We start from the raw sequence: 122,710 nt of genomic DNA on the forward strand, positions 1-122,710 counted from the left end.
CACAAAAGATTTTAAAATATGAACTTGAATCAAGTCTGAAGTTATCAGACAGACTTCTTATCTGCTATAAACTGATAATAAAGGAGGAAAGATCAAGCACACTATTATTGCTAGGACAAACTCATAAATTCTTAAGGAAAGAAAGAGAGATAGTGTATTGGGTTTGCATGGCCAGGTTTTGGTAGTGGGGGGCTGCAGGGATGGTTTCTGTGAGAAGCTGCCAGGAGCTTCCCCCACGTCCTACAGAGGCAATGCCAGCTGGCTCCAGGACAGACCCACTGCTGGCCAAGTCCAACCCTGTCAGCAATGATGGTGGCACCTGAGGGGTGACAGACTTAAGAAGGAACAGGGGGGGAGAGACTTACCACGCAACAGTGACTGCAGCCAGAGAAGAGTGGGAGTGTGTGCGAGAAACAGCTCTGCAGGCAGCAAGGTCAGTGGACGAAGAGGAGGAGGACGTGCTCCAGGCATCAGACCAGAGATTGCCCTGCAGCCCCTGGTGCAGACCTTGGTGAGGCAGCTGAGCCCCTGCAGCCCATGGAGATCCTTAATGGGGCACATTTCCACTGCAGCCCATAGAGAACCCGTTGCCAGAGCAGGTGGATGCCCAAAGGTGACCCTGTGGGAAGCCTGTGCTGGAGCAGGCTCCTGGCAGGACCTGTGTACCCATGGAGAGAGGAGCCCAGGCTGGAACAGGCCCCTGGAAGGACTTGTGGCCCCGTAGGGAACCCATGTTGGAACAGTCTGCTCCTGAAGGAGCTACACTAGAGCAGTTTGTGAAGAACTACAGCCAGTGGGAAGGACTCACAGTGAAGAAGTCTGTGCAGGATTGTTTCTTGTGGGAGGGATCTCACTCTGGAGCAGGGAAAGAGTGTGAGGAGGAAGGAATGGCAGAGATAACCTGTAATGAACTGACTACAGCCTCCATTACCACTGAGGAGGAGAAAGTAGAGAATTTGGGAGTAAAGTTGAGCTTGGGAAGAAGTCAGGGGTGCAGGGAAGGTGTATTAAGATGCAGTTTTATTTTCTCATTATCCTAATGTGATTTGTTTGTTAATAAATTAAACCTATTTCACTAAGTTGAGTCTATTTTTCTTATGATGGCAACTGACAAATGATCTCTCCTTGTCCTTATCCCAACCCACCAACCATCCTTATGTTTTCTCTCTTTGTCCTACAAAGAGGGAAGAGATCAAGCAGCTTGGGGGGACACCTGATGGCACCTGGTGGCCACCATGGTTACAAAAATATTTGAAAAAAAAATTCCTCCTTTATATGTGCTCATTTACCTTTTCTTTGTGTATTCACAGTCACTGTATTAGAGCAGTAGGATCTCTAAATCCGGGCTCAGCATCCTCACCAGAAGCCTGTGCCTGCTTTCTGCCCCATGGACCCCAGCCAGCAAAGTCATAGGAGATCTGTGAATATCAGGCAGTGAAGTGCAGACCAGGGAGCATCCTTCAAAGATGCTTATGCTGCCTTATTAAAAATGCAGGGAAGGAAGAGTGGACAGGAAGAGTAAGTTAATGGTCAGGCAGCCTCAAAGAAAAAGGCTGGAACCTGCCTTTCTTTCTTTTTCTTTTGTGGCTTCTTTTTTTCTTCTTTTTGGTTGGTTGGTTGGTTGTTTGGTTGGTTGGTTTTGTTTGTTTGGGTTTTTTTGTTTTTTGTTTTTTTTTTAGTGGGGGAGAACCACAGCTCTTTAAGTTTTAATGGTTTAAACCAGAAATGGGAAAGCTGGAACAGAAAAGTAAGGGATGTTCCCTGCCAGGGAGGGAGGGAACACAGGCAGGGACTACCTTCAACATTGCCTGCAATTAAACAGGGAACATCTCAATTTTAAATATGTTGCTCTGATTCAATTGTTCTAACTTGCATAGCTCTTCAAGAATTTATTTTCTTTCTTTTCTTTTCTTTTCTTTTCTTTTCTTTTCTTTTCTTTTCTTTTCTTTTCTTTTCTTTTCTTTTCTATTCTTTTCTTTTCCTTTCTTTTCTTTTCTTTTTGTCTCTTTTCTTTTCTTTTTTCTCTTTTCTTTTCTTTTCTTTTCTTTTCTTTTCTTTTCATCTGATAATACAAACAAAAGGCAAATGTAACAAATCTTCACTGCCATTGGTCTTTGAGAGCTGCAATTCTCCCTCTCCAGGACTGATGCAACACAATCACACCAGTCTCTCAACGCAGCCACCAGATCCCCCCTCCCACTCAAGAGGACCCAGGTTCACTGATGAGAAGTGAACAGTATAGGCAGAGGTTTAAAAATGAACTATCAGATCTTAAGTTGTTTACCAATTGTTGAATTTATCTTAAGTTGTTTACCATTCTCTTGAATCTCAAGGATCTTTGTGGCGGCTGAGGCACAGATGAAACAGAAATCCTTGCTTTTGTGGCAGACTCAAGAGTTGAGACAAAACATTATGAGCCCACCCAGGAACGCAGCCCATCTCTCCTGCCTCCTGCATCACCTCCCTTGCCACGTGAGGAAGGAGCTAATGGCTGTTCCCTTGACCCTCAACTGGTCTGCCCATGGGAGGGAACAGCACTTGTGTTGCCCTTTCCCACCTGCTCTGGTGGAATAGGGCTGGAAGCACTGATGTGATTTACATCACCCCCAGAAAGGTCTCAGTAGAACCCCGCCAGTGGCAAGGCGTTGAATTGTTCTGAGAGTGAAGGAGAGGGAAGTGCTCGTATTGAGCTCTCCACTTCGCTTTACAGAGGACTGTCAGCAGCACCATCTTGTCCTGCTCCCTGCCAACGTCCTCTCCTGACTGACAGCAGGGTGCTCACTGCTGAACAGGATACAAAATGAAGACCCAAGTTTACAGCCCATGATAAAAAAGGAGGTCACACTAGAGAGCATGCCTTGAAAGACAGCAACTGCCATCCTCATATTTATTAAAGTGATGCTGAAAAATAAATCTGGGTGCAGTTCCTTTATCTGCTGAGAGCCTTCTGCACAGCACTAAAAGGATTAGAGGGGCGATGGAGGGTGTGGTAGTTTGTTATTTTACAGTTGGTTCTTCTGTAGTATGTTTTAATATTCCTCGTTATAAGTTTGTAATGGTTCTGTCTCTGTACCCCATTTGGCTTCCCTAATGGTTCAGTCCTGAGTTGTTTACCACAGTTGTCCCCACCAAAATGTATGTCAATCCACATGTCAATCCACCTGTATACCTCCCTTGTTCCCTTGTCCCACCCCTGTCTGTCAAAGATAGCGCACTCCTTTGGTTCTGGAGTGTTCCCCGCCTTTCATCCCTTCCTCGAAGCAGAATTGGGTTGTAAGGATTGCTCCCTCCCCGTGTTGGATTCTATTGGGGAGCTCTTACCCTGCACCCCTCCTCTAATGCCCTCCTATTGGTCAAAGGTTGTGTCCTCCCCGTGTTCCTCCCATCCCTATAAAAATAGCCCCTTCAGGTTCCGATTTGGTTTACTTGCTCTGCCCCATCTTCGACAATAAACATTTGGAGACTCAGACAAGTGTCTTTCCTTTATTCCTCTGCCTCGGTTTCCCCGTGCCCTGTGCCTCTGCTGTGCTACCCATACCACAGCAATCACCACCACCCACAAAAGTCTCAGCAGAGACTTGGGGGCGGCCAAGCGTGTGTCTGCCCTGCGGCCACAAGCGGGACAATGAGCCGGCCAACCTCCGTCCCGTGGCCGCTGAGAGCCAGGCGCAGGAGGGATCTATTCTGTTCACCCCTCCTAAATCTGTACCTTTGGCAGCATGCAGGATGAAATTGCTGCGTTAGGGATGGATTTCCACACAACTATTCATCTGGAGACCCAGTTAGAAATGGCAATGGACACCCAGGTGTTGGACTATCACAAAGCCTGGAGTAGATTTCATCGAAAATGCTGTGAAAATAAGACAACTGCAAATACAGGGTCTCTAATCTTGTTTTCTCCTCTGTAGCTTAATGGGCACATTTGTGCTACTCCTTTCTTGCTTCTGCATGCCTGCATGAAGGTGTTCCTGACCCAGAAGGCTGCAATCCTGCCCCTTGCTCCCAATGGGGCAGTGACAGTGGCTGGGCAGATCCAGGGTGGGGTCCATCAGTGTGGGGAATGCTGCTACACCACCACATAAATGGGGACCAGTGCTGGATCCCAGTCCTGCCAAGCTGCTCCTGCACAGCCAATGGAAGCACCCTGGCTCCTCTGGCTCCTCCTCCTCCTCTGCAGCAGCAATCTCTCCTCCCTGAGACAGGCTGCACCCATGAGTAATGGTATGTGGATGCAGCAAGAAAAACCTACTCCACCAGGCAGGGCAGCAGCTCTATTGCATTGCTCAGCAGCAATGACAGTGACAAAATCCGGCACTAAATTATTTGTATTGAGCACAGAATCCATAAAGGTAGCAGTAAGGGCCAGGCAGAAATTATAACTGCATCATCTCTACCTCTTGGCTTTGTTTTTATCATTGAGACCTGAATCTTGGAAAAAATGTTTACCCCAGAACTGAGTGGGTTTATCTTTGGTAAGAGCTTCAGTGCATAGGATGATGTTTACACACCCATTGTTCTTTCGCAGCTTGTGATCCCATTGGCCAGAGCAGAGAGACTTTGCAAAGATGTGGTATCCTGACAAGCTTTGAGAAAATCTGTGGCTGGGTAAAGAGGAGAGACACAAAATGCTGTCACACACAGTGTGAGTTCTGCAGCCAGCAAGTGGCCACAATTCCCAGCAGCCTGTGGCTGACCTGGCACTGAGGGGACTGTGGGACACAAGGAGGAGCAGTGGTAATATGGCTCGGTGACACTATGAGAGAGATACGAGGGAGTTGTAGCAGAGGGAAGCAAGACATCTATAGCAAATCCACCTTTGCTAGGGATAACTGCCTTTCCAAGGACTATGAGCATGGAAAAACACTGGAAACATGATCTTAGAAAATTGCAAAGTACTTGAAACTAAGTCCTTTATATGTGTTATTTTTAAAATCTCAATATTCTTAAGCTAACTTGATTATTTTGGTAGCACAGATTGTAATTTCTGGGTACTTTACACCAAGCTAGTCTTTTAAATGAATGTCAGTGCGTGTGACAATTTTCAGGTACCTCTCTCTTAAGCACTGAACCCTGGAAGTTCCCCTTCCTCTTCCTCAGCTCCTGCTGGACTGGCTGGCTAGAACATAGACATCTGAGGATATCTAAATCCAGGCAATATCCCTCCTCTTTAGTGCTTTTCAAAGCCCCTTAGGTATTGGTATCTGTTTGGCCATAGCCAAATTTCCAAGCTACTGGCCACGTTGCAATAGTGGCTTCTTGTTTTCCCTTTGCTGGAAGGGGTTCCCAAGGGTTTGTGCCCTGAAAGCTCAGGGGATCACAGGACAATCTGCAGAACTATAATTTCTGGGCTCAAATATTCATTCTTGCTCCATTGGAAGTGTAGGATCCCAGGAGTGAAATCTGTGGGGTGCCACAGACATTCAGAGCTTCAACACTGCATGTCAAGGCAGCCACCACTGCTTTCTGAAAACTTCAGAAAAATAAGAATGAAAAGCTGGAGCCATTGACCATTCCTGTCAATTTATTGTCATTGCTTGTTTGTTTCCTCTTCCCCAAAATTTTTAAATGTCAGGCAAGTGGCAGAAAAGTGTAGAAGAGATCATGTGACATTTCCAATTTGCTTCTGCATGAGAACTGTTTAGAACAGTCACAGTTAAAAGAAAATACAAGTATAAACAAAACAGTATTTAAATGGGTATTACCGTAAAGAAAATAATACCCTGCTCCATCTTTTTGTCTCTCAATAAAGTATATTTTACATCTGTCCTTTGCCTGGCTTTATTGCTTGAGTCTTCAAGCATTCCAGTGAGTGTACACCAAAGAGGGAAGTGCCAGCATGGGACCCTGGTTTACACCAAAACCTCTTCCTTACTCTTTGTACAGCTCATAAGGCAAGAAACCCTTGCCTCTGATCAAACTGGAATATATTTCATACACTGCGTACGTCTATCCACTGTTCCCACCAGGCACAATTTTCATAGCACTGCCATAAGCTATTGAGGGTCTTTTTGCCTTCCTGTAATCATTCCTGACACTTTTTTCCAACAACATAAAGACTATGAAGATAGCTAGGAGTGGGTGGTATTCCTGTTTTTAAGCTGAACAGAGGAGGGAGAGAGTTTGTTTATTCTAGGTTTCCAGTCTCAAGTGGCACCAGTTGTTTTATTGTATTGTTCCTTTTCTGACAAGTTATTTTGAATAAACAGAGCTGCTGTTACTGCTGTTTAAGGTGGCACTTGTTACATACTCAGCTTACATCCTCCTTAGGCTCCTTTGATGTCCCCTGTGGTTGTTTCTCAGTTCCCTCTTCCTTTTGAGATACCTCTGGGTCCTTGTTTCATTATGTTGAGTCACGCATAAGACAGACCGGTGTGCTTGTGGTGCAATGATGAGGCTGGTACTGAGCCTGCACTGTCTGTAGTAGTTTATTATTGCTGCCAGTGAAAAAGAAATCTAAACCTGGCAGCTCAGCCTGCTGTGAATCAATATTTTACAGGTAGTGTACTTTGAAGAGATGACACAAAGACAGACTTGAAGGAGGAGAGGTGGGGGAAGGGAGGAAGGAGAGGAAGAGAAGAATTTACCTTGGCATCCGTTGACATGCTTTTCCACCAAAAGTGAAGGAAAACAAGCACCAGGCACTGGCGCTGAGGGTCTCTCACATAACAGGACTCTGCAGCCTTTACAGGACCATTTATTCCCTGGTTGTCTTCCCTGCTATTTTTCTGCTGCAAACAAGATAAACCCCAGAAGCAATCAACTTAGCAGAGACAGAATCTGCACTTTGGGATGAGTACAGAGACAGAGAACAGAAAGGTACCCCCTTGAGGGGATCCTCAGAGCAAGAGTTTCTGAGTAACAAAGGACGAGGGAGGGAAGGGACCTCCTGTGCCTTTTTCTACTTCTGTCTTCAAGCTCTTGGCAAAGTTTGTTTATTTTTTTACTTTTTTTCTCCTTTTTAGATTGATCTGATTAAGCAATTTTTAGTTCTTTGTCACAGTACAATGAAGGAGCTTTCTAAGGTACCGTATGGTATTAAAGCCTTTCATTACTTTGTGCTGGCCACCCATTTTCTTCCTGGTGAAAATCAAGATATCAGTTACAATCTGCTAAGGCCTAAATGGCCTGACTCCAGATTATCAGAGAAATGATCTCTTCCAACCTGCCTCATTTGTGCATCTCTTTTTAAATAGGACACTTTGGCTGTTTAACTCAAAGGCAAAGCTGGCAGGAGCCAGACTCAGGCAGCCCCTCAAACTCTGCAGTTCCCCGCCCCTGGAAAAAAAGCTGGAATCCTTTTTTTTAAAGTACATAATACTGGCTTCTCTTTTTTGCCTTCGTTGTTATGACATGCATAAGGCTTAAATATCCTTTCGGCTGGCACCTAGAATTCAGCAGTCTGACCAGCTGCAGGCTTCAGCCTCCAGGGTCTGTTCATCCACTATCAGAGGACTGCAAAATCCTAGTGGGGACCCCAGAGTAGAAGCCTTATCAAAAATATGCAAGGTATAATGTCACAGTGACAGATGCATATCATAAACACACATGGGGATGTCAGTCTTGCATTGAAATGAATATAGTGGTTAAAATTACAAAGTAGTTTGTATTTTACAGGATTTGGATCAACATGTGAATGGAAGGGGGAAGGAGAAGTCTACACCTCAGTATTCATTAGCACAGGGACAATAAATTACAAAATTTTGACTAGCATACCAACAGTTCCTATGTTTTATGCTGAAATCTGAATAACTTGAAGCTTTCTAGATGAAACTAGAATCATATTTCTCCACCTGTGCAGAATTAAGCTCCAAATGAGAAACATAGCTGGGAGATTTAATGCAGCAACAAATCCCTAGGGACAGAGACATAACTTTACAAAGATTAAGAAGTTTGCCCGCATTAAAAAAAAAAAAAAAAAAAAAAAAAAGACTAAAGGTTAAGTTCACATTTCCCACAGTAATTTAGAGATTCTGCATTCTTACTTTGACACAATATGTATCAGAATTAAAAATATAATGGTTAAATACCAGATTACCTGTTTTTTTAAGTTTATTGTTATACTTATCAAGAGAAGTCAGTCAGACTAAGTCTAACTGAGAGGATACCTGCAGCAGAAGAAGGAGGCTGGGGTCTTGAAGGTATCATGATATCTTTCTGAACTTGAAGGCTGACTTGTAGTTGGCAAGAGATTCCAATAGTGGACACACTTGTGTCCAATATAGGAAAAGTACTTGTGTTTCAGGGAATCCATCAAAAAGAAACATAAGGTCTCTAGTTCTAACACCCTCATCATAAAAATGTGTATAACATAATGTTAACATAACACAATAGTTCAAAGACACACTGTGATGATAATTATTAGTGATAGCACATGAACCCTACAAAGCAATTTTGGTCAGGTATAAAAGGATTATTTGATCTGATCATAGAGAGTTACAAACCAAATTACTTCTGATACAAGAGATGTTATTAGTGATCTCCATGGCCTCCCCGACTCATCTAAAAATTATTTTACAAATTTGAATAATGGAAAGTGAAACAATATAGATTTCTACTCCGCTTTCCCAAACTGTATAGATTAAAAAACCCTTAATCCACATGTGTGTACCTAGAATAATGACTGATCCAGGCTTACTTTTAAGTCTGCACTCCCTGATGAGGTTGATAATGAGCTGACATGAATTAAAGTAAATAAAACTCATGAGACCTATAACCTGGAACCTCTGTGCCTTGGAATTGAGGTCTTGATAATTGCTTAACTAACACCACCACATCATTTTAAATGCTGAATTACAAACAATTTCAGAGAATGCAATGCTGTGCCCATGACATAACAGCTGTGAAGTCTTACATGCAAAAATTAATACATCCCTGCTGCAGGTTAGTTTGACTCAATTCTTCAAACAATATGAACACACTTCCCCTAAGAAATGCACGACTGGCATTGTAAAGCCTTCAGGTTTCTCTTGCAGCAGCCCCTGCAGACAGACAATACGCTGTCCCACGTGCACAAGCATCTGCTGACGGAGTCTCCCCGCTCCCACCCTCCAGCCCCCCTGCCCTGCCCACGGCCAGAGAGAGGACAAGGCTTCGGCCGCAGATACCCGATGCTGGAAAACAAACTGAGTTCACCAGTGTGTCACTGACCCACAAGGGGAGCAGAGGCAGCTTCCTTTCAGTCCTTCGGGGTCATCATTAATAACAGATGGGATAAGCCCAGGGCTGATGCAGTGCTGCTCACCAGCCCATCCCAGGGTGCTGAGCAGTAGTGCTGGCCCCAGGCTGCAGGCAGGGAGGCTGATGTGCCCAGGCTTGCTCAGCAAGCTGGTGACAGGGCTGGAAAGAGCATCTGGGTTCCTCAATATGGTCAGTTTTTCTGTGCAGTGTCCTCTCCTTATGCCCCCAGCCAATGGGATGAAAGTTTGAATGGAAAGAGAGATATTTGAAGTGCTGGAGGAAAATAGAGGAGGAAAAACCAGACAGTGAAATTAAATGTATATCTCTATATCCAGGTCCTATGTTATACAATGACTTTAGACAGACAGACTTTATATCAAATGGATGAACACAGCATACTGCACATTGTTACCCTTGTCCATGGTGCAGACATAACCAAAGCATTTTCCTTCATGCTCAAACTTTTCAGAGACAGGGCTGTCAGTTCAACTTTGCCACCCTGTTTAACACACAAACCATCATCCACGCTAATTTTTAATTTTTGAGTGGTGTGAGAACATCTCACACATCAGCATCCTCTATCCTTTCCTCTGCCCTTCCATGGCCTGCCTATTTATAGGCTTCTAGCTTCCATCTCAGCAAACCTTGCAACCTTCTGTCTCCTCATAAGACCCAGCAGCTATTTTCTACCCCAAAAACTCTCGGGTTTTGGAACTGAATCTCACTGTTTATAGTTGCTCTTGGCTGACCATTAATCAGCTGGGTTTCCATTATAGTTATTTGTTTACCTAGTGTGAAAACCTAGTATCTCAGTGCAATTGCCTGGCATACACTGGATACTTAATATGTGCTCTTCATAAATTATTGAGGTGAAAGTCTTTCCCTTCAACTTGTCCTACTAAAACAATGACTGTTTTTAAAAGCTACCTTTGAAACTTTGACAGTATTATAATTAAATCTCAATTGTGGAAGTCAGAAGTTATATACCAAACTATGAAAAAGACATTAAAGGGTTAATTTCCAAGGTAAGAAGAAGGATCTATTCCTCAGCTGAATTTTCAACTTTCTGTTAGTATTCTATTATTTTCTCCTTATGTTTTCATCACTGTAATCGAATTCCATTTTGTGGATATTTTGGATGCAGAGTTTTAGGCTCAAAGAGTTGAAACTGCTCTATTTTTTTCATGTCAGCATAAAAAAAGGCTTTTTGTTTCTCTCTTTATCTGTATTTCTACAAAGTCACTGCTTCAGTTGCCTCGACTGCTGCTTCCCTGTGTGAGCTGAGGTGGTCATCAGAGCCCACACAAAGCCTTCCAGCTCTGAACAGCCCACTGGTGCAAGCAGAACAGGCAAGGGCCAGAGCACACACTGCACCTCTCTGGAAGAAGGTGCCCATGAGCAGTCCTTCAACACACTTTAGCTTCCAACAGGACAGGACAGTAGTCACATTTTTTCAAATACCACCCCACTGAAACTCCTTGAATTAATTATAAGAGCCAGGATAAGGCCTTAAACCTATAACCACAATCAACTTTAAATGCTAATACACAGTATTTCCTCATTCAAACCAATGCCAATTTTGTTGCAAAGAGAAAATTAGATGTATCAGAAAGCTCTAAAACTGTGCTACCCCTCACCTCATATGTTTATGTGAAACAAAAGGAATAGGTGCTCCTTTTAGACTTGCTTGAATGGGCTGGCTTGTTGAAAGGCATTTTTATCTATTGTTTTATGTAGTACTTGTGGATTTTAAGAAAAAAAAATTGTTTACATCTGATTTTCCCTTTAAAATCAAAGCAAATTTGCTGGGAACAAAAAACTCATATCTTTATGAATAACATTGTTATGTTACGTGATTTAGCTTTCACACTGAGAAAAACAACTATTTAAAAACAAGAGCTGAAATAATTGCATTTCACAAGGGTAACGTTATATTACACTGAGCTCTGAAGCTCACATCGTTGTTACACTTAACTCTACCCTTCACGGTAGTTGTAAACACATCATCGTATCTGCTCAGCTGTAAGATGCTGGATAGGAAAAGAGCTTTGAAAGGAACCAACTTGTAAAAAGAGGGGACAATTCTGTGACTCTTTCCCTGCCTCCAAGAGGAGGTGCATAAGCCATTTTCATTCCTATGGCTGTATTCTCCAAATGTGAACAGGCAGTCTCTTTCCAATGGACTGATGACCACTGGCTAGTTTGGAATCTGCTGGGGGCAAAATAGGAAACTGAACTGCAGTGCTGCTGTCAAAGACAGGAAAGGCAGCTGTCAGAAGGATACTTACCTGCTTTAGAGCCAACGACCAGTTGCAAGGCTTACTAATATTGCAAAAGAGCAATTTACCCAATCCCTGCTTACAAACCCAACAAACTCAACAAAAAAAAAAAAAAGAGTCCAGGCACTCTGCCAATCTGTCTGAATGAGAGTCCCAGCTTCAGTGAAGCACTGTGATATAACAGTAGCACAGTCATTATGGACCAAGCACCAGCTATTTTTCAACCCCTCTGAAATCATCAGGCTTCCATCAGACAAAAATTGAAAATCTGATACATACAGATGTGGAAGAAAATCCTTCCCTTCCCCCATATGAAAGGTTTGCCCTGGATTTTGCTTCAGGAGCAAGACTGGATGCATGGATGTGTGCTACTTTATATATTCCTTATGCTGTATTTATTGTGTTTATAGCAGCCAGGATAGTAGACAGCCAATGAATTAACATAGCAGCTTGCAAAGCTGGTGTGAAATATTATTTTATATACAAAAATCTATCTGAGATCAAAGATACAGCATCAAGCCCTATGAGGCTGCCGGTTGGAAACTCAGTTGATAAAGGGCATAAGAAACAGCCAGAAATACTGCATTTAAAGAGAAACTCAGCTTCCAAGTGAGCCAAGCAGGTATAAACTCCCTTGCTGAGAACTGCAGATCTAATCTAATCTGCCCACCCATTTATAGGATGCTACACTTGCAGCATTTAAGCACCTCACAAAGATAATCACAGTCATAAAATAGGCACATGCATGTGGTCTCCTAATCCACACAGTCCCCATTTCCTTTCATTCCAGCACCAAAATACCTGCAATAATATACGTACGCCATCAGGACACAAGGCTATATGCAGGCATTTTGGAAAAGAGGCTGTTTTTCTGCTATGATGAAAGTGAGAAATACCTACATTAATTTTGTATTTATGCCTGCTTCTGCCCTGCTGTTTGCTATCCGGTTTCAAAGTGTTGGCTGCTATCAGGGTTTGCCACACACTGCAGGAAAGCATTCGATGACTTTTGAGAGCTCAGCAGCTGATATTCACCTGAAAACTCACATATTAAGTTTGGTTCTCTTCAAACTGGGCACAACCACTCTTATCTTAAGGCAGGATTGTGTCCCTTCAGTTGGACAACCTCACTGAGCAGGGAGGGACATAGTGTTAGCAAAAGTAATGCCAGCTCCCAGAAACAGATTCATCAGTGACAAATCAGGCTAGCTCACATCCCAAGGGAAACGGCAGACTGTGAGCCAGGCACGGGCAATACAGGTTGTTTCTTTTTACACTGGCCGTTGCCTATAAAATAAATAATTCTGTAGTGTGGCAATGCTGGTTTGAGTCACTACAGCTCACTCTGGGCACTCTGCTGTGGGGGAGCAAACACAACAGACCTCCCAAAGCAGCACATTTGTGAACAGGAGTGGGAGCCAGTCAGCCAGCAAGAGTCAGGTCAGGACATGTGTCAGGTCTCCCAGGTCAGGGAAGGAGGATGTAGGCTACTGCCCAGAGCAGAAGCAAAGCACTCACAAGAGATGGATAGGGGTTCAGCTCACTCTCCAGTGGTGAACCCTTCCTCATCACACATTCACTTTCTACTTCTCATCCTCTTAGCATCTACAAAAAACAGTTAATTTTCTTTCCTTACATCTTTTAAATACAGATCAATTCTTCTGTCCTAGGAAGATACACAGCTGCATCTTTGCAGAAAGCAAACGCAAAGAAAACGCACAGTATCTCCAATACAGAGTATTCTGATCTGGAAGCCACAAATCCCTAGTGAAGAAGAAACCAATCCCTGTAAAGGAATATTGGAGGAAAGCAATTGGCCAGTGCTTGGCTGGCTATCCTGCTTCACTTGCCAACAGATGATATGTAGGTTGTCAGGAGTCAAATAATTCTATTAAATTTAATAATAAAAGCTACACAGATTGCAGGACATTCACCTTGACAAACCTCCCACAAGGAGCCCAAAACTAGGTTCCATCAAAATTTAGAACCGAGAAGTTAACCTGTAGGAGAATCTGAGCCAAACTGCCCCCTGACATCACTGAGGGATCCCAATCCCTACTCTCCAGTCTGTGCTCAGGCCCCTCAGGTTTATTTTGCCTGTCATTCTCTGCAGCACTCCTGCTCCCCAGCACATCCTTTTCTCCCTTGGGTGCCTTGTAGTTCACAGGGGAGCTTGGTAAAATCAGCAGCACCAGCCAGTACTAAAACAGTTTTGAAAAGAACACTTGAATCACATGTACAAAAGCAAGAACACAAGATACAGGTAAGATACACGGCTATGGTACCCCAGATATCAGTTTTCCATAGCACTGTTTGTTCCTCATTAGTAAACATTTTCTTTAAATTATCTTGGATACTCATTAAATATTATCAGCTACTTAGAACCAAAGGATAATTATGAGTTTAATGAAGCGTGCTCCAGCTTGCTGAAGTCTAACGTTTGTTTCTCTGCTGGGACTCCATTTTACTTTGCACTTATCCTTCAGCAAAGCTCCTCTACAAAGTCACTTTGGCAATAAGAAGTATTTAATTAGATTAATGAATTTTTATCACCTCTCCTAGGGATTAGGCTTGTTAAATCCTGGCGACTAAAGAACAACAGATTTTTTATTACTAAATGTTTAGGGATGCATTGGTTGTGTTGCTGTGGCAGTCCTCATAAGTCAGGCTGCTTTGGGCAGTTCTACCTTGTATATCCCTCAGTAGGCGAGGGATATTTGGCAGTGACAACCTGTGCCTTCAGTTAAATCACAGACATCAAAATGCAAATTAGGGTGTGCAGACTCCAGACAGGGTTTCCAGCAGCTGACTTTATTTCAAAGTTTTCTAACTATCTCTGTGGGAGGATTAATGAAACCACTTATCATGGGGTCCTCTCAATTTAAGAAAAAAAAAAAAAAAAAAAAAAAAAAGAAAAAGGAAGGCTGACAATCTGTATTTGGCTTTGCTCACTAGCTAGAGAGCTCTGCTACTGTCTGTGCTAACTCTTAGTGTATTTGCACCTTTGGTTGCTTTCTGTCATAATCCTAGTTACAGCTTGGGAAACTGGTTTTAGGTGCTGCACTGAGACAATAAGGAGCATGGCCCCTCCATCCCAAGGAGTTTCCCGATAAAAGATTCATCGTGTCATGTCACACAGGATGATATGAAGTACATTTCTTACACACCAGTACTCACTGATGAGCCACTGGGCTCCCAAGACACAGCCTGGAAAAAAATTTGGGCCCCCCTCACCAGTGCAATGGATGCACTTAATATCCTGATCACATGCACTTTCATCATCCTGATCATCTGCACTATCAAAGCATAGTTACACTTATATAGAGATGCACTGAAGCAATCTCACAGCACAAGCAAACAAGCTCTTAGATCTGGATAGCTGAGTCCCCCTCAAGAGTGATGAAAGTTTGAAGTTAGTAATGAGACTTTCCAGTGGCTGACTCTAGTTACCAATGCAGTGTGGGGAGAATTTGTGTGATTTGTGTGACTCAAGCCTTGTTTCAGCTGCCCAAAAGTGATGGTTACCACTATTGCTCAAGTAAGACACCATCCAAGAAGGTCATTCACAAAATGCCACAAATTTTAAATAGTGGTAAATGGGCCAAGAAACATCAACCATACAGCTAATGGAATTTCTGTTCCTAAATCATTCAGACACTTTAAAATCTCCACCCTAATGGAGACCTGCCAGACTTGAAGGACAGGCTTCATATTAGTGTTGGGACCAGAATGGCAGAAGTCCTGCCGGTCACAGCAGGGATCAGTATAGAGTTATCATCATTCTGGATTGGTCCTTAAACATGAAACATTAGTATCACATTTCTTCACTCAGTACAGCCCAAAATTCACCTGCAGAAGCTGAGCATCAAGCATATAGGTTCTTCTCCTCAGCTGGGCTCTGATGGCAGCCTTGCTAGCTTCTCTGCTCACGAGAAGCCAATGCCACTTCCCAGACAAGCAGCTTCAGAGAGTTTGCAGAAGGACAGGAACTAGTGGCAGCCAAAGAGACAGCAATAACATTGATTTTGAAAGGCTGTCACAAAGCAATAGGGAACAGAGAACATGAGGCTGGTGTAAAGAGATGACTTTTTTAAGAAATCGTGTCTGTGTGATTGCACCTCTGCACAGGTCTGATGGCCGTGGCCAAGTCTGTGGGGCCATGCAGGATTTCATTTGCAGGCACATGTGCCACCAGCTGAAGGTGCCAGAGCACCATGGGGTCGCCAGTGCTCCACACACGCTCCCTAGGCTCAGGCAATTTCCCGGGTGTCTGGATGCAACCATGCAGCTGTCGGCCCTCCCATCCACGGAACGGCTGCATCCAGCCTCACCAGCTAATGTATGCACACTTCCCTGCCCATCTGTCTTCAATAATCTGTCCCCCAGGACCAGGAGAAAGAAAGAATAATTAAGCTGTTCCATTAAGGAAAGAGGATGTTTTTGACCAGAGGAAGTAACTTACCCGTTTAGCTCATCTCACAGACCGAGTAAAGTGTGTGCTCATTGACCACTGATGCTGCAAGTGTGTACTGATCTGAACTTGTTAATGAAGATAACTCTCTGTGCTGGGAGTGCTAGAAGAGTACGGAGGGTTAGAGGGGAGCACTGAACTTTATCTGTATTCTGCAGAGTGCATCTGAGTAATAAAAGTCACCTTCCTCAGAAACCTTTGCCCAAGAGTGAACTCAATTCCTCGCAGCATGTTTAAAAGAGTCCTGTAAGACACCTGCATGAATAATACTGAGTAGGGCAGGCTCACTGAACTTCCTGGGATGCTGGATTCAAAGGGGATAGAAAAGATAGTGAGAAGCAGAAAAATTAGAGGAAAGCAAAAAGAAGGGGGAGAAAACCAGGATATGGGTAAAAAATTGAAGCAGGATATGAATAAAAAACTGAAGCTGTAAACATAGCTTACTGATGATTTACCAAGGGGACAAGGTAAAGGACAAAACTGGGGTACAAAAAATTAATGGCATTATCTCACATATTGAAAATATAATGGGTCTCTTTCTCTGAAAAATCTGTCTTGAAATATATTGAGAGAAGCATCTTTCAATTACCAGCACATTAAACTCCAAACTCCATGGTGTCACAGCAAACAGAGAGGGAATGACTCTGAGGGGAAATGAATGATTAGGACTCCATCCACATCCCAGCTGTGACAGGATGTGTTTTCACAACACATCAACTGTTTAAATCATTTGATCTTCTTATTGTCTGACAGAGCAAATTAAATATGCAATCTGCTTTCATGAGGCTTCCTGGTTCAAATCCTGCAACTTTCCTTTTTTTTTTTTTTTTTTTTTTTTTTTTTTTTTTTAATATGCTTTTTAAGTTAATTACAGCTCAGCTTACAAATCCCATAGCAGTGATCCACAGATGATCCGAGGTGAGCACCTATCAACTCGTGGAGTAAAAGGCTTTTTATAGCTGTCTCTGCTCGGGGGGCTGAGGGCACAGAGTAGACTGTGGTTGCTGCAAGGCTCTGGGGTTTTGGTGTGATCTGGAGGTTCAGTTGTGCTCATAGGCAAGGGAAAAGTTGTGCTTGCTGCCTGTGGGGCTGCCTTCCCTGCTCTGCCTCTCTTGGCAGGGATTGAGCTCTGTGGAGGTGGCTGAAGAGGGCAGGGATATGGGGAGTGGAGTGAAAATTGCACAAGGGGTTAAGAGTAAAAAGGGGGAAAAAAAGGAGCAAAGTCTCTGGCAAGCTGGGATCCTGGTGAGCCACCACTGTGGAGGCTCTGGCAGACACCAAGAAGCACTCAAACACCCAAAAATGCCTAGGAGGAGCAAAGGCATGAGGAATAACAGCCATGCTAGCACAGACTTCAAACACAAGATACAGTCTGAAAAACTCAAACATGTCAGAAGTCAGCACGTGTTTCTAAAGAAGTGGCAGTGAGGGACACAACTTTCCTTGAAGGGAATGGACAGAGAGATGTTGTGTACTAACCACATTCGACAGGCCCAAGCTGCTGTTTACAGATGGAGAAGTAATTCTGACCTGGAGGTAGGCTTGATTTCTTGATGCAGCACTGGAGAGCAAAGGTTTGTCGCTGGACTAATTGGTTGTGTTGGAAGTGAGTCGGAGAGGGCAGGAATTCACACCTAGGACAAGAACCTGACTTCTATCCCAAGGCCTTTTGATTCACCAGAGTGTTCTTCCGTGGCTACTGGGAAATGAACATGACAAAGGTAAAATCACTGACACTGTACGCTGTGGTGCTGCACACATGTATGCTATATATACACACACATATATATGTGTGAATATATACACACATACATATATATATGTGAGGAAAGAGATCATTTGACATACAGGGGACCATCATTTTATTCAATGTTTGTAAAGTGAGTAGCATAAAGGTGTCTGCAGGTATTTGATGCAGATCCATACTGCATCTTGTAGTTTAAACAATAATAATTAATGCATGATAATATAAGCATTCCTATTAGTGAAGGTGCCTCAATCAGAGGGCTTTTGTTTACATTTAATTCAAGACCAGTTTGGCACAGAGTATTCAAAGCTTCCAGCAATATTTTCTGTTCCTATCAGCATAAACATGGCAATTTTCAGGCCATGAAAGAAAGTGTCCTAGCCATTGTTACAGGGGACCAAAAAATGGTTGCTGCCATGGTTATGCAAGGATGTCTAGTTCCTCCTAGAAGACTGCAGTTTGCAGAATAATTACTTTACAGTGATTAAAGGGAATTTACTAAGAGATCCTCAAGGACACTACATGGCAGCACTTCTGAACATCTGTGCTGGCTAAAACAAAGTAACTGGAGTGTAAGGCAGCTAAGTTGATCACACAGTGATTTTGCTTTGTGCCTTAAAGTGGGATCCACTGTGTTATGCTGTGTAATGTGTTTCACTCCAAAGCATGGCAGGAGGTACAAAACACTGCACTGTGCAGACTGTACTACTTTCAAAAAGCTTTTGAAAAATATGGGCAGCTTAATTCAATATTGCCAGCCTCTGGTACTCTCTGGCAGGAACTTATAAATCTCTTATAAATCTCTCTGTTTATCTGCAAGTGCAGAGATATGGAGGCATGATGGATACATCTTAATACTATCTTTGTTGTTGCATATAGGTTTTAATTTAATTTTACATTATGTGGTATTTACTTTATCTGCTCTGATTAAACTAATTCTTCAAGGGACACAAGGAAGGTGACTGAAGGTGATACAGGCAGTCTCCTGTGGTCTGGATCTGCATGGGCAGTCCCTTCCAACCAGCTATGACTGGAGCCACCAGAGAATGTGATTAGAGGGGGAGCAGCATCTTCAGTGCTGGGCATTGGGAGAGATTTAAAAACTTAGAGAAAATGAAGGTAAAACTGTAATCTAATTTTGAAAAATGAGGATTAAAGGTTCCATTACTCATGCTGTTTCCACTGTACATATGAAGGTAACAATATGTGATTTTGCTGGATAAAAATATTGGCACCATGCAGTTAGTGTGGTGCAAGTAAATCCCTACTGTGTTTGTAATGAGGGAAGGTTAGGATCATGCAGATGTGTGACTGTAAGCCGGTTTAGTATTCTTGCTAGCATAATATGAAGAGATTGTTCCTTGACTTACTGGCAAGTCTGGATATTCTCCACCATGTTGCGACAACAACAAAACCACCAGGAGACCGGCATGGCTCCGCGCCGCATCTCCCTGCTTATCACCCTCTGATGCACAAATTGGGTGTCAGCAGGGAGGCTCCCTGCCTGGGGTGCTCCGGGCTTTCTTTCCCATGAGGCTGCTTTAATTTCATATATTTGGTAAGCATCTGTTTTTACAAGGGTAGCACAGTGACTAGAAGCGTGGAGGAAAATACTCTTGCTGATGTTTCTAAGTAGTCAGAGACTCCTGCTTTAGTAATCCAGGGATGCCCCGGGGGAAAGGCTGCCTGCCCAGATGGGCTTACAATTTAACCTGGAGAATAACACAGTCATGGATGCTCGTGTGGGAAGGTGAAGGAAGAGGGGAAGAAGCTTCCCTGCTGAACACGGAGGTCACCTCACATGTTTATCCAGTGTCCATGCAGGATAGTGCAAAAAAGAGTAGATGAAGGTAGCAGAAGTGAGCTATCACAACTAGGAATGCTTTGGACAAGTGGGAGAAAAAGCTACTCGAGGTTACCTGATGCACAGGGTCATCAATTCTTCTGCATCACTGAGGAGGAATGGCAGTTTTGGCTAACGTAAGCAGAGACACAGGGAGGTGTGAGAGAAATTAGAGATGGATCAGCGGCTGTGAGAGGGACAGAAGAGAAAAAGAGAGGGAAAAGTAGAGCATAGGAAAAGAGAGCATAGTAGGTAATCATGGAGGGGAAGCAGAAAGCAAGAATTACAGCTGGAGTGGCGGGGAAAATTAGCATCTTTGAGACTGTATGTACTAAGGAGAGACAGCAGAGCCTGACTCTGAGCTCTGTGGAAGGTGAGGAGCTACGTGCTGGTGCATGGGGCTGGGGGCATTGTCAAAGGCAAAGGAAATTATATATCACTCTAATCTGCAGCACATTCCTTGTTGTCTGGGAATATATATGTCAGCTGGGGAGATACCTGTGGAGGTTACTGGAATTAATTGTATTTTTGCATTTCCCTCTCTCCCCTGTCACCTCCCACAGATGCATACACACAAATTTCTATAGGTATAAATGTAACACTGGTTTCATTATGGTTACCAGCATCACTTGTCTCCAACCATCACATTGCCATATGAACATTTTTTGATTCCATACCCCCTCAATTCCCTGGGCATATAGAGAAGTTGTAATTGCCAAGGAAAATAAAAATAAAAAGGAAAACAAAAACAAAAACAAAAACAAAAAAAAAAAAACAAAAAAAAAAAAAAAAAAAAACCCTTTGGGTCTCCACTCCAGGAAGCATTCCAAATTTGTCTATGTATTGGATCACCAAGAATTTTCTGGAGACTGAATTTTCTGGCCTATGTGGCTTAATAGATCTGGATGCCCGAGGTTTAAAACTGCCTTACTGCTGATAAGATTTTTCCCACCTCTAAGTTGCAGTAGATTAATCGTGCCTGGGAGATAATTAAGCAGGGACATGTTCACTGACACTGACCAGAGAGACAGAAAAGGACTGATGGACAGCTGATGGATCAGAAGATCCACTGTACAGTACACATGTAGGTTCCAGATGCTGGAGTGAAGTGGGTCCTCAGTAGTGTTTTTATTGCTTTATAACAAACAATTCAATGTGGAAAACTAAAAAAATGTATTGCTAATGTATCCTTAACCTGACAAAGCATATATTAAACAAGGAGATATTTATTTCTGTGAGTGTGCCTGTTCTTATTGAACACGTTAGCATATTAAATGCTGCTTTTAAAAGACACAATACTTGCTCACCATAGCTTATAATTTAAATTATAAATATACTACAGTATCAGAAGGAGCATCAAAATATATTCATGACATGATTCACTTTGTCAGCACATTGACTTTCAATCCTGCTGCCATGCAGGCTTTTCCTGCATGTGAAAAGAAAGCATCAAGGGAAATCTGAGTCCCAGTGCTCTCACAGAGAGTTTTGCACCCACTTCAGAGTGGTGGGATGTCATCTGGGAGCTGTTGCAATGTTCCTACCCGGTGCACTCATGTTCTGTGCATTTGCTTCATCTTCCACTCTAGAAGGTATTTTCCTTATTTTTTGTAACAGCCAGCACAGGTAAGGTTTCGTCCCAAATTAAAATGCTGCTGTGTTGGAATAAATGACCTCTTTTGAGTCTTAAAGTTCTTAGAACCCATTCTTCCTGAAAGATGCAATATCTGAAAATCCTTTCTCTCAGCCTTTTATGTTTCTTTTTTTAATTAATACAAGCTGAGATGTCTGTATTAATATAGCACAACCATTTGGATCTGAAGAAATCTACTTTTTTTTTAAACTTGATGAACAATATTAAGTGATCAATGCCAGTTTAAAATTTCATGTTATAATAAATACATATTTTGCATTTAAAGAATTCACTGGAGAAGTTCCAAGTGACAGCTACCTTCTATTTGCTAAGCAGGTAAATGCCACCTTTAAAACAGTCATATTCTTTCTCATCATCATCAGTGTAAGCTATTTTCAGGTCGTTTTTGTGTGTGGCCAAGACTGTTTGTCCTGCTGCCAGATGAACTAGCATGGTTTATTTTACACTGTTTAAATGGTACTTAGGGCATGCACACAAAGTATGTCATCCATGTTGCGTTTTGCCACCTCTGAACACTGTATTTTCCCTTTTGTGGACAGAGATTTTACTTCCACTCCTCCAAGAGAAAGATTGTGTAGAGATGTCAAAGCTTATTGTTCAATGGAGGTGTCACACAAAGGCTCTTCTATGAATGACACCGGCAGTGTTAAATTCAAGAAAACAGTGCTAAAGGATATGGGGCCACGGGAAAGATTTCCATGTTTTTTTTTTTCCATATTGCAAGGTTTGAGTTTTGTTTTTTTGACCAATAAGATTATTTTTATGCAGCCACCTGAAATGATAAGGGAATCGCAGATCCAAAGGTAGCCTAGGCATCCTTTCAATAACCATTGTAAAAATAGACAGTAATTTTAATACTCTCTTCATGTCCATAAAATATCTAACTTAATGCTTCAAATACTTGCCAGGTAAGAGATACATGAAGGAGGGAACAAGACTGTCCAGTGCTGTGAGTCCCCTCACCAGGGAGAAGACCAGGTAGGTAGCAGTGACCCTTGTGACAAAGAAAGCCACATGACAAAGAAAAGCGTGGAATGTATTTCGGTGACCATGAGAGGAGATGGGTCCTGCAACCACCAGATCCATCCCACTCCTCTTGTTCTTTCTGGCTCCACCACCGTGGGACAGGCTGGTCACTGCCAGCCCTTGCACTGTGGCCTTTCATCCTGGTCTGGTTCCACCCTTGTGGAGCAGTATGCAGTATTGCTGTGAACAAAATCAAAATTCCATTGATGGTTTAGTGCCTGTTCTGACAAGATACAAAAGGTATCCATCTCCCAGGCTATAACCGTACAAGCAGAATGAACTCTAAATTCAGAAAATGTCACATGTTTAACAACCAGTTTTGGTATTTTCAGCCAGTTCCCAAATGAAAAGACCTAATGTTTTCTAAAGTCTGATTTTTTAATAAAAAATCATTTCATGTACCAGGACAATGCAGCTTTAGAAACATACATGTTTACTGCATATACTCTGAAACATGAGATTTATACAGGGATCAACTGCTTCTGCATACTGAATCATTCCAAAGATTGTCTGCAAATAGGAGAACATGAGGGAGCAGAAAATATAAATAAGAAAGTGCAGTTGCTCTAACAAGGAAAAGTCCTTAAAATGGGGGGTGGTCTTCAGTACTCAAAAGGATTTAAAAGAAAAGCTGGCAGTTTTTCATACAAAGACACACTGACAATGCAAGACAAGTGAGAGAAAAGGGAGCTGCCAAATAGAACACGCCACTGCAAACCTGTGCAGCATGGCAGAGCCCAGACCACAGGAGAGGACCCCCTACACTCATGCTCCTTCCTAACAGCACATGGGCAGCAGGGCCCCTAAGAGGGCAGGGGAACAAGCCTGCTTTTAGTGCTTTTCACATGGGTTTATCTCTCCCTTCCAACACAACTTCCTCTGAGGTCAGACCTTTGGGGGAGCACTGGTGGCTGTGACAGAAGTCCCACTGCATCCAAAGAACACCAGAGGGAGGGTGATAAGGAAGGATACAAACAAAATGGTCACTTTACATTTTTAGCAGCAGCAGCAGTGCCCTGTACACTCAGTGGGACAAAGCATAAAGGCAGCACCGTAGTTTATCAGTGGCAGAGCAATGCCCTGCTCTGTCCCAAACATGTGGGGGCTGAGCTGGGGAGGAGCATATGCACAGGGAATGAACAGGCTTATTTATATCACCTGCTGTAAGTGAATTAGTAGCAAGATGCTGCAGCCCTGGTGTTTCAAAGATACCTGTTTCTGGGTAGATTTTAGTAACTTGGAGAAGCTGGCTCCAAGCATATGGAGGACAGTCTAAAATATTACTTCATCACACAGGTTTTCAAGAAGGAAAAGAAGAACACTCAGGAGTCACCTTTGGGCAAACTCAGAGTTGAATCAAAGCAAGGGGAAAATGTTCTTTGCAGATAGCACAAACCACCAGTCCCTGCCCAAAATTAGGTAGCTGCAACATCTTCTTCTGCGAGAGTCTGGACCTGTGCAACTTCATTTACCCTTGGAAAATGAGTGCAGAGCGTTTCTGAATGGCAGGATGCACATTTCCACCCTCTACACAGGGCTGAGCATTTGGAGAGACATCTCAGACCTGCCTGAGCTAGCAGTTTTGGAAAAGCACTTCTGCAACAGGAGTCTTAAAGTCGGTATAGCATCCCTGTAACCATGCCTAATGCAGGCACCAATAGTATGTAGCAGGACAGTTAAGAATTGGACTTTTAAAATCACATGGGCTTTATGCCCTTCAGAATTTGGCTATCTGAAACTACAGGAGTCTCTAAGTCAAGAACCCAAGAGAGAGAAGTATAATCTACTAAAATCACAAAATCCTCATTATAAGGAGTTATTGGCTCAAATAGATTACTTTCCAATTTAACTTGTGCCTTTCCTAAGCAGCATGTATATCTCCTACCTTTTGTGTACAGTAAATGTAAGCAATGAATCCAGTTTGTACCAGCTCCCCTGGCCACAAAAGTTGACCCACTGTCTTTTCTTTCAAAGGCAGAATTTATAAAGCTTACATTGCAGTTCAGCCTTGAGTTGGGGCTGACATTTGTTTCCTTCCCCAAATGAGTTGCCTGGTTACATTTCAAGCAGATTTCTGAAAGTATACAAATGTACTTCTAAAACTGATAATCATCTGGGGTTGGGGGGGAAGGCTTATATCCTGTTTTTGCTTTTGAGAAGGGCCCCAGGCACCCTGATTTTAAAAATGATCTGACAAGAAGCAAATACTCAAATGCTCCTTGACACATATACATCTGACACCTCAGATAATCAGCATAGTTTCATGGAATTAGCTGAAACTCCATCCTCACCCCCCACCCCCCGCTTGTCATCTCACAGCAGAAAACATACTGAATAACAGTGCATCACACCAGGTCCAGGCTTTTATTATATTTTCAGTCCAGAAGAAGAAAAAAACCATTATTTTTTTCCTCAGTGTTTCTCTTCCATCAGCAGAGCTATTCTTTCCTTGATGCCATATCAAATGTTTAAAAATTTTCCACAGTTAAGTTTTTAAAGCAGTACAAGAAGCCAAAGAAGGAAAATAAGAAAAAAAAGAAGAAGAAATGCAGCCATTCCAGCTCAGCTTTCAAACAAAGAAGCCTGATCAGGACCTTAGACTTTGGAGCTGAAAGTCCCAGACTTCCTTTGGACAAATGCCTTCACTTCTCACTGATTTCAGTGACATCTGTACAGTATGGTCATGGACCCATCTTGCTTCAGAAACTATCTGTCTGTGCAAGATTCTGCTCATAAAAGAGAAAACCAAAGGATGTGTGAGTCATATGAAAGCACATGGATTTGGAAAAGGAGCACTTCACAGTGTAGAGGACTGCAATAAAGCCTTGCTCGCCCCCTTACCTGAAGTATTTTTGCAACACATATATTTACAAGATTCATTCTTTATTTTCATCCTCTTTGATCTATGCAGTTCCTTTGATGCATGCAAGTGATAAATCTCTGTGTCTTTCCTCCCAAGACTTTCAGACAATATGTGCCCTACTCTCATGACTACAGTCAGTACCTCCTCAGTTTGGTTGCTGCTCTTCCTCTTCCTCCTCCTGCATCCTCCTACTGCTCCTCCCACTCACTAAATTTACCACTTTGCCCATAGCTATCTCCTTGTTCCTTGGCAGCACTATCCTTAGGTGTTCTTACAAGTGACACTGATAGAAAAATAACCTGTAATCCTCAATCCTGCCCAGATCCACTTGGGTTCTGAGGATGCTGGTGCAAGAGATGAAAAGGAGCTCTGTATGGTTGGGCATCCAGGGCTTGTTTTCATTCTTCCACCTCTAATTCAAAGGCAGCAAAACCTGATCTCCTTCACCTTTCCTGGCAGTTCTGTTTTTCTTGATGCCCAGTATTGCTGGTCCTGGCTCTATCTGTACCTGTGTATCTCCTGGTCTTCTTTCTATATATTGTAATTCAGGACAGAAACCCTCTTGTTCTTCAGTGCTTTTGTAGTCTCTGGAGCCACAATGTCCCAGCCCATGCCTGGATCTTCCAGAAACTTGAGTCAGGCCATATTGCTGATGAAATACTGTAGATGAGGGGTTTGGAATTCTAGAAATATTTTCTTTTCCGTATTTTTTTTTTTCATCAGTCATCTGTTAGTAACTTCTGAAGAATGAAATATTTACCCAGGCTTTGATTATCTTGCAATCTTGCATCTTATTGAAGGTATCTTTTCTACCAACCTTCCAAATTCTCATCTAAACTGAATAAAATACAGTTTATTTTCCAGGCTTTGCTTTAGCTCAGAGAGATTTGAATGGGGGGGAAAGTTAGCATCCCCATAATAAGTCTAGAAAAATTACAGACCACATTATGTTTTGGCTGCTTATCTGAGGTCTCTGAGCTACCATGGTTTCCATCAGTTTCAAATATGGAAGCTCAGAAGCTTTGGAGAAAAGCAGATCATTTAATTCAATACATTTCATTTGAAAAACTGATATAAAACTGCTCTTTTTTAAAAATCCCAGTAGCTTTTGCTTCTAAAAGGCTAGGTAAGCTTAAAAGGATGGTGTCTGCCTCCATACCTTAGAGTTGCAGATGCCAGCAAACACTGGAAAATGCAGGTAGCTGGGACGAGGAAGGCGGTGAGGAATTGATGTTCTTACAAGTTTGGCAAGGAAAGTGAAAAATCCACCACAGCAGAAGGACAGAAAATATACAGTGAGTAGATAAGATACTTCACTAGCATTACGGCCTTCATAGATGAAGGGCTGGCAATCCAGCCTCATTGCATTCATGGGGGGAGTATTTTGGAAAAGCACTGGCATCCAGCAATGCATATTACTGCACAAGTGTTGCTATTAATAGGATTAAGGCTTGCATTTATTATGCTGTGCAAAGATAGCAACTGTGATAAATGAGACTGCAACTACTGCCCACTTTAACCCTTTTTATAATCACTCTTACTTTTAGACATCATTTTCTATACTCACTTCAATACTTGGTTCCATGCCCATGTTGGACAAAAAAAAAAGTATTTCAGGCAGCTCATTACAGTAAACATTAAGTATAAAAGCATTAATTTCAAAATTAGATATAAAATTTATCTGTAAATGAAGTAGCTGTCTTCATTACATACTCACACACACAATTCTACATGTAATTTTGTTTGTTTGCATGTCACAAAGTGTCTCTGGTTTGTGTCATTTGGAATCACCTGGATTTTACAGCAAAGGCAATAACAGAGATGCCTTACAAAAAACAAATCCAGAAATCAATTGCAGCTGTAGTCCTTGCACTGAGGTTCAGCGTGCCCTCCTGCATCCATGGGCAAAGCTTGCTTCTCTGTCCAGGGCATTCTGTGCCAGCCAGAGGGCATGGCCTGGGTCCAAGCAGTGTGAGTCACACAGGGCTGGAGCGTGCTCAGCCTTGTGAGATTTACAGGGTGATCAATGGATTCAGCATCCTGAATTACTCTGGAGATGGTTTATTAGGAAGGGGCCTTAGGGAGCAAGGAATAGAAGGAGAGAGTAGATTCACAGTTAAAGGAAGAATTGGTACAAGGCAATTTATACATGAAAATTCAGATGCCCTTCTGAATTTCCTAAAAGCTTGAGGTATCTGATTCCAGGGCTTTGCTCTGGGCCCTTCTCTAGAACTGATGTGCAAGTAAATCAGGCTCCTGTATGAAATCGCTCTTAAATGTGTGAGGCACCATCAATCAAAAGGTGTAATCAGCTTTCCTCTGCTCAGTCCCTGCAGAGCTATTCTTGGCATGCTATTGGAAAAAAGCAAAGCAGAGAGATGCTCTTTTTTTCCCTCTGAACACGGTCCCAGAGAGATGGCTACCCCGCATAACGAATGCAGCCCGTATTCCCTGTCTGTAAGTCGAGTTTCACAATGTGTCATCGCCTCCTCTGCCAAGGTGTTCGATTCCCAATGTCTAGGAGCATCAGGTCAGTGTCTGGTCCACACTAACACACAGTTATTTCTTCCTCATCTGACTGCCAAAAATTTCCTTCTCATTTCTGTAACAGTCTTACCCAGACATGCCCTAAAATTTCATGAGGAAACTACAGACCAGCTACTGCCTCCACTTTCATGTACGTTCAGCTCCTCATTGCCCCAAAGCAACATGAAAGCAGAACAAAAAGAGCCATGTCCCCTCACATATGGCTGGGAAGCAGGACTTAAAAACTACTATGCAGGACTTTTGGATGCCCTCACAATTAAGAATAGTGGAAAACCTTATGTGTTATTGCCAGCCCCTGAGCTGGGCCACAGCCACAGACTTTTGCTGCACCTCTTGTTTGAAATAGGAGCCCTACAATGGGCATCAGGGAGCTTGCTTTTATGTTCACACACAGATATTTTGGTTATAGGACTAATTTTTGAAATCATTTAAAGGGTATTTGCAGAACCAGGAGGAGATATAAAGGCAGTAGGACCTCACAGGAAAGACAAGGGGAAGAAGGAGTGCTGGGAATTACCAAACCTGGGGCTGCAGCACTAGATTCTCCTCAGCACATTGCAGGATTTATGTCAAGGTTTCCCTCACTGACATTAACCCTCAATCCACATATCAATGGCTGTGTTCCTACTGGGGTGTTTCAGAAGATACACTGCCAAACAAAGCCTTTCAGCAAAGAGCACAGCGGTGGAATCAGATTGACCTCTCAAATTTTCTTCTGTCGTTTTTTTTTGTTGTTTCAGAAAAGTCTTGCATAAGGGTAACCACATGTTTTGCAATGCCAAGATATGTATCATTCACATATAGAGGTTACACAAGTATCATTGGGAGAATGTATCCCTTCAAGAATTGTTCTAATTAGTGACTTGAGCTTTCATTTAATTACACTCTTTAATGCATATCTTGGAATTGCAGAGGTGGGTGTAATTTAATTAGCCAAAAAAAGAAAAAAATCCAAGACACATTTCTATTCCCTTAAAATATAGGTTACACTTCAGACATGATGGGGATGACACAGATATTTCCCAGGAACAAGGTCCGTACGCCTTCACCTTGAGGTATGTTCGGATGCAGCTCTGGGCATGCGAGCGTGAGCATGGCTGGAGGCTGACAGCTGCTCATTACAGGCTGCCAGGGGTCTCAGCCTGGCTCCTGGAGGACAGGTGGCCACATGACAAATGAAACCCCTCACAATTAGCACTAATTGACACTCAGGTGGCTGGTCTCCAACGAGAGGTCAGGGAGCGGGTGAGCTCAGAGGCTGAGCATCCCGTCCTGGCTGTGAGGGTCTGTGGTGCCACTGCCACCGCTGCCACCACCACATTTCTGTGTGCAAGCACAAGACTCAGCACCAATATTTTGACAGCCCTGGTGCTCACCAGGGCCCCTGTGGCCCCTGACTAAAACTATCCCGGTTTTAGGTCTGCTGTGAATGCGTTAGCCTGGCCTCTGACCTACACCAGGTCCATGAAGTTGCCCTATCATCCATGCCCTTCATCTCCTCTCCATGGATATGCTGGCTTTCTGGAGAGCAGATGCAAGAGTCTGAGTTTACTACCACCTCCCACCTTTCACTTTTTTCATTTAGAAACATTTCCACATTAAAAATGTGCAATAAACTGACCAGCTGCCACCCCTTGATGCTTAATCCTCTCTAATCTCGTCTGGGAATGCTGAAATGTACAATTTTGCTTATTATGCAGCTTCCAAAAATAATTGAATGTAGCAAGTAGAGAGGGTAGCAAGTGAGGAATAAAGGAAACTAACCCCTCAGCTATTTATTTATCATTTTCTAAGGGGCTGTATGGCACACTCACACTGCTGTGAATGATCTCCTCCTCCTTAGAGAGCACATACGGCTACTCAAGCTGTGGACTGAAAAATGCCCCTTGTCCAACATAGGCACTCTCCATCCAGGAACAAGATATCCCGTGCCCCACAGACCTTCCAATTCCACAGCAAAAAACATGGTCCTCAGGGATGGAATTAATTGGAGTTTGGATTTTATACTGGTTGGCTTGATTGACTTCATCTGATGCCTCACAAAAGCAGTAAGTCTTTCAGAGGGGCTCCCTATAAATTTATGGCTCACAAGGCAGGAAAAAAAAACTCATGTAAATTATACCCTTTGAAAATTATCATGAGGTATCGAGATGGCCCATGGGACTGTTGAGGAAGTTTCATCTCTTGCTCATTTAGCATAGGTAAGAAGCAATAACTCGTTATTCTCTTGAAGTAATGCAAAAGCTTAGGAAAAGCAAAATGTTTTATTAGTTTACTTATACCATGCCCTGTACCAAATATGTTGCTGTCTACAATCAGATATCTATCAGGTTTTCCCAATGAAAACCAGTAGGTCTAAGGACTGACTGATGAATAGATACACAGACAGTGTGTGTATTCTGTCCTTTCTTGGTGTATGGACTTTCTTCCTTTTGTGAAATGACAATGCCATGTGGGGAGCAATTGAAAGTGGATCTGACAGAGCCACTGGCATATTGTTCCACGTTGCTATAGGTTGATCCTAGCTCCTCTGGAGCCCCACAGTCTTGTCTTCAACAAATTTCATAGCTCCAGTCATGATTTCTAATCCGAATGCCTAACACAATCTTTTTCTGTGATGTCACCGGCTTTTTCCCAACATTCAGTTCTTCCTGACAGAAATTTAAAGCCTTATCATGGAGTCAGAGAATATCTCAAGTTGGAAGGGCACAGGGCTACCTAAAACTAAATCATATAACTAAGAATGTCATCCAGATGTTCCTTGAACTCTGACAGGCTTGGTGTCATGACAAGTTTCCTGGGGAGGCTGTTCCAGCAACTGATGACCCTCTTGATGAGCAACACTATCCTAATATCCAATCTGCACTTCTCCTGATCAAATTAATTTCATTTATTTAATTATTTGGAGAAATAATTTCTCTAAGGATCTGACTGTCTAACTTGTATAAAAGAGAGTTCATGGCTAAGGCATCTATAGAAAGTGAAATATTCAGTAAAATTCAGCTTAAAAATATTATTTTGCAGTGTAGCTGTGTATCCCTCATCCCAGCTCTGAGAAACATTGAGTCTTTTCTTTTTCTTGTCCTGGGCAAAAGCTATAAAAAAGCAGTATAGAAAGCTCTGGAGGTCAGGGTCCTCTCTCAGTCATCTGCAAACCATCTAACAAAGTCATCAGTTCTTCACAAAGTGCAATATTAAGAGCATATCGTTTCACACATGCTGCTTATCATTTTCCACTTTGGAACAAGCAGCTACAAGCTCTTCTAGAGGAGCATATTAGTGGTAGTAAAGATAATCAACTTGGAAAAAGTGACTGATTGCTATAGTGCCAGTTTGCATTTCATGTCACCTTGCTTTCAAGTTCTCATTAATTACATTACATTAATTAATTAAGCCTGATAGCACACCTGTTGTTAAGAATTATCCATACTTTATAGTTAGAGACACCAAAAGAGCCATTAGAAGGCTTGCTTAGAAACTATATTAAAATTGAAAACTAGTCCAGTTTTATACTAGACCCAGATTGTATCTGTGTGAATACATGGTCTCCCTCTATTGTTTCCCATTTTACTCAAGACTTCCTAGCTTCTCAAAATAGAGGTAGCATCAAAGGAGTTGTGCTTTCCCTTCCCAGTATGCAGGAGAAAGCTTGGCTTATTTATGTGTGCAAGAAAATTATTGCAAAAAGGTGACAATTGCAAAAACTCCTCTGTTTTCAAGCTTTTTTGGTTCACCTCAGCTGGGACAGGCCACTGGAGCTAGCCCTTGGCTTCTATCTGGGGTAAAGGCAGTGCCAGTGCAGGTGGCTGTGCCCCCATGGAAGTGTTTACTGCATGATGGTATCAGCTGGACCAGCCCCAGGCACTGGTGGAAAGGGCAACAGATGGAGGCTGCAAGTGGCCAAATCCTCACCTAGCCTTTCCTTCCTGCAGTGCTGCAGAGCACAGGGAGCCAGGCTGGGCTCCCCTTTCCCTGGCCCCCATGCTTGTGGTGGACAGGAGTGTGAAGATCAGCCTCCCCTCTCCCACCCACCCACCCAGTGCAGCTCAGCTTTGCCCATGCCCTGGGGAGCCCAGCTGTGGGCTATGGCACTTTGTGCCATACATGAATGCCCTTTCCTTTCCAGACAGGGCAGGATGTCACAGCCAAGCATCAAAATGATGGGGACACAGGCCAACTTATCCCAGTCCCTGTGTGATCTGTTACACATTTCCTGGTCATTCCCTCTAGGGTTGCCAGCTACATCCAGACAAATCCAGAACCACTCTGGGCTGTGGCCTGCTTCAGTCTTGGTCTGTGTCCCAAACAAGGAGCCATTCAGCCCATTGCATAGCTTCCTGACAAACCAGAAAAGCAATCCAGGAAAACAAAGTCTCCTTGCTGCTGTGTTGGGCTTTGAAGGGTGTCCTCCCAACACCCAAAACTTCAACAGCCCAGCTGTACCCTTTTCATTATTTGCCCCTCCATCTCATTTGTTGCACATGATGAAGGCATTCCTGCTGCCCAGGTGGCTCCTCAAAGGCAGAACAGAGGTAAGGCACCATGCTCCCACATCCTCCTTCCTCTCCAGCAGTGTCCTTGCATCACTCTGATGCCAGCAACTGAATACTTCCCTGAGAGTTAATTTGTGAAAAGAATCGGTATCGATTCAAGGGGTGTGCAGCAGTAATTCTGTCATTCGGCTTCGACTCTGCACAATCACACTTCATTTTCAGTCTCCAAACAATAAATAAATATAAAATGAGCATTGGCTTAAATAGCATTTAACACGCGTGACTTCCCAAAGAACAGCATAAAAGCGGGATCCATTGCTGCTTTTCCCTTATGTGAATCAATAGGAAATGCTGAATGAGTTAAGAAAAGCAGAGAATAAAAAAAAAATAGAGATTATTGTTAGAACAGGGGGCTTTCTGCACTGCTTGTGCTGTATATCCACGGTCCTTTTGTGTCCCTCTTTATCCTACCCTGGAATGGAATTAGCTTTCAGTCTTTCCTTTTTTTTTTTCCTTAAATTTGATCTTATTCAAATCAGCCCCTTAGCAGGTTGGCTGAATTCTTGAAAGCCTAACACAGCCTGCAAATGTCTGTCTGTGCAGCCACATGGCAGAACCAGGCTTTGGGGGTCCCCAGAGCATCACGCGGGACCAGGAACTTCTTGGTGCCGGTTCCAAAAATCCATATCCCTTTCCAGTTCATTACAAACACCTATTGTTTGCCATATTTATCTGCCATCACTGCTGTTTGTTAGCAAATGGAAAAAGAAATGCCAGGACTAAATTTCAGCCTGCCCTTAGAATAGTGGAAAGGGGCTACAGGAATTGAATGACAGATGGTCTTTGAATGATATACAGAACCTCTGCCCCTGGGCCTGCTTTGGAGGAGCTGTTTTGGATTGTTGCTCAGAAGAGTGGGAGGTTGTTGTGTGATATGTGATTATTCCATAATAATTTTAATTATTTTGCCTGTTTTCAAACAATAGTCTCAGCCTTTTTTAATTTTTACACTCACTGAGTTGTGACACGAGCATTCTTTCCTCTGTGTTTGCAGGGATTAAAATCAAACCCTGTATCCCTTCCCATTTTTTTTTTTTTCAAATAATCCATGTTTAAATAAATTACCTCAGCCTGGAAAAGTGAGTTACAGGGCATTCTCCTGACATGTATGGCAGAGAGAAAAGAGAAGGGCTGGGGAACAGGGCTGGGGGGATGGGGAAGGCTTTATTGTGTTTTTCAGGATGAGATTGTCACCGTAACAAGTTTCAAGAAGAGCTGCTCTTTAACTCCTCTTCCTCGGCACAGAGAGCGCAGCTCTGGGAACCTCATTTACATGCATATGGGTATCTGATTGGATCTGTTCAAAGGTACAGTAGGAGTCAGTCAGATTGAATATGATGTGCATATAAATGAAGTTCCCAAAGTGGGGTGTGATGCTTCAGGAGAGACAGGGAAAATATGCTGTCTTTGCTTCATCCAAAGTCCAATAGAAACTTGGGGATTTTATTTTTTTTTAACTGGCTTGAGATAAGCAAGAGTGGAAGCCAAACAAAAAATACATATATATGTACAAATATATATGTATGTATGTATGTATTTCCCCCCTCCCCATTTATTGAATTTACATATTAGGCCAAACGCTCATCGCTGGAACCCCATAAATCTCATTAGCTCTGCGTTATCGGAGCACACGTTTGGTTTGCAGGACAACTGCACACACAGCCCTGCACAGGGCACAGTTGCAGGGCTCACCTCCCTTGCAGCGCACGCACCTCACTTGCGTCCATCCCTCTGCCGACAAGCAGGGATACGAAGAAAGCTGTTGGGCTTTGCTAGGCTTTGGTCTCTCTTGCAGTAGATCCTGATCAGCCAAAGCCACCACTCACAGGTTTTTTTGCTAATCAGGGAGCGAGCAGCATGTAGCTTTGGCTGAGCTTTGTGCTTGGGTGCAGGCAGGAAGCATGGGGCAGTTAGAAGAGTCAGGCAAATATGTTGCTTAGGAGGAGATTTGGTCCACCCTCAGGAGCTGGTGTGCTCCAAAAGAGATAGGAATTATCAGAAAAATACAGCACCATTAAGGGTAAAGGGCTAAAGGGAACTCTCTTCCTAGCAAAATAATCATTAGCAAAAGCTACCTTTCCGGAAAGCACTGAATTTAAATAATACTGCAGTGCTAACCTGGGACAGGAAACAACAGTGTGCCTACAAGCCAGGACTCCTTTGGTTTGGGCCTTCTGACCTCGCCAGTGTGCCAGGATTTGGGACACACCCCCGTGGCACATGAGTGCACACCAGACTCTTGGGAGAGCTGCATAGTCCCAAGGTGTCCCAGCCCTCTCTTCACAGCTGGGATAATAGCCGGCTCTGCCTCCTCCTCCAGGCTGGCTGCAAGAAGGAGCACATGGAGACCGGGAGATGCCCAGGAGCCACACAAGGATGGGTGCTTTCCCTGAGCCTGGCTCCTCTCCTCAGATGTGGCACCCATGGCTGTGGGGAGGGGGCTGCAGAGACAGTGCAAGCTGTAGGCAAAGGGATCCTGCACCTCATCGAGGACACCCTCTGTAATATCTGCAGTTTTATTTTCAGCAAATCTCTGTCTCTCTGTAGCAGAGTCTCACTGGTACTGCAGCTAATGCCCAGCTGAAATTCAGATTGTTCCAGTCCCACCAGCAAGGAGAGCCTGGGGAGTGTACTCTGCCTCCACAGGGAAACATGACGGTGGATGCAATCTTACAAGGCACTCTTGTGCCACAGGCAGCAAATCCAGCAAGCAGAGACCCACCTGTGGAAATAAAAATACTGTGTATTCCTCTCTCCTCAGTGTTATGGGAAGAAGAGAAGAAATAGCTTACATAGTGATGAGGATGCTCTGGCAAACCAAGAGAGTACCTTGAAGCTAGATGCCATAGTTTCAAAATCTTAAAGCCACAATGCACATCTCTAAGAGAAATTATTCCAATACAGTCTGAAAAACTAAACTTAAAAGCTGTCTATTTTTTTATCCTTTTTTTTTTAACCTTCCAGGGCTTGTATCCTGGTCTGGGTTTTTCTCATAAAACGTTAGATAATATCAAACATTTCAAGCCATCACTGAAAGGAGATTTCTGTACAGCTTTAGGGATACTAGCAGACATAAAAAGATGCAAGCAGAACACTGAGAACAGGTGAATGTAACAGAGAGATATTTTCATCCCTGCTGCTTAAGAATATTTGTTCCTGTAACTTTGGGCTACTTGCAATTTGTGGTTCAAAATCTAAAGAGCTTTGTTTTGCCTTTACTTTAAAGCTGCACTTTGAACTCCTTTCCAAATACCCTATGAAAAGCAGAGCAGGTATCAGGCCTTAATAACAGGGCCTAAACTCCAGTGTTTGTGTAGAAATATGAAGGATGGCCACTGCTAAAAGAGAGGGCTTAAAGGCAGGAGCATATTTGAATTTTTATCTGCAGTACAGATGATAAAATAAAATCTTGTACAACTCACCAATGACACTAAGATTGGTAGAGTGATAAACAAGGAGAACAACTTCTTGTTCCAGGCAGACAGGAATTGCCTGCATGGATGGTTGCAAGTAAGCAATGAGCATTTTAAGACTGGTGAAGGAAGTGTAATTCAGGTAAGACACAGGGCAGCAGAGAGCAGGCTCTGCCTGGGCCTCAAAAGATACTCTGAACCACTGAAGACAAGAGCCATAGAGAAGCTCTCACAGTAATGATATTGCAGAAGGGACAGTGTGGTTTTTGTATGTATAAAAAAATACCTGGGAGAAATCACAAACCATCTTGCCTCCACAGTCCTAGATACCAATGTCCATCCCTGGAGAAGACCCTAAAGGGTCCATATACCTATAAATTAGATATGAAGCAGGGCTAAGAAGGGCTTTTCAGCTTCTCCAATGTGGGCACAACACAGATGATGAGCAAGAAGCAAGGCAAAGCGCTGGAACTCCATGTTTGTGTTTTAGATGCCTGGAGACTTTTCAGAGAAAAGGAAGCATAAGGGTGTAATGTACAGGGAATTTGTGTGGTTTAAAGGAGTCTTTTATCATCCATAAAATGTCCCTCAGTCTGGATTGTGGCACCAGCAATTGAAAAGTTATTGTGGATACCCAGCACCCACTTATTATGTATAATGAGCCTGGAGATCTCAGTGGTGAACCAGCCACTTGCCAAAACCCTCTGTCTGGTTACTGATAATAATCTGAGGTCATGGGCAATGAAGTATGGGGAAGAGGTCCTTGCCCTTATGTTTCCTTGGAGATAGGCTGTTGTCTTTTATCTGTCCATGCTTCAGTCAGGGCACTGGACTAAATGACCTCCCAAGGTCCCTTTCAATCTGATTTATTCCATGATTCTACCATGATACCTTGTAAAAAGTGAATATCAAGTCACAGACCTCAGCCCCAGACCTTGCAGGGTTTTTCTGTCCCTCACCCTTGTAAGTTCCCAGCTGGACCACTCTTACTACTGAAGCACTGCAAGAGCCTCTGTGATAAATGGACTTGCATGTAAGGAAAGCATATTTTTGGCCACCTGGGATTAAGTTATAAACACTTCTAGAAGAAAAAAGAAAGTACTTCTGGGAAATAATTGTCATTTGTCATTATTTCAACCTTCAGAAAGAGTTTTACAAATAGTTATACACTGCCTTTATATAAAAAAGTTAAACCATACCATAGATATATGATATGCATAATATTGCTTCCTTGAATTGGCCAAATATAAGAGAAATTGTCAGGTGTGAATGTAAGTGGTTGCTTAAGTAAAAATTCATCTTGAAGTTAGGAATAGTTACCCTAGATTTAGTTACCAACATTAATAATATGAACAACAATTAGGAGATTTTTCCCAGTTCATCATATCTAAGGCTTAGATTTTAGTGATGTTTAATGTTAATCCACATTGTTTAAATGCCTGCTGCCCTTCAAAGTATAATCCACCTGGAACAATGAGGAAAACAAGAATCAGTAACCAGTGGTGCTATTAATTATCCTTCATGGATTAAATGCTTCGATTTCACTGAGTTATCACCCTGTAACACTACTGCTCAGGAACTTTGCACCATCTTTCCTTGCCCAACAAGCTGAATCGCATCATTTTTTTCATAGTGCTGCTAACATAGTTCAAGGCATCATCTACATAATGTTGTTCCTGGGAGCCGGTGACTGAGAGAGCACAAAATGTCTGTCCTGAGGGTTTCCAGTGAAGGGCTCAAATGGAATAGAAAGTCAGAGGTCCTGAGCGGTCTTCTGGTAAAGATTGTTTGCCATGCCTTTGAGCAGAGTCCTAAACTGCAAGAGAAGCAGGATATTGGTGAGTCTTTTCTCTGTCTAAGGAGAACAAAAACAATTTTTTCTGACTACTATAACTGCCGATTTAATTTCTTATTTGTAATTACTTGATTAAAATTCATTGACATTTCACCTGGAGGCCAGAGGGGCAAAAAGGTGTTACTCAGACCTTACCTTGGACTTGATCCTACAGATCGAGTCAGTAGGGAGGTGGCTTCTGTGAGGACTCCTGGAAAAGATCCTTATTGGAATTAATCTGTATTACATGTGCTAATATTTCTTGCAAGTAATTGACATCTTTTCTTGTAAATCAGTTCAGAAACCAGCTGAAATTAAGTGGTGCAATGGATTTGGCTTTACTTTCTCATTCAGGTCAGTGATGTGGGGACACACAGAATCTGCTAGCAGAAAATACAGGCATTTCCCTAACATTTTCACAGGCACCCTGGGAGTCCTTCTCTTCCTTTATCAGACCCCATCGTCATCTTGCCTCTTAATTTTCTCAGCAAACCCAAGTAGCAAGAGCTGGTACTGTGAGAAAATATGTTCTTACTGAATGCCGAACATCTGTATTTTATTTGTGAAACCCTTTCCACCACAGACAAGGTACTGAGACACTATTCACTAAGATTTAACTGCAGGGTTTAGAGTTTGTCTCCTGCTCCCTGCAGAACCTTTTTTCTTCAGTTTTTGCTATTTCAACTGCAAAAAAGGGTTATCTTTTCCTGACTATTTAGAAACCCATACATACATATATATACACACAGAGGTGGAAAAAAATTTGCAAACAAAATTTTGCAAATTCTAATTGATTAGAACATATGTTCTTTTCATTTATGAACTATGCCCAGTATTTTTAAAGTCAGCTTAATCAGTATGAACACTGTCATAAAAAGTCAGTATGTAAAAATGGGCTTTTCAGCAATTCCAGGAAACTGCAAAATAAATGGAAACAGTCATTTAATGCTTACCAAGTACAGTATATATAGATTTAATAAATATAAGAATACAAAGGATTTTATTAAAATGTAGAATTTGTTATTAAAATGTACTAAAGGCTAACTTTAATACAGGCTAACTTCATACATATGACTCATCTCTACTAGAAGCAGAAATGGTCAGAAAATGTATTGCTTAGCAAAAGTTTGCTTTGACTGTAAATACCTGCAGGTGAAATCATAGACAGTTCTGTGAAATTTCCCTTTTTTAAAAAAAAATCAGCATTGTCATGTAAGAATGTAATTTGGAATCTAAAAAATTTACTTTGTGTTTATTTGAATTTTATTTAAGTGCAAATATTTTCTTACTGCATTACATATTTACATGGTCAAACTACGAATGTTATTTTAATTATTATATGATCTTAATGGCAAACTGACATTTTAAAACATCACATAAAAGCACAAATTAAAGAGGCTAGTTTAGTACAATAAACATGATGTGTGACTGAGAACAGGTACTTTCAACTTTCTTCTGTTAGCCTAGTAATACTTAATTAAGCTATTTTGGGGATTAATAAAACCATTTCAAACCATTTTATTAAAACACACAAACAGAAGAGAGTTTGATCCAGAAGAAGAAGTTTCAATCCCAGATAAGTAGCAAAAACTAAAATTTTCTATTAAAACTTTGAGACTTCAATCATTATTTTGTATGATACTCCTTTAAGTAAAGAGCATAAAATTTATTTTAAAACATAAATAAAATTGGAAGAATTTACTTTGCAGAGTGGAAGTGCCCAAAATTTGCAAAAAGCTCTTGAAATAATTCCTATTTCATGGAGAAATTGAAGATGCTTGACATGACAAGGCAAGGCAGTGATGGCTTATTACCCTTAGCATATTGATGTATTATATTGCAAATGGAAGAAAACCACTCAATGTCTCAGATACCACCCCCTGATTCCTTCTCATGGACCGTGTCCAGTGCTCAGCTGCTCTTGTTGGCAGAAAACTCCTCTTCCCACATCTGATACACACCTCCATGACTTCTCTGATCTCCAAAGGACACCCAGATAACTCAAACACCTTCCATTTTTGCTTACAGTGCGTTAAAATTGCCCCATGTCCTTATTTTTATTTCTTCTTCAGAGGAAACAAAGATAGCCATGAGATTTTTTTTCCTCCAAAGGTGGTGTTTGCTGTGCCTGTTCCTGCTGCCCTTCCTGGGCCCCTCCTTTCTCCGGAATATGTGGTACCTAACACCAATCTCCAGTGCTGAGCCCCATGCTATCTGAATATCTGCATACTAACATTGAATGTGTGGCTTTAATTACTCTTATGTAATGCTCTGGATGTACATTCATCATTACAAACTCCAGCTCCTCTGCTGCCTAACTGTTCCCTTGACAGTTATTCCCTTCCTTGCATTTCTGCAGTCAATCACGCTTGTGAAGTGTAGGAGCCTGCATTTATCAAAGTCTACTCCGTTTTTGCAGATAAATTCCTAAAATATTCAATGTAATTCTGAATTCTAGCCCTGCCCACCAATGTACTCTCAGTGTTTCTCAGTTTGGTATTTCTCTAAGTCTCTCAATTCTCTGCAATCAGTGCAGACTTGCAGCGTAGCAGTGAAGGGTTGCCTGCTTTCTTTGGCCAACTTTCCAGTTAGCCATTCACCCATCTGGCCATTGTTTTTTCTAAATTTGCCCATGAACCTGTCATGTGAAACACGTCATCCAGGAATCAAGATCTATCCTGAATATCATTCTTCTTTCTTCATGAGGTCTGTTGCCTATAAATCAGTTATGGATATATTTTGCTTGATGAGGCAATTACTGGCTGTTGGATGCTTTTTTCCTTGTTATCTAGATGGCTGATCCATTAGCAAATGGATCAAATAATCAAAAATAAATATATATAAAATATAATGTTATAAATATAATCAAATTATTAAGTCAAAATTGGTCTAATTCCTGGAATCCTCCTTCGCTTTTAAAGAGAGACAATAGATTCCCAAGCTGCCATCAACCACTCTTCTGAAGTTGCCCACTCCCTTCCCAAAGGCCTGCTAATTCTCCAGCTCTTTCAGGCAGCTCCCAAGCTATTCAGCCCTGACTTGTCCAGCTGTTTTGAAATGTCTTGATTTTCATGTGAATTTCTTTCAGATTTTAGCCAGAATCCTTAGCTATTAGTTACTCTTAACTGCCTTAGCCATCTCATTTAATCCTTCATGAAATACAAAAAAATACCAAAACCTTTTCCCTTCTTGGTTGCCTTCTTGTTAGATTTTCCTCACTGTTGAAGACTGGACTGACATTTTTGTCTTGTCTTCCTCTTACCAGTTGCATATTTTCAGAATCCTGTATCTTTTAAAATTAACTTTGTTTGCTGCACTTCCACTTAACTCAGTAAAAACCCTCTAAAAATCATTTTTATTTTAAGAGATGAGCACAAAAGTATGATGCAATTGCTTTCCATAACATAATCAAATAGACGTTTTTCAAAGTTCCCATGTCATTTAAATATGCTGTATCAGTAGTGGCATGGTGAATGCCAATGAAATACCACTCTCGTATCATACCAGCATCATTCTCCTGGTAAATTTCCCCATGTGGACGAGTCTTTAGCAGTATTCCCCAGTGCTCCTCCCATTGTGAGTGATATTTTATAGAGCTGAGTAGAATAACATTGAAATGACCCCAAACCATGGTGGAACATGGCAAAATTGCAAAAATGCTGAGTCTTTGAACATGAATTATTTGGGATTTTAAATACATATTTCTTTTATTAATCTAGTGGAATTAGGAAGCTATTAAATACAGCAGACCAAACAGAAAAGAAGCCAGGAACTGTCACACAAAAAAATTATTCCAGTCAAAGTGGGACCACCAGGCTAACAAATCTCGCTGCAAAATACCTACAAGGCTACAACTATTAGTACACCTAGACCCCGGTCATATTATTCCATATGATGATAAATGCAAGTTGTGCATATTTTTTATGGGTAATGGTTTTTAATAATTATCATAATCATATCTATCTCTAAATTCCATGTAGTTTCTCTATTCTTGCCAACCTGTAGCCCTTTTAGCCGGCTTTTGTGTTTCCCTTGACAAGCAGTGGCTTCCCAGTGTGGGAGGGGCTCTGAGAACATCTCAGACTTTTCCTCCTGCTCCAGAAATGATTGCAGAAAGCCACTCAACTTGGCCGAGGAGGCAGCAAGTCAAGTTCAGGGTGTCTTTTTCTTGGCTGTCCTACAGCAATGTCACCTCAGCTGCACTAAGGTAGATAGCTTTTTCTCCCATGTGTCAGTCTCTGCAGAAAATATTCAGAATTACAAGAAAACTTACAACTCTTTCTTCCGTTTGCAACTTTCAGGTGCAAAATGGCCAAACCATCATGCTCTATTCGGTAAATTCTCAGCAAATGACGCATAGAGAGAGAAAGGAAAATCCCAATCATAAATCAATTATGCATTAAAGGAGGTCACATCTTGGATATCTGCTCCCTGGAAGAATCTTCTACTGCAAATTTTCTCCCCCAAACCTGGAAACTTACCAGGGTAGGTGACAAACAAATAGCAATAAGCAGGATTCCATCCAGTTGGGATTTGAATGCCTGCAAAGATGGAGATTCCATGTGTTCTCTGGGCAACCTGTACCCATGTCACCCGCATCATAAAAAAAGCATTTCCTGATATTCAAGAGGCCCCTCCTGTGTTTCAGTTTTATGCCCATGGTCCTGCCACTGGGTACCACTGAAAAATACCTCAGTTCTTTTCACTCTCCCTTCTTTATACCTTCTCTCTTATTCAGGTTGAACATTCCCAACTCTAATTCCTTTGTACAGAAACTCATCAACTTTAAATTGCAGTCTTAAAAATAGATTTAACTTAGACACTCATCTGGCATGGGCCCTCTCCGGGACGCCTTTGAGCTACAACAGCAGACCACTACAGAGAAGACTTGGCTGTTATGGGCTCTGCAGTATCTATTTGGGGTTTAAATGGGAGGCTTGCAGTTACAACACCTTCCATCCAGCCTAGGAGTGGTAAAATTCCATTTGTTTAAAAGATTTGCCTCTGTATTTAATCATGTTCCTTGCTTGCTCTTTGATAATGCTCATTTTGTTCTCACATCTTTTTTTGCATGATTTTAAAATGGGTGGGGGGAGATATTTCGCAGAAAATATATATATATATATATATATATATATATATTAGCAAAAAGAGTTTCATGCAACTATAATTCCATTTAGATCACTGTCAGTGACAGGCAGAATTTACTTAAAGATATTTTCTGTGCTTTACGGTTACTCATTCATGCAAATAAAGATAGCCCTTGAAGCCAAGTCACCTTGCCCTCTCAATCATCCACCTTGCCCTCCAGAGCTCTGGGGGGAATGCTAAATTAAAATCTGTCTGCTCTGGCAGAGGTGGTTTTTTTGATATAAAGCCAGAATAATTATTCAGACATATGTTTACAGCTGCAAGGTTATATTTTGCTGAAGATTTTTTAAAGTGAAAATGTAACTTGGTTGCTAAAGGGTTTTCTGTTTAATCATTGCAGAGGTATGGAAGAGGGGAAAATTTGTGAATTTACCCTCTTTCATCTTGGTCCTTGTGATTTGTTTGTTTAGCTCACTTTTTTTCTTTTTTTAATTACATAAAATTTTGGAGGGTCAAAAACATTTCCAAGTCATATTATTTAAAGAGTTGCAATCTATTTTTGTGCATAGAAACAGAGTTTTCCCTCTTTTTTGCCTTCTGTGATGATAATAAACACTGGTCAGAGTGAAATTAAACACTACAGGAAAATTGTGTTAGTCATGTTAAGAAGAGTTCAATGAAGGGCTTCAAACAATATTTTGAGTTGTTTTGCAGCAGTGAAAATTAGCTGGAAGGATGACAAATGCAAATTGAGAAATGCCTAGTTGGAATTTACAAACTGTCCTGTAATGAAAAGAAATCCAAACTTTAATTTTTTTTAACTGTAACAATCCTTGAAGCAACAAGAACTGAAGAAACAGAAGGGGAAAATTCTCAAAAGGAAGGCAACTTTGATGATTTAACGGCACTCATGTTGCATAAATTTTGCAGGAACAGGTAATAAAATTCAAAACAAAGCTTCCTCAAATGTGGCAGGATTCCACTACAGGTATTAAACTCTCAAGTAGAGATGCATCTCAAGAAACTGTCTGCCATCATGCTAACTTAGTAAGAGACATGAAATACCTCTACACGTTCCTCCTCATTTTTTTTTAGCCCTTTTCTCAGCTAAGCTGGAGCTTTCAAATTATGTCTGTTGCAAAGCAGGTCTGGATAGTTTGGCAGACTCCCTTTCCACCTCAAGAGCTGGAACACATATGTGATGCATGAGATACATAGTGCATCCTGATTTTTGCCTCTTTCTTTCATTACGGTGTTGTCTAGCCGCTCCTGAAAGAGAAACAGTTCTAGTTAGATCAGTGGTTTTCAGACATTCACCTGCCTTGGGGTTTTCCACTGCCCTGGAAACACTGCTTTGTTAAGCTGCAAAGTCAGGAAGTTGGTGGTCAGGAATGCCAAGGATCTGAGCAAATGGAAGATGAAAACACTGAAAAAAGCTCAAGTTGTAGTAAACATTCAGAAAAATTGCTTCATAGTAAAAGATTCCAGAATATTAGTTTTTATAGATTTATTTATTATGTAAATCATATCGTTTATATAATACATATTATATAAATATATATATTATAAATAATCCTGCATATTATTTAAACAAAAATCCTTAAGAATTTATTGACTGCTGCAGGCAGGCACCTTCAAGATCTCTTATGCTGCATAGCTTTTAGGTTCAGCAGGAAAAGACATCCAGGTGTTCAAAGCCAAAGCTAGAGAAAAAAGTATAAACATATTTTTTAAAAGGAGCTTCATTAATATCTAAATGAATCACAGCATGAAGTTTTATGAATCTCTCTAAGCTTTCATTTCAGGACTGGATAAGTTTCTGAAGATGTAGGAGCTATCTGGGCATAGAGACTGGAGAGGAGACTGGCTTGTGTCCTGAGAGAGGTCACATGAGCTGGTCACTGCAGGTTCCTCTGTCCTTGCAGTCCCATGGAATCAGAGACACTGTGAAAAGAGTTTCAAGTTTCATGAAGCTTGCAGACAAAGAGAAATTACCTGGAGTCTGTGAATTCTTACATTAAACCAAGAATAGTGATTCTTATATAATTTATATAATTTATATAATATGTATCTCAAAATAACTTTGAAACTAGGCCACATTTTGTATAGGCAAAAGGAGGAAAAAATTATTGCAATTAATTCCGAGAAAGTCTGCTTGTTTATTTTCTTCATCTGCCTGTCTCATAATATATTACACATTGTGAGATTGAAGTCTTTAGTGTAATCTAATAATCAAGAGAGTTTGAGAAAAAAAATCATGTGCACAAAGAAACTTTTTCTCAGTTATAATCTCTAAGCCTGGATAATGACATTACATTTTTGAGACACTGAGACCAACATTGCAACAACCCATTCCAAGACCTATCAGCTTTCATTAACACAGTGATTCATCCTTGCCTTAATCTTTCTTCTTAAACTACCCAAACTGTGAACCAAATAAAATGTCTGTATCCACATGGCTTAAGTTTTACTAAAGTCTGATCTTTAGCTCAGGGTCTGATTTACTAAAACCTCTGCCTGCCAGTCTAGATTTGTACATTGATTTTCAGGTAAGACATCTCTCTTTAAAAGACCAGACTTCATACTGGAATTTAATACTGAGTACAGAAAAAGGCATACTGACATTCAGTTCAGGGGCTTAATGAATCAAACTAGAATGATTCAGGCCTTATCAGCCTCAGTTTTTTGTTGTTTCATCTTCTCCCCTGCCCATTTAATTTAGGAATAATCTTTTGTCACAGTTATTTTTTTAAAACATAGGAATCAGGTGGATTGCAACCAGGGCCACTTTCTGGTACAGTTTTTTTTCTTCTTTAATGAAAAGTCAAGGTACTGTCCGGTCTTTCTGAAAAAAGCTCATAAAAGGTACCTTTTCTTTTTTTAAAGGAGTAGATTTCTGCTCTTTGCAGGTGTTGCAGAGAGTTGTTCTCTTCTTTAATTGAAAAGCAGCCAATGTTTCATGAAAAAATTTCAGCCTCAACCTGTGGTCTGAAGTTTTCAAGGTGTCTAAAATAACCAGTGTTCTGTTTCAGCTGTGTTACATTGTAAACTGGCAAGAAGCTGGGTTATCTGTAGCAGTGCAGAGAGACAGACACCACAGAACCATCATAGAGTCACAGAATTGGTTGGGTTTGGAGGGACCTTACAGATCATCTAGTTCCAACTCCTCTGTCATGGGCAGGCCCCTTTCACTAGATCATGTTGCTCAGAGCTCTCTCCAACACAGCCTTGAACACTTCCAGAGATGGGGTATCCACAAACTTCTCTAGACAATCTGTTGAGTGTCTCACCTCCCTCACAGTAAAAATTTTGTTCCTAATTATCCTATTAATTCTTATTAATAATTTCTTCCTAATATCTAATTATCGCTAGACCTCCTGCATTTCAGGTTGGTACTGTAGTCCTGTAAACAGGCACTGCTGTTGTCACAGAAAGAAAAATCTCTTTTGAGAAGAGTTATTTAAATCCAAAGAAAATCCTCAATTTTTTCAATATCCATGGCATTTATCAATAACATTCAATTACAGAGTCCTACAAGCATGTGTTGCTAAAAATAAGGGTTGAGACAGAGGAGCTGGGGAGTACAATTGCACCAAGTCATACAGAGAACACCAAATATTTGCCTCCCTTCATCACCCACCCTGAGAATCAACCATCAATCTTTGAAGTAGTGTTCCAACCCAGTCCCTTCCTTCACTGAGACTAATTCCTTATTCCCTGAGTAGCCTTCCTATGGAGAGGTAAGGAAGTGTGGAAAACCTTTGCCTGCATAGCAACCTAAGGAGCTTTTGAGCCTCCATGGATCAAATAACTAAGTAAGGTGGCAAGTCCATTGGAATCATTGTCTGCACACAGGAGCTCACAGACATGCCTATCTACCTACATATACATACATGCACATATATGTGGCACTTACACTCTTATCAAATCCAGCTGATTCGATGGAACGATAAATCTCAAGCAAGATTTTTTGCAAAGAGCCATCCAAATATGTTGCAACAGTGGAAAAGAAAGAGGCAGAGCAAGCAATGATCTGCTATGAAAGATCTCTCTTCCTCAGTCTGCAGCCTTCTCAAAAGCATCACAACTCTATGCAGCTGTCTCTACTTCAAGCAAACCAACATGGTGCTCTTCACAAGTCACTAGCTACAACATGAAACTCTCCACTGCATTCTGACAGCCATCCAGCTCCATCCAAAGTCTTAGTCCCTCTCCTGCAATGGGATTTACCTCCTTTCCAAAGGCCCAAGATCTCTGTGCTCTCCCTACTCTGTGCCTCTTGCTACTGATGCCCAGAGAAGATGAGCAAAACTGGACAGCTAAGTAAAGCCACATAGACACCTTGAGGTATGACCATAAAGAGACACAGGCTGGTGCAGATGGCATTTATTTCACAACTGTGCATTGGAGAGGCAAATTTTGGAGCTGCCTGGTGTGCAAAGAGACTTTTCTGTCTCCCAGAATATTGCTACATGTTAGCAGCAGAGTTTTCATAGATAGCCAGAGACAAAGACTCATGACTTTTTGCTGTCTCCCTTGAAACCACTGGAGGCCTTTGAGCAGGTAATACTTCCACCTCCCTCCACGGTAACTGGCACCACAGTGCTTGACAGACTTGTAAAACCATAGGCAACTCAAGTTAATATCAGCCCTAGGGATATATGGAACTTGCTTGTAGCAGGTGTTATTTAGCTTTTGAAGTTCCTGAAATTGCCCAGAAGTTAAGGACGAGAGAGGAAATTTGCACAAAATATGTTAAAATACTTTTGGGGGTATAGAGAAGGCAAAGATACTGAAAGCAGTGCCACGCAGATAATGCTAAAGCATTTAAATTTCAACATTTGAAGCTTCAGATTAGCTGGCTATGGTCAATTTTCAGTCTTAGAAGCTAAGTAATAAGATCTAAATGTGGACAGTGCAATTAAACCCTTGTATTTAGAAGCCAAAAAAGTATAGCTATTTGACATCTCCTGAAATGAGGTGAATGTGTGTGTTAAGTACTTACAGACTCTAGTGAGCTCCTGTAGTTTTAAGAGAGACACAGTACCTCATCCTTAATCATTCATGTCTTAAACCAGTTTGCAAAGATGCCTCAGGTGAACTCAGAAGAAAATAAGCAGGACGCAGATCTGAATTTTAAAGGTACATACACATTCTCGTGCTGCAAACAAAGTTAAAACCAGAAAACAGGCATTGAACACGAGATTCTATCTTATCAAGTGATACAGTGGTGGTTCTCTGAACTAGAGTTGTAGCAGCCCTAGTAGAGGAAGTATATTTTCTGCAGCAGATGGAGAATTTATGTTCTACAATGATGAAGTCTAGGTAAAGAAAGCCATTACCAGTAGACCACAAATATACGGATGAATGAGACAAGACCTATTTTGAAGAGGCAATTTTTGTAACTGATTAAGGAGATACAGCTTGCCAGCAGAGTTGCTCCCAGTAACTGGGACCAAACAGAAATTGCAAAATGTGCCTTCATTGTTTGATAAAGAGCCTTCTTCACAGAAACCAGATATGTGCTTTCCATACCAAAGGACTGCCCAACTCACATTTCCTATGTCCCATCCATGAGGATGAGCCCTCAGTCAGCTGCATTAATCAATGTCCCAGTATATGCCAGGTCCTCGGAACACACCTTGTCTGGGTGTGACAAAAATGGCCTTGAATCTGCATGACAGCATTAAACATCTCACCGTGCCCCTATGAGATGGAGCAGAATTTTGGGATAATTCCAAGGTGACAGATACCATTTGGACAAGGAACAAAAATCCTCAAAGACAAACTCACACTGGATTCCTGTCCTTCACTTAGACTCAGACAGACCAATCAGCAAAACTTATTAAACTTCTGGGCTATGTTTATCTGCAATTAGATGAAAGAATGACAAGAAAAATAAAGGGAGCCTAGGCAAGCAATCCCTGCCATTTAAAACCTTTCATTTGAAAGCCTGTATTAAATTTCTGGATAACCTCTTTTTCTGTCCTAATGAAACTTTTCATTCTTGTGCTCAGGATTGTGCAGAAACTTCAGTGCCTGAAGTATACTGGCATGCCTAGACTCTCTCATAACTTCTCCTCCTCCTCCAGCTCCCTTAAATAGCAACTCTTAGATAACAAAAGTTTCTTCAACTTTTTTCCGCATTTCTGTTACAACACCTGACCAAGCCAGCCTGATCATGGAGAAAGAAAGAAAGAAAGAAACAGTGTTCATTGCCTCATCTACTTTCCTCTCTCTGCATGGTATAACCAGCCCGGATAACACTGGAAGCCACAAGCCTGGTGTGCATCAGTCTGATATGAACCTTTACTGATCATGTCTATCCAGCACCTACTCGGTTTGATCTGCATACCAAGCCACATGAAGGCTGTGAGGCAGAAAGTGCATTTCAAAAATGTGATTTTCCTTTCAGATAAATGCGTTTTACTCAGAGCAAGCTGAATTCTAACTTCTCTCCCAGATTTTGCATTTAAAAATTACTCTTGAAAGTTGAGCAGCTAAGCATCCAAATCTATGGGGAAAGTTCCAGCCTCAGTCTGTAAGGCAGGAACTTTACCCATGCACTGTGCTTACTGCTTCAACTTTTGGTTTGTCTGGAATTTATTTACTTTTCATTGTTTTAATCACAACCATTCTGGATGCTTTCAAATGCCCAGAGGACTGCTGATCAATTGATATAATTGCAGATTATAACCCACACAAGTCTATGGGCCTGGATGAGTTCCACCCAAGGCTGCTTAGGGAGATGGTGTAAGCACTCACCAAGCGACTTTCCATCGTTTACCAGCAGTCCTGACAAACCAGGGCGGTCTCTGTTGACTGGAGGCTGGCAAATGTGAAGCTCATCACATTTGAAGGGTCAAATGGACAATCCAGGGAAGCGGTGGAATCACCATCCCTGGAGGTATTTTTAAAACTGTTGATGTGGCACCTGGGGACAGTTTAGTGGTGGAATTGACAGCGCTGGGTTAATTGTTGGATTCAATGATCTTAAAGGTCCTATCCAACCTCAGAGGTTGTATGATTCTATGATTCTGAAATTATCAGAAACAGGAGTTTTCTTTTTCACTGAAGTTTCTTCTTGTTAGTTGCATTAATTGACCACTTTAATTGATATTGTCTACAGCAAAAGAGAAAGTAGTGATTGGGAAATGTCCACCCAGCTGTCACTGCCCACGGCTGCTGCTATGGCTTACTCACCTGAAATGACTACTGCTTTTGGAGAAATTTCACATATATAGGATATGATGCTGCACAGGACCACATGGAGGCTTTCTTCGGTGTTGCAACCAGGGTCTATAGCAAGACCAGACTGATTTTTCCTATGCTTTCTGTGATGTTGCCATGTAATACCCCAAGGGCTAAAGAAATATTTGGCTATATGTAACAAAATAGGAAAATGAGCTGAAACAACAGCTGGGCAGATCAGAAAATATCAAAGTCCTAAAGAGAGATTCACATGAAAAGATTTTTCAAGAGCAACTATGCTTTACAGATACATGCTTAAATAGAAATACAAATGTTTGGGGACAATAAAGGCCAGGTCCCTCACATTTCAAACTGATCACCTGAAAAAAGTCTATCCGCAGCTCCTCCTTGCCGCCACTTCTCATCTGTAAGACAAAAATAGCACTGTCACCATCACCACCCTCACTGGAGAGCCAAGAAAACAAAACAAGGTTTCTGAAGCACCTCAAAACCGTGGTGTTGAACAATACAGAAAAACCTCACGAAAACTAACAACTTCTGCCTGCCAAGCCAAGTTTGAATAGTAGGCAGAGACCACACACAGAATAACTCAAAAACAAAGGGCTGAATAGTTGCCTTTTAAATAAGTATTGCCCCTCCACGTCCAGAGTAAAGCCACAACTCTGTGGGAAAAATATTGTGCAATGCTATGACTAAAACTTCTTATGAAGGGGGGGTGAATTAAAGGATGCATAGAAAACTTGGACAATATTGATGTATCTCTTCTGAGTGCTTATCCACATTGCAATTTCTTTTGAAAGCATCTTTTAGTGTCATAAATGTAATTAAGGGAGAGAAAATTATTTAGAGCATTGTAAAGATGCAGAGATAAAAGAAATATTTGGTTTGTGCTCTTGAGTCGACTCTCAGATCAGTGTTCCTTAAATGGATTTCTCTGATTTCAGACCCTTTATGTAAACTGTCCAAAACAACAAAATCCATAAATTTCTAGAAGCTAAAACAAACACTTTTTTGCTAAATTAAAGTTTCTTCTGTTTTCTTTTCCATACATCCCCACAACCAATGGTAAGTAAATGTCTTTTTCTGATAGTGTTTGCATAAAAGGCAAATACAGCTGTTTGAGAAATGTATTTGATGATCCAGATGGATTTGTGAAGAGGTTTTCATAGAATTTCTACTCAAGTTCAGTTTTATAATTATATGTCCTCAGATCCTGAGGTATCCCAGCAAAACCTCCCAGAAGAGAAACCCTAAAATGTTTAGGATCTGTGTCTGTATCTCCATATCCAGATATATGCCTCTATATATCTGTATATAAAAACACACATGTATGTACTAAATATATAATTGCATTTATGTTTCTATTTAGATGTACTCATATATCCATGTACTAAATATATAATTGCATTTATGTTTCTATTTAGATGTACTCATATATCCATATATTTCTATCTGGATATAACAAGTGGTATATCAAAGAGCTGGAGGAGCAAATATTGACTCCCCAGTGTGTTGCAGACCCAGCCTGAGTGCCTGGGAAATGCACCAGGGAAAGGGAAACCACTCATGTACTGATGTGGCTGCAGCCTCATCCCATCCCAGTGCCAGCAGAGGCTGCCTTGGCTCCTGCTGGTGCTCCCAGGGCAGCAGCCAGCAGGGATGGCACTGGTGGAAGCAGCAGGACGAGAACAGAACAGGGACTGGGATGGGGTCGGGGAGGAACCGGTATGTGCCTTGCCATTGAGGTCCCCAGTGATGACACAGGTATCCCCTGCTGCAACTCAACCTTCCCAGGAAAGATGGGGCTGGGGAGAGGAGGGGAGGCTTGGTTCCCCAGTTAAATTTTATACATCCCTCCACTGTTTCTCAGGTTGCTTTCAGAATCAGAAAATCCAAGAAATATATTCACAGATGTTCCCTTGTTTATTTGTTGACTCTGTGTAATTTGTTTGCCCTAATTTGTTTTTGTCTATCATGGGACTTCCCTTTTTAATTTCCCTTTCTCTGTTTACCACTCTTTGTGGAGCAGCGGTCTGTTAAGCTGTGAGAGGCACATGCCAAATTAAAAAAAAAAAAGGGGGGAGGGGGGAAAGGCACCGCAGATTGTTTTAAGCACTGGCTGCCCCTTTGGGCCTGAAGGCCTTGCTTGCAGCCTGCACCTGCTCCTCCTCTTGAGACACGGGGCTCCTGATCTTTATCCCCTGCCTTTAAGCTGCCTGATTCCTATTATCCAAACTCAAACAGCGTTCTCTACATTCACGCCTCCAGCACTTGGCATGAAATTAATAAGCCTGGCTGATATATTTCCCTGGAAGCCTGCCACTCTTTAACAGTGGTGTTAGATTAAAAATTTTGGCATGGTTAATGAACAGGGAAAAGCTGAAGCCAAAAGTTTCATGCAGCAATGCAAAGATTTGGGGGTTATGAAAAGAATACCAACTTTGTTCGCATTTTCTGAATGCCATCCTAATTACAGGGTTAGATAACAGACACAACAAAATAGTCATTGCTAGAAGAAAGGACTTGTTCTCATCCTTCCCTCGCATGTGATTTTATCTGTAGCCTTTTCAATCGCATCCCATTCTGCTGTATTGTGTAACCTGAAGCACAGTGGTGCTCAGTTGGATTCAAAACTCTGCATTCACACAGTTACTGCTGAAAGGGGGCCACAAATCCAGAAACTGCCCTGTCCAACCCTCCCCAGGGTCTGAGCAGTGCAGTCCTCCTTAAGACTCTTCTGGAGACTGGGAACAACCTCTTCCCCAAACAGCAAAGTCCAAGGTGGATTGCAGGTGGCAATCATGTCCCCATGTCATGCAGGCCTTTGGGCATGAATGGATCTTCATCCATCTTTGGTTTCAACAGATCTCTTTTCTCGGATGCTGACAGCATGGTCAGGTTTTAACACTAGAAAAAATAATTCTAACAAGAAATTGCATGTGTGAGTCGTAAGTACATGTATATATACATATATACATATATATATATATACATAGATGTGTGTAAGAAGTTCTGTTGATTCTTTCAGGTGCAAACATTTTATCCAAATTTTCCCTGTCATTTTCACTTTCTGCCCCCTGATGCCCTGATTACTACATCATGGCTATGCTGTTACTGCCAAAGCTGTAAAAATACTCTGAAACATACAGTCTGCCAAACTGAAAGAGACATGAAACTAGTGCTAAAGCATGCCTAGCATGTCACCCGTGGGCCTGATGTAGCATTACAAAGAACGAGACCTGTCTTTTTTCCTGACTGTCACAGGTCCCATAGCTGTAAAGCCACTGTGTCCTACTAGTGGCAGAAATGCTTCCTTCTTCCATTTCCTATGGGCTCTGGTCTGTGCTCCCAAAAATCCCTTGAAGTACCTCACCACCCATCTGAACTCCACACCAAAGGCCATCCTCTGCTGCAAAGAGGCCCATGCCAGGAAGAGCTCCAGCAGTCTTTTTGCTCTTGAAAACTGACAACAGAAAAGAACACCTTCTCCAGCTCAGTGCTCAAGGGAAACTTGGAGTGAAAGGGCCTTGTATCACCTTAGTATTGTTCTAGCTTCTTTCCCTCCCCTGCCCCTTTTCTCCTCTCTTACAAACAGATTTGTCATCACGCCTTGACCAAAGCTGTTTAACATCTCCTATCTCTTCTGCAGCTCACCCCTTCCCTCTCTCCTGCCTCCTGCCTTCTGGGATGCATTTGTATTCTGTTTGTTAAGGTACCCATTGGAACTCCATTTTCTTGGTCTTTCCATGTAGCTTTCATCCTTCAAAATTTCCTCTTCCATACTCTGTAGTTATTTCCAGATGAGTGAAAGGAATATCTCTTCCACATTAAAAAGTCTTGGCCATTCTGCAGCCACTGAGGCAGCCAAACTCCTTTCCCTTTATAGCAAGGGCCTGCCCTCAGTACTAGTTTTGCAGAAGTGAAATGTGTCCCTCCCTTGAGTTCTGAACATGAGGCGCCCTGGTTGGGCTGGCTGTTAGCTCTTTATGCACCACGCTGTTGGGTACGACTCGGAAGGACCAGTGTCGCAGATCAGCTAGTGCATTAATGGCTCACTGACACTACCACGTCAGCTGCGGGCTCGGTTCATATCACAGAAAAGTGTGAAACGATAAGGAAATTGCTAATCTGAGTGATAGGGCATGGCTCTCTGTGCAAGTCCTACTTTTCACAGCTGCTCTTTACACATGCATGCCCTTGGACAGCTTCCCAGGCTGCCTCACTCCAAGGGTCTCCCAGAACACCCCTCCTCTCCACCTAGGGTCAAGTCATCTTCTCCTGTGCTAGCACCAACAGCTGGAGGCCAATGATATATGAAGTGCATGCTGAACATAATAAGAGTTTACAATGCTAATAACTTAAGCAGGCAGCATTTGACCCAGGCATAAGTGTGACATGGCAAAAAAAGTGATACGGAAGCACAACTTGTCAGGCTTTGCATCTTACATCTAGATGAAAAAGGGCATCTGCAAAACATGACCTTTCCTAAAGTGTCCTGCTTGACCCACTGTGGAGCTATTCTAGAAGGGAGGAAGCACAGGCCCATGGGGACTGTCCCCATGACAAGACAGTGGGAGCCTTTGTTTCAGAAGTTTGAAATTTTGCTGAGAGTCTAGAAACCTTTTTTTCTTCAATTGTCTGCCAAAGAGCATCAGTTTATAGGTTTTGTTTTGCAAGCAACAGTTTCAATGAAAATTACTTTTCTTCTGCCAAATTACCAATTTCCCATTTGAAGAAAACAGACTGGAAAGAAAGTTTTCAGCCAGGCCCAGCCACCAAGCACCAGTTTCTTCATTCTGCAATCCTTCTTTATGAGTCCTTTGTGCACCATTGATCTCCACTCTTCCAGCCGACCTGACAGCCCCAGGCACAGTGAAACGATGATTTTCTCTGTACAGCCAGAACAGACTATGCAAAAATGCTATGCATTTCCATTAGGTTGTAAGGCAAGGTAGCCCCAGCCATATACTCCAAATATTTGCAAATTTATGATGTTTTGAATGTCCAGCACACCTTTAATTTTTATTGACGAGTTGCACAGTAGTTCATCATTAGTAAAGCATAATCAAAATTAATTGATTATGAGCTCACTGTGTATTAATCAGAATTGTCTGCTACTGCAGGAAATGGAAATTAGTCTATATTACCACTGTGTGAAAAGCAAACAACTGGTCTAAACACATGCTAAGTCATCATTTAGTATTACATGGTTCCCACCATTCTGGTCTCTATTCCATGTAAAAATGGCAAAATCAAAAAAGATTAAGATCATAATGGTTTTGCCTTAACTACTGTTCTTATAAACAATAATGCAGAAATAATTTGTTCATGTGACATTATGGAAAGAATGTGACAAAAATGTTAAATATCTCTCCATATAATCTCACTATATAAACTGCTCCTAGTGTCTGAGTCAGCCATACTACGATACTACAATCTCCTCAGATTACATGGAGTTTGAGAAGTGTGGATAAACCCAAATGTTATAATTACCAAAATAAAAGAGTGTTAAGACAGGCAAAATCCAGTTTAAAACCTAGCTTAAGAGACTGGATCTATCCTCTTTCTGAAACAGCTTCAGCTGAGCACATTTAGAAATCTCCCTATAAATCTTCATCTGTAGCAGTGCTTATTTCCTCCATTCCCAGCAGGCAGCCTGTTGCCTCATGCCTTGGAACCCTTCTTTATATTAATTTCCCTTCCCCTTATATTTTATCTGACTAGAAAAAATTTTCCCCCTTAATCTTTATTATTGTTTGTGTTGATGTATAGAAACTAATGAACATAAGGGAAAAAGACATCTTTATTTAGACTGGCTTGCAGGAATAGTTGGCATAATGGACAGCGGCCGGGACCTGGTTTCCAGCATTTTCCCAGCAGATGCTCTGAAGAGCTTATCAGTCTGCACAAAACCACAATATTCGTCCCTGTTTCAGGCCTGTTCTGACACATTTCTTTGTCTGCTTTCACTGTCCATCCTGTCCTCACACCTCTTTCCCAAAGCCTGTGAAAGCAAGTCCCAGGCTAATGCTGGCACACAGTGAAGCACTAGCAGAACCAGTGGTGCACGTCAGCATTTAAGGCTGAATGAGTCGGGGGTGAAAACTCTGGTATTACATGGGGGCTGTGCTGAGAAATGGGGCTGTGGGGGTTATCGAGTGAATCAGGGAAGGGGTGTATGAGAAATGGATACTATGTGTGAATTGCGCATGCGTTCTGGAGACCTACACAAAAGGTAAGTCACAGGGACAATATGATAGAAAAGATAAACCAGAACTGGACCTGAGGATAATTGTCTGCTGTCATTTATTCCCCTGGCCTCTCCCAATTGGTGTCAAATAATCAGAGGTCAGCTGTCAAGCAGCAAAGATCACAAACCTGTGGCAATGCAGCATCTTGAGAAGACCATCTGTTCTTCAGAAGCCTTATCAATTCTTTATCTTCTGTGCTCACAAGAGGGTGGCTTGACTACTGGTTTCTCCAGAAATAACCCAGCTCTTCCTTCTGCCCCCCAGTTGTCTTCCTAGATTAAACTTTGTACTAATTTCAAGATTTTCTCAAATGATTTTTTCTAGAGGAGGAAGTGTCAGGTGTTTCCCATAAGACCCATTCAGCTGGTGTCCCCTTACTCCTGCTTTGCTACAAGGAACAGAGACTGGACCATCACCTTTCCCAGTTCCCAGTCTGTGTGATGCCCCTCACTCCCAGTCACACATGGGTGCTGGGGAGGTGTGGCATGAGTGCAGGGCACCAGGAGTGCATCTCCTACAAGGTCCTGCTCCCCCAGTCCGTGATCCGGCATATTTCGGGACACAGCTCTTTTGTGATCACTGCACACAACTGCATCCCTTGTATGACTCAGTATGCCAGATTTCCACCCCAACATGTGACCTAAGAATTATCACAGTACCTTTCACACTCACCTAACTCCAAGTTAAATCTCAGCAGCTCATATATCCTGTCTTTATGTGGATTTCCTTCTCCTCTGGTTTGTTTTTTCATAAGGCAGCGCATGCTTGTCAAACACATTATCTGCACAGATCAGTCCCAGTCAAAGCTGGAACACATCACTGGAGTTTTTCCTGGGGTTGTCTGGGAACCTCATGCAGCACTCTGTGGCAAGCTCTGCCTTGCCCTGCAACCAGCAAAAATATCTTTAACTACCCCAGGTGCCAGCTGCATTCTGCCAGATGGTCAGGGATTTTTCTCCGGTTTTAGACTGACCCAGCAAAGATGGCATGTTCCCATCTATGTGACCCACCACAGAGCTGAGTCCTTACACTGAGTCAGCTTTGAATGGCTGCTCTCCCATAAATGTGATACTGTCACTTTTTTCAAGAGATCTGAGAGGGAAGGATTCATCTTCATTAATTTGTGGAACAGGGACCTTGCCATTACTGAGTGATTTGTTTCGTGGTGCCCGGGGGTGCACTGCTACCTCCAGCCCCAGAAAACCCCAGTTTCAAGCACCTGGTGTAAAACTCCGTGCCACGGACTTGCATCTCGCCACGCATTTGCTGGAATGCCGAAGGCCAGATATGCTGAAGATGCCATGCGTTATCCTGGGGCCCTGCTGACACCCTGCCAGAGTCAGGCTGGCAGGAGCTGCTGAGGCAGATGCTTGCCCACGTCTCCCAGCAGAAGCCCTGCCGAGCAGTGACTATCCAGTAGAGGGGAAGAGGTACGAATGAAATCCTCGAAGTAAGAGCACGGTGCGCTCGTGAAATCTGAGTCTTGCCTAATTATTTCACTTAGCATTCTTAATGTTGCCAATTATACAGGAGGGTGCAATTATTCATGCTACAGGAATTGTGACATGAGAGCAGGTCAGTGGACTTTTTATTATTAGATAAAGTTCATCTCTCCAGAAATATTCTCATGGGCCAGTCTGTGGCAGCCGAATGAACTCTCACAGGAGTGGTGAACCATTGCTAATTCTGCCTGATCCATATGCAGAACACATTTCACCATCCTTGTCATCCTTATCACTATCAGCAAGGTACCTTTTAAAAAATCTGCTAAGACCCTACTACAAATGCCTCCGCAGCTCTTTGCCATGGAAAAAATACAAAATTTAAAAATAAAAAAATTAAATACACATTATTCAATGTAAGTTAGAAGGAGCTTAGTATAGACATGCTGAAGTTACTGTTATTGTGATAGAATAGAGAGAATAGGATAGAGCAGAACAAAAGTTGCTTGTTTGTACAGGTCAATTAGCCTATATTCTACAATTAGGAGTAGTTTAAGTTGATGATGCAGTCTGCTATCTCTGAGTCATTTTTATTTACAGACATGTGTACAAAGTCTTTTTTCTGCCATCCCAGTTCTACATTTCTTACAGCCCACACTGTACCCAAAAAATGAGTTCTCTTCTCTTGTCTTTTTCCAATATCATGTCTTCTTTCCTTTTCCTTTAATCTCTTAGATTTTCATGCTTATATAGTTCACCGAACTCTTCCTCTCCTCCCTCTAAATAAGTTAATTTACAACCAGGTTTACAAGAAATCTACATTTTCTGCAACTGTTGTATTTATTTTGGTTCTGAATACAGTGTAGTTGCCACATTCACAAGTTTTGATCAGGTTTTCCCTAGTCTCCATCATAAAAATAGAATAGTCAACCAAAGTTTGATAGTGTCCAGTGACAGATGGCTTGAAGAAAGATGCAAAAATCTTCATACAGATAATTAAGGAGAAAACTGCTCTTGGAATGTGGGGCTTTAAATGGAGGAATTGTCTGCTTAAACCCCATCTCTTGACTGGTTTCTGTATTCACTGAGGCAAAAAGGTTTATATCCCTTTATATTTTTCATTGCATATAATATAGCTGTAGATTTATTCATTATCTGCAATTGCCCTAACAGTAAATGTCTAATTTGCTTTTCATCCTGCTAACCACGTGGAGCTCTATCATATTGAGCCACCATGACTTCACATGTTTATTTTGTATCACGTTAAAAAGCCTTTTTTTGTTTTTAAGTAGTAGTAGTGCTTTCTAGTTTAGATATTCATTTCATCTGGCATTACCAGAAAGAATATGCAATCTATTTACTTTTTTCATTTTCAGTGTTATATATTCTGCCAATATGTTCCCACTTCCTTATTTTCTTTCCAAGCTAAGCAGTCTTAGTCATTTCAACCATAACTCAGATGGAAGCACCTTCTATTTTAACAACCACCTCTGCTACTGAGATGGCAGCTTCTGCTTCACACTTCTTTTTTGAGACAAAGAAAGCAGAACTCAGACCAGAATTCTGGGTGATGTCATATTTTTTGATTTTCATCTTCTCATATTTTATGATTTGCATCTTCATGACATGTCAGGTAGGACTGGAATGTGTTCTGCCTTCAGCTCCATTCTGTGCACAGCCCACCTTTCAATCCTTTCACCTACAGCTCTGCATTAATCAGCCACTTCCACTGGCTATCCCAATTCTTTTCTCAGTTATGCTGAACTGAGATCCCAACAATATTTATGAGTACTTTAATCTACTCCTTCCAATGAACTGTATTAACAGAATAATTTAAGCTCCCCTGTATTCACTATGAACAGAAATCAGTGCTTTCTACATCACAATATATTAAGTAATTTATTTTCTTTTATAAATCCTCTTTTCAAAGCCTGATAGTCAACACCAAGAGATTTTGGCATAATCTCTTCTCTCAGCTCATTGAACTTTTTCCTGCTGGTCTTGGTTTTCACCCCAGTACTTCCTACCTGAGTTTTGTTCTAGGCCTAGTTGATGTGTCCACCCTCCTTTATTATTTCTTCAAATAAAATAGAGGAGTTGATTTCTCTCCCTTTGTATCATGAAAGTTTTCATCCAAACAAGGAAAGGTTTACACTGTGGATCAGTAACACATAATTGTGCTGATACTTCCTAGGTCTTGACCTAGTAGCTCAATAAACACAAGGTCCAAAAATACATTTTAAGTCTGGTTACTTTTGCTTTAAGGCTAAAGTAAAGTTATGCAGAACAAATTCCAACGTTCCCACCAGAGGAGAAAGGGTGAGAGAGAGAAAGAGAAGCATGGCTTGCTGATATAAGTATGAATAGGTAAGAATATGGCAAGTCCTCTGTAGTAGGTGGAAGATTTTTTCTTTCAAGTTTTATAACCATAGACACCACAGTCAATGCATTAAATTATCCATAATGACATGTCTTCAGCCTGGATCTTCCAGAGTAAATTGATTAGAAATGCAGACAAACAAGAGGAAAATGTGCAATTATGCCTGGCCCTAAAATTCTTAACAATAAAATAGTATCACTGACCCACTTGCATGACAGAAAAACTGCTGCCTGGACAGTGTCAGAAGACACTGTATAATTATGTAATTAGGAAAGACCAAAATTTTGAAAGGGGAATGAAACATGGAAACCTATTACATGACAAAAGGAGCCATTTGACCAAATTTTCAGGGCTGGAAAGATGGCAAATCCTGACCTTGTTGATTTGTGGGATTTTAATTATGAACAGGAAAAGAAGCCTGCAGAGGTGATGCATTGCCATCTCTTGTAGATGTCTGTCTGAGGATGTTACAAAATGCTCTCTAGCGATAGATACGTGTTATACACACTGGACACTGAAAGGTGCCTCCATGATATCACTCCACTGTAGAGATCCAAGAGAGTAAGGGAACTTGATTTTATTTAAACATCTAACTTGAAGACAGCTGAATTAGTTTGGATACTACTGGTACTTTACCCAGTCTTCCTTTTGTTTAATTCCATCTTCCTTTCCAAAGGAAGGAACTCCAGTGCACAGTGACCTCAGGTGTTCACTGTGCAATGGACCCAAGGAGATGCTGAGCACAGCAGCAGCCTGCAGCAGCTGACATTGCAGCAGCTTCTCCAGAACTCAGCTTGGCCAGTTTTTAGCTAGGAAGACTTCAGTATATAGTTCTGCTTTCTGCTGCAAAGCACAGGAAGACTCAGGCTAACACCTCACATACCTGCATTCACTGCAAAGAATCAAAATTGCTTGCAGACACCTGAAGAAAACAAAACACAAAACTGGAAAATTTTCCCTAATACCCCATTAAACCCACAAAAGAAGAGAAGAAAGGGAAACATGAGCAGCCATGAGAGGCACACTTACATGACTAGGTGCAGACGGATGTAATCTCACTCCAGTGTGGAAAACAGAGAGCTGCATTACTGCAAGGATGTGCATGAGCTAAAAATTCACTCTCATCTCTCCTCAGACCTTAGTTTCATTGCAGGAAGGTTGGTGGGGTTGGTAGTTGTGAACACCTGCTTGACAGAAATGAGTGTGAAATGCAATACTGCTTGTTCAGCTCTTTGGCAATGTTAAGTGCCTCTAAAACACTGCAAGTGCTACACACATTATTCAACTTTTAAAGGTGTAACGGGAACTGGCAATCATTATTGGCCTGGCCAGAGTCTGTGTCAGATTTGTTCTTGCTGGAATTAAAAAGCATGGCTAATAAAATTTGAGTAGGAAAACTCGATCATTAGCTCATATAATTGCCTCATAATATATACGGACTGTTTTATCCCTCTGTGCCCAGACCAGGGAAATAAGCTCATAATTCTCATGGCCTGTATCACCAGCTTTACTACTGGCCATGCATAGGCCAAGAGTCCAGCTCAAATTCTGCTCTGATGGAAGCTCTATATAGACCAAGCACAGACACAACAGCTGAGTGCAGTATGAATTTAGAGATAATGACAGGAAATTATAAAAAGCAGAAAACAAGATAAAGAAATAGAGACCTACCCTAACAATACAGCAACACGACCCCACCAGTTTGCTGCCACTGAACTTCTCTTGCCATCAGACCTCATCAGACAGACCAAGGTTGTGCTTCAGCAGCTGCCTTGCCATACAACATAGTCTAGGCTATAGTTTATTCCACCATCCAGTACTGGAGCATCTCCTACAGACCCTCCTGGCTCTGCTCTGGGCTCCCAGAAATTCACTCATCCCTGATAACCCCATGGTTTAAGGAAGAGTTAAGTGAACATATAAATATGCAGACTTCCTAGAGAACTTAGCTCCCCTGCACAAGAAAAAATGAAAAAAAAAAATTCACTGAATTCCATTAGAGCAAAAATAAAGGCAAACAGGCTCATAAAGATTACAAAAATGTAAAGTGCTTTTAAACTACGCTTACTAGAGTCCTTGTCACAGACTTTCATAGAATTTGCATGTATCATATGCCCATCTTCCAGGGGGGTACAGAAGAAGGATATAGTTTGATAAGCATATTGTATTTGCTACAGGAGAGCCTTCTGTGAGAAGCTCCCAGAAGCTTCCCCTATGTCCACTGGAGCCAATGTCAGCCAGCTCCAACACAGACTGTCTGCTTGTGGGAATGCAGGGCATCCTGCTGGCTGCCCTGGAAGGTCTGGGACCCTGGCAGGGGGTCAGGAACCCCCCTGTACAGAGCCCCAAGAGACACTGTCTCTGATCTCTGTCCATGGAAAAGAGTTTTCAATCTTTCAGGATGAATTACAAGCTCTGAGTGTTTGATATAAGTAGTAATTAGTTTGGCACGGGTGCAAAAGTAGAATTTTAGGATTCTAGATAAGGGGTTCAAAGGAGGCAAGATGGAGGAAACTGGGCGTGCCTTATCCTTCTTCTTCGTGCCCTCCATGTTTCACTGTGGTGTTGGCATTTTTCTGTTGGTTTAGGCTGGGGACACACTGTTCAACATGGGAGATAGGTATTGGCACATTATTGTAAATATACCACACGTAGTTTTTGGTCTATAATGTTTGTAACATCCCACTGAGGGGCAGAGCCCCGCACACTGTCCTGCAAGACAGACCTGCTGCAGGTCACAGAGAAAACATTTTAGATAAGAAGAAATAAACAACCTTGAAAACCAGCACAGACGAATTATGACTCCTTCTTTGGCAGCAGGGCTGAAAGACAGAGACTTTCTACAATCTCGGGAGCATCTAAATATCACAGATCCTGACATCTGCTGACCACGGCTGAGCCCATCAGCAAATGGTGAATGGAGCCTCTGGGATGACTGATTTAAGCTGGGCAGGAGGATGGAACAGTGCAACAACAACTGCAGCTGGAGAAGAGGAACAAGAACATGAAAGAAACAGGTCTGCAGACACCAAGGTCAGTGAAGGAGGGGGAGGAGGTGCTCCCCATGTTGAAGCAGAGATTCCCCTGCAGCCCCTGGTGCAGACCATGGTGTGGCAGCTGTGTCCCTGCAGCCCATGGAGGTTCAGGGAGAGCAGAATTCCACCTGCAGCCCGTGGAGGACCCTGTGTCAGAGCAGCTGGATGCCCAAAGGAGACTGTGACCCTGTGGGAAGCCTGTGCTGGAGCAGGCTCCTGGCAGGACCTGTGTACCCATGGAGAGAGGAGCCCACACTGGAGCAGGTTTGCTGGCAGGACTTGTAGCCCTGTTGGGGGGAACCAGTGGAGCAGCCTGTTCCTGGAGGGCTGCACTCTGTGGAGGGGACCTGCACTCTAGTAGTTCATGAAGAACTGCCTCCTGAGGGAGGGACTCCCCACTGGAGCAGGTGAAGGGTGTGAGGAGTCCTCCCCCAGGAGGAGGAGGGAGCAGCAGATACAATGTGTGGTGAACTACCACAACCCCTACTCCCCACCCCTCCATGCTGCATAGATGGGAGGAGGTAGAAAATTCAGGAATAAAGTTGAGCCCAGGGAGAAGGGACAGGTGGGGATGTGTTTTTAAGATTTCAAGTTGTTTCCCATTGTCTCAAATCAGTCTGATTTACAGGGCAAAAAATTAAATTAATTTTTTCAAGTCTAGTATGTTTTGCCTGTAATGTTAAGTGCTCTGGGATGTCTCCTTATCTCATCCCACAACATTTTTGTTCTCTTTTCTCTCCCCTTTCCAAATGAGGAGAAGACCGATAGAGCAGCTTTGGTGGGCTTAAGTGAAGAAAATATAAAGGTGAGGCAACATTTCAGGCTGAGTAGTACAGGCACAGATCTTGCCAAAGTTTGGTTCTTCTGAACCAAAATTAAGAGATGCAATGAAGAAGGCCCAGGACTGACTGCATAGCCAGAGGTGAATCTGAAAGAGCAGGATCAGATCTAGAGGATGAGGATGTTATTCTATTTAGAATGAAAGGGAATGCTATGAAAGTGAGGAAAAAACAGTCAATGAGTTTGAGAACACCTCAAAAAATCTTCTGAAGTCCCACTGGAAAACAGCCATCACCACCTTCATTTGAAGTTAAACTGGGACTGAAGTAGCCGGTAAAAATACTGAATACATTTGGTCAAATGTATCAGAATTCCACTGGCATGCAGCAGAGATGGACTTGATCTACTGTTCTGACACTATAATTATCTGGTAGCTGATTTATGATCTACCCTTTATAAGACATGACAGTGCTCACTGATCAAACAGAGCTTTCTTCAGTCAGAAAAGGTGGTCAAACCCTTTCGTTTTGTGAGCTGGTGCCTGGCTAACCAGACCTCTTTATATTAGTATTCTGAGGGTGGCCCAGCAGCAGAGTAGCATGGAGGGCAGCAGTTGTTTTGTTTTGAGCCCACTTTGTGTTTTTTAGCCCCAAGCATTGCCTCCAGCCACTTTCACTTCCTTAAGAGGATTATTTGCCAGTGATATTTTCTTGAAAAAAATATCAACACAATGTAATGCTGTTGCTTTTTCTTGCAAAAATAAGAGAAGTAAATGACCAAGCATATGTCCATGAGGGATTACTGATGTCATTAACATTTCTTGTTTATTTGGTGGCTTAAAAATAACAACAGCAACAAAACCAGACTTGTCTCAAAACTTTTAGTGAAGACTAGCTGATCTTGGTAACCTCATATTCTTCTCTCCCCTTCCACCACCCACTTCACTGCATAGCCTGGGAAAATAAGCATTTGGCTTTCAGCTCTACAGGCAACAGAAATAGCTCTCAGAACCAAAATTTTCCTCCAGGTTGACTCAGATTAACATTTTTTTCACTATTTCCAGTTAATTTAGACTGCATTTGGAGTCATCTTTGGTAAAGAATAAATCGCTTGGGTGAAGTTAGAGTCAAAAAATATCTCTCATAAAGGGGTAGGTCATGATGAGGAGGACCTTTGTGCTGTGGTGCTGAAGGCACTGGTGGAGGTTGGGGTACATTGGTGTGGGGTTGGCTTTGGTTCCTTCCACCTTCACTTGACACAGGCCTACCAGCTATAGGCAGTAATTCCCTTTCCACACAGAAAAACATGTTTCTTACAGAAGAAACATCAGTACTACCACAGTGGGAACTTTGTAGTTATGTTCCAGGTGGGGCCTGTATGTACCAAGACTGGTTTTCAGCCTTCTGCATTTTTCCATATCTTTAAACATTGCTCCCAAGGTAACAACACTCAATACAAAAAAATAGTAAAAAATTTCTACTGTTGGTTTTAAAACATCTTTGTCTTAGGACACCAAAAACTCAGTTTTCAGTGTATTTTTCTTCAGAAAATGAAAAAATGAGAGAGTATTGTTCTGTCAGGTGGGCTGCCAAGACTTCAAAGGAGATGAGTTTTTAGAACTGGTTGTTGAGATGTTGAGAGAAGATCCAGATATCAAAAGTATAAAAAGAAGTAATACTTTAAAAAAAAAAAAAAAAAGAGAGCTGTCTGCTTATTGGTAGATAGGTCACAAGGAACCAGCTGACAGTAGGCAATGTCCAATATTTGAAGTGGTCACAGCCCCCGTGCTGCATTTGCTACTGAGAGGAGGTAACACAAGTGTCTCTACAGATATGGATTCTGTATTACTTCCTGGTTTGTTACAGAAGTCATTTACTATCTATTTTATTAGAAGACGTTTCTGTCAACAGACTTACTCCCCGACTATTGAGGTAACCAATTAGAAAAGGGAACAAGGATCTAATAGCAGAAATGCTCTCCCTCTTTCCCCCAAAAATCAGTTACTGGTGGGCTATGTAGGGATTTGTGCTCATGCATCAGTGTTGAGTATGAGCCTGAAGGCTCAGTTTGATATAGGTGTATTTGTGAAAGCAAAGTACAGAGAAATCCCACTTCTTGAAGTTTACATTCAATTTTGGATATAAAATCCAAATGGATTGGATTTTGGATCCAAACCTTAATTTGAAAGAAACGTGTTGCAACCCAAGGCAGATCTGGGAGGCTGTAATTCCATGCAAAATAAGGCAGATTTGTAAATCCGTGTAAAACTGCTGAGAGATAAATCACACATGTACCTACACAGCGAGTCCAATCCATTCACAGTGGGCATGTGGAGTCCGACCCAGCAAGCACCAGGCTGGCCAAATAGAGATTTTCATCAGTCACCCCATGGTTTCTCATCTGCCCTTCACAGTTAAGGGTCAGGCTCCTTTTGCTTTTCTAGTGCTGCCTGAACATCCCTCCTGCCAGCGTGGGCGTGCTGAACCTTGCACAGGGAACTGGTGGCCAGCCAACCTGGCAGCTGAAAGGATGGGTCAATAACCTACTGTTATGCATCTTTCCAGTGTATCTGTACACTGCCTACTACATGGGGTCAAAACTACCTTGGCACCAGTCACAGAGCTCCCACCTTGTCAGCTGCTAAGGGTGGTTTTTCCTTCAGAATTTGGTGGAGATTGTATGTGGGGAAATGTGAGTTTTGCCTCTCCTGTGACCTTCTTTTTCAATGCAAAGACTGGCTACTCTACTGTAAATGTCAGAAAGCTCCAAAATGCTGGAGAGCTGATACTACTCAAAAGACATCCTATCCCTCTAGCCTAAAGCTGCAAAATGGGCTCCTCAACAGATGCTCAGAGGTACTCTTGTCCCCAGTTTGCAATGGGGAAACTGAGGCATGGCAAGCGTGGGTGACTAGCACAAGGTCATACATGCCAGTGGGAGTTCTGGGAATAAAGCCCAGAAGCTTCTGGCATATTGAGACACAGGCATATATTTCATACCGCCTTGGCAGGCTGCGGATGCTCTCGTCTCCTCCCCGCACTGTGTGTGCCACAAAAACAGCCTTTGTTCTCCGTAACTTGCTTCCAAATGTTTCAAACATCACTTCTGCTGTGAACTGTAAAACTCATGCTCAGTCTCTATGGAGCACTTGTCCAGCAAGTATGTGGCTGTTTCTGCTTGCTGCTAGGCTGGACTTCCTCTGATCCTGACCAATTTGTATACCTTTGATCGGCACATAGAGTCAGTCTGGAGAGCTCGTTCCAACATTTCTGGTTGTTAGAAACCTTCTCGTCACTAACACTGATCATGAGAACATTTGTTTTCCTTTGGTTTTACCAAAAATTGCTAATTCTTATTATAACTACAACTTTTGGCATTTGCTAACTTAGCAAAAAGCTAGGGTAAAAAGAGACATCAGCCTATTAGCAACCCACAGGAGGGTCTAGATCTATGATTTTATTAAACTGTTTGTTGGCTGAAACCTGTGTGGAATGTGGGTCAGGTCTTTCAATGAAGAAGGAATATTTGGAGTGTATCTAGGACAACTTGTGAGTATCACAGATAACCATTAAATTGTTTGTGGGCTCTTTGTTACTTTTTTTCTTGGAAGGAAGTCCTGACCTTGAAAGTTGTGCAAACATGGGAGTTGTGCAAATACATTTCCCCCGCTCCCTTCTTGCCCTGCATGCAGCACCAGGGATGGTATCACATGCTCTCCACACACTGATGATAAGCTGAACTAACAAGAGTATGAGGAAAATGTGCCAAACCCGCAGAGGGAAATGAAAATCAAATCCCCTTTTTCGCATCAGCGTCAAATTTTTATTTCTTGACAAGATAGGAGCTCAGTGGAAGGGAAACGAAACGATTAAAAAACAGATAAAAACTAGAAAGAAGCTGCATATCCAAGTCATTCACTGCCCTCCCGTGGCTGTGTGTAAAGCACATCCAAAGCACTTGGCAGCAAAGGAAGGCCTCCTCTTCAAGTCCATGCAAATACATCTGCCAAATTAGTAGATTTTCTGTATCTTGTCTTTCGCCATCATTTAATGTTTGTCCGTTGGCTGAAAAATAGTTTATACCTTAAATACTGGTAGAATATTACTAGCAAATAAAAGAGGATATGTTATGTGTACAACTGAATTGAAAAACTCTGAGAAGATACAATGTATTAATATTAATAGTTCTCTACATTTTTTAGAAAATTAGAATAGTGCATTCTTGTGACAAAGGGAATTTAAAAACCTTGTTATAAAAATATTATTCTCTGAAATTAACTCCATATTTTTTTCCTTAATACAACACAAGAGTCCCTGAAAAATTCCTGATCAGATGCAGGTAGGATTACCCAGTCTTACTCGTTTTCCTGTGCTGTTGCCAAACAGGAAGGATTGGGATTGTCAAGTGTGTTGGAATCATTATTTTGCAGCTTTTCATCCAGCTGCATTTTTGGCGTGTGCTGTATTTGTTGTCAACAGATATACAACTGAGGTTTAGGAGATGTTCGGCAATCCTAAATCAAAAAATTGAGTACATTTTTCAGAATTTCTGCTGTTTGCCTAAACTGTTTCCCACTTTTGCCCATCAATATCAATACTCTACAAATTGCTAAATCACTGCCACACTGCCGACACCACGCAGGTGTGTCCCGTTTCTATGAAAATAATGGGGAGATGTGCTGTCACCACAGAGGCAGAAGCTGAAGGACAGGTGTCATTGCACATGTGATAATTAAGGGCCAGCATCCCTTCTGTGGGTGTCCCCACACCATGCGGTGGCAGGGGAATCCAGTGGATGGATGTCCCTTGGGGCCCAGATCCACTGCAGCCACCCTGTGAGCTGTTGTGAGGAAAATCCTAAGCAAGGGCTGGAGAGAGAATTTTCAAGGATGGGCAAGTCTTCCTATTTAAATACAGTTTCTCAGTAAGTAGCCAGCACAGAGGGAGATGGCTGGGCTCTGGTTTCCTCTCTACAAGAACACAGAAGAGATGACTGATTTGGTGAGATGCAGCAAAGCCTGGAGGCATTTGATTCAACACAACACCATGCATCCAGTGAGCACGTACACTTGGACAGCTACGCCCAGGCACCACAAATTGAAGAGTAAGGTGGTCAGGAACTGAAACAAGTGAAACTAAGGAGGCAGATTTGTCAGCACAGGGGGATCCAGGAGTCAGCCAAGCATGTTGGCAATGCTGTGCTACCACCTGTGTATCCGTCAAGGCAAGCACAGAAGAGGTGTTTGCAAAAGAATGACACAGGACAGAAATGGGAACGTCCCTGCAGCTGACAGGGACTGATCATCAGCAAGGATTCTGCAATAGAAGAAAGGGGCACAAACAACAGAATTATGTACTCTTCCCTGATGTATAAATATGGCAAGATTGGATGGGACATCTCATGTCTCTCTTCTAGGAATAAGGCATAATTAAAATCAACAACAGTGTCACATGGGCAATCCCTTGAAGAAAGATGTCAGGGTCTTTTTTGCAGCTTCTTCCAGCAGATCTCTTCAGAGTCTCTTTCAGTTTTCCCCAGGAAAGAAAATAGGAATATTTATGATCAAAAGTTTCACTATTCGATCCTCTCCTAGTGAGATGGCAGACTGCATGAGCAGGAGGATGCACATCATCGTGTGCAGGAGCAGCCAGCTCTGCTGGAGACTTGTCAGAACAGCCAGGAGGAGGCTGAACAGCACAAGCAAGCTGAAGGCAAATAAGGTAGAAGCCCAACTTCAGTCATCCACAATGATGTTTTGCTGAATGCCAAGTGGATGATTTATTTCTGCTTCCTGATATATGGCTGCTAAGAGATGAAGCACCAAGTAGGGAGCACAACACGTTTCAAAAGCATGGTATGTCTGCATTAGATGATGTAATTTAGGTGCTGAAAGCTTGTGGCCTGATTCACTTGGATTGAATGTTAAACTGTCTGACTATACCCTGCTCAGGATGGGGAGGTTACAGGAGGGAAAGATCAGCACTTTAAATTACAAACATCATTCAGTCATTTAAAGTTCTGAATAAACAAAAACTAATTACATTTTTGAATACACATGGAACAAAATGCTGACTAAACTAGGCCAGAAGGGGGGCATCCAAGGGGTCTGACACCTCCAGTGCCAGTCAATCACTCATATCTATTTCATTTCATTCACATGTCAAGGAGAAAAAAATATTTACTTGCCTAACAAAGCTTCGTGTGCTTATGTTAGCAGTGGTCTGATGACATGAGCTACCCTCAGCTGCGGTACAGGGGCAAAGAGGCTTAGATTACAGTTAAAAACAGCATTTCTGTTTGAGGGAGATTACACACAGAGCAAGAATGAAAAAACAGCTAAACAGGGACTTTGTTGGGCCTTCCCTTATTCGGGGCAGTGTTATACCAGATGAAAATCAGGGTGATTGATGCCTAAGTTGTCATTTTAACCTCAGCATGGAAGTTTGGGGATGTGCAATTAACAACTGGTCCTGGTGCCTCCCAGTAGTGTGGAATCAGATAAGGGGCATGGTGTGAGCTGCTTCTTGGGCCAGGTCTGCCTCAAACTCATTGCTCTAATTTTTTTTTTACGTTTGAAGCATCATTTGGTCTTGAACCTGAATGGAAACAGGAAAGTTTCATAAGTTTGCAAGCTGAAATGCTGCAGGATGTCTTGCTCTGCTTCAACATTTTTTGCCTCATTGAGTGGCACAGAGTGTGTGGAGAGGCTGCCCCAGAGGGCTGCACCATCCCAGGCTGCAGGGAAGTATTCACCCCAAAATACATGACTTGTGGCTCCTTCAAGTCATTTCTGCCATGTTTCAGTATCTGTGAAACTAAGTCATCAATATTTGTAGTAAAGGCTGTACGAATTATGATTTTATAACCATGTTTACCAGAATATTAAGTATTGTATTTATCATTTCCTTCCTCACCCCAATTTCTTTTCCCTCTTCCCATCTCCTCAGCCATCAAAAGCCAGTAGAATACAAGATTGTCTGTAGAGCTGAGAGACTGTTTAATTTAGATGATGAATGAACCTCTTCCTGCCTTACAATTCAATGAGACAAGTATGCACTTAGATTTGGGCAAGTAAAAGTTGTCACAGAATCTACTAATGATTAGTTCCCATCCTGAAAGGAAACCTCAAATGTCTGCAGCAAATCCAGAAGTTTCTCACCTTATTAGCATGGGAAATGCTCAATGTTAAGGTGATCTGATAGAAGCTGTTCTGAAACTTTCAAGATGCCACCAAGATTCAGAGCCTGGTTTTAGACTGGTAAAAGTTTATCACAAAATCTACCTGGCCAGCAGCAGCTACTTCAAGACAACCAGAGCCATAATTACTGCTTCATACAGACTTTGTGAATAGGAACCTGCCTGCTGCAGCCACTTATCTTCATTGTCAGGTATCACAGCATTAAATAAGATGGCAAGAAACACCCTCCTGTGGATCTTATCCCCTTTCTTCCCCATGAAGCTTTACAATCATACTAGCTAGAATTTTAAAACTTCACATAATAACCATAGGTTTACATGTGTAAATGATTGCCTGTCTTCTATCATCCTCCTCCTATTCAAAGCTTCTGGTTTACCCCATTTGTTTCAATGCTTGCTCTTTCTCCCTCACCAATCGTGGCTATTTGCCAGAGTATATCACAGTACTTGGTCCTGTCTGATGCTACCAGGCTCATGTGATGCATGGTTCCACAGCTCTCCACAATCTATGTACAGATTAAAAATATATATAATAATAGGAAAGGCATATAATTATGAAGCACTTGATATTTATGCGTCCAAAACCACAGAGAGATTAATTTTACAGTCATACCATTCATTCTTGTTTGCCATATTTTTTGGCTTATTGTAAAAGTACTAATATTTTCATGGCTTCCAATTAAAAAAATGAAGATTTCTTTAGCAACTTTTCTGAGGGATTTGATTTTGTGAACTACTTCAGTAAGCAGGCTTTAAAAAGGCTGCTATTCACTCTGACACTCCAAGTGGGTTCCAAATGTATCCATAGCTATATAAATGGTGTATCAGATGGAGATGCTTTTTTCTCCTCTTCAGTTCTCCTCTTTTGGCCTCAGCAGAAATCAAATACCTAACAATAGTTACAGCAGCTAGAAATTCTTCATATCATCCTCACACTTTTACAATTCTTTGTTTTTCTGCAGGATTTGGTAGCTGGTTATGTGCTAGTGAAACCCCAACTCATGTTTGTTAAGAGATGTAGAATAAAGTGTGATATTTGAATTATTTTATTAGAATAGCAGGGCTGGCATTGGCTTTCAGAAAATAGCTGGGAGAATATTTACTATTCAGATAGCACTAAGCTGGGCAGGCAGAGTAGCTACAGTCCCACCTTTAAAATGTGTAACTGTACTTTACAGTTGAAATATTACAGGAAAATTCTCTGGAGCTGTAAAAAGCATGGGCTGTTCACAACTTGCTCAACAACTCAGGAGAGTGAAGGCACAAACTTCACCCCCTGCTTTATCAAAACATGCACACATTTGGGAGCCACCTGCTTTCACAGTGATGCTTCCTTCACCAGCAAACCTTCGCATTTTCCCCTTCTGAATCATTGTGTGACAGTGAATCACTGATGATCTTCAGTGGCGGGACCAAAAATAGGGCTGGGTGTAGAGAAAGGCTGGGGTAGGGACAACCTTTCCTATGTTCAGCCCTGGGTCTCCCAAGCAACAGTGAGCCTGGTGTTCTACCACCAAATACTTCAGACCCTCCTGGGAGCAATCACCTTTCCCTGCTCCACGGGCTATTTCTGCAGTGCTGCACTCACAGTGCCGAGAAGCCGCGGCAACAGGAGCCGCATTAGCATGCGGTGAAGTTTGCACTCCGTGTAATTTATGGTTTTCTTTGTCACAGTGAATCACTGCATGTGAAATTACGGCAATTTCCCTATGCATAGATGTAGTTGATAAATCAAAGCTGCTTACTAGATAATAACCGTGCTTCAGGTGGCTCCCAAAGAAATGCTGCCTTCCAAACGATGGCAAAGCATGGCCCAACCTTCACGCCGAAGCAGAGAAAACTCAGCTCCTTCCACTGCTGTCTGTAAGGTTAGCCCACCCTCAGCCACTGCAGAGTCTACTGTGAAGGACAGAAAAATTGCATCTGCCTGGTGACAGCCCACGTGTCCTCTCTCCAAATGTTATTATTTCTGCATCACATTTCTCCTTTAAATTTCCTCCCTGTTTTGATAAACAAGTCTTTATTTTAGACCCTCAATTTCCATCCTTATCAGCACTTCTCTAAGACCCTCTAACCCACTTAAACTGCTAAGAAACTCTTTGATACCTATTGTTTATATCTTTCCTTCTTTCTTTGAGTCCACCCACTGGCGCTTCCTATATCAAATTCCAATTTCTTGCACTTAGTTTCAAGGCTCTTGACAACTCTATCTTCCTAGTCTTGTCTATTACTGCATTTATCAACTTGTTAGTATTTTTGAAGCACCCAGAAACCATGGTAATGACTGCCACAGAGAAGCTCATGAGGAAATTAATCATTCTGCTTCCATTGTAGGACTTGAATCCTGTGTAGTAAGTAAGGCTTGGGTGTTGTATTGTGACTTGGGGTTCTCACTTCAAAAGAAATCCCCACCAGCTCGTCATTAATTCATCAATCTCTACCTCCTGCACCAGATGAGGCAGAAGCCTTAAGGAGAAAAAAAAACAGTAAGAGAAAGAAAGAAATTAAATCTGCACTCCATACCTATGTAAAAAGAGGTTGCATTAAAACTATGTGTGCAATGGAACTCTGGTATTTCCTAACCAAGGAGTGCTCAGTGTTAGGGTCTGAAGTTCCCTTGAACAGCTCCCCCTGTCAGAAATGGTACATCATGGCCCAGAAAAAGTATCAAAGTGGAGGAGATCACTGGGTTTTCAAGTAAAGACACAACTAGTTTTGGGTGGGATTCAGCCTGGGATTGAGGTTTTAAATTTGATGTCTGACCATAGGGCACACTCCTAAGCCAAGTTCATCTTCCACAGTCCTCCATGAAGATCTGGGCCATGCAGTCAGTGCAGCAGGAGCACTTCAGCTCACCCAACAGCAGACACTTCTGTTCTCCTGAGGAGCCCTGAGGCTGCATGGCCACTCAGAGCAGATCTTCATCGATTTCAACAATGCAGGCACCTAGAGAAGCCTAGAAAACTCTTAAGATAAAATCAAATGTCCATGGCTAAATGCACAGCCAACACTGAACTGAGACTATGTTTCTTTTCTTTTTCTTGCTGCACCTTTTTTTCTCAGACTGCAAACTTCACAGTAGTTAGTCTGAGCCATTGAAGAACACTGCATGCAAGGACTCATGCTGGCCAGATTATTTGGGCCCTACCACAACATAAATATTGAATAATATTAGCTGCAACACCACCATCACTTTCATTTTCCCTTTAGATATTCCCTTTAGATAGGATTTGTTTGCAGCTCTTCAGCCATCATTTCAGATGCTGTAGATAGCCTGTCTGGCCTCCAGCTGCTGCTCCTGGTCTCACCTGCATCCTGCCAGCCTTCTCTACACAGATGCCTCAGGTCACCCAGGACATACTGGGCACCCACCTTGTGCCCTTGAGCCCATCTCACAACAGACATCAGCATGAGGGAAAAGCTGGCTGAGATCTCTGATCAGCTGCTGTGAACAATTTAACTGGAAAATGAGCAATATTAGAAGGTTTTGGGGTTGAATGGACCTTTACAGGTCATCTAGTCGAATCCCACTTCATTGAGTAGGGACGTTGCCATGCAGGATCTGGCCAATAGATAAATGGCTTTTCAGGGAACTTATCTGTGCAGTTTCCCGAGGGTTGCTGTCCTGGGGCACTCTTGGACCATATGCCTGCCTCCATCTCCTCACGCAGAGAACACAGGCACCCACCCTCACCTTTTTGGCAGCACTCTCAAGTAAGGATTGGGTTTACCACCAGTTACTATAATAGACCAAATTCCCACTGATAAAGCTGCAGTAAGCAGCTGAGTGTGCCCATATGGCCCAGAACTACTGTGTAGCATCCAGAATATTTCTCACATGCCCCAATCTAAAGTTTTTGCGAGTAGAGAATAAACAGAGTTTGTGAGTATTTTGCCAAGACAGAAGTTCACTGGAACAGAGAGACACCTGAACTTGATAGGACTCTGCTTTGGCAGCCAGCTCTTCCAGGCTTACAATACTTAATGTTTCAATAGGTGCATGTTTCTGACCTCCGTGTTTATTAAGCACATTGAAATTTCTAGCCTTCATGAAGAGAAAAAGTCTATGAACAACCTCACCAACCATAAAAGTTCAAGGCAGTGAAAGGAGCTAAAAATCTACTAGAATGGTACTACAGGCTTGGGCTTGACTTGTCTTTGGTTTTTTGGAGGGAGTTGTGTTATTTTTGGTAGGTTGGATTGGGTGTTTTGGGATTTTTTTTTTTTTTGGTTTTTTAATGCAACACTGACACCATCACTGAGGAAGCTGGACCTGATGTCAGGCCTCTGTGAAGTTTGAAAGACTTGTGTATAGTTTTGCACCTTTATTGTCTGCCTGCTGTTGCCCTGTATTTGTTCCAGCCAGGTCACATCTCCTGCCACACAGCCCCTCTGCTGCATTTGGGGCAACACACTAAGCCTGGCTAAGGACTTGCATTTGCTGAAAATTTTCAAAGATATAGTGAAACTAGCTACCACAGTGCTCTGAGCAAAGACCTTAAAGCTTCTGCACTCCTGACAGAGTTGTCTTCTCAGGATTGCTTATTTTCACACTGGTAGCAGTAGCCATAAAAACTGAGTGAGGAGAGCAGGGACCCCCTCCTTACACCCAAGTTTATGTCAGTCCTTCCTCTTGTGCTACACCCTGAAATCCTTCCTGAGTGTCAAGGATCAGTAACAGAATGACTCCATTCAAACAATGCTGGTGGCTCAAGTATTTGCGTGGGGAGATGAGGGCTTAACTGACTGGTCATTAAAGTTTCATGCAATCCCTACTCTCAAGAGAGCAACTCTCAGCTGTTCACAGCTCCACAGAAAGCACAGACACAGAATAAGGACATGAACCAGAAAGGTATTTTAGATCCATTCGTTATAATTTACACACCAAAGACATACAGCATAAAGACAAAATATACAGATCTTCATATATATGTACATTGATCAACACAGTGCACAATTTAAAGTTATGTTACAATTAAGTGTACAATTTTAAATATGGCTTTATAAACTAGTAATAACAGTGCTAAAATAATGTATGTTTCGTGTAGTTCATAGACAAACAATATAATGCAGCTGCAGCATCAGAGTCCCCATTTAGAAATGTTTTGCTTCATTTTGTTAAACGTTGTACACTGCAGCTAGCTGGATATATCCCTTGCCCATACACATTTACATATACTTTATTCTTGCTGGATTGCACACCCCTGTCTTTGGGACTTGCATTCTTCAAGTATCCTGAAAAATAAAAACCTGTACATTTGAGGAAAGATAAGTCAGAGGAACAAATTAAGAAGTGAGAGAAGAACACACACAATCATAGTGCCCAGTGAAAATACCAATGTGACTAGTGCAGAGAAAAAAGCACTTTTTTTCAGGGAGCTTAAAAAGAACAACAGTCACATCTTGTTTGCCTTACTGTCTCCAATAAAGCAAAATTTTACTTTAGTATAATTAGACAGGAATGAGAGATGTAGTAATTTCGGGGTCACTTGGAAGCTCTGTTGGAAACTCCGGCACCGCTGAAGCAAATGGCACTTTTGTCAACAACTTCAAAGTGGAGCAGGATTTTATTTATTCTGCAAAACTTGAATGCCTTTTGGCAGCATATGTTTCAGCTTTAACTTGTTGAGCTGAATGTGTAAATCATTACATGAAATCCCACAAACCTTTTTATGCTGCTGCCTGACCAAAAGCCCGTAACGATCTCCTTGGCCTTGAAAAACCCAGGAGTGGTGCAACCAGGACACAGAACTAAGGGTTTAACACTGTAGAGACACACAGTGTTTTCAGTGACTGGAATTCCTGTGCTGTACAACGACTAATACCATTTAACTTTCCAAATTGCTCAGAGAGCTGCAGAAACCTCTGCTAAGAAGTATTTCACACTGGGGCAGCTCCATAGGGAATGAACACAGAAGAAGCCCTCCCCAGTGGCCATCAAAGAGAAGACTGCCCCAAACCACTGACACGGAGCTGACGCGCGTTGCAACCCTTCTCTCCACCAAGGCAAAGCTGTGAAGACTGGGGTAACTGGCCTGAAAATTAAATGCACATGGGCAGCGTGGGGGAACAACTTCCCTCCACAGAACACCAATACAAGAGCCCATGCTCACCAGCAGCCTCAAAGCTCTGCTCACTGCCAAGGCTCGCTCCCAAACAGACCCTTGTCTCTGCAGCTCAGCCACGGAATGACAGCAGGCTGATGCCCCATAGGAGCCACAGCTACCAAAATAAGCCCCTGCACAGTCTAAGGAATACCCAAGGCACAGCATACATGGATATCCCATAGCAGTGATCAACTGCTGAAAGCCACTGCAGTATTCAGAGTTACCTCTGGTTCCGTGGGATTAAACAGTACAGCTGCTCCGGATCACAGCTGCTGAGAGGTATGGGCATGACTCACACCTATGGGTACCCATTTCCATATCCCAGCTACTGGACCATCCACCTTAATTCTGCATTTAGAGAGCATAATTTGCTTTTTTAGTATCACATGCCTAAATCATAATTTCACAGTATTTGGGGAGGGAAGGAGAGTTAGGCCAAACAGCTACTTGTCAAAAAACAGCTTCAAATTCTTATTCAAACATCTAAGGACAAGACCCACTTGAATTCATCCCCTGCCACAGAAATTTCACTTGGTGAGCTGCCCTGCATAAATCTGCACATAACACGCTTTTCCAGCAGGCAATATTTTGTAAGGCTTAGCATCTGACAGATACAGGCCTTTCAAGGAAAACAGTATGAAACTGTCATGATTACTTGAGCAGACATCACTGACAAAAGCAAATTTTTGCCTGAACTGTTGCTGCAGAAATATTTCAGGCAGTATTTTTTCAAAGAGAATATAGATCTGGAGGGACATTGCCAAGGTTTTAAAGATCAAAATGTGTTACTTGCAGTGCTATAATTGGATGGAAACAGTCCTCCAGATCTGAAACATCAGGTTCAGTTTGGTTTTTAAATCAAACACCACATTTGCAGGATTTCTGTAGGACCTATACATCCTAGCGCCTGTTTCCCCCACTCGGTAACAGTGAGCTCTGCTGACAGAGCCAATGAGACTGACAGGGGTAAACAAATCCCTTCTGACATGACAGAGTGTCATACAGTCAAACACTGCAATTCACATGAAAAAAAACAACAGACTGCTTCAAATCTAACTCCACTGGAAATGCAGGGCTTGCTTTGAACTCCCATTTGCCAAATGAAGGGCAGACCAATTACTCATTCCTTTAAAGCAGCACTATGGAAACACAAAGGCAGTACTCAGCCTTTGGCAGTATTTAAGGTAAAGTAACCAGGAGGAACAGTGCTGTCTCCTCACTAGGATTTGGGCTCATGCTCCAGCTCATAAGCAGGGCAGGGGTCCCACCCATCCAGTGCAAGAGTGGCCCCTGAACTCTTCCTAACATCACCCCACAGTGAGTTTCTGGCTGTGGCAGAGGGACCCCCAGCCAGGGAAAAACCTTCTGTGGTCTGTGTCACCTCAGACATGATGTCCTGGCATCCATCAGCCTCCAGCTCCTGGCAGAAGCTGCTATCCCAGCTCACCTGCTAGGCAGATGGCAATCCACAGCTGTCCCAGGTTTCATGGCTGCAGAGACACCTGCTGACCCTCAACCCCCACAGCAGCACAGTCTGGATCTCCAGCATCCCTACAATGGACTTGCTCGGAATTTTGATCAGTGAGGGAGGAAAAAAAAGGAAAGAAAAAACCAAAATGAAATTAAGATGCTCTCTGACTATTTTTAGTTCTGTACAGCCCCTCAGCACTAACATTAAAAATAGATATGATGGAATGGGAAAAAAAAAAAAAAAACAAACCAAAAAGACTGCAGGGCTAAGAAAACATTGCTCTTTTAGTAAAATGTTGGAAAGTCAAAAACAATTGCTCACTTTTTAAGAAAAGACTTTTTTTCCCATGCAAACCAAAATAAATGATCACTTTTTATTTTTTTTAAACTTTTGTTTGTTTGTTTCCCCACAACAATTTACCAAGACAGTTTTCAAAAGAAAATGCATGGATTAAATCCTTTTAAAGAGGTCTGACCATCCTTTAATGGTCTTTTAATGACTGGGACTCATCTGCTGCAAGTACATCTTGCAATACTGAACAAATGGAGAAAGCACAGCCTTCAAACGTGCATCAGTAAATTCATGAGAGCATCTCCAGCAGAATTTCCAACACGCTAATGATTTTAAATAGGAGCTTTTTGATGCAGATTCCTTTTATTCAGAATATCAATACCTACATTTTGGCATATAAAATCTCTCCTGACTTGGCCATGAAGTTACCCAGGCCATCACTTCTGCACTTTCAAGCACTTTCAAGCCCAAGATTTATCTTCTTGTGCCCTATTTTTGTGCTTAGTTTCCTAAGAAGGGTCCCAAGTAACTGGATGGTATCTTCCTCCTCAGTTTTGGTTCACTTTGCCATTGATACTTGCCCACAACAATGACTGGAACAAGGCTTCAAGGACATGCCTAGAGAATTGTGTAAACAGGTGCAAATTTACACCAAACTTGTCAGCTCTCACTACAGTGGCTCCATGCATGAACAGACCTGGGGTTTCAGTGCAGACAAAGGCATCCCTGCTTTCAAGGCCAAGGCTAACCCCAAGTTTCCCCAGAGAAGGTGTTTTTTTCCTCCAGGAGGCACTCCAGGATCCTAGGGAGCAAGGTATTCTTTGAGTGCTGGAGTTATTTCAAGCTCCAGACTCACTACAACTACCAACAATTAACATCCTAAAGCAGTTGTCTGCCCTGTCTGCTCCTAGAACATTTGGTACATCCAACACAATATAAAAATTTTGCTGAGTGATCCTGATTCATCTAACTGTAAGTCACTGAGAATGTCATAATTAAAATAGGCCACCAACGAAGTCTGCAGTCAAATACCCAATTTTATAAGCATACTTAAAAACACAACAGCTCAGTAGGTTCGGTATGCTCTCTCTCTCTCTCTCTATCAAAATCAACTAATCATGGCCAAGCAACACTGAAGTAAATGCTTAACTTCAAAGCTGTGAGTAAATCCAATGGATTCATTCTCATCTCTAACCTGCATTTAGGGAGACATGAACATGAAGCATGTCAGAACCTGTGCAATCGTTTTGAGATCCAGATCCACAGATATGGCAGCAAAGGCAATTTAAATTAAATTCTGGTCATGCTTTCAGTATCTGAATTTCCCCACACACATGGCAGTGCTGAGAGAACTGTCCCATCTCACCTCCTCCCATGCATCAGATTTAGGGACTGTGCACTGCAAGCCAGCACAGCGTCCAGCACCTCCTGAAGCACCTCCCTAGGCAGCTATAAAGCATTCAATTGCCTGGGCCAACATCTTGCAACTACACAGTGTCCCATGCCTACTAGTACCTCAAACTGCTTTGCAACCTTCATGGGTTTGCTCTGTCTGTTGGTAAGGAACACGAAGCACCCACTGCTGAGACACACCAGACTTTTAACAACAAATCCCAGCTCTTTAGCCTTGCCTAGAAATAGCAGACAGCAGCCATGGGCAGGGAGTAAAAACATAATAATAATTCAAAATCACAGAAGAAATTTGACCAACACACATTCCAGATGAGTTAACACTGACATCTCCCTCCTGCATAAAAGTATTCTAGAGTAGTGATTTCAACCTTCTGCAAAGAACAAGAAACAGTAACCAGCTCCTTTCTGCAGGATTATATTTTCCTCCATCCTTCCCTGACTATCTCTAAAAGAACTGGGAGCAGTTCTTTCCTGCAGACCCTGTAATATAAGCACCCAAAGTATGGGTAGTCATCAAATAAAATTTCCCTGAAACTTTGCCAAATCACAGAATCTTTTTAGGTTGGAAAAGACCTTTGAGATCATCAAGTCCAAGTGCTAGCCTAGCACTACCAAGTCCACCACCAAACAATGTCCCTGAAGTGCCACATCTACGTGGCTTTTAAATACCTCCAGGGGTGGTGACTGGGCAGCCTGTTCCAATGTTTGACAATCCTTACAGTGAAGTTTTTCCCAATATCCAATCCAAACCTCCCCTGGCACACCTTGAAGCCATTTCTCTTATCTAAGAGCTTGTTACCAAGGAGAAAAGACCAACCCCCAACCTTGCTACAACCTCCTGTCAGGCAGTTGTAGAGAACAGTAAGGTCTCTCCTGAGACTCCTTTTCTCCACGCTAAATAACCCCAGCTCCTTCAGCTGCTCCTCACAAGACATGCATTCCAGATCCTTTCACCAGCTTCATTGTCCTTCTCTGGACATGCTCCAGCACCTCAATGGCTTTCTTGTAGTGAAGGGCCCACAAGAGAACACAGGATTCGGGGTGCAGCCTCACTCATGCTGAGACGGGGGGCCAATCACCGCCCTGGTCGTGCTAGCCACGCTACTACTGATACAGGCCAGGGTGCTCCATGAATCTGATGCACCTCAGCACACCACAGGCTTATACTGACATGGCAGTCAACCAACACCGCCAGGGCCTTTTCATTACAGCATCCATCATCTTCTTCCATGGAAGAAAACCGTGCCAGTCATACCTCTTCCATTTTTGTCCTCAACCCATTGCTGTAAGGATAAGGTAACAACACAAACCAGTTGTGACAAATGTTCCACTTCCCAGAAGTTCGTCCCACTTCGATGTGGGATCTGGTTTTGAACATGAACAAAAATAGGTTGAAAGGTCCTGCTGTCCTCTAGACCTCCAGTTTGCCCACATGTGTTTTAAATGTGTTTACCTTGGTCCACCTGAACAATTACACAAAACAAAATATGGTTGAAATAGTCCAAGCAGTATGTGACAGCTGAATCAAGCACAATGATCTCTTCCAAAGTGGTATAAACCTCTTCCTCACCTGAAGGAGAAAACAAATCAGAGTGATCCCAAGAAACACTTTATCTGCACAATGGGAGACACTTGTACATATCACTTGCATTGTTCATGATCTCTGTACTCATCCATATCCACATCCGAGTCAAAGAGGGAATGTCCAGTGTAATCTGTGTCAGGGGTTTGGGAAATACTGTTCCCTTCCTCATCAAATGTTTCTGTCCTTGAATAAAAACTGAAGTCCTGCAAAGGGGAGTAAGTCTTGCTTGCTTCGCTGCTTTCCTCAGATTCATACAGAGTGTTGTCATCATCATGGTGCCATTCTGGCCAAAATTTCCTCCTTATTCTTTCACAATACATAGCAAGGTTAATCAGTTCACCTGCAGCAAAACACAACAGACTTCAGTAAATATACCCAGCCAATAATGCTCTAACTCACCTGATGATGCAAAAACATGTTAGCTGTGTTTGGAAACAAACTGTGTAGGGCCTTTCCAAAGAAGTTTCAAAATTCTAAGATGCCATCAATCCTCTTAGCAGCTGTTTTTAACTTTAATGTAACCACATACAACAAAAAGGGTTACACAGGAATAAACACAAATGCATGTTCACACAAATAGCAAAGTAAGTGTCCCAAATTCAACCACTACAAAAAGAAATCAAGACAAGACTCTAATACTGTAAGGTTTTCGTAGTAGAACTTTTTGCTTAATTGCAAACACCTGATTCCTAAAGACAGAATTTGATCTTATAGATGGCACAGTATGCTCATTAAATACAGTGAGTGTGGGCCTTTCACCACCAGATGGCAGCATTGACTGCAACATAAATTCACATTTAATATGGCCACCGGCTCACTCCTACTGCTCCCAGCCTTAGTATCTTATGCCTTGTTTATAAATACATTTATGCTTACAGATCAAACCATAAAAAACTCAAAGAAGAAAGCGAGGTGCATGTAAAACCTGTACTCATGACAGCATAAGTAGGTTGATAGGTACAGAGAATCAAGCACACTGCTTGGGTATTTCAATCTATTATCTTCTATTCATTTTCATTAGAGACAAACTAATTCAACAAGCATAGTAATCCTTCTAGACAGCCATGAGCCCTTCAGAATTTTACCTGTGATGCCCCAGACATGAAAGGGAAGAACTGCATAGCCAGTATTTAAATCCTCATCTCAAGTGCTCATTATCTGAGTGAAAAGATAAGCCTGTGCCTCTTCACAACAGGTTTAGCATAGCTGTCTTGCACAGAGAAGGTTTACAGGTCAGATTCATTCCTTTTACACTATTTTGTATTCTTTTCCTCCTTAGCTCTCCCCATTTTTCATGCTGTGTGGATTTACTATGAAAACAGATGCGAAGATACTTTAACATCTATATCACCCCACAAAAAAGAACCAAACAAAAAAACAACTCTCTGTGGGGAGGAGGGGTATGTTGGCTTCCAATTCATGCAAAAGCAAAGTGATTCCAAAGCCAAGCTGTATCTATTCCTTGCCTGGCATCTTCAGGAACAGCAAAGGCTGTAATTTCTCTCTGTGAGAGAAATTTCTGCCAGACAATAGTACTTGCAGTTCTACTATCAAGGAAAGTACTCAGCTCAGCTGAATTTGCCTAATGGTTGTTCTTCTGTTTTCTCATACATTACCCAGCATTCACTCCTTAGAAGCTTTAAGGCTTTGCCACGTTAAACAGGGAAAAGATCGAGTACAGAAATAAAAACAACTACTGTGTAGAACATGAAAAAGAAAACAAAGAATTTTAAGAGAAAACAACCTTACAGGATACAAATGCTACATCAAAGGCAAGAACAGTCTGCTGAAGTACTGCAGTCTTCAAAATGTCCTTCCAAGGCAATCCAAATTTAAATGTGGAAAATGCCACCAAGAGCTCTTAATCAGAGATCACTTAAGCTTTCTTACCTTTGATTAGTCTCTCTGGTCGAGTCCCTGGTAATGTCCACATTGCCTGTGCCAGATGTCCAAAGACAGTGGCATCAACAGTGGAAACAGTTGATCCCATAATGTACTTCTTGTCACCTGTAAATACAACAGCAAATATTTCTTGACTGGATGTCACTTTTCCCCAATAAAAAAAAAATATCACAGTTCTGCCTTTTGCATATTTATTTTACTGAAATCATTCCAACAAAAAGGTTCACTTGCTCAACAACAGGGATTCCAAAGCTGTTTCTAGAATTCAGCAAGTGAAATCTATTACTGCAGCTGCCCCTGTGTTCAAAACTTCTATAACCAGGCCAGTTACAGAGTCACCACTGGCCAAGGGACCTCCTCTGTTCCTCACAGCTGGCAGCACTCACACACTGTACTCATTCTGCTGCATTTAAAATCTGCTCTGCAGCTGCAGGATGCCTGAAAACACCAGTTTTGCCTTTGGTGCAAACCCAAAGCTGCTCAACCACAATGCAAAATCATTAACTTGCTTAAAGAAGCTGGTCACCCTTTACCTCTCATCCATGCAGATCCAGGTTCAATTTATTCAGCCCATCAGCTGGAAAAAGAAAAGTCACACCCAAATCTTTTCTCTCTCCCTATTTGTTCAGGATGAAATGGATGCACCAGTCAGACCTGCAGCAACTGCTCAGAAATAACCTGCATCTCCAGACAGGGGACAAAGCCGTAGGCAGGAGTGGACAGGTGCTCTCACACACCACCACGGCAGTGCCCTCATCCCCACTGACCCCTGACAGGTACAAATCAGTGGCAGGTCAGGCACTAAGTGAAACAGCAGCCCTTTGGGACTGGCCTGGCACAGTGGAGGGACACGTCTGCTCCTCACAGCAGTTCTGCTTACCTCTCTGGGCACCCCAATATCATGATGGCCTTAAATGGCCACTACAGCACAAATAGAATGGTGACTAAGACAGGGAAGAAAATACATGTTTCAAAGCCACTGTTTGCAACAAAACATCCACTGTAGACTTGTTTTCCCATCACAGGCAGAAGATCTGGAACAAAGACCAGGCACAGAGCACACAGTGAAACATGAAGTATTGCAGAGGTCACATTAGCTGGTTGCATTGCTCCTGCCTCAGCCCAAAGTGCTATTAACTCTGTGAAATGTGGTACCTAATTGAATTCTCAAAATCCAGTTATCCCATCTCCCCAGGACATTCTTCCGAGCCGCCTGTAATTCAGCAGGTTATTCAATGTTAGGCTTACTGAGCAACTCCAGAGGAACTGTCCAGTGTAAAATGCATCAAATTCCAGTGTACAGTACAAAGAATGCTGCCACAAAACAGTGCTCAGGAATATCCAGTAACAATAACCTTCTCTGGCCTGTCAGATGTCATTTGAACATGCAGTTAACTCTCCCCAGCTCTTCCACGGTTCCATCAATTTATTGTTTGCAAATTCTGTACACGGTAAATGTTGTGTCTTTTCTGTATTTATCTGACACTGAACACTCGTCAATCTCAAACACAGCTCAAAAACTGATGCCTAAACCACAGTTATATGCCAGCACCAGAAATTTAGCATCATACAACTGGGTATTGAGATTCAATCCATAGTGATGTGCTGGGAAGGAATTTCCACTGCCATTTCCATCTTACTACAACTAAGTCACACTCTGAGTGAGGGCTAAACCATCCCACCCCTCTGGTTCCCCAGGCACAACACCCCACACCTTCAGGTGCAAGGAAATAAAGAGCAAGAGGATAAAATAAATCTGTGGGATCATGTAACTCCAAATCTAGTTTAAAGTCATGCTGCTCCACAAAATATGGCATCTGTGCACATTTTCTTCCACCATTCCCAATCTGTTCTCAAACTTCCAGTGCAACTTTAGTCCAGAAGACTTTCTGATAGACAAGATATTTCTGTGTCTGTTTTTAGGCAAAATTACACAGGGTCTGTCACATCCAGGCTGCCATAGCACTGATCATCTCAAACACCTCTCTGCATGCCCTGGCTAATCCAACAGAAATTAAATCACCTGGTCTCACTGGACTTGAATCAACTTTGTACTGCCCAGGAATTTGAGAGTACACAACTCCACTGTTTACAAATGCATGCACCAGAGGATTCAAAAGCAGCTACTTCAACAGTGGGTCAAGAAACCCCAGCAAGAAGCAGGTCTGTGGGAGACAGGCCTGCATCCTTCCACAGAGGCAGGTACAGCACATGCAGGCTGCTACAGGGCACTTAACTAACTTTAGAGGCTCAGATCCAGGTTAGTCCAGCCTCTGAATTTTCAGCTCTGAGCACCCCTGCCCTCCCGCAAAACATCAAATGTTTTTCAAAATCCACTTCAGGAAGTTGCTAGCCTGCAACTCCCTGCTCAAAATCCTCATCTACCAAAGAGCATGAGAGACAGAGAGCTGAGAGGGCACCAACAGACTTATGGTCACTCACTTGCCTCTTCTAAACAATTACCAAAATGTGTATTTTTATATATTGCTAATTCATGTGCTCATTCCCCACACTTTCTTACACTATTAACAGACAGTAAGAAACTGCTACAATATAAGGAAATTACATTTGTAGTTTAAAGACTGCAGGACAGAGAGAAAGGTGATACCAATGGGACAGGCTGATCCATCACAGTGGGATTAGTTCCAATTTCCATGTTTATAAGATCTGGAGGAGTCTGTCAGGGAAATGGGTATAAGAGAGACAGAAAAATCATTATCAGAAATAAAAATAAAGAAAATAAAAAAGCACCAAAGATGGGATTGGGAATGTCAAAATTAATGTCATAAGAACTGACAGCTGCAAAGTTATCATTCTCTGGAAGCAGCTCTTGGAATTAGAAGTTATTCTTGCTCCCATGTGAATGGTTCTTGTTAAAAAAGCGGAGCATTAATCTGATATTCCTGATGGCTGACAATTACAGTTTGGTATATGCAGCTATTCTGCACCATAGGCATAGTTTTTAAGCTCTTAAGATAACAGCCAAAATCTCAACTACTTTCTGTTCTGGGAAAACACTTGGGTACATATGTATGGAGGAAAATCTCACAAAGATTATGCAGGCAGTATGCTGACTGACTGCCTTCTCCTTCCCCCTTTGAAACAGGGGAGCCTCTTGTCAGGCTGGAAGTCTTCATCCCATCTCCCGTCCCCATTCCAGGATGCCACCTCGAGGCCACAGTTACTAGACCCTACCATAAACAGATGGCTGGAGAAAACATGAGCATAGTGATGTTAATGAAAATTAAGGCAATTACAGAAAAGTAGACAAACTCACCAATAATCAAAAGGGAAAATAAAATTATTCATGTAACTGCACACTGACTAATCTGACATCCATTTCAGAGGGGAAGATGAAAAATATGTACAATATTCAGCTGGTATATTAACATAACGGGAATACAGCAAACACCCATCAAGGCTTTTTTGATGCAAAAGGCACATTCTCAACAACAATCTGGAAATAAGAAGAAAAACTCTGCTGGTAACATATGTATAATACAATTAATAATTTGATATAGTGAAGCAGTGCTTGAGGATTTCCAGTACATTTTCCACAGAAGCCAGAGACTGATGATAGCATTTACCTTCACAGGGAGATGATCCAAGCCACCCAGGAAGGGAGAAAGAAGTAGGAAGAGCATTTGTCTGCAGGCTAGAATCAAACTCTCATTTGAAACAAGGCCAATTTTGAACAGAGAGTGACTAACATCTGTTAGCAAAACATGGTGGCACCTCCACCTGCTGAAATGTCGTAATTAAAACTGGATGGCTTTTAGAAAGCCATCCCCAAGCCAGCAAAAAGGCACAGGCCTCAAGACAGCATGCAAGCAGTCTGATCCACAGAGATCTGTCTAGATGATTAAATGATCCTTTTGAACTTAAAATCTTACAAATCTGAGTATCAGTATACACCCCAGAGAAATAAGCAAATCAAGATACTTTTACAGGTACTCAGACACATGTTTTCGTTTTCTCTTGAAGGTTCTGTTCACTTTTGGTAGACAGGGATGACTTTAGCACAGACATATCTACTGCCACTCCTTTCAGCCTGACACAGTTGTCTAGCCAGAACCAGGGGGCTTTGCTGAGCTACTAAGTCACAGACTGAACTTGGTCCAGCTCCTGTCCCAACCCCACTCCTTATGATGAACATGGAGCCACGCAGTGCCAATCTCAAAACTACAGTATCAGTAGTCCCACAGAGGAGAGCACCTGGAGCTGGCCACAGCTCTACAGTAGGTAAGAGGACCAGATCTCCTCTTCTAAAATGAATTGCTCCCTCCCTTCCTCCCTCTCAAAGAAAAGGAATTTCTTAATCTCCAAACAACAGATCTTCTCTGAAGAGGCACTAGAATATATAATTGCTTCTGTTAACAAACAAAAGGCAGCATAAGAAAGTGCTGTCAAAAGAGGAGATGTCAACAAATCTTCCCCTTGTCCACTGTGTCCATGCACTTCATGGGCTTTTTTTCCACCTTGTTCCCAATCCAGCAACACAACAAGTTTGTTTCAGAAAACAAAGTTACAGGAAACTCTACATCTGGGTCCACTGCAAATACCTTCCTTTCCAAAACAGCTTGGAAGTCCAGAAGCATGTTTTTTCCTACCCTTTCTAAGCAAACATTCAGCTTTTGCCTTCTGCTGGGCTCTCCCCAGCTTGTTTCTGTCATCCACTCCACACTTGTCTCTGTAGAGCATGTCTCTTCAGAGCATGTCCCCCTGGAGCACAGGGTAGGGAGGCATCCTCCTGTCCTCCACTCAGCCACCTCTTTAAAGCAATTGTCACAGGGAAAAACACACAGGTACCATCTCTCTTGTTTTCCCGCACAAGGGAGACATAAGGTCAAGGAAAGTGACAACCTGCACTACAGCAACTCCTCAAAAGGCAAGTCACACAGATGCACAGTATGCTTAGCTCTCAGTGGAGCAGAAAGCAAGAAGCACAGTGCAAAACAGTTCCAGTGCATATTTCAACCTCAGCCACACAACAGAAATTAGGTTCATGCAATTCTAGCTAAATGAAGTCAACCTTAAGACTAATTGCATGGGACCCACCCAAGATAACCAAGAATCTTAAAAACACCTATTTTGACAGCACAGAGCCATCTCTACTGGGAGCTTTGAATAAAGCTGCTGACACCAACCAAACACAACGAAGTTCAGCTCAAAAAAATAACATCTGCAAAGAGTTTTCAAATGGCAGCCTCACAGCAATCTGTCAAACAGCCACAAATAAAAAACAGGAAAGGAAATACAACTAGGAAAAAAAAAATGAAAAACACACACGCCCCAGTACACAAAAAAGGTATAAATAAGAGGTTTCATTTGCAGAACTAAACACTGCATTTTCCTAATTTCATCTTGCTAAATGCTCTTCCAAAACAGCAGGCCACTGCTGTTTGATGCTCTACATACACATATTCTGTGCTCAGAGAAGGAAGCCTCTTATGCCTCTAGACACACATTTTGGCAACAAACAGTGGGAAATGAAAACAGTGTCTCTGCCAGAGCAAGGAAGGCACTAATGACAGCCTCTATCTTCTGCCCAAATGAGATTATTTGTGAGTGATCAAGCTGTCAGGAAGCACTGGAGGTCAGTTCCACCCCATGGAGAGAGGGGCTGTGAACAGAGCACCATAACTCGCTGTACCTTACCCAGGAGGCCTGCCAGAGTCCGCATGTCCTTCTCCATCAGCGTGTACATCTCCTCCTCCGAGAAGCGCCCGATGCCATGGCCGTACATTTCCCGCTTCACAATTCCTTTGGTCAGATGACAGAAGATCCACTTCAGCAAGTCGCTGAAGGGGCCAAAAAGCGAAACCATCTTTTGCGTCTCATGAAGATTTTCCACCCACTGGCAATAAGCTAAAGTCCTGGAAGGATACAGAAATAAATTATAGCAGTGTAATCCCCAGAGAGCCCAACACCACCCAGCAGGGGTTCGCACAGAGGTCAGGCAGGTGAGCGCTCACTGCCCTGATGGAGAGGTAGCTTCCATAAACAGCAGACTGAGGCAACTCGGAGTGCCAGCAGAGCAAACCCACTTTACAGTACTTAGGCAGACTGCCCAGTGCTTATTCTCTCATTAAATCATGACTCACTTCAGGAGAAAACAAGATTCATGTTGAAATATAAAGTAAAAGCTGCAGAATTCTGCTAAACTCTTGTAACAAAATGCATTTATTAGCTAAAGACAACTCACTGCACAGACCTGGGCAAAACAACAACAAAACAGCCCCCCAAAAAATCAATCTTTCCCACCAACCTTTTCCCCTTCTATACTGCTGTCACTTAGGCAAGCAGTAACTTTGCTCCAACATAAATACTGAAGCACTAATTCTTCAAAAGGTTTGTATTCAGAAACTAAGAATAACATGATCTTTTAAAAATAAAATATAAAACAAAAAAGAAGTGGTGGTTATTGAGTTGGTTTTCTCCTGTACAGTTTCCTCTCGTTAAAATGCTGATTTTATAAGAGAGACATTTCTAAAGTACTCTGTTACATTCCATGCTTTACTGAATGGCAAATAATATCTTTTTAGAAGTCTTTTTATATAATTTGTCTCATCAGCTTAAATTTTTGTTACCCACATGAGATTTTGTTATTTATTAACATTACAGGCAAACATATCTTGATTTTTTGCTTCAGAAACCTATGAAAAAAGAAACATTAACTTTTTTAATATCCAGCATCTTCAAAAATGACAAATAAACCAAAAAGACCATATAGATGAACTTTTGTCACCAAGTTCAAGGGTTGCTGGAAAAACAGCTAAAGGCATCTCAAAGTAGATAAGATAAACATAGAAGGCCTGCGGGGTCTCAGAAACACTGGGAATTGATACACATATTCCAATCCAAGCCATTCCAAGGCTTCATTGTTTTAGTTTGGAATATGACTTCAGTTTTATCACTGTACATATTTCCAACTTTACAGAATGTCCTCAGTGCTGATATGATTCACCTAATTCAAAAAAGGAAAGTAAAAAAAACCCCAGAATCTCCTGGAGAACTCCTGTGACTTCTTTTGATAATGCACATTTTATGAAACTCACATTGTCCACTGCAGTTCAATGCCTTCTGCTCTAACTGGTTTCACTGAAGTCAGTAACAGTGAGGTGTGAACAGGCTTTGCTGCAAATGTATAAACAAGGAAGAACAAAAATGTTCCTGCTCTGCTACTGATGGCTTTGACCCTCAACAGATTACTCCACAACCTCCGGCACTGTATAAGAAAAGCATGCTGCTGACATTTCACATGCTTCCACACCACTTTTAGAATGGGGTGTTCTGCACAGTCCTGGTTTTTCAAACTTGATGAATGAACTCAAGTCACTAAGCAGGTTTCAGCAATGCAAAGTTTTAATCAGAGACAGATTTAGCAGAGGCACCAGCAGTACAGGAGGAATGTGAAGCCAACAAATGCAGCAGTAAAGAGCTACTGAAACTCCTAAAGCATTGACTTTGTCTGGAAGATGTGGTGTGAGACTGCCCTGTTCCAGGAACAACAGTAAAGCAGGACTTAAGACAAATGGAAAGAAGGCTAGACTGAAAGCATAAGGGCACTCCACAGAGCAGAATGTTGCACTAGTCATGTTTCACGGGCCTGGCAAAGGACAAGGTCTCTTCAGCAAGTACAGCTCTGAATAGGAAAAACTCTTGATGTGAACACTAGGAAACAATTACAATACTATGACTTGGGCTGGAAGGGACCTTAAAAATCATCTACTTCCAACTAGATGTCCACTGCAGGGACACCTACTCCGTGGGCAGGGATATTTACCCATTAGATCAGGCTGCTCAGGGTCCCATCCAGCCTGGCCTTGAGCACTCCCAGGGATAGGGCATCCACAATTTTCTGGGCAACCTGTGCCTTACCACCCTTCAAGTAAAGAACTTCTTTCTAACACCTAATTTACATCTCTCCTCTTTTGGTTTAAAACTGTTCTCCCTTGTCCAATCACTATCTACCCATGTTAAAAGTCACTCTCCCTCTTTCTTGTAAGCCCTGTTTAAGTACTGGAAGGCCACAACGAGGTCTCCCTGGAGCTTTCTGCTCTCGATGCTGAACAACCTCAGCTCTCCCGGCCTGTCTTCACAGGAGAGGTGCTCCATTTGTCTGATCATCTTTTGTGGCTTCCTCCGGACCTGCTCTAACAGGAGCAGATCGTTCTTATTCTGGGCACTACAGAGGTGGAAACAGGTGGGGTCTCACAAACACAGAGTAGAAGGGGAGAATCACCTCTCTTGACTTCTCTTGATACAGCCCAGGATACCATCTCACACTGTTGGCTCATGTCCTGTTTTTTCATCCACCACAGCCCCCAAGTTCTTCTCCACAGCGCTACTCTGAATGAGTTCTTCTCCTAATCTCTAAGGTATTATTTATTATCTGAATAAGGTAAGAAGAACTTGCTATCCGAAAGCACTGCTCTGTCTTGCTGCAAAGACCCTCCTTCCCCAGGATGGACCTGACCTGCTTCATCTGGCAACTCTGTAATACAATTTAGTTACTTTGGACAACAGGCCTGGCCTGGAAAAGGGCAACAAGAAAAAGAAGTCAAAACAAAACAGGATAAAGAATATAGGAATTCCACTGCAGTGTTTTTTAAGTCACCCCAGTTACACAAGATTAAACCTGGCCCAATGGACTTGCCATCATAATTGCTCACTCCAACCACACCAATGAGCTGGCAACACACCAAGAGTGATCAACCATGTCCAAAATTGTTTTAATTTCATAAAACAGAATGAACAAGGTTTCCCATAAAGCTAATTGGCCCATACTTTAATGCAAAAATACATTTCCCCAGAGCTCACTTGCTTGCCCTGGGAGAGAAGGTCTTTGGGTCTAGAAGAGTCAGAAATCAGACCAGGTGTTTAATGACTAGGACAGAGCACTACACAGGATTTAGGTAATTCTGCTTAGGCTAAACTGTCAAGCACAAATCTTAGGACATCTGCTTGTCCCTTTGAATGAGCAGAATTGTTACATGTCCCGTATCTCAAATTTACATGGGCAATGAAGGCAGCTAAATAGACAATCACAGAATTTACTTCCAAACTGTTACAGTTCTGAGTAGACAAAACAAGGAAAAAAGTAGGCTCTGATTCAGGGAGAGTTAAAAACACTTTTAAAACTGGCTTTACAAGCACTTTGTTAAAAGAATTCTATTCAAGGGAACATTAATTTTTTTTTTTCTGCCAAAAAAATATGCTTCTCAGCATTTAATTCCACTCATCACTCCTATATTCAGACTACATTAGTGGAGTATCATCAATATTACAAATGGTTAGGAAATACCAGAAATTGGGTAGTCTACATACTCTTCTTCAGTACAGCATAACTATAAATTTTACACTGGAGTAAGTATTTATGGGATGACATAATTATTTTAAATATTAGCTTGAACGGAGCATTTTGGGAAACATTACCATTCTCATTTGTGCCAGCACATCTGTACAAATCTTAAGAGTATAAATAAAACAATAATGCATTAAGAGCAACGCTATGGGGGTGAAGTAAATCCAAAGTCTAAATGTAACAGCAGCTTTGGCCTCAATACATAAATCAGGCAAGGAGATGAAGAAAGTGACTCATCAACAGCAGTTTCCCTGATTATCCCAAAACTGTCTGAACTTCAAGGCAAGGGGAAGGCATTCACAAGGATGTGAACAGGGGGTTATTTTTTCCTATCTGAACCTGTGCAGACCAGAATTTCTTGATATACAAAGGATTATAACAAATTCATTCCACAATCAGCTGTAGAAACCCCACCTTCTGTGCAACTTTTAAACCACCAGCGGCATTCAAGCCTCATCGCTGTTTAGCAGTAGGAGAGAGGCTACTCTTAAAATTGGCTTGATGTATTTAAACATATTTACATTATAAAAATATTTTATGTTTAACACTTGGCAAGTTTGAATACTGACCAAAGTCAGATTCATCTGTATTCTCATATTATGCTCTTCCTGTACTTCAAGCTTTCATCACATATGATGCTTGCTTCTTGAAAGACAAAGCAAGAAACAAGTCAAATATATTTGCAAGTGTATATATACATACACGCATATTTATAAATCACACACATATACACATATTTATAAATCACTACAGCTGTGTTTGACAATACACCTCAACCAATCTAATGGATTAGTCTGCTCAAGTCGAATATTCAAGGCTTTATGTTCTCACTAAGCACATTAGTGTCACCAACCTAAGATCTGTCTTCTGAAATCGAAGTGACAGAAATCATCTCACTAGCAACTGCTAGCCCTACAGGCACCCAGGAGATGCCTGGCCCAAATCCCAGCAGTATTGTCAAGCCCAGCATGCCAGCTCCAGAAGGGAGTGAGAATCAGACCTCTCTTAATCAGAGGTCTGATTCCACAAATGTGCTGCAGTTACACCAAAAACTCAACACATTCCCCAAAGGTGGCTGTGGGTGCCCCACTGGTTTCTGGGGGTCCACGGGTCACTGCAGGCAGCGGAGTTAACTCAGAGCAAGCCTACAGCAGGTGACAGAGATCTGCATTGGATCCAAGCCCTGGGGTAAGAGTCACAAAATTATTTCATTTCCATCTCTTCACTGCTGGCTCGCCTCAACACCCATTCAGCTTAGAGGACTTTTTTTCTTTTGCCAACTAAACATAGCAAAAGCTTAATGGCTTACTGCCTTCTCCAGGGACTGTAGCTCCAGCACCAGCTCCAAATCAGTCTTGTGCATCTCAGAAATATGGTGTAACCCCAGCATGGAAACAGGTATGCTCATGCTCACTTGCTGTCTTCCTGCCTGAACCCTGCCAGGTGCCACAGCCCAGGGCAGAGAGAGGCTGAGGTTCTCAACAGCCCCACACTGCTCCCAATTCCAGCCACAGCAGTCGCTTCCACATGTAAGAGGCACTGACTGCTGAAGATGAGCCACTGCCTAGGCAAAACTAAACATTTCTGGAGGAAATGCTGAGCATCCACCAGGATTAGCTCCACCCAGAGACAGCACACCACAGGATGTACTTTTCTTCTTTGTCCAATAAATTACTACAGTATTACTTATTTATGATGAAGCTGCTTTGCATGCTGTTGGCAACGAAACAGTAGGAATCACTGTATCACTGCTTTGGAGGCTTGGTTTTATATACCTTATTCTGCAGAAAGGAAATCACTGTTTCAAATTCCTCTCCATGGGATTTGAGGACACCAAGAAAAAACCTTAAGCTTCAAGTGGGAAGGTTCAGGGACAGATGTGAAGGGATCCCACAACCACAGATGCAATGCTATCAAGGAGAAATATGGTTCTACACAGTGAAAGTCTGATTTTGGTGTAAGTACAGGTCGAAGTTGTTCTCCAGGAATTACAGCAGTACAACTGCAACACCTCATGGCTCAGTCTTTGCCTACTACAAGGAATCTGCAAGGTATTACCTCACCAACATATCAAGCCTCTGGTACAGCCACAGGGACATACAGTAAGACATACAGTTGGACTTTTTAGTGCACTGCAGCAAAAATACATGCCTTGGAGGAACTCAGCTCTGTGTGACTACACAGGACAAGCAACAGGGATACACACCCAGGTATGCACATCTCTGTTCTTGATGTAATTTTGTCCACCTGTTAAAACAGGTGCCCCCTCTCTGGAGCAGTGGCTGAACTTGCAATACCTGTATTTCACATTTGCCTATGTCATGTCCAGCAGTGCCCAGTCAGCTCCAGGGGAACCTAGATGGATGGACAACAGCTTCACAGAGGAAAGCACTTTGTAACTGGGACACAACAGCAGTATAAGCCTGCCATCGGTAATGATACATTTAACACAGTTAAATCTATGAACCACAAAACAACTGACACTAAGGCAAGGAGATGAAGCAGTAGGAGACTAAAAGGCTTCATCCTCACTTGGGCAGCTGTAATAACTGAGGGTGGAAAAATGAACCCAAAAAAAAGTTAACTTACAGGCTACCTGTATCATGTTTGAGAGGCTATGACACTGCAGATGGGTATAATTGGTGAAGGCCACACTTTTTGGAAGGCAAAGATTTAATTTCTAAACCAAATCACTTCAATATGCTAATAACTGAGTGCTAAAATTGTTCTCTCAGGAGACACTAAAAATTATTTGAAGAACTATATGTGTACATATTGCTGCTGATCTTCAATCAAAAGGTGAAAGAAAAAGCAAGTAAATGCATTCAATTTAAAAATCACGCACTGTTTTGAAGAAAAAAAACGTGCAACACAAATGGAAAACTTAGTGTAGCAAGGACTTAAATGCATATTAGAAAGTAAACTACTGGGAGAAAGCCTTGTGCTTGCTAAGGCAGCAAATGTAGTGTCCAAGGTGCATGTCCACCTGATGCCTCTATGCCCAAACTGGAAAGGGCACTTAAGAAGGACAGAAATGTAAAGCACAGAGGAAATCACAGGTATTATTTTCAAAGGTGTCAGTAAAATACATAAAGTCCCAGAAAGGTTCTATTTCTATTTTCATATACATACTTCAGCTTCTCAGGATACTGTGACTAACACTGGACATTATCAGTGGGCAGTATTGCCAACAATCCATATCAACAGGAGAATCCTGTGTTACAGGAAAGGCAATGATCCATACTGCAATCATTCACACATAATTAAAATCAGTAAAAGTAAGAAAACAATATTCTGGATTAACACTGGATTCATTCCTCTACGCCCCACAAACCACAAATACATTCAGCCACCTTGATCTTTTGGTCTTTATTAACAAGGCTGCTCCTATACAGAAGTCACATTGAACAGAGGAGCATCCCACTGCTGCTTCCTTCCACAAAGCTGCAGTCAAAGGGCCTCACTTCACCTTGCTTACACAGCACAGCTTTTCAAGGGAATGATCCCTGGCTCATACCACCGCACACATAAAGGAGCAGCAGTTTCCTAGGATGAAGAGAGTTGTGAAGTTAATAACTGGGTTCCCAAGGTTTCTGCAAGAGAAAAGAAGCATTCCTGTCGAAGCCCAAGCTCAGGGACACATCTGACAGCACTGAAACACAGCCAGCTTTGCCATGCAAGCTTACCAGTACAGGTGCTCCTCCACCATTTTGGTCACAGCTCTGGAAACAGCTCTTTCATGCGGACCAAGGTGTTTATTTAAATTCACTCCAAGTTTCTCTTCCAAAAAGTCAATAATGAACTCGGTGCCAGATACTTTCTTGTGATTGTATTCAATCCAAGGCATTTTCCCTTGAGGGGAAAGTTTTCCATCAAAATAGTTCTAACAAAAAAAAAAAAATTAAGTAAACAAACAAATATACAGACAAAAAAAGCCCTTCAGGTTCTGTTTTAATGAGAATAAATATATTTTAAATAATTTTCTGTGTTTTTAAAGAAACAAATCCACAAATCTTTTTTTTAAAAATAATACTCTAGAGTTGCAATGGCTATTCAATCAGAACAGCAGTTTTACCTTCCATGACAATTCAGATAAAATTATTTCCAGGCCCTGCAAGGTGTTCCATGCTTTTATGCTTAATGTCATGTGATATAATATTATTTAAATTATATTATTTATTATTTTAATACCTGGGTTATTTAAAGATTGCAGATGTTCAGATCTCCCAGAAGATTGTGCCCGTTATTCTAAAGTTTTAAATCACAGGACTCACAACTAAATTCAGTTCCTGCACATATATGCACTTTGCATATTAAAAGTAACTTCAAAAAAAAAAAATCACTACCCAACTCAGATGGCTGCATTAACTCCAAGAACAAAACACACACACAATCACAAATGTATATGAAAGGCATATCATTCCCTCCTGAGCAGAAGGGAAATCTGCTTTCTGCAACTTCAAAACTTAGAAATCTCAGACATTTACACACATACTTATTACAACTGGGTGTCCCAAGAGCCCAGCACAGCAGAGCACAGCACTACTGCACTGCTGAATACTGCTATACCTGCTCAGTAAAGCATTCACACAGAAGCAGCAATGTGTTTTTCCCATGACAAGGTGAACACAGAGATTAGAGAATCTCCATCTCATGTAACAAGCATGAGAGGAAGTGCTGGCTGCCAAAACATGATCAGACATTTGTCTTCAATTCTCTTACTCCTGAAGGCAGAGACACAAAGTCCAACCTTTTTCCATTCTTGTGATTCCCATCTTCACATCCTGTTACTTAGTGAATGAAAGCTCCTAGCACAGAAAGCTGAACAGTAAAGGCTCTGCACTCAATCTCTGGCAGTTACCCCAAGAATTTCAGGACCTAGCTCCTAATTGCTGGAGGTTTAGGGCTTGCAGTTCTGGATTGATCTGTTTGGGTGTCAAGTATTTATCCTTCCTGAATCCACTTAAGATGGATTAAGGTGCTCTGGCAGCAAGGAACATACACGAGAACACGCCTCCCACTCAGTCTGAGAGTGGAGCATCCTGGCTGCCACTCCAAATGCAGATGTGCAATGCACTGGGATCACGCAGCCATTCCCAAAGGCTCTTCCCTTTCAGATGAAAACGAATGGGTAACACTTCGGGGAAACAATGCCTTCTGGCTGCAGCCTCTTCCAGGGCTTGTGCCCCAACAAACAGCATGGTAGGGACACTGGATGATACCATGTCTCACCCACCTCACCCCTACATGGGCGAATAAAGCACCTGAATCCCTCCCACACACACATGTGGGTGACATGGGGGCCAATCCCATGGCACAAGCTCTAAAACCACTGAATGTCTGAAACTGAAAGGAGAGCACTGCCCTGTCCTTCTACCTTCCAAGACCTATCCTTCATCAAAAATGGTCTTTCAGCACTGAAACTGACTGATACATATCCATAATTTTTCCTTATGACCTTACTACAGAAGCACAAGGTTTTCCTGGAACTACACAGCATGTTTAGAAGATCCTGAGCACTGTTAGAGGATCCTGAGCATCCTACCATTGAGATATTTCTCTTCCTGTGCACAAACACTTGTGGTTTGCAGAAGCTACTGGACTTGAAAATGTGCTTATTACATCTTGCAATTACTGCAGTCCATACCATTTGCAACCCAGAAAAAAGCAAGTTATTACTCAGCTGCACATTTCTTCAAGCACATCTATCTAATACATATAAATACATTGCCTAAAAAGACTTTTGTGTTTCATTACATACAGTTTTTCAAACAAAATACAAAATATCTTTCAGTGACCTAAGAAAACCATAGTCTCTTGAGCAATCTGTTACACTCGTTTTTGTATCCACTGTTCTCAAACAGACATTTTTAGGCTGGAAACCTCTGTATCCTTATGGCTGATACTAATTGCTATCAAATATTTATCAATTTTCCACTTAAAAATTGTTCCAGCTGCTAAGCAGGAAAAAGCTACAGTATTATTGAAAACCAAAAACAAACCAAAAAAACCCTTTTCATTCACAGTACATTAAGTGCCTGCAGAGCAACAATAACAATAGCTCTAAAGAACCTCATTCATAAGAAATTTACAAATAGAATGGCACAAGGTATTTCTAGGGTAATTTTACAGTACTATGCAGAAGAAATTAGATTTCACATTTTCCATTACTCCTGTTTATGATTTTACGTTCACTCATGTCTTTTCCTAAGGAAGCTGCCATTTCCACAGACCTGGCATGAAAACAGCACATTTCTGCTGTGCTAATTATTTATCAGATTATATAACAGCTCAGCTCTTCATATTCTTGAGGTAATCAAGGAAGACCCAAAAAGATTGTGATGAGCACACAGACGGGGCTCTCTCAAAGCAAGCTTTACCAAGAAAAGCATCAAATGTTTTGAAAACACAGCTAGGGATTATGATAGCCCAGTTGGGGTGGGGCTGCCCAAATCATTTTTCATGGAAATTCACACACAGAGAGGCAGATTCAAGAAAACATAAGCATATGACAATAGTACATGTTTTGGGAGGAATTCAGGTGAGAGTAAGGTAGGAATATGTCACTCTACTCCAGCCCTCATGTGCCATTAAAGCACGTTGCACAACACAAAGCACAATACTCAACAGTCTGATGCACCACAATAAACACAAGGAATCAAAAGTGTAAAAGCAGTCTGAGCATCTCACTGTCTTCTCTTCACCATTTCAGAACCCTCCCTTCAAAGCAGTCCCTCCCCAGCAAGGTGATGACCACAGCAGGTCTCCTGGGATGAGCACCAGCTGCCACCTGCAGCGCTTCTCCATCACGGCCCCTGACAGCGTGCAGGGAAACAAGGTGTTTCCTTCTGGATCCTGCTAAAGCCCCCTGCACCCGCACCCTGCTGCCAGCCAGGCAGCCATCGGGTGCCTCTGTCACCTACAGCATCCTAAGGGTAGCACAGTCATGAAGGAACAAAGTAAAAGTCTACAGGAAGAGTATAAGAGACTCCAGCCAAGAACAGTGCCCCCATCAGCTCCCCTCCCACTCAATCCCAAGGCAGCATCCATACTTTCCTCCACTTGCCAGAGCCCAATGCAGCACCACACTCCTAACACAAGGACAGAAACAACACCTGCTTCTTCCAGATAAAAAGAGCTGTGTCCTCAGCTCATAAGCTCAGCTCCACCAAACTTACCTCTAAAACCCTTCAGAGGGTCAGTAACCCCACAATCACCTTAAGCCCATGTAAGCCAGCATGGCTAAAAGTGCCATCCTGGTGTTCCCAGCACCCACAGGACCTATTCCTGCTCCTACAAAATGGCACACAGAGCAAGTGGGGAACCAAGCTGAGTTAAAACCAAATAAACTAAAACATCATGGCTCTAGCTAGGCCACCTCTGATCAACCTGAGCTGCCACAGAAAAGCATGTGCAGGAAGGGACAAGAGGAAGCAGCTGAAGGTAGGAATGTTGTTTCTGATGGTCTTATCAATTTCGTGTACTCACAGCTAGTGAGAGACATGCAACACCAAAAAGTAATGCTGACCCTTCAGTACAAAAACTAAAGAGGGGAAGATAACCCTCTGTAAATTGCTCTCTCCAAAAAGCTGTGTGATTTCTGACCAGCATAAGCTCTTCAAATGACTCCATCCAGAATCACACAAATGCTGTGTTATCTTTCAAAAGTGACCATGTCCTGTTATAACCATCTTTTATAATGCAGCTTTCTTTAGCTACTCTCCAGCAGAGCAAACCTGACCATCACAAACCTTTGAACTGCATCAGCTGCCATTAGAAAGAAAAGAGATCACACCAAGAGAGTCATCCCCTCAAATGTGCAATTTCTACCCAAATTATTTTGAGGAAAGCAATGTGTACAAGGTCCTCCTGCTCCAAGAACATGTTCAAGCTTCAGAATCTTGCAAGTTCTGTAAACCTGAAAGAGGAAAATACATCCCTCAGGATGGAAGTCTTCCTCTTTAGTACTCCCAAGTATCTGATTCAAGTACCACTGAATTGTAAGAAAACATTAAACTCAGGCTTTTAAAGAATTAACCAAAATGTACTGATTAGACCTTCTTTCTCTTCCAATGTAAAGGAGTTTAGCCACATATGAAGTTAAATATCAATGAAAAATGCATTTTAAAAAAGTTGCAATAGGGTTGGCTTTCTGCTGTACAACATTTGACTTATACAAAACATTCTTCCTAACACCTTGCTATGGAATAAAATGCCAAACTTGTATTACTGAGGAAAAAACAGAGGGAGAAGAAAAAAGGAAAAAAAAAACCCAGATATTTCTTCTACCTAAGATCTTAGTTATATACATCACCATTATTTTATCATCTTAAAGGCATTCAGTGCTTAACACACACAGAAAAAGAAAACCAGCCCATGTATCCGTGTGCTGCACAGCTTGGCAACACCACAACAAGATGTGTGCCACACTTGCAGCGTCCCAACTCGACCTTGATGCTAACGGGCAAGACTGTGAGATTCAAGTGTCCACTCTCACAGCTTTTGCTCACTGGAGTAGCTCAGGCTTCATTTCCTGTAGGAAGATGGCATGGAATGCACCCAACCACAATTAAGGAGCAGTATTCATGACCTCTGAAAGCAATCCTACCCCACTTCACTGGGGAGGAACCATTAGCCATGGGAGGTGAAGCAAAAGGTAAGCACTCCTTTCCAGACACCTTTAGAGACAAGGCCTCCAGAAAAACAAGAACGTGCAGCTGTCTAATCGTGATGTCTTTAGCATGGTGAAATTCAAGGATCAAATAGTCCTGTGCTTTAGTTTTGGGATGCTATTTAGTGTTATATAAACTCCTGACTATTCTCCAACTTGAACATTTTAACATTGATTTCGCTTTGCCAGTTAAGTCTACAGCTGTTCCAGATAATCTTATTCAATTCATATCTTTAAAGGTTATACACTAAATTTAACTGAAGCCATAAAAATGTTGGCATATCCACCTAGCTGTAGGTGTATGTTTACATCTCCCTGGGTGAGACAGACCGGGGGGACGAGAGGCAGGACACCTATGTGCTATTTCACGCAATTACAGAGAGCTGCAAGGCAAAGGCAAACTGCACGATGTACCTGGTAGGGTAAATCAGCCATCCTCAAGTACGTTTCCATTTTCAGGCAGAACGGGGATAAACTCGGAACGCCATTCCTTGGCCTTGAAAACTGATGCAGTATGATAGCATCCTTCGAATCAAGCTCTTCCTCTTTCCTGTCAAAAAAACCCAGAATTAAAAAAAAAAAAAAAAAAAAAAAAAACACAACAAACAAACAACAAAACCCAACCAAACCAGACAGGTGCGTGATACATCAGTACAATAAACAGACAAAAGAGAAACCCCGGCCCTGGCAACACACTCGTCAGCCCTTAAGGGGCTGCTGCAGGTTTTGGCTGCCCGGGCCCGGAGGCAGCGAGAGGGCCCAGCCCGGGCCACCTGTGGGGGCCAGCGCAGGGCTCGCCGCGGAGCCGCCTCCTGCGCTGCTGCAAAGGGCGAATGGGGGAAAACGGGGCGAAGGGGGTAAAAAGAAAGGTAAACGGCAAAAGCACGGTGAAGGAGAGACCCCCGACCCGGCGGACCTCGCCAACCTGACCCCGCAGGTGTAAGCGGTTCCGAGCGCCGCCTCGGCCCCGCGGGGAGCGCCCTGGGCTCGCAGCGCCGCAGCCCCGCAGCCTCACCGTATGGCCAGCAGCTCGTGGAGCAGGTACGCGGCGGCGGCCAGCAGGGCTCCGCCCGTCAGGTACAGCGTCTTCTTCCACCAGGAGTCGGAGCCCAGCGCCGCCATGGTGCCGCCGCCGCCCGACAGCGGGAAGGCGACGATCTCGCCCCCATAGAAGGCGGGCGGCGGCTCCTCGGGCCCCGCGCACCAGCCCAGCGACAGGCTGCGGTTGCGGCTCAGGTCCGCCACGCAGGAGCGCGGCGCCGCCAGGCCCACCCCCCACAGCATCCTGCGCCCGGCACCCGCATCCCCCGCCGCGGAGCCGCCGAGCCCCCCTGCCCTGCCCTGCCCTGCCCTGCCCGGTCCCGCCGGGCCCAGGCCGGCCCCGCGGCGCGGAAGGGCCGCGCCGCGCTGGGCGGCTCCGGCGGCTCCCTCGGCCGGCGCTGCGCGGCTGCGCGACCGGGCTGGGAAGGGAGGGGATGGGGAGGAGAAGGAGAAGGAGAAGGAGGGGATGGGGTGGGCCGGGTGTGTCCTGCCCTGCCCTTGCGGAGTCCCCCAGGCCCGGCAGCCGCTGTTCAGAATTGAGGGCGCGGAGGCTCGGTTCCACACTCGGGGGCTTGCGTGTGAGCCTGCCCTGTTAGAATGCCCGCGGTCCGAGCATCTCCGTGCTGCTCCTGGAGGAACAGAAGCCTCGCATTCACCCGGTATTTGGGACAAAAAAAGCCACGCTTCCTCCGCCGGGTGCCTGGCCGCAGCTGAGCATTGCCACACTGTGTCCGCAAACACCGTCGCGATTTCTTTCTTACTATTCTGGTGCTCGATGAGGTGACTGAGGCAAGCCTCGGTCACCTCAGAAAAGCAGAAAGGGAAGCAAAATGGCTTCAAAGCAAATCCCTTGTCCCACAAGGTCATGAGATTTTCTGAGGGTCCCAGCATTCCCTGGCCTCTGGCCTCCCTGTGGAAGTAGAATCTTTGGGTATCCTGTGATGGCATGAGCAGCGCTTCACCTGCATTCTGCCAAATATCCTCAGCTCTGCATGTCACACCAACCCCAAAACAGCACCCTTTGTTTTTTAGGTAGTACCACTGCCTAAATAGCGCTTTGTCAAATGCTGTGATGTGTACATAGTTGCTCCAAAATGCTCACACAAGTTGGATATTTTATTATGCCATGGGGCAAGAGGAATTAGCTTACCCTTAACACAAATGGACCAACTTTCAGTGTCCAGGAAGGATGGACAAAGTCTGTGACAAGGACTCTGTAGATGCTTTACCTCAGGATATGGGACAGGTGGGACGAAGGAGGCGAATGAGGAAGAGGAGGTCCTGAGCAAACTCATGAAGTACAGATCTATATAGTGACTTCTCCTAGTGCCAGCAGTGGCCAGCTGTGTGTTTAATTTTTCTGTGCAACGTCAATGAGAGCAACTTGAAGATGTCAGGGGAGGTTTAGGTTGGATGTTCTTCACCCAGAGGGTGTTTGGACACTGGAATAGGCTCCCCAGGGAAGTGGTCACAGCACCAAGCCTAGCAGAGTCCAAGAAGTTCTCAAGCGTGATTCTTGAAGTTGTCCTGTGCAAGGCCAGGAGCTGTTCTTCTGTGACCCTTGTGGTCCTTTCCACCTCAGGACAGTCTATGCTTCTGTGAGTCTATGAACTGTCTCTGCCTCCTGCCTGCACTCACCAGGGAAGGCTGCTTTGCTCTGCAACTTTCCTGCAGCTCCTTGCAGCATTTTGTTTTGCTCCTCACTTTGAGCTTGTTGTTTACACATATTCAGTAGCCACAGGCTGCCATGCAAGTATGTGTTCAATACTGTGCTGATACTCCACTCTCAGGAGTCAATGGGATCAGAGAAGTCCCAGTAAATCTCATTCCACATGTGCCCTCCAAAATGAGCTGCACTTCTTTGCACTCATCCTTAGCAAGGTGCTGGCTGAGCAGCTTCTGCACAGCTTTGGAGCCATCCCACATGACAGGTGATGCACAGGTAATGAAACAAGAGTGGAAAGTGAGAGCAGCAGCCTTTTCATGCCACAGCTGATCATTTGAAGTATACGGTTTTGTTAAATTCTTATGACAGGGCAATGAAGGCACAAAGAAGAAAAGTGCTTTTTCTCTGCTACAGCACCTGCAAATCTCAGGCCAGAGATTTGTTTCAAGTGGCAGACAGCCTAATAAATCTGGACTGTCACAGCCTGGTAGCTGGTCTCAGCTTTTGTTCCTGCATGGGAATTGCTTGCTGTGTTACTGATAAGAGGGATCCAGTTACAGCTGGGATCTAAGTTTCTGTGAGGGCAGGGAGAGGTCCTGGACATCCTGGGCACCCCATCTGCTGCCACTGCTTGACTTTCAGAGACAAATGAGTTATCCTAAAATCTGTGTTTTTATCAATGGCCAGTACAAATGAGACCTGTGGGGGAGAATAGAGAGGGAAGGTCCTGGTGCAGACCCATAAAAGTTAGGCAAACCTGGATGAATTACTGCAGTTTATGCTCTGAAGATCGATGCTGTGTTTTGGTAGTCCAGCTTATGCCTGGTTGCCCCAGGATTCTTAGAGCCGGACTTCAGTCAGGTGTTTAGCACTTGCTCAGTAAGGGCACTGCTACCCTTCTTTTGGAGGAGGACTTCATGCTGTGTTAATCCCATTTTGGCTGCAGTGTTGCCTAGAAGTTGCAAGGGTTCAGAGCACAATAATGCTTCCTAGAACGGTGTGGAAGCCTCATCAGCGGAACACATGTACCTTATGGTATGTCAGATACAGATCTGCATGGAAACCCCAGCAGCCTTGCTGTCCTGCTCATAAACAGGATTTTTAGAGGTTGATTATTACCTGCATGGTGCTGACCACACCTGGCCATTTAAAAGGTGCATGTCCCAGTGTCACATTTTGTTTGCCAGAGTTTAACAGCAAATAAAGAGCATGGGTAGAACACAAGTACCCTCGTACCTGTCCCACACTTGGTTATCTCACTAGTGATGCTCTGCCAGCCTTTCTTCTTTCAGGTTTCAAAGATTTCTGCCAGCAGATATTGAATCCATTTGGCATGGCAGTCTGGTAGTCAAGCTTATTGGCAGGCAAAACAGCAAAATGTCCTTAGCCTGCCTTTTCCCTGGCTGTGGAAGAATGCAATGTCCATTCCTTCAGGCACTGTTGCGTGTTGCAAATGCCTTGTATTAGAGAGGATTATTAGCTGGTTGCAATGCCCACAAACCCGAGTATTGTTTTCTGCTCCTGTGCATTGCAGGTGCCACAGTCTGGGTGGTTCCTGAGATATGGTCTGATTTTCCCAAATTTGCCCCAAAGAGGCTCACAAGTGATGCCCACTGCACTGGCAGCTGCCTTGCTGTCTCGCTTAGGGAGGGTGGAAATCCAGCTAATTTAGCATGTTAGCTTAATTACCACTGTTCACTTTTTTGAGTGGGGAAAATGAGAGCTAAGAGGGATGCACTCAAAGCCTGTCTGGCTGCAAACACACACCAAGTGCAGCACAGACTGGAACAGTCATCCCTCAAATACATCACACAGAGCAAAATACCTAATACATTAAAATACACTTCTATCTGTAATCTGTTCTAGTGCAGCTGCCTGAAGGAAGAGCGAGTAACAGAATAAAATAAGTCAATTTTTCTAGTTAACATAAATCTGAGGTTGTTATATAGCAAGCCAGAGTTTTCTTCTGAACCCTGCAATTTGATTAGGGGGCAGGAAGGCACTTAGAATGTTACTAGATTCTCTGCATTGGCATAAAGACTCTTGATCTTCATTACCTTTTTTTTTTTTTCTGTTATGTCCTTGAGTTCATTGCACATCTTTAAAAAAGCCTGATGTTACCATGGCAGGCTGCCACAAAGGTGGCATTGGGTGGAAACCAGTCTGAACCCAGTGGTTGTGATGAGACTTTGTGGAGTGCCAGTGCACAAGCTGTCCCATCTGTGTTTTAGCTCAGAAGTAAGTCAGCTTTTTAAAAATCAGAGCTCATGCTCTGAACTTGTGCTTACCCCAGGCTTTACTTCCAAGTACTGCTGCCAGCTGGATTTGTACAGCAGAGTTTCACTCACCAGATCTCCCCTGGGGCTTTAAGAAATAGGACCACCCATTTTTCACTTACTTCCCGCAGTGGTGTCATCCGTGCCTCCTACTTGCTGCCTCTCTCTTTTCCAAGTGCTGAAAGGTTGGGCAGCACGGAGCTTTGAACAGCTCCATGAATCAGTGTGGGTTAGTTTTACAGGTTGTTCTGCCTGAAGCGAAAGCACCTTGCTGTGCCCTTGCACAGGGACTGGCTGTCCCCAGCTCAGGCTGGGCTCTCACTTAGAGTGTTGCCGGGGTCATCATCCGGTGGTATGGAAGTGCTTTCTTTCTCTTTGAAGTAGCCCAGACTTACTGAGCCCTTTACTGCAGATGACATCATTTAATGGGTTTTGCGGTGAGGTCTGAGTTTATGAGAGGGTGAAAAAAAGGTTTTTCATCACCAGCAGGCGACCCAGGATCCTTCTGAAACAATCCCTGACTGCTGCCAGGATTGGTTTTGTTGTAATATTAATGATCTCTCAGGGCAGCCTGAGTTTCATAAACATGTCTTTTTAATTATTCAGACAAGAATAGCCAAGGTATAGATGCAAAAGAGTAATGCTGTGTTTCGGTTTGGATTTAGAAAATGAATTAATGATACTTTAATGACATATAAAGGTACAAATACATAGAAAATGCAGAACATAAAAAATCTAAACTACTTCAGTGCTATATGGAAGTGTCTGTATGTAAGTCCACATTAAGTGCAATTCTAGCAGTTCTCCAGAGTTTACTTTGCACTTGCTGGTAAACAAAGCCACTTCCTAAGGCAACACATACCCTAACACTGCCCTGAATGATGTAACTCAAGTTTCTTGATTTCACTGGAAACAAAAAAAAAAGGCTTTGCATGAAACCTGCTTTCTGTAGGTGGAAGTACTCAGGGTGGCAGTTGAGTAGAGCTGACTGCTACTCAGCTGACAGACCTACAGTCTCACAATTCTTTAGTTGTTTTTAATTTTATTACTCTGTTTTACAAGCTTTTTGGACAACTGACAACCCTCACAATGTCGTGGGGGCAGTTACATGATTTATAGTCAGGTATTTAATATAAAATTTTCTCAATAGAAGAATAGTGTTGGGAACCTGCTACAGATTGCTTGCCATAGCCTGGTGCAGTGGATCCCAGTCTTTGCTCGTTTATAAGTGCTCTCTGATCTACAGCACACTCAGAAGAAGTAAGAATTGCAGTACATACTGCCATGACCTGGTTGGCATCTCAGTTCGTATTTGACTAATAATAGAGATGTATTAAGTTTTTGCAGATTTTCTTACACAGATTTCCTTTCCTTACCATATTTATTTTTTTCAAGAGATCTATATGGTCTTCAGGTTTTCAGAGAAAATGAGTTGCTTCAATTCATCTGCCTTAGATTTGCTTCTAAGTAGCCTAAGCTGGTAATAGAGGTAAAAGCACTGGCTGCTGCAGACACTGCAAAATGGAGCAGTGTACCATTAGGGAGAAAAAAACCACCAATCCAGAGCAATCAGTTCACAAAATGGGAAGAGATCATTCCAGCATGACACATTTGTCTGCCAGTAAACTGTCAGCTGAAAGCAGTGGGAGGGGAATGAGAAGGGATGGGAACAGGGAGGAGGAGAGACCCTTCCAGAGGCCATATTCCAAGGCTGTGCTTTCATCTCCCAAGAGCTCTGGAAAAAAAAAGAGAGATGGGAAAGACAGTGGCAGAGCCAATGGCCTGCAGTCTGCATCCTCCAAGAAGGTGAACTGTTGATCACTGTAGAAGGCAGGAGGATTTTGGTTTATTATAAATTGGGTTCTGGACAAAAATGCTTGTTAAGTAATCCTGTAGACAGAAGCTTTTTCCTTATCCACAGGTAAGATTCAATAAGGGAGAGATGCTGCACAACCCACATGGGAATGCTGTCCTGCCTAGATAGGCCAGGTAAAGTTTCTTTCATTACCTGCCTCTAAGTTTTTCAGCCTGTGTAGCTTCCTCCCTTAGCTGTCCTTTCAAGGGACATCATCTCATCTGACAACACCTTCAGAAACATCTATGTCTTCATTTGGGGCCTTACGCTTCTTCTGGAGAAGGCAAAAATAAGGTTTCTCCAGGGCACTTCATCTTGCCATAGCAATGTGACCCAAACCCCATCCTACACACTCATATTTCTTCTTAGCAGACACCTTTGGTTGGCAGCTTTGGCAGGACTTTTATTACTATGATGTACTGAGAAATGCTGTTCTGGTCATTCTAAAATCAAGGTGTCATTTTTCCTGGCTGCAGAACAGAGGTCTTTGGACAAGTCCATGGTCAGAGAACCACCTCAGTATTCCAAAGCTTTGTGCTCTTGAAGGTTAGATGGTCTTGCTGTTGGGATTGGGAAAGCTGAGAGGAGGATAATGAAAACATTACCTCTCTTTGTCATTGAAAGGCAATCTGGTAGTGCTTTGTTTAGAAAGAACAACTGGTTTTTAACATCTCTGAGTGTGGAAGAGACACAGTGCTCAGTGTTCCTGCAGCAGCGGTGAGCATTGGATGGCTGTGGACGTGCCCATCCAGGTCAGGACCTCCTCAGTTACAGCTGGGGACCAAGGCAGGGAGCACCCCAAAGAGGTCCCCCAGGGGTAGCCAGGTCCCATCAGTTCTGTAAAGCATAACTTGGAGGTGGATCAAGGAAGGCAAGGTGCTGAGCTGCCCCTTCTGCAACAGATGGAAGGCAAAGACCCATGTGTCAGTGCTGGGGCTATGCTTCATCACAGGGCATTCGAGGTAAATCTGCTAATTTACATTTGAGTTGGACACATCCTTCTGAGGTATACTTTATTGTATGTTTTGTTTACTTTAATTATTTTATGTCTGCAGGTTATATGTGCATATTCTAACTCAGGAAAATAAACACCATATCATTTTCTCTATCTTCTACTATTGTAAGTTTTTATAATACAACTACCATACAAGGCAATCTTAGCAATTCAATCTCCAAGTTATTCTGGGATTGGTTTTTGGTTTTTGTTTTTTTTGTGGGGTTTTTTGGTGCATTTTTTTTTTTTGTTTGGCTTGTTGATTTGTTTTTGTTTTTTGGTTTTTTTTTGTGTGGTTTTTTGGGAGTGTTTTAACATATCTCATGAGAATGCAACAGAGATTTCAGATTTATTAATGGAACACTAATGGTCTTCACAATCCTTTTAGGAAGAAAAAAATATTTTATCTTCTTAGAACAAGTGAATATTGATAATATTGCTGGAGTGACTCCATGGGGGAGTACAAGCACAATAAAATGGAGATCTAAGTATATATCCTGAATTCCTAATGCACTGAGAGGTGGCTGTGCAATTAATGCTTGTTTGAGTCAAGACAGGTCAGGTGATTTTACAGTCTAGGTGAAATCCCAGCCCTTCTAGCTAGCATATAACATGACATTTTATATTGCTTCAGTGGAACATGTCAATAAAAATAAGGTTTACTGTCATCACAAACTTGAAGTGATTAGAATTTTGTCCTATTACCTGGAGAATGTCTTGAATGAGAGATCTGTCCACAAGTCATGATTAGCAAGTCACCACCTTTATTTCTAGGAGCTCAGCAAGGGTGTAGGCATTTGGAATGAGGCACTGGAGGTTAATGTGCAAAAGCAAGTGGGAGGTTGTGAACTCCTGAACTTTTATGCTTCAGTGTGACACAGAGCCACTCTCCCAACCATCGGTAGTTCCTCTTCAAAGGCACACTAGAACTGGACTGCCCTCTACACCTCTACTTCACATTTCTCCTCTCCGTCGGAATCATACTTATCTTCCAGGCATTGCTCATACTGCTTCTGTTTCTGGCTTTTCAATGTTCTCCCCCATTCCAGGTACTCCTGGGCACCTCTCAAACCCTTGCAAATACAGTATCAGCACCCACATAGTAATTCATGTTCTGTCTCAGTTTTTCTTCTCCAGACTGCTGCATCAGGCTAATTAAGACACTGAGTCTTCTGACTTCTGAACTTCTAGACTGCATGGGATTATTCCTTTCAAGCATTTATTAAAAGTGTATGGAAAATAAATGTATTTGTTTGTTGCCTTTCTTTTTAATTAAAGCTGAGATTTCAACATAGTGAAAAACTACAGAAGCCATTTTCAGAAAAACTTCCAACAAGATATTCATTACTCTTAACTCACAGCTACTGCACAATTCCTTTCCCACTTCTTTCTCTCTCTTTCTTTCCTTCCCCAAGAAAACTGACACAGGGTGTTAGTGGAAATGTAGAAGAAAGAAATTGTCAAGTCCTGCAAAAATGGCCATGAAATGTCACTGGACCACAAAGGAACAATAGGCAATAAGATAGCATAAGGGGAATATGGAAACTTCAAGTTGTATTTCTATTTAAAAAGGAGATTAAATGCAGATCTCCTCTGAGGCTCTCATACTACTCCAGTTGGGCTTGAGCACAATTAATGTTTCAATTATTATCTGAATGTGCTGTTCCACAAGACAGGCTGAGCCAACCTAAAAGCCTACTGCCCCTCAAGGGAGTGTTCCGTCCCATCTTCTCCCTGTCCATTACCTCCCAAATGGCTCTAGTCCTCCACAGTGGGAAAATTTAGCTCCCCGAACTACACCAGCAGCATCCCAGGGAAACATAGTAAAAATAGGAAAGAAAGCAAAAAAACCATATTTACACCTCAGACAAGAATCAGTCTGAGCAAAGAGTTGGGACTGGGATCATGTGGAGCAATGTGGGAGAGATGAAACAACACAGCAAGACAAACCACAGCTGAATACCGAGACCACCCAGAACACCATTGTTTACTCTGCTGGATTTTTTTTTTAATCAGCTTCTTACTCTGATTTGTTTTGTTGCAGGAATAAATGGCTGGTAATGGGAGAGTCAAGGGTATACAACTAGAAATAAACAGAGACTGAAAAAGACCAAGTGCCAAATACAGTTTTTTTTCCCTATCCCAAGGCAAGAATCACCTCTTGCCTCACCCCTAGTCCTGGGTGCATGCCTGCTGCAATAACATTGCTTTTTTCACCTCCTAGCACCACTGTTCCTGTAAGCATTGAAGCTATGGCTCCATAAACATGAACAAGTTGCAAAATGAAAGAGAAAAGATTTGCAAATTTATTTTATTTAAATTCTGTCTATTTCAATAGCATCTATGAAATTTCTGCAGCAGCTGGGCTAAGAGAAGTGTGAAAACATCATTGGTTTTCTAGGCACAGATTTTAAGAAAAAGGTTTCTGGAGCACAAGTGCTTCACCGCACAGTATTAAATTTGATTACACTGTGCCAGTTGCACATTTATTATAAAGCTGGGATATAAAACACCAAAACCAGTTCACAAGTGTAGGATATTTTTGTACTGTTATCTCATTAAAATGATTTCTACTGCATTCTATCATTCCTGCATTAAAACAAGGTTGTTTTAAACAGAGGGATGAAATACAGCCAAGAGTTAGGATAATCCCCAGGAGAAGAAAACTGAGGGGTAAGGACAGGGGATTGAGCATACCAGGACATCTGGAGACATACTAAAGGTACAAGTTGTTGCTCAAGCAGTCCCAACTCACTTGTCCACACTGCTCTCAAAACTCTCCTGGATTAACAGGGCTCCAACACACATGTAGAAGCAGAAGATTAGATGCTTGTGGTAAGGTTTTTGTCAAAGCCAGAGGTATCCATGGATGCCCAGGTCCATGTGCTTGTGGTTTAAATGGCAGCCATTGTTCATTAGGTACAGGATCCCTCTTGTGAGCTTGGACAGAGAACTCAGGCAGCATCAAAGGTTTTTTGTCCTATGTGCAATAGAAATAACAGCGAAAAAAGCTGAACAAGACACCCTTTCCCTAGGTAGTTCACAGTTTAATGAAAAACTGCAAGGTTTTGTAACAAGTAATTCACTTTGGAGTTGACTATGTGTGTCTCTCTCAACTCAGAATATTCTGTGAATCTATGAAGTGAGGAAAAATGGAAAGGATGAGAAAGACAGGGTAACAGCTAGTCACACAAACATCTGGACTTAGGGCTCCTAAATAAAACAATCAGCTCTTTCTATGCCAGTTTTATAACATTTTTTATTTCACTTGACAAGTCTCAAAATAAATCAGTGGAGGTGGGCCCGCCTCTTGGGGGATGTTTCTTGTCAGCTACCTCAGGAATCTGTCCAGGTCTCAGTGCTTTTCAGAGCTGCTGGCAAAATTTGAAACAAGAGTCATACAGTTGTAGTAACTTAGACTGATGTTGGTAATTTGGTTAGGGAAACTCACTGGAGCCACATGGTATAACATGCCTGAACACAGGATCAAAGACTACTGGCTATCTCTTTTGATTCCACAATTTCTTCCAGCATCGCTCCTCTCCTGAATGCTGTGCACCACACTGCATGCATGACCAATGGAGCAGAGATTCCTTTGCAGAAGAAAGGCAGACAAGGAATGATGCATTCCTCCTGTGGACAGCATTAGTGAAACCATTAATGAATTGTTGCAGGCAGTTCTGCTGCCATGCTCTAGAAATGTTTACCACAGAACTTTATGTGAACTCAGAAACACATGTGTAGTGGTAACAGCTGTAGAGATAATCTCAGACCACTTATCTAAAAGAAAATTAAGGGGTGACAACTCAAAACTGCAGCTGATAGAGGTGCTTAAGTGTAAAAAGGAGGATGTTAGGACAACACTGGTGAGGTTCCAAGGTTAAACTTTGGAATAATTTCTTTACTGGTGTAGTGGCTTCTCCATCACTAAACTCTTAACATGATCATGAATCTTCTTCTCAAAACCAAGCTATATTCCACAGAAATATTATGAAGCAGAACTTATTGTCATGGAAGCAATTACAGCAGGTACTTCTTAATCTTTATTAGCTATGAATAACTATTATTTCCATTATAAATTAACTATATTCTTCTAGGCATCATCAAATCCATCACGAAACTTGGATCTGAAGGCAACATACAGATACAGCAAAGCAGGAAGAATGCAAATGTGTAAAAAACTAATTTAGCCCACCCCACCTCTACAGTAGGAGAAATGCACAAGCAACTAAAACAGGGAAAAATAAGAGGAGGAAAAAAAAAGTTTCATTTTCATCCCTGCAAACAAAACCAAGGCACCTTTCCAGCTGTGTACAAGCTGAAAGAAAAAGGAGAAAGGAAGGAGATGCAGTCATAGACACACACATGATACTTTATTTAGAAAGTTCTGTTTCATTGTAAATGACTTTTCCTTACTCGGGCTCTAGAACATTAAGAATTAATAGGTATGGCACCTCAGTTATAGGACAGACTGCTGATCTGTTATTCTTCTACCACAGAGCTCTGGCTGCTTAGTAAAATTTTACCTGCAGCTTCCCTTTATTTGGGCAGAGGGAGAAAGTTGAAAAATCGGCACAGGTACAAGTATCTTTATGGTGAAGAGGCTTTGACAGCTGAGGCGCTCTGGTCTCAGAGACTCTTCTTCTATTTCAGTTACAGAAACAGCAGAAACAGCAATATTCAACAGTAAAGGTTTGCTATTTTGTTTCCCCTGCTCAGGGAGAAAGGTGTATTACAGAAAAAAGTCTTTGCAAATCTTAAGCATTTAATATATTTTTACAGAGTTGAATATCTTAAATACTTAAGGCATTTTATTTATTGTACAGCATTGTGGTTTTTAACTCACTCTACCCCTAAGCCATTATTCTATGGAGATTTGAGTCCCAGGACTAAAAACACTACCAGACAATAGCTCCCTCCAAGCTACCAACAGAATAATTTGCATTTCCCTGTCCAACAGTTTGAAACTACTTTCTCATGAAAATACTTATTCTTTAAAAGCTTTGCTCATTTCAATCTTAAAAGATTCCTGAGATAGTGGGCACTTGATTTTTTTGAGACCGTCCTAAGTATCTGGCCAAAAATAGTGCGTGTATTATTGATGCAAACAGGAAACTTGTTGTTGTCAAAGGTTTTATTGTGTCCATTTGAGTAAAAGCTCATTTTCTGTTCTGAAAATGAGTCTATCACCACACACATCAGACAGTGCCATCAGACAGTGCCAGCTGTGCCAGCTGTGGCCGAGCGCTGTTGAACATCTGTCTCTGGCAGGGCGTCTGTGGCGTGTGACCATGCCAGAGTCCCAGACTTGACTGCGTGTGCTGCGTAGTTCAGGCTCGTGCTCTCCATCCAGCTCCAGGAGCCTGAGAGCGGATTATACAACATCCCATTCATGCTCTTGACTGAAAAGCCATCTAGGAAAGAAAGAAGCCATATAAAGCAACGGATGTTCTTAAATATTCTAAGTCACTGCAACATCAAGCTCATTAGAACAGCAAGTCTGAAACATGCTTCTTCCTCTGGGCTGGGGAGGAAGCTGGCCTTTGTCAGACAACCCTACAGGCAGCGCCACTGGCATCGCTGGTGACAGCAGGTCGTGCTCCTGGCAGTGGCTGCAACAGCTCTGTGCCAGGCTACGCACCACCAGCAGCTACAGGGCTCTGCTGAAAACCCCAGCCTCACGTCTTCTCGCCTGGCTGACTTGAGGTGGAGACATGCTTCACGTTGACATGTTCCAAAATCAAAATCTGAGCACATCTTTGCAAGGATTCTTCAGATTCCCTTTAGGAATGGAAGAATGCAAGAAAAAGGCACATGAATGCCATCAAGGACTCGGTGCAAAGAAAGAGTGATTTATCACTCCCAGCTGAGCAGCACTCGGTTCACTGCACGGATCTGCTGTGACCCAGCAGGATACAGGATGGAAGGCCGAAAATAAACACCCTATCAAAACAAATCACTCCACTGCACCTGCTTCTCCTTTCAAAGGAAGAACTGAAAGAACCACCAGTATGTGAACCAGTATTGGTCATATTCCTTATGGCATCACTGCAAAGTGCCAGGAAAAGACCTTGCCAAAAGAATAGCTCCATTCATACTTCAGCTTCTTTGCAGTGAACTGGAGCAAAGTGAAATATTTGGTGAGAGGTTTTAAAACATTTGTGGTGAAGAAGGGCAATGGGCAGAAGTCTTCCCAGCTCAGTGCTCTGTCTATTTTAAAAGCAATCAGACCAGGGTAATTTAATTAGAAATAATTAAAATCAGTATCACAGAGTTTCTCAAGAACTGACTAATGAATTTGTGGTAGGTTTCATCTTCACATTTTGGAAAAAATCTTTTAGTAACACAATACAAATAGAGAATATGGAGCAGCAAACCAAAAATAAAAACGTCTCCTCCCAAACGAAGGGCAACAAACAATGCAGTGGCAGCAGTGCAGCCCCAGAGTGCCAACAAAGATATTTCCTCAAATCTGACCTAGAGCTTATGAACCACTTCAGAGCATATATTATCTCACCAGAACACAATGGAAAACACTGGAACTTTTTATTTAGGCTTTAAACAGAGGGCAGCTGCAACAGTGATTTTGTTCAAGTAATCACTGCACTCTTAGGATTCCATTTAATTTATTTTATGCAAAATCCAGTAAGCAGCAGTGTCTTTAAACCAGGAATTATACTCTTAATATATGACTGTTAACTCAAGCAGAAAAAGCTGTGTATTGTTGCTAGCACTCACCCCACCTAACTTATCCCTTTGCCATTTCTACAGAAACCATTTGGATATCTCTCTCTGTTCCCACCATCTGGTCTGAAACTTACTTGATTCCAGGAGGCGCTCCAACTCCTCAGGGGGAACAAATTTCTCCCATTCATGTGTTCCTTCTGGTACAATCCCCATTATTTTTTCTGCAACCACAATTCCCAGGACATAGGACAATTGTGTTTTATTGATTGTCGTAATGAATAAAGAACCTTCAGGCTAATTAAAATATTAAAATGTTCAGTTAGAAGAATTTTTTGGGTTTTTTTAAATTGTAAATTTAATCACATTACGACAAATAATTTGTCTATGTCAAAGTCTACACAATGCAAAAGTAAGAAGTAATTTCATCCCAGGACAGAAATTTATAACATTTTAATACAAGAAAGAATATAATGTTCTAACAGTATGTCTCAGGAATCTTCAAAGAATCAACATAATCAGGTCTTGGGTGGCCTAAAAACTATTCCCTAGCCCAAAGAACACCTAGAAAAGTCAGTTATAATATTTTCTGCCCAGGAAATGGATAAATAAAAGGTATTAAAGCATATACAATATCTATTATTAAAAAAAAACAACAAAAAAATCTCAAAAAACTAAAAACCCAACGAAGCAAAAAACCAAAATAAAACCACAAACCGCTTTTTTAATTGAAACCAAAGTAAAATGTGAAATACTTCCTTAATTTCTGAGACTGCTGAATGCCATGCCATGCTTGGTTTAATAATTACATGGGCAAAGAAACAAAGCCAGAAACAAATTCTAAGTCCTTAAAGGACTGTTTGTTAGAAATAAGGGATAATTTCTTTGTACCTAGCAGGCTAAAAATTAGTAGTGCATTCAACTGAAATAATTTATATTTCTTCTGATGACCAGAAAGATAAAGAGATCAAAGAAAAGCTCCCACTTGTGTGCTGAGCTTACCATCCTTCTTTGCAAATGAACTAGTATCAAGATGAGTAACTACCTGATTATCTCCAAAGCTTAACTAGGAACCTTTAATAGCAATCCAAGATCTCATCTGATGTAATGCTAGTGCTGGAATAAAATCTTGTGTCATTACAGAGTTCCCATGCAGTCTGAGCCACAGCTGTCCATCAACAGCAGCACTGCCACATTTCCTCTCACCTGTGTGAAATCAGATGCACCCAGATTTCTTATGGTCCTGATGCAACGCAAACCTGCAATGCTGGGTAATGCCTTAACACTTTTCTGAGGCTGAGTTGGGGAAATAAATTTCCCCTAACTGTGGTTACTGAATTTGGGAAGATGTATTTGCATCACGGAGAAGAATGGAAGGCACTTCTAGAACATGCTTCTGACTTAGCGGAGAAATGTGTGCAGATATGTTTTCACACTCCTTTTAAAAAGCCACAATAATAAAAGAGAATAAAATTCCCAATAATGAAAGCAAAAACTCTCTTACCTTTAACACCTGAGAGCAACACTTGATAAACGTTTCAAGGTCAGCCACATGCTCCGCTACTTCAGAAGCTACAATTACATCAAAGGTTTCCATAGACTCTTCCACAATCTCCTCCAGTGAACTGCACTTGTACTGTATTCTCTTGGCCAGGACCGGATCAAATGACTTGTGCCGATCTGCTGTTCTAATGTTGTCCTCCACAGGATCAATTCCAGTAACTGAAGCTCCCAGTCTACCTAAAGGCTAATAAAAAAGAGTGTAATTTATTCTCTGCATGAAAACAATTTACTTAAAGGTTTCTGCAACTTTGCAATGCACATACAAGATGCAGAAAGCATCATCACAAAACAAACAACAGTAAATTATGAGCTCTGATCCGGCAGTTTTATTTTAAATGTTTATTAAAGCAAAAACACCCTTAGATTTGGGAAAGGTGATGTTAATTTTCTTAGAAAATTATATAGTGGACTATACACACACATCTAAATTATCTTTTAGAATAATTTGTTCTCAATTCATTTTTTTACACCAAATAAAGATTTCTGCCACTACTACTCTCTGATACAGGACAAACAAAGGGGGAAAATCAACACCGTAATTAAAGGGGGGAAAACAATGCCATATTTAATTACTGTCATTACTTTCTTCAACATCCACCTGTAATGGTAAATCCTCATATCTTTTTAATGGTTACTTGATATATGATTATCTCTGGGACTTTCTCACTGCTGAGAACTAAACACTGATGTTTACTAGGATAGCATCAGCCTTGGCTGTCACTCAGGTTTCTCCAGTGTCTTCTTACTCCAAGGTTAGCACCTTAGTCATCACCTCTTCTGAAACTGTAACAGGCTGTAGAACATGACCACAAGTATGATATTCCAACCTGAAATTCACCAGTTGTTCAACCTGAGAAGGTGATGCAGCACACCAGTTTTGCCAGCATTGCTGGAGAGACCCCTCTCACAAGACTACAAGATTTTGCTCAAAAGAGGAGAAAAAAACCAAGAAAGAAAACATGGGAGAGATTGAGGTCCCTTTGTAACACCTCACTTCAGATGCTGATGAAGTTCGCAGAGTAAGTTAGCCAGATCTGTAACTCTAAATTCACAAACCATCCCTAGTCTATTGATGGGACACAGCACTGTTCAGAGCCTGTGTGGACAGAGTTCCACCACAAACAGTAACTTCTCAGTCCCAAGTTTGTGCAGAATTCTCTGGAAGCCACTGTAACATCAGCCCCTTTACAGCAGCAATCTCTACTGACACAGGAGAGGTATGATTTGGGTGCTTGATGTTGTTCCATGCATTTCCTATGAGATCAAATCAAAGGTGAGAATCCCCATCCCCATGTAAATCACTGAAGATAAATAAATGAATGTGTAAGAACAAGTTTATAACAAAACTTGCTTCTTTGGTAATGATGATGTCACGATTCCAAGTACTCCTGCCTAGACTTGTAAAGTAAAAACAAGAAAAATAAAGGAAGAAATATGCAAGGACTTTTTCATCATTCTTACTCTCTCCTTTACTTTACAGTGCTTGAAATCTTATTTTCCTGATTTAGAATCTCAGAATTTTAGAATTTGTCATTACCAACTCTCTCATTCTCTGTAAACCACCACATTATGCTAACCAAATAGTCTATGGGTTTTTTAGTATGAGTGCACTGCATTCTACTCAGTAATTAACATATCATAGAAGAGAAAAAGTCCTCCTTGGAGGATGAGAAATTAGTCAGTGTAATTTGTACAATTCAAATACCTTGCATGGCTTTTAGCAAGAAAATACAGAGCTCACTGTTTCTTACCTCACTCAGCAGCCCTCCGCCACAGCCCACGTCAAGAATCTTGATTCCAGAAAGTGGATTTCCCAGATGATAATTACTACTCATGCTCAACAGAGTATCTCTGAAAGAAAAGGGATGTGATTAAGGTCGAACCCACAAGGTGCTTCAATAGATGCTGTAGTTACCTTAAGTACCGGTAATTGGCTTTTTTTACAATATTTTCTGAGGTCATTCAGAAATAGTACATATAAAAAAATCTGTCTTCAAAACCATACCTAATAAATGGCACTCTAATATCATTCATAGAATGAAGGGCTGCATATTCTCCTTCTTCATCCCACCACTTATGTGCAAGGAGCTGGAATTTTTTCATTTCCTTTGAATCTACTGATGAGTGTGAAGTGCTCAAAGGTCTCTTCACAGTGAACCTAAATAATGAAAGCTGAACATCATTAAACCAATACTAATATTTCATGTCAGCTGAAATATGGGAAAAACAAATACTGCATCAGAAAATGCAAAAAGGTAAAACTCATCTTTCTTTAGAGATTTGAGTTAACTCATTTAGTAGCACACAGATATTATACGCTGTATGGGTAACATATCTTCCCAAACAGATGGCTGCATGCCTGTAATTTTTAAGTTGGCACTTAGTAAAACATGAACAGGACACATCAAATATTCAAACGTGTGAGATATAAAAATGACTCCAGGTGACACTGTCACAAAGTTACGAAGTCAAATTAAATTGTTACAGAAAAGGGTAGCCCTCATCACACAGGGTTATTTTAGATACAATACTTACATGTTGTTTTTCATTTCAGTCAGAGAGACAGGCAAGGTACTACTGGACTTCATTCGTCTTTTCCTGTTGTAGTCCTGAAGAATATCTCTCAGACCTGTCTGAAAAGACAGATCAGCATGGTCATCTGCATAAATAAAAGACATCCAAATTGAAAACATCAGCTTTACAAGAAGTCAAGAGACAAAACACCTAGTTGTAAGAGTGCTGCTCTAGCAGAATATTAACCATGCAAATATTTGCACATTTGCTCACTATTGTACTTACAGAGTTGGGGATTAAATAAAAGAATGTATGCTAGTTCACCACCCCTGTACTCCTCAAATTATGTACAATAATTTGTACATCATTTCCAGTGAACAGAAAAGAGCTTTTTATGCAACTGAAATGTTTCACTTAGTGTGAATTTTCCCAAAATGTCTACCCTGACCGTAAGCTGTGCACACACACACACACTCAGCAGCACTGGGTTTATTATGTGCTGGAAAGAGACATACACAGCTGCACACTCATTTTGCATGGTAAAATCCAGTAAGGAAACCTAAGCAAAAAACCCTCACGGACGGTGCACAGACAGGCCAGGGACAATATCCTGCAGTTGTTCTCCGCTCCTGCTCAGCCGACGCAGGGCTCTCCCCAGCACGGCCAACACTCGCTCACATCCAGCTGCTGCCTGGTCACCTACAGCCCCCGAATCACAGCAATGCCTCACTGCACCCACAGTAAACCATCCCCTGAGGACGATTTTAGGCCGCAGTGAGCGATGGAGCGATCTAGACACCTCCGGACTGCAAAGGAGGCGGCAGAGGCACAACACCTTCCCGACGGGCTGGGGCTGGGCCGGCGCCGAGTGGGCCGGGAGTGCCGTGGGACGCGGCCGGCAGCAGCCAGACACACGCGCGGGGCCGCCGCCGGCCGGAGGTTTGCGGGTCCCGGCTGTGAGGGAGCCGGCGAAGCGAAGGCCTGTTACGCCGCCGCTGCCGCCGGCCGCGCCGGGGCCCTCCCGCCCGCTCTCCCGCGCCCGCCCAGCGCCCGCTCACCGCCCGCAGCCCCCGGCAGCGCGGCCGCCGCCCGCCGGCGCCGCAGGGCGCGAGTGAGCGCGCGGGCCGCCCCGCCGCCCCACATGGCCGCCGCCGCCGCCGCCGCCGCCGCCGCCGCCGCTCTCGCCCCGCCCCGCCCCGGTCCGCGGCCGGCGGTGCCGGCTGCCTCGCCGGGCGGGCGCCGGGAAGGTTCCGCCCGGTGCTGGGGCCGGTGCGAATACCAGCCCCTACGGTGGCGCTGGTCGCCAGGGCTGCATCTGGAGCAGCTCTGCTTAAATGTGTGCCCCGTCATTCCCTTGTCTTGGAACACGAAAAGACCCGCAAGCAGAGGCTCGTTCGGATGACACAGCGACGAGCCCACAGCTTTCAGTCCCCTTCATTACCAAGAAACACACCGGGCTCGCAGGCCATGGCGCAAGTACGAGAGTGCTCGCGTCGGGCCAGGCTCAGAGGGAAGCGATCCCACCAGCCGGCACTGCGGCCTGGAGCAGAACCTCTGGGCCCCAGCATGGCTGGGCCTGGGGCAGGCTCCTCACGGGAACCATCCAAGCTGGCATGCTGCTGCATCTCGGAGAGGCTGCCGTGTCACGGTTTGCAGATGAAGTCCAGGCTGTGGCCCAGGAACGAGAAGGGTTTCTGCTTTCCCTGCTCCCTCGCAGGCACCGCTGCCCAGGGGCCCCGAACCGAGGTGAGCGGCCCTGGCAGTTCAGGGCTGATGCACACAAATGGAAGAGAATTATGCCAGGTATTTTAAAGATTAGTTTTCTGACACTTTATTGAGCTGCAGGTCCAAGAAGAACGCGCAGTGAAAACCAAAGCTGTCTGGAAGGCAGCAGTGCAGAGCAAGGCAAAGGTAAGCCCTGAAAGCAGAGCTGGCAGCGCTCCCGTGCCTGCCAGGCAGATGATCAAAGGCCGTGTTCCCTGCCTGGCTGTGCAGATGCTGGCAGCCGCAGGCAGGAGGCACGGCCTGCACAGCGCCAAGGGCAGGAGCATCCTCCAGGCTGCAGGACATTTTGAGTAGTATAACCTGTCCTGGCTTGACTTCCCTCTAGTGCCAGCTTGCTTTCTGAACTGACCTTGCTTGGTACTACAGGCCTCACTGCTTGAAATCTGCCTGTTTCTATTACAGGTCTCCTGTAAATACAGTATAATTCATGTAGAAGTTAAAGTCTGGATTATTTTCTTTTCAAAGCTAAACAAGGACTGCTGAAAGAGCTCAAAAAAGCTTGTCTGGACAGCAATTAAACATATGGCAAACCTGCTTAGTATGTACCTGCCTCACTTTTCTACTCACCTGCTTTCTATCCAACAAAGCTCACGGTGCACTGCAAGTCATTAAAAACACCTCAGAGCTACTGAAAAAAACAGAGCTTCAGCAAATCCTTTATGGATAGTCTCCTTAAGAGACAAAACTAAGCCTTCCTTCAAAGCATGCATCCACATATTATTCAGTTTTA

The 122,710-nt window shown here is 42.5% G+C and overlaps 2 protein-coding genes across 5 annotated transcripts; both read right to left on the minus strand.

Annotated features, from left to right (window-relative positions):
• Positions 1–75,627: 75,627 nt before the first annotated feature.
• Positions 75,628–102,959, minus strand: FAXC (failed axon connections homolog, metaxin like GST domain containing). The gene is made up of 6 exons (XM_068184128.1): positions 102,618–102,959; positions 102,017–102,152; positions 96,618–96,814; positions 89,223–89,440; positions 83,553–83,669; positions 75,628–82,002 (listed from the first exon to the last, which is right to left on the minus strand). Exons 1-6 carry the CDS (start codon positions 102,884–102,886, stop codon positions 81,719–81,721), a joined length of 1,221 nt encoding a protein of 406 aa, XP_068040229.1. The 5' UTR covers positions 102,887–102,959; the 3' UTR covers positions 75,628–81,718.
• Positions 102,960–113,788: 10,829 nt separating this feature from the next.
• COQ3 (coenzyme Q3, methyltransferase) lies at positions 113,789–121,560 on the minus strand. Of its 4 annotated transcripts, none has more exons than XM_068184138.1 (7): positions 121,254–121,560; positions 120,217–120,310; positions 119,687–119,839; positions 119,433–119,532; positions 117,623–117,865; positions 116,256–116,415; positions 113,789–114,848 (listed from the first exon to the last, which is right to left on the minus strand). In XM_068184138.1, the coding sequence occupies exons 1-7, from the start codon at positions 121,543–121,545 to the stop codon at positions 114,646–114,648; spliced, it is 1,245 nt and encodes a 414-aa protein (XP_068040239.1). In that variant the 5' UTR covers positions 121,546–121,560; the 3' UTR covers positions 113,789–114,645. The 4 variants fall into 4 exon arrangements, with proteins under 4 accessions (XP_068040239.1, XP_068040238.1, XP_068040241.1 ...); XM_068184137.1 differs by having other exon boundaries at positions 120,217–120,340; XM_068184140.1 differs by having other exon boundaries at positions 120,217–120,314; positions 121,254–121,353.
• Between the last annotated feature and the right edge of the window lie 1,150 nt (positions 121,561–122,710).

Source organism: Anomalospiza imberbis, chromosome 3 (assembly GCF_031753505.1).
Source record: "Anomalospiza imberbis isolate Cuckoo-Finch-1a 21T00152 chromosome 3, ASM3175350v1, whole genome shotgun sequence".
Lineage (NCBI taxonomy): Eukaryota > Metazoa > Chordata > Aves > Passeriformes > Viduidae > Anomalospiza > Anomalospiza imberbis.

Bases quoted from the DNA above. Each gene is read 5' to 3' on its own strand.
- FAXC (XM_068184128.1), bottom strand. From the start codon at position 102,886: ATGCTGTGGGGGGTGGGCCTGGCGGCGCCGCGCTCCTGCGTGGCGGAC. The intron at 102,153-102,617 runs GTGAGGCTGCGG...TTTTTTTGACAG, and splicing joins CACGAGCTGCTGGCCATACG to GAAAGAGGAAGAGCTTGATT. The intron at 96,815-102,016 runs GTACATCGTGCA...TTTTTTTGTTAG, and splicing joins TGGCTGATTTACCCTACCAG to AACTATTTTGATGGAAAACT.
- COQ3 (XM_068184137.1), bottom strand. From the start codon at position 121,545: ATGACGGGGCACACATTTAAGCAGAGCTGCTCCAGATGCAGCCCTGGC. The intron at 116,416-117,622 runs GTAAGAGAGTTT...TATTTTAATTAG, and splicing joins GTTGCTCTCAGGTGTTAAAG to CCTGAAGGTTCTTTATTCAT. The intron at 114,849-116,255 runs GTAAGTTTCAGA...TTTCTTTCCTAG, and splicing joins GGAGCGCCTCCTGGAATCAA to ATGGCTTTTCAGTCAAGAGC.